At 42.8% G+C, this 144,179-nt stretch overlaps 1 protein-coding gene and 1 pseudogene across 1 annotated transcript; both read right to left on the bottom strand.

Moving 5' to 3' along the window:
- Positions 1-8,483: 8,483 nt before the first annotated feature.
- Positions 8,484-9,493, bottom strand: LOC127916476 (uncharacterized). The gene is made up of 2 exons (XM_052498261.1): positions 9,078-9,493; positions 8,484-9,017 (listed from the first exon to the last, which is right to left on the bottom strand). The coding sequence occupies exons 1-2, from the start codon at positions 9,342-9,344 to the stop codon at positions 8,739-8,741; spliced, it is 546 nt and encodes a 181-aa protein (XP_052354221.1). The 5' UTR covers positions 9,345-9,493; the 3' UTR covers positions 8,484-8,738.
- A 20,007-nt stretch (positions 9,494-29,500) lies between these two features.
- Positions 29,501-123,389, bottom strand: LOC118369408 (DDB1- and CUL4-associated factor 7-like; annotated as a pseudogene).
- Positions 123,390-144,179: the final 20,790 nt, after the last annotated feature.

Raw genomic sequence — 144,179 nt, 5'->3', positions numbered from 1 at the left:
ATGTCTTCCAAATCAAGGTTTCAAAATTAAATATTTTTGTAAATAACATCTACCAAAATTAAACCAGGAATTAAATTCCACTTATTTAAGTTTATCTAAGTGTTAAGGTACTATATTGAGCCAATTAAATCACTTCCTTTTTTGCTAGGGTATAAAAATGAGATAACACGCATGCAATATCCCTTTGTCATCCAACACCATGAAGAATAGAAAAGAAGTGGCAGTTCAAAAGAGACAGATGGTCATAGACCTTCATAAATCTGGTAATGGCTACAAGAAGATCCACAAACGATTGAATATACCACTGAGCACTGTCAGGGCAATTATTAAAACATTCAAAAGATATGGAACAGTTGAAAACCTCACGGGTAGAGGACGCAAATGCATTTTGCCCCCCAGGATAGGGAGGAGGATTGTGAGAGAAGCAACAAAATCCCCAAGAATCCCTGTGAAAGAATTGCAGGCCTTGGTGGTGTCTTGGGGTCACCAGATTTTAAAAAGCACCATCAGATGCCACCTCCACAACCACAGGCTCTTTGGAAGTGTTGCCAGAAGAAAGCCCTTAATGACCCCAAGACACAGACGCAAGCGCTTGGAGTTTGCCAAAGGTCATTTAAATTATGATTGGAAGAAGGTGCTCTGGTCAGATGAGACCAAAATGGAATGTTTTGGTCAGATACAGCATCGGCATGTTTGGCGTCAAAACAGAGATGCATACAAGGAGAGGCACCTCATGCTCACGGTGAAATATGGTGGTGGGTCAGTGATGTTTTGGGGCTGTTTTAATTCCAGAAGTCCAGGGGGAACTGGTTAAGACTGATTGCATAATGAATTCCACCAAACACCAGGCAATTTTGGCAGACAATCTGGTTGAAGGCTGGAACTTGGCTGTATGTGGACAATGACCCAAAACATACCTCAAATTCCACACAGAAATGGTTCTGTGACAACAAAATCAATGTTCTGCCATGGCCACCCCAGTCGCAGGACCTCAATCCAATCGAAAACCTGTGGGCTGAGTGGAAGAGGGCAGTTGATAAGCGCAAACCCAAGAATGTGAAGGATCTTGAAAGGATCTGCATAGAGGAATGGTCCAAAATCCCTCCAAATGTGTTCCTTTACCTTGTCAAATATTACAGGAAAAGACCATGCTGTTATCCTTGCCAGAGGTGGTGGCACTAAGTACTTGATTTTGGTGAAATGTATTGTGTATTGAATAATTGTAACATTTTGTTGGGTTCCATTGAAACATTAAAAAAATACAGTATTTCTCACATGTTGGTATTTTGAGTTCATCTCTATAATTATATTGTTTGTATTTTTTTTAAAGTATTGTTTGTGCATTGCCAGTCAGGGGTGTCAGTACTTTTGGAGCCCACTGTATATATATATATATATATATAGTACCAGTACCAGTCAAAGGTTTGGACACACCTACTCATTCAAGGGTTTTTATTTATTTTTGCTACTTTCTACATTGTAGAATAATACTGAAGTAATAACCAAAACAAGTGTTAAACAAATACAATTATATTTTAGATTCTTCAATCCACCCTTTGCCTTGATGACAGATTTGCACATTTCTGGCATTCTCTCAACCAGCTTCACCTGGAATGCTTGTCCAACACTTATCCCAAACCCTCTTAATTGGGTTAAGGTTGGGTGATTTTGGAGGCCAGGTCATCTGATGCAGCACTCCATCACTCTCCTTCTTGGTCAAATAGCCCTTACACAGCTTGGAGGTGTGTTGGGTCATTGTCCTGTTGAAAAACAAATGATAGTCACATTAAGCACAACCCAGGTGGAATGGCGCAGCGCTGCAGAATTCTGTGGTAGCCATGCTGGTTAAGTGTGCCTTGAATTCTAAATAAATCACAGACAGTATCACCAGCAGTTGAACAGTTGATGTTGATATGTGTCTGTTACTTGCACTCTGTGAAGCATTTATTTGGGCTGCAATTTCTGAGGCTTGTAACTCTAGTGAATTTATTCTCTGCAGCAGAGGTGACTCTGGGTCTTCCTTTCCTGTGGCAGTCCTCATGAGAGCCTGTTTCATCATAGCCCTTGATGGTTTTTGCGACTGCACTTGAAGAAACTTTCAATGTTCTTGAAATATTCCGTATTGACTGACCATGTCTTAAAGGAATGATGGACTGTCTCTTCTCTTTGCTTATTTGAGCTGTTCTTGCCATAATATGGATTTGGTATTTTACCAAACAGTGCAATCTTCTGTATACCACCCCTACCTTTTCACAACACAAATGATTGGCTCAAATGCAGGAAATGCAGGAAATTAACTTTTATCATGGCACACATGTTCATTTAATGTTAATTTAAATGCATTCCATGTGACTAGCTCATGAATCTGGTTGAGAGAATGCCAAGAGTGTGAAAGGCTGTTATCAAGGCAAAGGGAGGCTACTTTGATCAATCTCAAATATAACATATATTTTGATTTGATCAACACTTTTTTGAATACTACATGATTCCATATGTTATATCATAGTTTTGATGTCTTCACTATTATTCTACAGTGTAGAAAATAGTAAATATAAAGAAAAACTCTTGAATGAGTAGGTGTGTCAAAACTTTTGACTGGTACTGTATATTTACATATATTTACAAACCCAAAAATATGGGGGATTGGGAATGATGCAGACAATTTATATTGATGGAAGATACAATCTATCTGCAGTATCCCCAGTCGTGCACTGATGTTGGGCGATTAGGTCTGCCTCACAGTCGCCATTCCAATTCATCCCAATGGTGTTCGATGGGGTTGAGGTCAGGGTTCTGTGTAGGCCAGTCAAGTTCATCCACACCAATCTCAACAAACCATTTCCATATGGACCTCGCTTTGTGCAAGGAGCCATTGTCATGCTGAAAGAGGAACGTGCCTTCCCCAAAGTGTTTCCACAAAGTTGGAAGCACAGAATCATAAAGAATATCATTTTATGCTGTAGCATTAAGATTTCCCTTCACTGGAACTAAGGGGCCAAGGCCGAAAAATGAAAAACAGCTCTAGACCATTATTCCTCCTCCACTAAACTTTACAGTTGGCACTACGCATTCGGGTAGGTAACATTGTCCTGCATTCTCCAAACACAGATTTGTCAGTCGGACTGCCAGATGGTGAAGCGTGATTCATCACTCCAGAGAAAGTGTTTGCACTGCTCCAGAGTCGAATTGTACTGAGCTTTACACCACTCCAGCAGACGCTTGGTATTGCGCATGGTGAGCTTAGGCTTGACTGCGGCTGCTCGGCCATGGAAACCCATTTCATGAAGCTTCCAACGTTCTTCTTCATGAAGCTCAGTTATTGTGCTGATGTTGATTCCAGAGCCAGTTTGGAACTCGGCAGTGAGAGTTGCAACCGAAGATAGATGATTTTGACGCGCTACGTGATTCAGCACATGGCTGTCCCATTCTGTGAGCTTGTGTGGCCTAGCACTTTACGGATGAGCTGTGGTTACTCCTAGACATTTCTACTTCACAATAACAGCACGTACAGTTGACCAGGGCAGTTGACCAGGACAGCTCTAACAGAAATATGACGAATTGACTTGTTGGCTATGACGGTGCTGCGTTGAAAGTCAATGAGCTCTTCAGTAAGGCCATTCTACTGCCAATGTTTGTTTATGGAGGTTGCACGGCTGTGTGTTAAATTTTATACACCTGTCAGCAATGGATGTGGCTGAAATAGCAGAATGCACTAATTGTCAACGTACTTTGTATATATATACAGTGGGAGAACAAGTATTTGATACACTGCCGATTTTGCATGTTTTCATACTTACAAAGCATGTAGAGGTCTGTCATTTTTATCATAGGTACACTTCGACTGTGAGAGACGGAATCTAAAACAAAAAATCCAGAAAATCCCATTGTATGATTTTTAAGTAAATAACTTGCATTTTATTGCATGACATAAGTATTTGATCACCTACCAACCAGTAAGAATTCCGGCGCTGACAGACCTGTTAGTTTTTCTTTAAGAACCCCTCCTGTTCTCCACTCATTACCTGTATTAACTGCACCTGTTTGAACTCGTTACCTGTATAAAAGACACCTGTCCACACACTAAATCAAAAAGACTCTAACCTCTCCACAATGGCGAAGACCAGAGAGGTGTGTAAGGACATCAGGGATAAAATTATAGACCTGCACAAGGCTGGGATGGGCGACAGGACAATAGGCAAGCAGCTTGGTGAGAAGGCAACAACTGTTGGCGCAATTATTAGAAGATGGAAGAAGTTCAAGATGACGGTCAATCACCCTCGGTCTGGGGTTCCATGCAAGATCTCACTTCGTGGGGCATCAATGGTCATGAGGAAGGTGAGGGATCAGCCCAGAACTACACGGCAGGACCTGGTCAATGACCTGAAGAGAGCTGTGACCACAGTCTCAAAGAAAACAATTAGTAACACACTATGCCCTCATGGATTAAAATCCTGCAGCACACGCAAGGTCCCCCTGATCAAGCCAGCGCATGTCCAGGCCCATCTGAAGTTTGCCAATGACCATCTGGATGATCCAGAGGAGGAATGGGAGAAGGTCATGTGGTCTGATGAGACAAAAGTAGAGCTTTTTGGTCTAAACTCCACTCGCCGTGTTTGGAGGAAGAAGAAGGATGAGTACAACCCCAAGAACACCATCCAAACCGTGAAGCATGGAGGTGGGAACATCATTCTTTGGGGATGCTTTTCTGCAAAGGGGACATGACGACTTCACCGTATTGAGGGGAAAATGGATGGGGCCATGTATCGTGAGATCTTGGCCAACAACCTCATTAAGAGCATTGAAGATGGGTCGTGGCTGGGTCTTCCAGCATGACAACAACCCGAAACAAACAGCCAGGGCAACTAAGGAGTTGCTCTGTAAGAAGCATCTCAAGGTTCTGGAGTGGCCTAGCCAGTCTCCAGACCTGAACCCAATAGAACATCTTTGTAGGGAGCTGAAAGTCCATATTGCCCAGCAACAGCCCCGAAACCAGATCTGGAGAAGGTCTGTATGGAGGAGTGGCCAAAACCCCTGCTGCAGTGTGTCAAACCTGGTCAAGAACTACAGGAAATGTATGATCTCTGTAATTGCAAACAGGTTTCTGTACCAAATATTAAGTTCTGCTTTTCTAATGTATCAAATACTTATGTCATGCAATAAAATGCAAATGAATTACGTAAAAATCATACAATGTGATTTTCTGGATTTTTTTTTAGATTCTGTCTCTCACAGTTGTTGTGTACCTATGATAAAGATTACAGCCCTCTACATGCTTTGTAAGTAGGAAAACCTGCAAAATCGTCAGTGTATCAAATACTTGTTCTCCCCACTGTATACCATGCCAACAGTAAAGCATCCTGAGACAATTCATGTCTGGGGTTGCTTCTCAGCCTAGGGAGTGGGCTCACTCACAATTCTACCTAAGAACACAGTGACGAACAATGCCTTTTCCAGAATGATGGAGCACCTTGCCATACGGCAAAAGTGATAACTAAGTGGCTTGGGGAACAAAACATTGATATTTTGGGTCCATGGCCAGGAAACTCCCCAGACCTTAATCCCATTGAGAACTTGCGGTCAATCCTCAAGAGGCGTGTGGACAAACAAAAACCCACACATTCTGACAAACTCCAAGCATTGATTATGCAAGAATTGGCTGCCATCAGTCAGGATGTGGCCCAGAAGTTAATTGACAGCATGCCAGGGCGGGTTGCAGAGGTCTTGGAAAAGAAGGGTCAACACTGCTAATATTGACTCTTTGCATCAATTTCAAGTAATTGTCAAAAGCCTTTGACACTTATGAAATGCTTGTAATTATACTTCAGTATTCCATAGTAACATCTGACAAAAATATCTAAAGACACTGAAGCAGCAAACTTTGTGAAAATTAATATTTGCGTCATTCTCAAAACTTTAGGCCACGACTGTATGTCATGGATAGAGCAGGTGTTCTTAATATTTGGTATGATCAGTGTATATCAATGCAATGCATTATCTAAATTGTGACAGTAAATCCGCCATAGAACTAGAAAGAATATAAGCTCTGGTATTATGGATAGCCTAACTGGTGAATGGTTTGGAGCATTTATTGAAGCAATGTGCAAGTTCATTTTGCATGGATTTCTCTTAGAGATCAATGGAATGGTCGAAAACAAGCAAACCCTGCAGATCCAGGGCACCGGGCCATGCAAGAGGAATTTGCCTAAAACATTAGTGGTCAAAACCATTCATCTTGGGGCGATGAGGGGAGTGGGGTTCTAAAATCATATCATGAATTTTGGGATTTATAAAATTGTCTTTTTTTTAATGCAGACTAGCTCAAAAATAAGTGAAACTTGGCTAATGATCCAATAAATTATGATCATTTGCTGTTGATAAAGGCAGATACAAAAACATTAGTTTGCACCCCCTACTTTAAATTGCTAATATGTCACTAGTTAACATAGCCACAAAGTCATAAACCCTTATCACTACATTTTCTATTCTTAAAATCCTCTTTAAAAATGTTAAACTTAACTCTTACCTTAACCCTTAGACGCAATGCATCCCTGGAAGGGGTGCGTCACCTGAGTGGGTTGATTCACTGATGTGGTCATCCTGTCTGGGTTGGCGCCCCCCTTGGGTTGTGCCGTGGCGGAGATCTTTGTGGGCTATACTCAGCCTTGTCTCAGGATGGTAAGTTGGTGGTTGAAGATATCCCTCTAGTGGTGTGGGGGCTGTGCTTTGGCAAAGTGGGTGGGGTTATATCCTTCCTGTTTGGCCCTGTCCGGGGGTGTCCTCGGATGGGGCCACAGTGTCTCCTGACCCCTCCTGTCCCAGCCTCCAGTATTTATGCTGCAGTAGTTTATGTGTCGGGGGGCTAGGGTCAGTTTGTTATATCTGGAGTACTTCGCCTGTCCTATTCGGTGTCCTGTGTGAATCTAAGTGTGCGTTCTCTAATTCTCTCCTTCTCTCTTTCTTTCTCTCTCTCGTAGGACCTGAGCCCTAGGACCATGCCCCAGGACTACCTGACATGATGACTCCTTGCTGTCCCCAGTCCACCTGGCCGTGCTGCTGTTCCAGTTTCAACTGTTCTGCCTTATTATTATTCGACCATGCTGGTCATTTATGAACATTTGAACATCTTGGCCATGTTCTGTTATAATCTCCACCCGGCACAGCCAGAAGAGGACTGGCCACCCCATATATGCTCTCTCTAATTCTCTCTTTCTTTCTCTCTCTTGGAGGACCTGAGCCCTAGGACCGTGCCCCAGGACTACCTGACATGATGACTCCTTGCTGTCCCCAGTCCACCTGACTGTGCTGCTGCTCCAGTTTCAACTGTTTTGCCTTATTATTATTCGACCATGCTGGTCATTTATGAACATTTGAACATCTTGGCCATGTTCTGTTATAATCTCCACCCGGCACAGCCAGAAGAGGACTGGCCACCCCACATAGCCTGGTTCCTCTCTAGGTTTCTTCCTAGGTTTTGGCCTTTCTATGGAGTTTTTCCTAGCCACCGTGCTTCTACACCTGCATTGCTTGCTGTTTGGGGTTTTAGGCTGTGTCACGTTCTGACCTTTATTTTCTGTGTTTTGTGTTTAGTTAGTATGGTCAGGGCGTGAGTTGGGTGGGCAGTCTATGTTTGTTTGTCTAGGTTTTGGGAATTTCTATGTTTCGGCCTAGTATGGTTCTCAATCAGAGGCAGGTGTCATTAGTTGTCTCTGATTGAGAATCATACTTAGGTGGCCTGGGTTTCACTGTGTGTTTGTGGGTGATTGTTCCTGTCTCTGCGTGTGCACCAGATAGGACTGTTTTGAGTTTCACATTTCTTGTTTTGTTAGTTTGTTCATGTGTACCTTATAGCATTAAAAAGTACCATGGAAAATTACCACGCCGCGTATTGGTCCTCTGATCCGTTTCGCCTCTCCTCTTCGGAAGAAGAGGAGGAAACTCATTACAGAATCACCCACCAAAATCGGACCAAGCGGCGTGGTAAAGGACAGCGACGACAGCAGCAGCAGCAGCAACAACAGCGGCCAGCATCAGAGCTGAATCTGGACTACACAACTTGGGAGGAGATAGATAGGTGGGCGGTCGACCCAGGGAGAGTGCCGGAGCCCGCCTGGGATTCGATGGAGCAATGCAAGGAAGGTTACAGGAGAATGAGGTTGGCGAAGCCAGCACGGCAGTGCGACAGGTACGAGAGGCAGCCCCAAATTTTTTTGGGGGGGGGGGGCACACGAGGTGTGGTACTAAGCCAGGTAGCAGACCTGAGCTCACTCCTCGTGCTTATGATAAGCAGCGCATTACTGGTCAGGCACCGTGTTATGCGGTTGAGCGCACAGTGTCGCCAGTGCGTGTCCATAGCCCGGTGCGCTATAGGGCAGCCCCCCGAGAGTGCCATGCGAGTGTGGGCATTGAGCCAGGGCGTATGGTGCCTGCTCAGCGGGTCTGGTCGCCGGTACGCAGTCTTGGTCCAGGTTATCCTGCGCCGGCTCTGCGTGCTGTGTCTCCGGGCGCTGGGAGGGTGCAGTGCGTCCTCTGCCTGCGCTCCGCTCGTACCGGGCAACTGTGGGAGTGGAGCCTAGGGGAGAGGTGCGTGTAGTAAGCACTAGATCTCCCGTGCTTACCCACAGCCCGGTTCAACCTGTGCCTGCACTCTGGAGGGTCCGGGCTCGAGTAGTTGTCCAGCCTGGGGAAGTGGTGCCAAGGTTGCGCACCAGAGCTCCAGTGCTCCCCCACAGCCCGATCTTTCAGGCTCCTCCTAACATCAAGCCTCCTGAAAGTCTCCCCAGCCTGGTAGTTCCTGTGGCAGCTCCACGCACCAGGCTGTCTCTCAGTCTCCTCCCTGCAGGTGCTCCCGCCTGTCCGGCGCCGTTGCCGGAGCCTCCCGCCTGTCCGGCGCCGCTGCCGGAGCCTCCCGCCTGTCCGGCGCCGCTGCTGGAGCCTCCCGCCTGTCCGGAGCCTCCCGCCTGTCCGGCGCCGCTGCCGGAGCCTCCCGCCTGTCCGGCGCCGCTGCCGGAGCCTCCCGCCTGTCCGGCGCCGCTGCCGGAGCGTCCCGCCTGTCCGGCGCCGCTGCCGGAGCGTCCCACCTGTCCGGCGCCACTGCCGGAGCCTCCCGCCTGTCCGGCGCCGCTGCCGGAGCCTCCCGCCTGTCCGGCGCCGCTGCCGGAGCCTCCCGCCTGTCCGGCGCCGCTGCCGGAGCCCCTCAGCCCAGAGGCGCCAGAGCCCCTCAGCCCAGAGGCGCCAGAGCCCCTCAGCCCAGAGGCGCCAGAGCCCCTGCCCCTCTGTCCAGAGCTTCTGCCCCTCTGTCCCGAGCTGCCCCTCTGTCCAGTGGGGTCATTGAGAGGGGTTGCCATGGTGAGAAAGCCACGGAGGCGGAAAATGAGGCGGACTAAAACAATGGTGAAGTGGGGTCCGCGTCCCGCGCCAGAACCGCCACCGCGGACAGACGCCCACCCAGACCCTCCCCTATAGGTCAAGGTTTTGCGGCCGGAGTCCGCACCTTTGGGGGTACTGTCACGTTCTGACCTTTATTTTCTGTGTTTTTGTATTTAGTTAGTATGGTCAGGGCGTGAGTTGGGTGGGCAGTCTATGTTTGTTTGTCTAGGTTTTGGGAATTTCTATGTTTCGGCCTAGTATGGTTCTCAATCAGAGGCAGGTGTCATTAGTTGTCTCTGATTGAGAATCATACTTAGGTGGCCTGGGTTTCACTGTGTGTTTGTGGGTGATTGTTCCTGTCTCTGTGTGTGCACCAGATAGGACTGTTTTGAGTTTCACATTTCTTGTTTTGTTAGTTTGTTCATGTGTACCTTATAGCATTAAAAAGTACCATGGAAAATTACCACGCCGCGTATTGGTCCTCTGATCCGTTTCGCCTCTCCTCTTCGGAAGAAGAGGAGGAAACTCATTACAGGCTGGGTTTCTGTACAGCACTTTGAGATATCAGCTGATGTACGAAGGGCTATATAAATACATTTTATTTGATTTGATTTTGATTTTGATTTGAATGCTAACCTTAGCCTAACCTTAAATGAAAATCAAAAAGATAATTTCAGTTTTCATGAATTTGTATGATATAGCTCATTTTGACTTTGTGGCTGTTTCATCTAATAGAAACCCATCTGTAGGCTACAGATAAAAGCTGTTTGGCTCTCTGACAACTCGTGAATCGGAAGAATTTGGCAGCAGGTGTTTCTGATTAATAAACACTGCCATGCTGGTGGGTGGTAACATTTAAATAAAACCCAGCCCTGAAACGAAACCTAGACTGAAAATGAAATGCATTTCACCTCAGAGGAAAAGACCCGTAATACTCACGGAAACATCCGAAGTCACACATTCAGATTTGGCACTTCAAGCACAAATACTTCATACTTTGACTTATTGGCCATCGTCTTTCAGCTCGAAAATGTGGATTTCTACTGGTGTGGGCTTTAAGGACACTTTGTTGGATGATCTTTTTGTTATGTTCACAATGAAGAATGTGGAGGTGTTTTGGAACTTTTGTATGAATAGTTTAATTTTTGGTTTAGCTTGTTTTGATTTGTTTGACATTGAATGTGATCCCGTGTCTGTAAAATAATACTCATTTTATCTTGGCAAGAGAGGATGTTGGAGTTGCAGCTGAGTTCATTTTTGTTTAGCAGTGAAAACATGAATTTGTTAAATCCAATTCTCACAGCACAGGAAGAAGAATGTTTAGGAGTTATGCCTGAAACTCAGTAACTGTCTGATTGAATAAGCCAGTGGGTCGTTTTGCCTGAATGAGCATCACAACCTTTCCTGAATTAAATTAAGTGATTTCATCATTTTCTAAAGTGAAACTTCGCTTAAGTGCCTGCTTCTTCTATAATCTGGTTAGGAGTAACTTACCTTCAGAGTCTATGGGAGATAATTTCATACCAGAGCTGTACAGGGAGAGGAGAATAGCTTTTCATCCTTATTTCTTCAGTAGATTGCTGGTGACTGGAGACTGGTGAGATGGTACTGCCTGAAAGATAAGTGATACTCTATATAAGATACAAGTTCACTCTCCTCATTGCCGACTACATTAGATCAGAAGGCAAAATCCTTACGTGGTTATTTGTGTACAACAACCAGCCATTTTTTTTTATCGCAGCTTGAAGCTGATGCTCCTGCAGTATACTGTATATCCTTTGTTCATGATTACGATCAGACTCAAGACTTTTCTAATTACAGATGAATTTGATCAATCTGATCCCATTTGTTGCTGAGAATGTTCCTGTAAAGCAGGAAATGCTCATTTGTAGTGTATTTGAGTTTTAAAAAGGCTTCTAAAGCTTGTAATTTCCTCTCTGAATTGTCAGACTTGATTTACCCTAATGAAAACTGTATCAAATGCTTGTAAATATGGAGAGTGGTACTCAGTAATTTGTTGTATTGGATTTGACCAAAATATATGTACAGTATGTCTCTATATAAATATAACTAATTAAACTAAGGTTGTCATCAAAGTTTGAGTGCTAGAAAAGTGGTGGTATGGACATGGGATTGTTTTCCTGGTAATCACTTCCTGTGGTACTCTGCATGTGAAAGTTAATTAGTGCTGGATGACAGCTCTTTGTTCTCCTAGCTCAGCAATTAGAAGAAGTTCATCAAACACAAGGGGCAGATTTGCAGGAATAGATCCTGTATCATGTTCAGACATAATCCTTGTATTTTACATGAGTTACACATCAAGCTAGGCATGCACACATTCACTTACTGTACATAAGCACACGCACACACACGCACGCACGCACGCACGCACGCACGCACGCACACACACACACACACACACACACACACACACACACACACACACACACACACAGTTTTCTTAAGTGTAAAGATGTTATCTTTATTCCAAACTAAATCATTGTTACTCATGTGACATTCATCTGGTTCATATACCATCTCTCTGATGTGTTTATCCTTTAGGTTCCTCCTTTAGGCCTTCTGGAGTGATTCACAGTGAGTTGATAAAATGGCAGAGCTCCAACAAACCATTGTCCTCTCGGTTTAGAACAGGGATCATCGACTAGATTCAGCCGTGGGACAATTTTCTTTTCTTGAGTGGATGGTCAAGGGGCAGGAACATAGTTACAAATAATTGTTGGACTTCAAATTGACTGCAAGAAGCCCAAACAGATATAATATTTGACTAAAACATAATAATTTCAAACCTTGCTTACATTTGTACAGTACACAATCACATATATCTCTCTATTATACGTGGGAATACATTGGAACAGATTTGCAAAAATGTAAATTGTTTTTTCAGTCTTATGTCCAACAATATATATATATATATTTTTTAAATGTTTATGGGGAATATAAACTACGTCTAGTTGGGAGTTGGGGAACCCTGGTCTAAAGTCTGTCAATTTATGATACAGGTTACTTTCACTTCGAGTGTTTACTGTTGGTTGGGCCAAATGTGAAGAAATGTTGATGATTGTTGTGAGAAGACCCCCGCAGCTTCGTCATTAGGACATGGGGAGTGTGGGAGTAAGATGCGTGTTAGAAACGCATATTAGACTGTGTTGTTGTGACTGGAGTAGCATAATATAAATGTTAATTATGCAAGATGGTTGATGAACGTATCTGCTTTTCTGCCACGTAAACAGGATGGTTGTATTTGAGCAGCTAGAATGACGTAAAATCTCTCTCTCTCTCATGTAGCAGATGAATGATTGTGGAACATTGATTATCTGCTCAGAGATACAAAGTTGCTGTGAGGGATACTGTATGTGTGTAGAATCGTTTTTAAGACCTGTCACTAAGGATCTGTTTAGTGCAGCTCAGTAGAGAACAACGGATTGCACTAAAGACTGTGGATGACAGTTTCCAATCGTTCTCCAAATATTGGTCTCAATTTGTACCCTGGAGAAGAAGCAACAGGGCAGAATTACTCTATATGAGCGGTCAAAATTGTCATTACCGATAAGGAAAGTTCTTTACTTGTCTTTAGTTTTCGATTAGTACAATATATTGTGGTGCCCAGTTGTGGTATTTATGTGGACTGGACATGTGCTGTGTATTTTTAGGTTTAGATAATGAGTCTTCTTTTTCCCCTTGCCATGGTAGTTTCACATCACGCTTGCACCCATCTCAGGAAAGACTGCATTTACTTTCCCTCCAGCTGCTATGACTCAGCGGAATCCCCCACAGTTGTATTACTTCATGTAAATCAATGCTTTAGATCTCTGGGAGAGAGAGGAGACTGACGACTTTTAACAAAATGCATTTTCCTGAAAAATGCGACTTCTGGAGTAGAACGGGGATTTTCTGGCCATGGACTGAGGGCTGGACTGAATATCTAGCACTAATTGGGAGGAGGAATTGATAGCAGTGTAGCATAGGTCATAGGTAAGATTGGCTACTCAGCCATAAGGAGAAGCAATTTAAAAAAGATTAAAATAAAGGTGTGACGTTTCCTTCCTGTCACAAAGACACTAGGGAGGCAGATAAAGAGGGTAATTCATACAGCAGAGAAGTCCCTAAATAGGATTGATTTGCATGCAATTACACTATATATACAAAAGTATGTGGACACCCCTTCAAATTAGTGGATTCGGCTATTTCAGCCACACCCGTTGCTGACAGGTGTATAAAATCGAGCAAACATCCATTCAATCTCCATAGACAAACATTGTTAGTAGAATGGCCTTACTGAAGAGCTCAGTGACATTCAACGTGGCACCGTCATAGGATGTCACCTTTCTAACAAGTCAGTTTGTCAAATTTCTGCCATGCTAGAGTTGCTCAGGTCAACTGTAAGGGCTGTTATTGTGAAGTGGAAACGTCTAGGAGCAACAACGGCTCAGCCGTGAAGTAGTAGGCCACACAACCTCACAGAATGGGACCACCGAATGCTGAAGTGTGTAGCATGAACAAAACGAGTTCACTACAGAGTTCCAAACTGCCTCTGGAAGCAACGTCAGCACAAAAACTGCTCGTCGGGAGCGTCATGAAATGGGTTTCCATCACCGAGCAGCTGGCGATGGAAGATCATGCCTAAGATCATGCGCAATGCCAAGCGTCAGCTGGAGTGGTGTAAAGCTTGCCACCATTGGACTCAATGATACAGCATACAATCATTCTGATGATTCTGTACGTCCAACTTTGTGGCAACAGTTTGAGGAAGGCCCTTTCCTCTTTCAGCATGGGAATGACCCCGTGCACAAAGTGAGGTCCGTACAGTATTGATTTGTATAGATTGGTGTGAAAGAACTTGACTGGCCCGAACAGAGTCCTGACCTCAACGCCATCGAACACCTTTGGGATTAATTGGAATGCTGACCGCGAGACAGGCCTAATCGCCCAACATCAGCGCCCGACCTTACTAATGCTCCTGTGGCTGAATGGAAGCAAGTCCCCTCAGCAATGTTCCAACAGCCAGTGGAAAGCCTTCCCAGAAAAGTGGAGGCTGTTATAGCAGCAAAGGGGGGACCAACTCCATATTAATGCCCAAAATATTAGAATGAAATGTTCGACGAGCAGGTGTCCACATACTTTTGGTAATGTAGTGTTTCATTAGCACTCTTTCGCGGTGATCACTGGTTACCACAACCACAAAGTAATAAACCCTGCATATTTCTACAATTTCTGTTCCTAAAAATGTGATTTTAAACCTAACCCTAAAATTAACCCTAGCCATAACCACACTGAAAACCTTATGCCTAACCCTAACCTTAAATTAAGACCAAAAAGGGAATTTAGTTTTACCTATTTTTTTTACGAAACAGCCAATTATACTTTGTGTATGTGGTAACTAGTGGTAACCCGCTTTACGCTTCCGGACTCTTCCTGACATCCTTTCTCTGCCTTCTCTATTGTTTTTCTGTTTTTCTCCAGTACCATAAATAAGACATGTCTCTTTATTAGGACAAATAATCAATAAGGCCGTTGTTTTATCTATTCTTGAAGGAGCTTGCTAAATACTTCCGGCGCCGACAGAGATGGCCGCCTCGCTTCGCGTTCCTAGGAAACTATGCAGTTTTTTGTTTTTTTTACGTGTTATTTCTTACATTAGTACCCCAGGTCATCTTAGGGTTCATTACATACAGTCGAGAAGAACTACTGAATATAAGATCAGCGTCAACTCACCATCAGTACGACCAAGAATATGTTTTCCGCGACGCGGATCCTGTGTTCTGCCTTACAAACAGGTCAATGGAATGGATCGCATGCAGCGACCCCCAAAAAAAACGACTTCGTAAAAGAGGGAAACATAGCGGTCTTCTGGTCAGACTCAGGACACGGGCACATCGCGCACCACTACCTAGCATTCTTCTTGCCAATGTCCAGTCTCTTGACAACAAGGTTGATGAAATCCGAGCAAGGGTAGCATTCCAGAGGGACATCAGAGACTGTAACGTCCTCTGCTTCACCGAAACATGGCTCACTGGGAAGACGCTATCCGGGGCGGTGCAGCCAACAGGTTTCTCCACGCATCGCGCCGACAGAAACAAACATCTTTCTGGTAAGAAGAGTGGAGGGGGCGTATGCCTCATGACTAACGATACATGGTGTGATGAAAGAAACATACAGGAACTCAAATCCTTCTGTTCACCTGATTTAGAATTCCTCACAATCAAATGTAGACCGCATTATCTACCAAGAGAATTCTCTTCGATTATAATCACAGCCGTATATATCCCCCCCCAAGCAGACACATCGATGGCTCTGAACGAACTTTATTTAACTCTTTGCAAACTGGAAACCATTTATCCCGGAGGCTGCATTCATTGTAGCTGGGGATTTTAACAAAGCTAATCTGAAAACAAGACTCCCTAAATTTTATCAGCATATCGATTGCACAACCAGGGGTGGTAAAACCTTGGATCATTGTTACTCTAACTTCCGCGACGCATATAAGGCCCTGCCCCGCCCCCCTTTCGGAAAAGCTGACCACGACTCCATTTTGTTGATCCCTGCCTACAGACAGAAACTTAAACAAGAGGCTCCCACGCTGAGGTCTGTCCAACGCTGGTCCGACCAAGCTGACTCCACACTCCAAGACTGCTTCCATCACGTGGACTGGGACATGTTTCGTATCGCGTCAGATAAAAATATTGACGAATACGCTGATTCGGTGTGCGAGTTCATTAGATTGTGCGTTGAAGATGTCGTTCCCATAGCAACGATAAAAACATTCCCTAACCAGAAACCGTGGATTGATGTCAGCATTCGCGTGAAACTGAAAGCGCGAACCACTGCTTTTAATCAGGGCAAGGTGTCTGGTAACATGACCGAATATAAACAATGCAGCTATTCCCTAGGCTATTAAACAAGCTAAGCGTCAGTACAGAGACAAAGTAGAATCTCAATTCAACGGCTCAGACACAAGAAGCATGTGGCAGGGTCTACAGTCAATCACGGACGACAAGAAGAAACCCAGCCCAGTCACGGACCAGGATGTCTTGCTCCCAGGCAGACTAAATAACTTAGAAAGAGGGCATCAGGGCAGTGTGAGCAGGGTTGCCCGCTTTGAGGACAATATGGCCTGCAACGAAAACATGCGGTCTCTCCTTCACTGCAGCCGAGGTGAGTAAGACATTTAAACGTGTTAACCCTCGCAAGGCTGCAGGCCCAGACGGCATCCCCAGCCGCGCCCTCAGAGCATGCGCAGACCAGCTGGCCGGTGTGTTTACGGACATATTCAATCAATCCCTATACCAGTCTGCTGTTCCCACATGCTTCAAGAGGGCCACCATTGTTCCTGTTCCCAAGAAAGCTAAGGTAACTGAGCTAAACGACTACCGCCCGTAGCACTCACTTCCGTCATCATGAAGTGCTTTGAGAGACTAGTCAAGGACCATATCACCTCCACCCTACCTGACACCCTAGACCCACTCCAATTTGCTTACCGCCCAAATAGGTCCACAGACGACGCATATTCAATCTCAACCACACTGCACACTGCCCTAACCCACCTGGACAAGAGGAATACCTATGTGAGAATGCTGTTCATCGACTACAGCTCGGCATTCAACACCATAGTACCCTCCAAGCTCGTCATCAAGCTCGAGACCCTGGGTCTCTACCCCGCCCTGTGCAACTGGGTACTGGACTTCCTGACGGGCCGCCCCCAGGTGGTGAGGGTAGGCAACAACATCTCCTCCCCGCTGATCCTCAACACGGGGGCCCCACAAGGGTGCGTTCTGAGCCCTCTCCTGTACTCCCTGTTCACCCACGACTGCGTGGCCACGCACGCCTCCAACTCAATCATCAAGTTTGCGGACGACACAACAGTGGTAGGCTTGATTACCAACAACGATGAGACGGCCTACAGAGAGGAGGTGAGGGCCCTCGGAGTGTGGTGTCAGGAAAATAACCTCACACTCAACGTCAACAAAACTAAGGAGATGATTGTGGACTTCAGGAAACAGCAGAGGGAACACCCCCCTATCCACATCGATGGAACAGTAGTGGAGAGGGTAGCAAGTTTTAAGTTCCTCGGCATACACATCACAGACAAACTGAATTGGTCCACTCACACTGACAGCGTCGTGAGGAAGGCGCAGCAGCGCCTCTTCAACCTCAGGAGGCTGAAGAAATACGGCTTGTCACCAAAAGCACTCACAAACTTCTACAGATGCACAATCGAGAGCATCCTGGCGGGCTGTATCACCGCCTGGTATGGCAAATGCTCCGCCCTCAACCGTAAGGCTCTCCAGAGGGTAGTGAGGTCTGCACAACGCATCACCGGGGCAAACTACCTGCCCTCCAGGACACCTACACCACCCGATGTTACAGGAAGGCCATAAAGATCATCAAGGACATCAACCACCCGAGCCACTGCCTGTTCACCCCGCTATCATCCAGAAGGCGAGGTCAGTACAGGTGCATCAAAGCTGGGACCGAGAGACTGAAAAACAGCTTCTATCTCAAGGCCATCAGACTGTTAAACAGCCACCACTAACATTGAGTGGCTGCTGCCAACACACTGTCATTGACACTGACCCAACTCCAGCCACTTTAATAATGGGAATTGATGGGAAATGATGTAAATATATCACTAGCCACTTTAAACAATGCTACCTTATATAATGTTACTTACCCTACATTATTCATCTCATATGCATACCTATATACTGTACTCTATATCATCGACTGCATCCTTATGTAATACATGTATCACTAGCCACTTTAACTATGCCACTTTGTTTACTTTGTCTACATACTCATCTCATATGTATATACTGTACTCGATACCATCTACTGTATGCTGCCTTGTACCATCACTCATTCATATATCCTTATGTACATATTCTTTATCCCCTTACACTGTGTATAAGACAGTAGTTTTGGAATTGTTAGTTAGATTACTTGTTGGGGCGGCAGCGTAGCCTAGTGGTTAGAGCGTTGGACTAGTAACCGGAAGGTTGTGAGTTCAAACAAAACTGTCGTTCTGCCCCTGAACAGGCAGTTAACCCACTGTTCCCAGGCCGTCATTGAAAATAAGAATATGTTCTTAACTGACTTGACTGGTTAAATAAAGTTTAAAGAAAAAGAAAAAAAAAGAAAAAATCACTGCATTGTCGGAACTAGAAGCACAAGCATTTCGCTACACTTGCATTAGCATCTGCTAACTATGTGTATGTGACAAATAAAACTTGATTTGATTTGCTTTTTAGTTTGCCTAAGAAAATCAGCACCATAGACAGCTTCACACAAACTATGCAAACAGCATGCACTCAAAGAAGCAACATGGACAGCACTAACTCTCCAAGCAGCATACACACAACAGTTGACCACTCTAGCACCATGGACAGCATCAACTCTGCAAGCAGCATACACACAACAGTTGACCACTCTAGCACCATGGACAGCAACAACTCTACAAGCAGCATACACACAAGAGTTGACCACACTAGCACCATGGACAGCATCAACTCTGCAGGCAGCATACACACAACAGTTGACCACTCTAGCACCATGGACAGCAACAACTCTACAAGCAGCATACACACAAGAGTTGACCACACTAGCACCATGGACAGCATCAACTCTGCAGGCAGCATACACACAACAGTTGACCATGCTAGAACCATGGACAACAACAATACTGTAGCTTCCACAGTAATTTCAATCAGTAGCCAGAGTTTTTCACTGGCAGGGAGCACTTTCTTAATGTTACAAATAAGATAGTGGTATATGTTTTCACTGCTTCAGACATCATTGTCTTAAATGACTTAAATGTAATTGTCTTCGTTCAGTGTGCAACGCAATGGTATCCGAAGTGATGGCTGCTGCACGTTTCTGTGTTTTTGGAACTGTTCTGTCCAGCAGTGGTGTTTTATATGGAAAACTATGAAATGATGTATTCAGTGGCCAGCTTGTGATTTGTGCAGTCACAGTGATGTAAATCCGATTGTTAAAGTTTCATTCAGTGGACCAGAAGATGAGACATCATAGAAAACTGTGTACTACATAAGTATTTTTCACTGTTTTAGTTTGGAACAACTTGCCATCAAAGACACATATTATTAAGTATGACGATGTCAGATAATTGCATTGTACTAATTCACAATGCTTGTCGCTTTTTTAATGATAAGAATAAAGAATGAAGAATTATCAAGTGAAAAATACTTAATAACTACAGAAGGACCTTGGGTGAATTCTTTTTTAAAAAATGCTTGTGATAATTTTGAGAAATATGCTTCTAATAAATTGTAATGAACATGATGCACACAAAGCCAAGTAATGATTTTTAGCCAACTACTCTCAATCTATGTCATAAAAATGCTCCTTTGGTCTTGAGGAGCCCCTGGTTGCCTAGGAACAGGCGTCACCATTGCACTCGGATGTTTCTAATATTGTCTTTCAAATCAAATACCAGAATAACTTTTCCTATTGCAAAATTAGATGAGCTACAAACCACTTTAATGTAAATGTAGCACTTTGGGGAATCCTCTAGAACAGGTATTCCCAAACTGGGGTACGCTTACCCAATGGCGTCAGGGGTAAGCCAAATAAAATATACATATTTAAATATACATTACATATTTTTAAATAAATATATATATTTTTTTCACATTTTCAAACAGTACATTTATATTTTCCAACTGGGCTAAACATTTGGGTGAGTTTTTTAATCGCCTGAGTAGCCTCGTTTCACTGTCAAAAATAAAATGAAACCATCTAGTGTTCAGCGAAATAACAACACAATGTTAAATACAGGTATCCTAGTCCAATAATAAACAGCCAATCACATTAACACATTACACTCTCGCGGGAAACTTTCACTCTTGCGCAGATATTTAGAAACAAAGCATGTCAATTTGAAAAATAAGCCACAGAAGTTTTTTGAGAGGGAATAAAGACGACTTTCGAGAAGTAAGACATGTATAAAAGCAACAGATACCATTAATAAGAATGGGCTAGAAGCGTCTTATATGGTGAGCTACCAAGTGGATAGGACAGGCAAGCCCCATACTATCGTGGAGGACTTAATTATTTCTGCTGCCGCGGATATGGCTGGGGAATGCTGGGGGAAAAGGCAAAAAAAACTATACAAACAATGCCTTGATCACGACGCATCAGTGACATGGCAGGAGATGTTTTGAAACATTTACTGTTTAGCATACAAGCCAGTGAATTCTATGCATGAAAGCTGGTTGAGTCAACACACGTTGAGGCCCTGGCACAGCTCCTGGTATATGCCTGTTACGTTTATGGGGGGGTCAATTAAGGAAGACATCCTCTTCTGCAAACCACTGGCAACCAGGACAACATGAGAGGATATTTTTAAAGTACTGGACACCTTTGTGACATCAAATGGACTTTGGTGGTCAAGATGTGATGATATCTCGCCTCATCGATATTGCAACAAGCGGTTCTGTGGAAATGTAATTTAATCAGAAGTCACTGCCAGATTTCTGGATAAGGCTGCGCTCAGAGTTTCTTGCCTTGGCAAATCATGCTGTTAAGACACTGATGCCCTTTGCAACCACGTACATAGGTGTGAGTGGATTCTCGGCCCTCACTAGCATGAAAACTAAATACAGGCACAGACTGTGTGTGGAAAATTATTTAAGACTGAGACTCTCCAATACAACCCAACATTGCAGAGTTATGTACATCCTTTCAAGCACACCCTTCTCATTAACCTGTGGTGAGTAATTCACCAATTTTGACAAATAAGTTTTACATGTCAGATGGCTAAATAAAGAGCAAAATTATTGATTATTATTATTTTATTATTTATGCCCTGGTCCTATAAGAGCTCTTTGTCACTTCCCACAAGACGTGTTATGTCAAACTCACACTCATTCTTTGGTTTAATAAATATAACAGATAGTGTGTGTGTGTGTGTGTGGCAGGCTTACAATGATGCCAAAAAACTAAATTTGAGAGTGTGCTGACCCTGGTGCTAGAGTTGGAATGCAGCTGGAGGTTGAATGTTTGAAGGGGTACGGGATTATACAAGTTTGGGAACCACTGCTCCAGAAAGAACATGTATTTACAGTACCAGACAAAAGTTTGGACACTTACTCATTTAAGGGTTTTTCTTTATTTTTACTATTTTCTACATTGTAGAATAATAGTGAAGAAATCAAAACGATGAAGTAACACATATGGAATCATGTAGTAAACAAAAAAGTCATAATATATTTTATAGCCACCCTTTGCTTTGATGAGAGCTTTGCACACTCTTGGCATTGTCTCAACCAACTTCATGAGGAAAGCTTTCCCACATATGCTAAGCACTTGTTCGCAGCTTTTCCTTCACTCTGCTGTCCAACTCATTCCAAACCATCTCAGGTAGGTATCCCTAGCCTTAGTCTCCAGTCCTGACAGAGAGTACAGACATCTCTGGGGCAGCGTGGTTGTAGGGAGAAGAACAATCCCGCAGTCATAGGGTCGGTGAGGCTGAAGCGACGTGGCCCGGGTCTTGCTGAACACCTCTTGGAGGTCCTGGTACTACGTGGGTATGGCGGAGATGTCCGAGGCACCTTCAGAACCCCCAGGAAGACATCCTGGGGCAGGTTATGCAGACTTCAGGCAATGGGCGTGGCAGAATGGGCTCAAAAAAACTCTCGTCGGCCTCAGAGTCAAAGAGATTTGGACTGGTCTCCCCACAGCAGAATGGCATGAAAATTGGGTGCTAGCAGGGGAAGCAGGAACGTTCTCCATATGGCCCACCAGAGTACTCACTCGTACTGGTGAGCCTGTTTTTTTAAAGGACAAGAGGACACAAAATGACCAAGAGTCCCGCAATACAGACAACTCTTCGTGTCGATCTGCCTGGTGACATAGGCTCAGGAAGCGGTGGCTCGGCCATCTTCGGCAGCCCTCGGGGCAGGTCGGGAAGTCTCGGGTCCTCTCAGCAACGAGACCGTCGGGAGCTTCCGGGTTGACTTGGAGGCAAGGTGGGATACCTGGGCATGTGAGCGAAATCCAATTTCCTCTCCCTCCGTTGTTCCAGTAATTGCCCATTGATACGGATGGTAAAAGTGATGAGAAAATCAAGCTCCGTAGGTAGCATCCTTGACCTCCTCTGAGGCACCGTGCAGGAACATTTCGAACAGTGCCTCTTGATTCCAAGCACTCTCCGCTGCCAACGTGCAGAAATTCACTTCAGCTACACTGCGGGAGTCCTGCCTTAGCTGGATTAGCTTCTGGGTGGCCTCTTGCTCAGAGAATGGGGCATCAAAGACCTTCCTCACTTCTCCCGCAAACCCCTCCAGACTAGCGCATATGGCCGGCTGTTGTTCCCACACGGCGGTAGCCCAGGTGAGAGCCCTCCCGGAAATCAGCGTGATGAGGTAGGCTATCTTGGAGTGATCCGAGGGGAAGTAGGAGGGCTGAAGCTCGAAGATGAGGGCACACTGAGCTAGGAACACTAGACAGGTGCTCGGCTCTCCATTGAAGCGTTCCAAAGGAGGTAAGCGGGGCTCCCGAGAAGGTGGAGTGACCGATGAGCCGGCGCTGCTAGCAGCTGAGTCACTGAGGAGCTGTGGGGTTACCACCATGGTAGGTGGCCTCCCTGACAACTCCTGGAATTGCTCCAACCAACTGTCCAACGCCGGTCATGGCATTCAGCCAACATTTGGACCCTCTCTGCAAGGCCACGAAGCAATTCCTCCGAAGCAATTTCTCATGCATACCGAGTGTGACAAACCAGATTGGAAGGCGTATTGCTGCAGAATGTTGTGATGGCCGTGCTGGTTAAGTGTTCCTTGAATTGTGAATAAATCACCATCAGTGTCACAGCAAAGCACCCCCACACCATCACACCACCTCCTTCATGCTTCACGGTGGGAACCACACATGCAGAAATCATCTGTTCACCTACTCTGCGTCTCACAAAGACACCGCAGTTGGACTCATCGAACCAAAGGACAGATTTCCACCGGTCTAATGTCCATTGCTCATGATTCTTGGCCCAAGCAACTCTCTTCTTATTGGTGTCCTTTAGTAGTCCTTTAGTAGTGGTTTCTTTAAAGCAATTCAACCATGAAGGCCTGGTTCACGCAGTCTCCTCTGAACAGTTGATGTTGATGTGTCTGTTACTTGAACTCTGAGGCATTTATTTGGGCTGCAATTTCTGAGGCTGGTAACCCTATTGAACTTATCCTCTGCAGCAGAGGTAACTCTGGGTTTTCCTTTCCTGTGGCGGTCCTCATGAGAGCCAGTTTCATCAAAGTGCTTGATGGTTTTTGCGACTGCACTTGAAGAAACGTTTAAAATTATTTCAATTTTCTGTATTGACTGACCTTCAAGTCTGGACTGTCATTTGGACTGTCATTTCTCTTTACATATTTTAACTGTTCTTGCCGTAGTATGGACTTGGTCAATTAGGGCTATCTTCTGTATACCACCCCTACCTTCTCAGAACACAACTGATTGGCTCAAACACATTTCGAAGCCAGGCCTTTTAATTGAAATGCATTCCAGGTGACTAGCTCATGAAGCCGTTTGAGAAAATGTCAAGAGTGTGCAAAGCTGTCATCAAGGAATAGGGTGGATTTGTTTTAACACTGTTTTGGTTACTACGTGATTCCATATGTGTTATTTCATAGTGTTGATGTCTTCACTATTATTATACAATGTAGAAAATCGTACATTCTGCAAACTTGAGTGGATGCTACTGTCAGAGGTTAGTGGTTTCGGGGAGGGCGAGCAGGTTGAATGAGTCAGTAGTGAAGTCAACCGGAAGGACATGGAGGGAGACATCCAGTCGTGGCTGCGTAAGTCAACCTTTAGTGGTTTCTCAGAAAGACACAGCTCTCAGGTCTCACATACAGCCCATCAGCCTGAACTCAACCCCCCTTCTCTCTCTCCTGCTTTCATACTCTTTGTGACATGAGTGCCTCTCTCCCTCCAAGAAGGCACTGTGTCTGGTCTAGTCTTGGACGTAGACAATGTGTCACCCACACAAGGAGGAAGAATGTACCCTCATTGCGGTGACTTTCCAGAACACTTTTAGTGCCTTCATTTTGTCAAGTTCAAACTAATGAGCAGTGCCAGGTCCAAGTCACTGTCACTATGGTTCATTAATTAAATATAACTACAATCTTAAGGAGAGTTTGTTTGGAAGAGATAGTGGTGATAAGAGTAGCATGGTGTGCCAATGAAAATATTTCTTGAGATTAATAGTCTGCCAGTTGTTTGGACACAGCCCGTATTGATTGGTGGTTACCATTTTGCTGCTTTTTAGAAGGACTTTTCATCTTTTCCTGTACAGTTGTAGATGTTACTCTGCATACCTCTACATAGATCTCTATACTGCAAATCTAGCTCTTTGTAGAGTAGGCTATTTTGTCTCAGACAGTAGTAACTGTGACCACTTGCTGTTTACAGTGTAGTCTTTGGTGAGTGAAATCCACCCTGACGTAACGCGGCATGTTTACGACCACCGGGGACCATGGGTAGAGAAAGCATGCCTTGTTGATTGTGCGGTTATATTGTTATAGTCATGGCTTCCATCTTGCTATAGAAGGCTGGGATTTCCCTGTCACCATTATGCGATTGAAAAAGCACTCCCTCAATAAGCGCTGCAATTGCATCCCCGCAGTTTCCCCCTCATACTGTAACAACATTGAGAACTCAAAACATCTGAAAGTAATTGAAGACATATGTCTCCCTCTAATCACTTTATTAATCTGATCAAAGACAACATGCCTCCCTGGGGGAAATCTATTAATCATGCAGAGTAAATCCAGTGATATGTACACAGAGGTTACCTGCTGTTACTCAGTATGCAGCTCTCCCCCGGCCCAGCCTCACCTCCCCTTAACTCTTCTCTTCTTCCCTTTCCCTGTCTCCTCCACCTACTCTAGGCTAATAATTTGTGTACTCTTTGAGAGATCTCTTCATTTATTAATTGGGAGCTGTGAGGGCTTGTGCTTGATGTAGAAATGTGTCGCATGCACTCCCTCATCTCACGGTGGTCACGTGATCCATTAGGCCACAGTGGAAACACTGAAACACTGAAACACTGCAGCTGGGGGTCTAATTGGCTCTTTAACATGTGGTCTTTCCGAGAAAAATTTACCTTAAGGTTTCCCAAATAGGGATATGCTACATTGAGGAAATGTGTTTTGTGAACCCATTTTCTTTTAATCTTGAAAATGTGTTATAAAAAACTGTTGTATGTACATAGTACTGATCAAGTTCATAATGTTGTCCTGACTATTTATACATTATGTTTGTCCAGTTACTGTCATTTTTCTGTGTTTTTAAGTTTTATAACATCTACTGATGTGGAAAGACATCAGCAACTTTGCCTCGTGTATTTCTGAAGCCTCCATCCGTCGGATGATCCTTGCTTGAGCTGACAGTCTGCACTTCAATGAGTGGATGTTTTCCGTGAGCAGATCATGCAGTCAAATTAGCCAGAAAAGTCGGTCAGGTCCACTTGGAGTGATGATGTTTCATGGTGATTTTCTTGAGGGTCTATGTCCCTAGAGTTGGAAAATGTGTGGTACAGCGCCAGAGCAGCAATGACAGCTTGCTCTGTGTTCACACTTTCTTTCATCCCTCCATTACATTAATTTTTCCCCCATTGGGGTTTAACTCTGCGACAAACACTGTCAGTATACAACAAGTTATTGCTCACCTAGGGTAGAGTTGGGTATGTTGAGCACATTTCTACATTCAGCATTACTACGTCAAGGGAAATATAATATTATTTTTAACAAAGGAAGGGATCATCGACGTGGGGGTCCAATGGAAAATAATGCAACTACATGGAAGGTGTGTTCCACAACGTGCTAGCGGAGTTGAACTGACCTTCCACAGAGTTGTAGTGCGTAAGGCCCAGTATATCACTGGGGCCAAGCTTCCTGCCATCCAGGACCTGTTTACCAGGCGGTGTCAGAGGGAGGAAGGCCCTAAAAATGGTCAAAGACTCCAGACTCCCTAGTCATAGACTGTTCTCTTTGCTACCGCACGACAAGCGGTACCAGAATGCCAAGTCTTGGTCCAAGAGGCTTCTAAACAGCTTCTACCCCCAAGCCATAAGTCTACTGAACATCTGAGCAAATGGCTGCCCAGACTACTTGCACCCCCCCTTTTACACTAGAGCTCCTCTCTGTTATTATCTATGCATAAGTCACTTTAATAACTCTACCCACAGGTAAATATTACCTTAATTATCTTGACTAACCGGTGCCTCCGCACATTGACTCTGTAGCGGTACCCCCTGTATATAGCCTCGCTATTGTTATTTTACTGCTGCTCTTTAGTTATTTGTTACCTTTAGTTATTTGTTAGTTATTTTCTTAACTGAATTGTTGGTTAAGAGCTTGTAAGTAAGCATTTCACTGTAAGGGAATACCTGTTGTATTCGGCGGCATGTGACAAATACAATTTTATTTTATTTGACAATATGGTCTATTTAAAAAAAAACATTTTAAAATGATTATTATAATTTTTTGTTATTATTTTTTACAATAGTTGAAGCTGGTGATTTCAAAGTTGGTTAATAAATTACATATAATTTGAAAGGTAATTTCATGACCTTTCAGAACAACTTGTCAAACAAAATTAATCAGGGTTTTCTTTATAAAGCAATTTATACCAGTAATACTGATATGTACCCTAGATGTCAAAGGTCACCTGAACATTCCGAAAATGTGTCTGATGGATAGCTGTTAATCTAAGCTTACGAATGATACAGATAACTGCGATAATAAAGGAAACACTTTAGTAAGTTAGGTATACAAAGTGTGTTGAAAGCAGGTGTTTCCACACAGGTGTGGTTCCTGAGTGAATTAATCAATTTAACATCATATCATAAATGTCACGTATAAAAAAAAGCCCAGTTGCCCATTATTTTGGCTTCCATGGCTAGAAGAAGTGACTTTGAAAGAGGGGTCTCAAAGGAGCATAGGGGATTTAAGTGTGTGTGTGTGTCAGTCGCCAGATCTCAACCCAACTTAACACTTAAGGGAGATTCTGGTACAGCAGCTGAGACAGTGTTTTCCACCACCATCAACAAAACACCAAATTATGGAATTTCTCGTGGAAGAATGGCGTTCATTCCTACAATAGAGTTCCAGACATGTGTAGAACAATGCCAAGATGCATTGAAGCTGTTCTGGCTCGTGGTGCCCAACGCCCTACTAAGACACTTTATGTTGGTGTTTCCTTTATTTTGGAAGTTACCTGTATATGATTAAAGGGTATACATGAGCAATAAGTTGTTGTATACTGACATTGTCATAGGCTTAAATCCATTTGGGGAAAATGAATGGGACGGAGAGAGGATAGAGAGGGATAACACAGAGAAAGCTGCCATTGCTGCACTGCTATCACACATTTTTTAATTTGAGGAAAATAGACCCTCAAGAAAATCACTGAGACATCATCCCCCCAAGTGAGCTCGGCGGCCCAAATGTGGGGGTCTGGCTCATGGATTAGTAGGGTTTCATTGGTAAAAACGTTTGTGTTTCGGCCGTTATTCAACTGGGATCCGGAAAATGAGGCTGAAAATAATATTTTGAACTGGATTAGCACAACTAAAATCAGCAACATTTGAGATCCCATCAAATCTTCACTTTTGTCCTCTTTCTACCCACACACACAAAACATGTCAAAGTCTTGACATACTGCACCTTTAGTATTCTAATGTAATCAAACCAATACATTTTGATACATCTGTTTAGAAGCCTAAACTATATAAGCGTGATTAGCCTGAGTTGTAGCTTATTGATGCTTGAGGGACTTTGTGTGCTGCTGGCCTTTTACAATGTGTGCAGTGTTGTGTGATACTGTAAGCTTTACTTTAAACTAAGACAAATTACATTCAAGCTGTAATCACAAATCACAATCACCAACTCATGTAGCACCTGAAGCCAGGCAAGCAGTTAAGAAATGTCTCAGTCAGGAGACATTATGCAGTGTTAGCCTGTGGTATTTAACAGACAATACTGCTGTCAGTCATTCATTCATGTTATGACTGTATGTGTCAGGTCTGAATAGCAAATCAGTGCCTGGCACCAGCTGTATTATGGCCCTATGGCGTATGTCAGCAGCATGTAACCGATGATAATGGTGGTTCGCACAGCTGTATGATACCTCGCACTTCTCAATATAGAGTGCTGCTGATGCAGCACATATGTTCTGTACATGTCCATTCTATCTAAATGGCCTACAAGTGGTCTATGCCTATAGCTGTTGCATGAGCCCTTAGATTCCATGTCCAACTGCACCACTATATAACAATGACCAAAAGGCTATCAGCAGCCATTTTGTAGACTGTCTTTAGTAGCTATATTTACTGTCCACCAGGCAGGAATACCTACAACTGGAAGAGTGTGGTCTCGATTACAGCTTTCTACAAAAACTCATTTTGGAAGGACCTGACCTTGAACCGACCCTAAACAGAGTGCTGTAGCACCACTGTGCCAGACACACTGAGATCACCCTCTTTCACATACAGCACAGACCTGGCTTGCTCATCTTCTCTGTTGGTTAGATGGCTGTAAATTAAACTATGCTGCTTCACATTGGCTGTGTTGAGTAATTGCCTGCTGAGCACAACGTCCTGATTGATCCTGCCAGGCTTGTAAATCATAGCTAGTCTCTCTGCTCATCCCTGTTCTCTATCTCACTCTCTCCTCTTACATAATCATATCAGAGACAACTGCACCTTCTAGAGAGAAGCATTAAAACACAGCTTTATTGGTGAAATACCCCTCACCGTCAGATGTGTCAACAAATTCACACCAATTATCCCAATTAAAAAGTTCTCACGGAGGTCTTTCAAATCTCCAGGGTGGTTGTAAAACCACACTAGGTTAACAAGTAGCTTTTCCTTTTACCATTTAATTACCTGTGCCGTATCCTATTCTGTGATTCGGTTTTTCAGTAGATAATGCTAATGATCTATTATCCACAAATAGAGTTGTGAAGTATGTTATACATTGCTGTGATTAATTTGCTTTGTTGCAAAAATAACACGGCCATGGTGCTGGGAGCAGTGCTCTGACTATGTCGTATCGATCTACATTCAACACAGAGGTAGCTTTGTCATAATGTCCTTGCTGTGCCTTTACTGTGGGACATCTCTCAGTTTTGAGTCAAATGGCCACTGGCTGCCATGACAGGACGAGACGACATTTGCTGTGTCATCATGGATGCTGAGGGTAACCTCTGACACAAAGGAATGCTGACGCCCGATAACCCCTGCGACACAGATACACTCACACACAGATGCAGACTTTAAGTGTACATACACATGCACACGCACGCACGCACGCACACACAAACATACACACAACATTCCCTCAAAGAAGACACACAGCATTTTAGAGAGTGAGAGGAAAAAAACGCAAAAGAGTATTGTTGGCCGTTGGCAACGGCACCAAACTAATCATCTTTATTTAACTAAATCTATTTTCCAAAGTTCTACTACTACTGTGCAGTACATAAGCATATTAAAAGATTGAGAACAGTAGAGGACAGTAGGGCAATCATCTTGGTGCACAGAGCCCCTAAATCAGCACTTTCACTGTCTGTCTGTTCCCACCAGTGTGTTGTTCACATGGATACCCTTCTGGAAAGATCATCCATGATGGTGCAGATGGAGAATCAGAGGACAAATGTCACAGACATATTCTGCTTTTTTATGAAGATTATATACTGAACAAAAATATAAAACACAACATGCAACATTTTTAAAGATTTCACTGCGCTACAGTTCATAAAAGGTAATCAGTCAATTGAAAAAAATGAATTAGGCCCTAATCTATGGATTTCACATTACTGGGCAGGGTTGCAGCCAGGGGTGGGCCTGGGAGGGAATTAGCCCACCCACTTGCAAGGTCCAGCCTATCAGAATGAGTTTTCCCCCACAAAAGGGCTTTAATACAGACCGAAATACACCCCCACCCCTCCGATCCCTCAGGTAAAGAAACCGGATGTGGAGGTCCTGGGCTGGACCAGGACCTCCAGTTGCACTTACTGCCAAATTCTCGAAAACAATGTTGGAGGCATCTTATGGTTGAGAAATTAACATTCAATTATCTGGCAACAGCTCTGGTGGACATTTCTTCCAGTCAGCATGCCAATTGGACACTCCCGCAAAACTTGAGACATCTGTGGCGTTTTGTTGTGTAACAAAACTTTACATGTTGCGTTTTTATTTTATTCAGTGTAATTGGATGACATGAGCGGAAGTATGAAGACGAGTGATATTGTCACGCCCTGGTCTTAGTATTCTGTGTTTTCTTTATTATGTTGGTTAGGCCAGGGTGTGACATGGGTGATTTATGTGTCTTGTATTGTCTAGGGGTTTTGTAGTCTATGGGATTGTGTTTTGTTAAGTATTCTAGGTAGGTCTATGGTTGCCTGGAGTGGTTCTCAATCAGAGGCAGGTGTTTTTCGTTGTCTCTGATTGGGAACCATATTTAGGCAGCCATATTCTTTAGGTATTTTGTGGGTGATTGTTTCCTGTCTCTGTGTTTTGCACCAGTTAGGACTGTTTTGTTTTTTCCACATTTTCTTATTTTGTGTAGTGTTCACGTTTTCATCTTTCATTAAAGATGTTTATAAATAACCACACTGCAATTTGGTCCTCCTCTCCTTCCCAGGAAGAAAACCGTTACAGATATGACATGCTGGCGTCTATATATGGGTGTAATCACACAGTTGCTGTTCTCATGGCCCACTTCACTGGGAGGTGAACCAATCCTGTACTGATCCGCAGATGATAAATTAAGTTAGCCACTAGGCTGCTCCAGATAATAAGTGGCAGGTCGCTTTTTCTTCTGTTTAGAGCTCCGAACATTTAATCTATTAACCTTTTCCTCTGGAAGAGCAGGATGGATTACCCGAGCTGTCAGTCTTCTCATTAAACTTCCCTTTTTACATTGTCTTTGTCAAAGTCAGGACTAGCACTTACTTTTTTTACTATAATGTCCACGCCAAGTGAATGACTTTAAGCTCCATCCCAATCATCTTTAGGAGCAGGCAAGAGCTTAGATCGCCGCAGAGAAACAAATGAGAGCATTTTAACTGCATTGCAATCCATTTTGAAACACTGAGAATGCAGAAATGTTGGCAGTGCCTGAAATTGATCAACTGTTCACAGACGGACAGGGAAATTAGAGACACATTATGTCTAAAACGTATGGAAATTGCAGGGAATCAGATTTATTTAACTTTCTCTCACTTAGCCTCTTTCCTGGACTCTCGCTGTTCATAGAGTGAAAACTGTATTATAATTCAAACCTTGCACAGTTCAGACATTATTTATTTTGTCCTCTAACAGCTAAAAAGATCAAGCTGCTCAGACTTTGAGGATTTCACATTTTCAATGAAGCTCTGGAGTCTCTTAGAATCAATTCACTGTTTTTGTTTTTGAGTAATGAATGTCTCCCTTAAGAGGCACTTTTTTAAAACAAATACTTCTTACAAAAATATTTGTATTTCTCAGAAACACCAAGGACATGTGGCAAAATACACTATCAAGCATCTTTTAATGAGAGTCAATGCTGTTGGCTATGACACAAAGCATTTGGCATTATCTTGAAGAATCCTTCAATGCACAATTTGCCACATGCAAAATGGTTCAATCAAACACATGACAACATTGTTTACTCCAGTAGTTGTATCCATAGTGCTATAAAGTAAACATGCCATTGAACTTCTAATGTTTGCATTGACAGTACAGTATTGATTGGTTGATTGATTCAAGGATAGTTATTTGGACTGGGAATGCAACTTTGGAGTCAAAAAAATCCTTATCGCCTCCATGTAGCCATATCTTCATCTTTTCAACCACATCCCATCCAAAGACTTGACACTCCAAAAAACAAAATGTTTGCCACAGTCCTTCAAACAAGTGATTGGCTTTGCCTTTTCACACAAGGACAGAGAAGTTTGTGCCCTAGAGCACTTCTGGCTGACTACACTAAACTGTCTTATCTGCATTCGGCGTCTGCTTTCATCAAACAGCCATTACGCATGCATCTGGGACTTCCGTCACCTTATTACAGAGTCCCTATACCGAACAGCCCAAGCCATTATCATATACATTAAGACTGGGCTAAATCAATGTTTTATGTGCTCAGAATTCTATTACAATGCTATCCCATCATGCCCACCTCTTCAGAATATATTTTCACATGAGTGATGAGAGGGAGAGTATGGAATGGAGACCCCCGTCCTGGAATGGATTAGTCCTGCACATTTGATAATGGTATGATTAGGGCTCAATTATAGCTTATTTCTGCTTTATTCTCTTTAAAATCACTTGCTATAGTATATATACTGGTATATACTGGCTGGATGCTACGGGACATATATTGTAGCCTTTGAGTCTATTGCCTGATACCCAATAGGTTAGGATGCATGGGCCCTTGTTGTTCCATTTCAATATCAAGTCTAACTATTCAAGTCTGTCAGTTGTAATGAGAGATACTTCATTTCCATATTATTTATGTCTTTATTTAAGTGTCATTGCAAGGACAATGAGTCTTTAGAGACTACAGACAAAAATGACTACACATGAAGGACAATGACTGAATTGTGTTCAAAACCTGACTCCCTGAATAATAATTAAGTGATTATAACTGCTGTATTGTAAAGGCATTCTGATACACTTGAATTCACATATAATATGATAAACCAATGAGGCAATGCTTCCAACCTGCCCTAATGGGTAATGGCAGTTATGAACATAATACAGTGCTTGACATGATGCTTTATAGCAGTTTATGACAACAATGAAAACATTAACTTACATCAACAATGAAATAGTTCACACCAAACTCATTATAAACCTTTAGTGTTTCTAGCTACATGTACATCATCAATCTGTAATGATCATAATGTGTGTGACAAAACGTGTAGACAGAACGGAACATATTCTATGACACTAAAGGTTCATCTTATTGATTAGACTCTAAAAGTCATAAACACAATTAACTCTGTCATCCACACCCCAAAACACAGTTTTCATTCAACTCTATTCATTAGGATGTAATTGACGCTTAAAACGAAAGAAAGGTCCATGGAAAAGCTATTTTGTTCTCCGCATCAATTACGGCCTAATTAAGAGAGCTGAAGGAAAACAGTGTTTATGTGGGGTGTGGATGGCATAAGGTTAATTGTGTTTACATCTATCAAAGTTTTAAGCACATTGCCGGATCTACTAAAGACATCTAGTAATCTTCCCAGAGTGCTCCATATTTTACCGCAATTGTAATATTGATGCCTAAATAGTAGGCTGTTTGAGCATGTGGGAAAAAATAAAATGTTTTATAGTATGTAACATTTTGAAAAAATCATGTATACTTTAAATGCCAGGGTGTCAAGTTTCAAGTTGTAATGTCACATGCACAAGTACTGTACAGTGAAATGCCTTTTTTGCTAACTTAAAACCCAACAATGCTATAATCAATAACAATGTAATACTAGAAAAAAACACACGAGAAATAAGAATAAGAAATATGAAATACACAATAAAGTAAGTAAGTAAGCATACTATATACAGGACATATTTAAAAAGTCAGTTTGAATACAAATCAAATCAAATCAAATTGTGTTTGTCACATACACATGGTTAGCAGATGTTAATGCGAGTGTAGCGAAATGCTTGTGCTTCTAGTTCAAGTAATCTAGCTAACAATTCCAAACCTACTACCTTATAGACACAAGTGTAAGGGGATAAGAATATGTACATAGGTAGTTTGCCCCCGGTGATGCGTTGTGCAGACCTCACTACCCTCTGCACGCCCAATTTTTCAGTTTTTGATTTGTTAAAAAAGTTTGAAATATCCAATAAATGTCGTTCCACTTCATGATTGTGTCCCACTTGTTGTTGATTCTTCACAAAAAAATACAGTTTTATATCTTTATGTTTGAAGCCTGAAATGTGCCAAAAGGAAGCAAAGTTCAAGGGGGCCGAATACTTTCGCAAGGCACTGTATTTTGTTAGCTATTTATCGGTCATATTGCATTGTGATAGAAGTTGTTCAAGAGCCTGTTGGTGTCATACGCACCAGTACCTCTTGTCGTGCGTTAGCAGAGAAAATAGTCTATGGCTTGGATGGTTTTGGGGTCTTTGATGATTTTTACACCGCCTGATACAGAGGTCCTGGATGGCATGGAGCTCGACCCCAGTAATGTACTGGGCTGTCCGAACAACCCTTTGTAGTGCCATGCAATCGAGGGTGGTGCTATAGCCATACCAGGCAGTGATGCAGCCAGTCAATATGCTCTCAATGGTATAGCTGTAGAACCTTTTCAGGATTTAAGGGCCCACGCCAAACTATTTCAACCCCTGAGGGGGAAGAGGCACTGTCGAACCTTCTTCATGACTGTGTGTGTGTTTGGACCATTTTAAGTCTTTAGTGATTTGGACACCGAGGAACTCGAACCCGTCTGTCTACCTGTTCCACTGCCGCCCCGTGGATGTGGATGGGGCGTGTTGTACTTTGGTCTGGAGTCCATACACTATTTTTTTTAAATTAACTTACCATAAAACGTTCTATTTTCGCATACTGAGAATGCACCACGCATGACTGCGTTGTTTCCCGTTACTGGTACATTTCGGGAGCACATCCCCATATCTAATTGACAAGCCGGAAGGAGCATGACATAGATGAAGCAATCTCAATTGCTATCCACACTGCCCTCACCCACGTACACTACCGGTCAAAAGATAGGGTTTTTATTAATTTTTACTATTTTCTACATTGTAGAATAGTAGTGAAGGCATCAAAGCTATGAAATAACACATATGGAATCATGTTGTAACCAGAAAAGTGTTAAACAAATCAAAATATATTTTAGACTTCTTAGATAGATAGATATATATTTTAGGCTACTTAGACTCTTCAAAGTAGCCACCCTTTGCCTTGATGACAGCTTTGCAAACTCTTGGCATTTTCTCAACCATCACACCTTCTCCTCAATGCTTCACGGTGGGAACCACACATGCCGAGATCATCCATTAACCTACCTTGCATCTCAGTTGGAACCAAAACTCTCAAATGCTATCCAATGCTATTATCCAATGCTACCAATAATATGCATATCCTAGCTTCTGGGCCTTAGTAACAGGCAGTTTACTTTGGGCATGTCAGTCATCCGAAATCTATCTTGTCTCATCGCTACAACTCCCGTACGGGCTCAGGAGAGACGAAGGTCGAAAGCCATGCGTCCTCCGAAACACAACCCAACCAAGCCTCACTGCTTCTTAACACAGCGTGCATCCAACCCGGAAGCCAGCCGCACCAATGTGTTGGAGGAAACACCGTGCACCTGGCGACCTGGTTAGTGCGTACTGTGCCCGGCCCGCCACAGGAGTCGCTAGTGCGCGATGAGACAAGGATTTCCCTACTGACCAAACCCTCCCTAACCCGGACGATGCTAGGCCAATTGTTTGTCACCCCATGGACCTAACAGTCGCGGCCGGATGCGACAGAGCCTGGGCTCGAACCCAGAGTCTCTGGTGTTCCAAACGTTTTTAAATGCATTTAGGGGGGCTACAGACCTCATGCCCGCTATGGGACCACCCTACCACTGGCCCAAATCAATGTGGGCCGCCAGTGGCCACTTTTGTGGGCCTTGTGATTGAATGGGTAACCAGGCCCGTATTTTAAAAATGATGCTTCACTGTGGGGATGGTGTTTTCAGGGTGATGAGAGGTTTTTTGGTTTGCGCCATACATAGCATTTTCATTGATGGCCAAAAAGCTACATTTTTTTCTCATTTGACCAGAGTACCTTCTTCCATATGTTTGAAAAGTCTTCCACATGCCTTTTGGCGAACACCAAGTGTTTTTTCTTTTTTTTCTTTAAGCAATGGCTTTTTTTCCGGCCACTCTTCCGTAAAGCCCAGCTCTGTGGAGTGTATGGTTTAAAATGGTCCTATGGACAGATACTCCAATCTCTGCTGTGGAGCTTTGCATCTCCTTCAGGGTTATCTTTGGTCTCTTTGTTGCATCTCTGGTTAATGCCCTCCTTGCCTGGTTTTGGTGGGCATCCCTCCCTTGGCAGGTTTGTTGTGGTGCCATATTCTTTCCATTTTTTAATAATGGATTTAATGGTGCTCCATGAGATGTTCAAAGTTTCTGATATGTTTTTAGAACCCAACCCTGATCTGTACTTCTCCACAACTTTGTCCCTGACCTGTTTGCAGAGCTCCTTGGCCTTCATGGTGCCCCTTGCTTAGTGGTGTTTCAGACTCTTGGGGCCATTTAGAACAGGTGTATATATACTGAGATCTTGTGACAGATCATGTGACACTTAGATTGCACACAGGTGGACTTTATTTAACTAATTATGTGACTTTTGAAGGTAATTGATTGCACCAGAACTTATTTAGGGGCTTCATAGCACACACCACTTTTCCGTTTTATTTATTTATTTATTATTATTATTATTCATTTTACTTCACCAATTTGGGCTATTTTGTGTATGTCCATTACATGAAATCCAAATAAAAATCTATTTAAATTACAGGTTGTAATGCTACAAAATAGAAAAAATGCCAGGGGGGATAAATACTTTTGCAAGGTACTGTATGTACTTCAATTGGCATGATACCTTTTTACAGGGCTTTACATGTGGTATGTTTAAAGCTGAAAGCTGTCCTTTTCCATATTTTTAAGAACTTGAAAGCTCCGCCCAATGGAGTCAGCACAGCGGGAGGGGGAGGCCACAACAGTGGCATTCTTGAAGTGGTATGCATGCGGTGATGGATGAGGCGCTGCAGGAGCTGCCACTCCATCACCGCACCGGTCATTATCTCCTCATCCTTCCAAGCTGCAGTTGTGGGCTCCTCTCCCTCCCAAAAGGTGCCCGACTGTGGAAGCAGGAGAAGGAGGTGCCTGCCAGGGAAGCACGCCTTGTGGCTATGTTAGTTTATTAAGAAGAAGTCATGGATTTTGTATGTATTTTATTTATAGCCAATCATTTATTAACCTTTTCACACACGAGTTCCAAATATCTCTGAGTTTTTTTTTATAAATGTGATGTCAGAATGCACTCACTGTTCCAAAATGTGATTGTTTTTTGCAACTTGACATTTAACCCACGCTGCCCTCAAACCAAGGCACGCTTCTGGCTAATTATCTATAGGCTATGTTTCAACTTGTCAATTTCTAATTATTTTCCAACAACAGTTGGAATTGAGTTGTGTTCTGCCTCCTCAGTAATTTGCATAAGAAGTAACTCTTTTCACTGTTGTGGACAATTTCTGTTTGAGGCTTTACTGAGCTGGATAAACCTCTCTCTTCGAGGAGAGCTCAAGCACTTCCTCAGTGTTTCCCCAGATCAAGTAGGAAGACTTTGGGCATGTCTAGTTAGAACCTTCACAAACTTTTCCCCTGGACCATTTTCTGGCTGGTGCCCGCATTGCCTTCATTGTATTTTTCAGGCAATGGGCGCGGCCATCTTTGACTTTGTTTATTTGCATCTTATAGTGAAAGGCATTCTGGGATTAGGGAGTTTTCGCTTGTCAAACATAAAAAACATGGCTGCCATCGTAAAGAATTTAGCTTTTAGCTGACACGCATCTCTTTTCTAAACAATATTACATTTCTCTCTTGTGCTCACCAGAGATGTGGTACATTGTAAACTAGTCTAGCTGTTGTCAGCGCAACCTGTTATTTAAACTGGTTTATGGAATGAGTTTGGCTGTGGACGTGTTTCGTGTGATGTTTGGAGGAAGTTTGCATTTATCTTTTCCAATAAAAGGTGAAATTGAGTTATAAAGTTGTGAAGACCTTTATTTCCAATCAGTACAATACCTTGTTTAGATGCTTTTCAGACGTGTTTGATGCATCATACATTTTGTTGCTACTTTTCAAATCACATATTGGAATGTAATGGTACGCTGCAGGGACCACTCAACAATGATCACAAATATGTAATCGTACGCGTCAAAGGATTAAACCTAAAGTGTATTTCTGTTTTCTCATTTTTAACTGTTTATTGTTTGTAATAAACATTTTTATACTGTTGGTGCGTTTTACATTGAACATTCAAAAATGCACTGGCACATTTGAGCTATCTTGCTGCAGGTGCATAGTAGCAATTAGATGAGTTGAAAGAAAAAATAAACACGCACACTGCTCTTGCTTGCATCACTTTTTTTTATTGAAGCTCACGTGTTGGCCCCTTGACCTTCAAAATAGCTTTTTGCTCTACTGAACGAAATAAACAATATTTTCATAACAATCTCAAAGTGCATCAAAAGCTAAAAACAAACAACCAATACATCATGAAGTAGCCTAGTTATATTTGGCTAGGTCAACCAATGCATCGTCATGAGTAGCCTAGTTCTATTTGGCTAGGTCAACCAATGCATCGTCATGAGTAGCCTAGTTCTATTTGGCTAGGTCAACCAATGCATCGTCATGAGTAGCCTAGTTCTATTTGGCTAGGTCAACCAATGCATCGTCATGAGTAGCCTAGTTCTATTTGGCTAGGTCAACCAATGCATCGTCATGAGTAGCCTAGTTATATTTGGCTAGGTCAACCAATGCATCGTCATGAGTAGCCTAGTTATATTTGACTAGGTCAACCAATGCATCGTCATGAGTAGCCTAGTTATATTTGGCTAGGTCAACCAATGCATCATCATGAGTAGCCTAGTTATATTTGGCTAGGTCAACCAATGCATCATCATGAGTAGCCTAGTTATATTTGGCTAGGTCAACCAATGCATCATCATGAGTAGCCTAGTTATATTTGGCTAGGTCAAACAATGCATCATCATGAGTAGCCTAATTATACTGTATATAACCAGCCTGAGTCATGTAGCCCCTGGAATGCTCCTTCACAATATATGGCACCCACTTGGGTGATGCCTCAGCAACTCTGGGAGCTACAAACCTCACCACACACAATTCATAGTAGCCTGCCCTCCTCATTACAAACCCTCTGCCTCAGCACTGCATTCCTCTACTGCATCTCCCATTCCTCTCAAGCTTCAGGTGACTCTTCAATTGATACTGTTGTGGAAATATTCAGTCAATAATATTTCTCAAATACCGGAGCCTGTGAGATCAAATAGACTTTGTTACAAAGTAATATAAGCCGAGCTGGCTCATGAAGCAACTGACTTCCAGCCTTGGCACACACTTTTTTACACAGGTTTCATCCTTACGTCACACACATAGTAACTCCTCTTTATGTTAACCTATCTAGGGTATGTGGGACCTGGCCAACATCCAGTGAGATTGCAGAGTGACAAATTCAAATACAGTAATCTACAGGCTTAAACGCAGTCACAACAGGCAGACAAAAAAAATCTAAATTGTATCCATAAAGTTCATAGGAACATGTCAAGCGATGTTTATATTCAATCCTCAGGTTGTTTTTAGCCTAAATAATTGATAGTATTTCAACCGGACAATAACGTAGTCAATATAAAAGGTAAACAAGAAAGGCACTCTCTCAGTCGTGTGCATGAAAAAGCTCTGTGACACAGCAGGGTCCATTCATTCAGACTGCTCTTACTCTGTTGACATCTAGTGGAAGGCATAGGAACTGCAATTTGTGTCCTAAGTCAATTGATAATGTAATGGCATTGAATAGAAAACTACAACATAAAACAAATCCTACATCCTGAATGGATTTTTCTCAGGTTTTCGCCTGCCAAATCAGTTCTGTTATAATCACAGACATTATTTTAACAGTTTTGAAAACGTTATAGTATTGTCTATCCAAATCTACTAATTAAATGCATACCCTATCTTCTGGGCCTGAGTAGAAGGCAGTTTAATTTGGGCATGCATTTAATCCAAAATTCCAAATGCTGCCCCCTACCCTAGAGAAGTTAATGATTCATCCCCTCTGGCATTTAGCCACCATGATCGTTTTGCCTTACACAAATTTCAAGTTTCAAATTAGGGCATAAATTCCATTGGTGGCGTAACCATAGCAACAGTAAACATTAGGCCATAGCAATGGTACAAAAATAAACCGACATACTCACTCTCAAGACAATTGCATGGCTAATGGTGCCTAATGACCTAGACACACATATAGAGTGCATTTATCCTGCTGACTACTCCAAGATGTATAATGGGCACACATTTACTGGAAATTTCCCAATAATACATGAGTCGGCCTACGATACAGTGAGGTTTACTACAAATAAGTTGTTCCAAATGCTAGCTACTTAGTTAACATTAGCCCCAAACAACAACACAAAAGTTCACTGGGTGGGGCTACAGGCAATCCTTTCAGGTTCATATGTGAAACCATCACTAATGGTGCGTTTAAGACAATAGCGTGCTCAGATTGGGAAAAATAGTTTTGAACGGTCATCCAACTTGGAAACTCAGGCATCATCCTCGAGCGCCGACTTCTCTGACCTGAAGATTACACAAATTACACGTCACTGTTTTTCCCAGCCTGAGCTGTTTCCCAGTTGTCTTGAATGCACAAAAATGTATACGATATGGCTGTGGCATACTGCATACTTTTTACTAAACAATATGTTAGAAATACTACATAGTACAATTAGTGCACAGTATGCAGTTTAAGTAAGTAGTAGGCAAGCCATATTTTGGACACGCCTCTGAGTTGTGTTTGAACTTGAATCAGTGTTGAGTGATCTGTGGAGAGCCCAAAAGACTTGAGACTGTTGCTTCATTTTCAGGTGACTCGTTTTTCCTCTTCCTCCTCTATTTTTCCTTACACTGCGTTCCTTTTTCTGCATGGGCAACGTCTGCCTGATCAGAATAATAAACAGACCCATCGTTACTGTTCTGACGAGATCACCAAAGTTACAACCTGAGGCTCTTTTGAAAGGGTAGTGAGAAGACAAGCTTTTACTGATCAAGTGCATTGCATTGCGAGATCAAGTGTATTGCAATGCAAGATCAAGTGTATTGCATTGCAAGATCAAGTGCATTGCATTTGATCTTTGAATAGCAACCACTACAGCCAGCCATTGTGTCACATTTGAACTTCTAAATGCTAACAGACTGATTGAAATTCTATAAAAGTGTTGCCTAATTAAACTTGCACCACACTAGCTTTCAAACCACAATATCCACCAACATGAGTTTGCAAATCCAAAGGTTATCATGACAGAAACCTGGGGATTTGTGCACACCAGTGGGGTTTGGTGGGAGGAGCTATAGAAGGAAGGGGTAATTGTCATGGCTGGAATGGAGTAAATGGAATGATACCAAACACATCAAACACATGGTAACAACATGTTTGACTCCGTTCCATTGGTTCCATTCCAGCCATTACAATTAACCCATCCTCTTATAGTTCATCCCACCAGCCTCCTCTGGTGCACACAATATGTTTTACTGGTGGAAAAAGGTTCAGCTTTGACAGCTGCTTGAGGCAGACCTGTGAAGTCTGAGCTGTTGTAAATAATGACAATACCGGCTGTTAGAGTCATTGTATATAAGAAAATAAAATGGAAATAATATCATTTAGTTGATTTATTATTGAATAGAAATGCTTAGAATTGTATGGAAACTTTTATTATCTTAAATATGTATATTAGGAACCCTTAATTTGCTATTGTGACACCTGGTGGTCACCTTTTGGGTTTACCTGTAGGACAGCATGAAAGGGGGTTATGGGTAAATATGGCATCAGGAAGTGGAGTTCAAGGTGTTGGTGAAATTTAAGGACAAAAGTGGAGTCACGGCAGTGAGGATGATCACTTTGACTAAGAATTTGAACAAGTTCTTTATGATGGAAGTTTGGTGGTGGTTTGTTTCAATGCTAAACAGTAGAAGGTGCTCAAACTTAAGCAGGTACTCTATGTCGACATGTGGTTGATAGTAGCATGACGGATCAAACTGTACGGCAGTGGGTGAAGGGAGTAATAACAGAAGTTCCAGAAATTGTTAACATGTAATAAATAAAGGACCACCTGAAGGGAGGCTCTTGTATTAAAAGGCAAAACACCTCCAGATGACATGAGATGGGAAGAAGGAGGATAGTTTGCCAGTGCTACTAAACCATGAGCATCTGGTACTACCAGAAAAAGTTAGGATTGGGTATATGAGTTACTATGTGTGAGCATATGTTCCGTTGATATAACTGTCAAAGGTTTGGGCATGTAGCGGTGATGTGTAAAGACAAAGAAGTGTGGGTGAGAACATGCATATGGGGAATGTGGAGACAGTGTCCAGTTAAAGTGCTGTAACTGTGTGTATGGGGGTTTTTCAGAGATGACAAGACAGGTGGAAGTGCAGCAGGTCTCGTATGCAGGAGCAGTGAATGTAGTACATGCAGAAACAATCGGGGCACCGAGAAGAGCAGGTATTCTAGGGTGGATTGGGATGCAGGTTGGGTGTGATGAAGGGAAGAGAATGGGGAAGAACACAATAATGTTAGTGGACATGAGGAAGATAGTTACATTTGTGATAGCAGCAATCAATTGCACGGAAAAATTACATTTGAAAGAAGATACAGATTATAGTGGAGCAGGCAGTGAGGTATCTTGGGATCACAGGACTGAAATGGGGAAATGTACAGGATGACCTCAATAAGATTGAGAATCAGTTCCAGACAGGAGTCATGTATTGGTTCATTTTCATAATGGTGTTAATCCTTCAATGGAATGTCATAAATTTGATGGCTAATGGACAAGAGTTCAAACAGTTTCTTGAAGACTTACCAGCCAAACCTGATGTTATATGTCTCCAGGAGACATGGCTTAAACCTATTCTAGATTTTGTATAGCAGGGTTATTTTGCAGTCCGTAGAGATAGGGTGGCAGGGGTGGAGGGGGCTGTACTACCTTTAGAATGCGGGTGATCCCATATAGGTGTGTGGGAGAGGGAGTGGAACAGGAGTATGTAGTGGTTTGGAGGGAGGGAAGGAGGGAGGGAGGGAGGGAGGAATATGGTAATAGTATGGAATATGGTAATCATAAAAAACTTTTACAACCCATGTTAAAGACTAGAGTTGATGGCCCTTGGGAATGTGGAAGGTCAAAATAGGAGACGGGTAATGTGGTGTGGGGATTTGAATGCTCATAGTACTCACTTGCGAGTGTTACAGACTGATGTAAATTAACAAGTGTTGGAGGAACTACTGGATGAGCAAGGGCTTGTGAGTCTTAATGACGGCCAGGGAACCAAGATTGGCCCAGTAAGGGAAAATTAATCTTCTTTGATCTCAAGTTCAATGGCAAGAAGATTTAGTTGGGAGGTTTGGAAGAATCTACAGGGGGTAGTGATCACTATCCTATCAGGTGTACTGTAGGAATGAGGGTGGAAGATTCAGCAGGACATGGATTGAGGAGATGGATATTTGGGAAAGCAGAGTGGGGTCAGTTTCAGGAGTTGAGTGAACAGGAGCTGTGAGATTGATCTCAATTCAGATATAGAAACCGTGAATGGTGAGAGAGGAGCAATAGTAGGTAGGTGATTGCTATGGGTACAGGGGGGAGAAAGAGTAATGCATTCCCCTGGTGGAGTGAAGAGTGTAGAGAAGCAGTGAAGTGTAGGAACAGGGCTTTCAGAATGTTCAAAATGTCCCATAATTACCAGAACCTGATTCAGTATAAACAAGCACAAGCAGTAGTAAGGATGATCATTAAGGACAACTAAGAGGGAGTATTGGCACCGGTTCTGTGGAAACATAGGCAGGACCACTCCTGTGGGAGAGGTATGGAGATGATTAAGAGGATGAGGGGGTAGACGAGATTGGGATCTCCCTGTGCTGAAAAGTGGGGAGATTGTTGCAGTGAGAGATATGGAGAAAGCAGAAATGTTAGCCAAGGCATTTGTGAAGGTGCACAGCTCTAATAATCTGACGGAAGAGGGAGAGGGAGGGTCAGAGGAGAACATCTGGGGTCCTGGATCAGAGAGATTGTGGGGTAAGCATTGAATGCCCCTTTTACGTTGGCTGAGAGGAAGAGAGCATTAGCTAAAGCTGGGATAATATCTCCTGGGAAGGATGAGATGTGTTACATCATGATGGCTCATCTCATTGACACTGCATTGATGAAAGTAGCCCTTTACAATAAGTTGTGACAGGAAGGTAAACTGCCTGGAAGTTGGAAACAGGCTGTAGTGGTGCCGATATGGAAACCAGGGAAAGACCGTACTAGTCCTTCAAGCTATAGACCGATAGAGTTGACATTTCATGTATGTAAACTATGGAAAGGATGATAATGGAAAGCCTGACTTACTTTCTGGAGAGTAGAGGAATGTCACCAGATCAAAGTCAGTTCAGGAAAGGCAGTGGAACGATGGATCCTGTACTGTGCCTTGAGTCAGTCATACGGAAAGTACAGGCAAATAAGGAGGTGGTGGTAGCAGTTTTTCTTTGACATAAAGAAGTCTTATGATGTGGAAGCAAGGCCTGCTTATCAAGGTGGATAAAATGGGGGGTTGGATGATGGGTTTTATAAACTGGATAAAATATTTTATTTTTAGGGCTATTAATACAAGTGAGGGTGGGGAGCTCTATGTCAAAAAGCTGTGAGGCAGATAATGGTACCCCACAGGGAAGTGTCATTAGTCCTTTGTTGTTCTCCATTATAATTGACAGGTGATAACTGATATTGGGAGGTCATTGTTTGCGGATGATGGGGCACTGTGGAAGAGAGTTCAAAAAGTTATTAGTGAAGTTGAGCAGTGGTCCCTCAGGTGGGGCTTTAAGTTTTCAGACTGTATTTATTTCTAGAAGGAAGGTTGGGGAGGAAATATACCTGCTTTTGTGGAAGGAAATATACCTACTTGTGTAGAAGGAATCTGGAGAGGATGTAGATGTCAAAGGAAAGAATATATTGAATGTGATGCATTGCTTGTCAGGAATGGAGTGGGGGACAGATGGAATGGTTTTGAAAATGCTATATACAGTATAACGCTGTTAAGGTCATCACTGGATTGTGGAAGTGTAGAATATAGATAAATAGCTCAGACTTCCTAAAAAAAGGTAGTTGTAATCCAGGCAAAAGCCCAAAGAATATGGTGTGGAGCACTCAGGACCGCCCTGGTGGCAGTGATGCAGTTAGAGTTGGGAGAGATGCCGTTAAAGTTAAGAAGATAGCTAGCCATGACATATTGGGTAAATATACAAGGGCATACAGTAGGGTTACACATCCAACAACAAAAATATACTCATAGGGTGCTGGGATCATGAACAAAATCTGAATACAAGCTTTGGCTGGACAGGCAATGGCATGGTGAGAGCGATAGGGTAGTTTGGGATGGAGTTTAGCCCCTATGTGGTTCTTTCTGAAATACCACCTTGGTTTCTCCCTCAGCCAGTGATATATTTAGGGTTGCTCATGTGGGTGTAGAGGGGAATGAGGAGGTGGAAGTTATCCTCAAGCAGGCTCTTAAACATCCTAATGTTGAGATGGAATTATCAATCAGTAAAGCAGAAGCCAAGGGGTTAATAAGAACAGTGATTTAAAAACAAATGGCAAGAGTTGTGGAACAGGGAGAGAAAGGGAAGACACCTGTATAAGATCCGGGAAAAGGTGGGGGCAGGGAGGACCTCAGATCAAGAGAGAAGGGAGGAAAGTATAATCCAAAGGCTGAGACTGGGACACACAAGGCTCAATAGTACATTGCATTTGGTGGGGAAACATCCAACTGGGAGGTTTGATCATTTTCAGGAGGAGTTGGAAGCAGTGGAACATGTTCTATTTCAGTGGCAGAAATATGAGAGGGAAAGGGAGTGATTTTTATTAGATTTCAGAAGTAATGGGGTTGAAGAGCCAGGATTCAATGAACTGCTGGGGAAATCTTCAGGGGATGATGTATTTTGTTTCCTTAGGGAGACTGGAATATTGGGTAGGATTTAGACCTTCACTGTCTCTGGTCCACAGTCCAATCCAGTTGGTGGTGGTAATGCACCTAAAACATTTACATTTAAGTTGGTTGCCAACCACCATATAAAATCCACAGAAGAAGAAAATGACTTGGAACATTGGAACAGGTGTTAGAAGCCTGTATAGAAGATGCTAAGGACAAACCATTTTCAAACATTTAAACAATTTAATTTATCATTCATATTTGTTTTCATTTAACCTTTTACCTTGCTGAATTATTAAACTTTTTTTTTTACATCATTCTCACTTGTAACCTGTTTAAAATACCTGGAATATACTTGCTTGTTTTACCATTCATAAAAATGGAATCTGTGTGACAAACCTGGACCTTTTGTGAGTAATAAATTACATTTGAGTTATAACTGACAATAACCCTCAAATCTCTCAATGGAGAAATCATGTTGGAACCGTGCCTGTAAAGTGTCCTATTTTAGAATGCTGGGATATTGTTTAAAGCGATTTCCGGTCACAACTTGCAGGCTTGTTTTCGAGTTGCTGTGCGTTTTGTTGCCAACCTATTTTGCTACCTGACAACTTTACAGTTTTCACTTTTTAATTACCGTTCATATATTTATTTATTTTTTCCTCAACTTTTTCACTCCGGACGCTTTATCTGGACACGATTCGTCAGGACCTCCAACAGCCGAAGCTAAGTAGTAACATTAACATGATGCCTGCTACTTGTAGTCGCTGTACTCGCCTTACGGCGAGGATAGCTGTGCTACAAGCCCAGCTTCAGACGCAATCGTTAGGCAAGGGTAATTTCAGTGTAGGAAAGGATGAAACCGCGTCTGTGCCACCAGTAAGTACAGATAGTAGTATAAATCCCCTGGCACAGTCCCCGCAGCCGGACAACTTTCTCACGGTTTCTGGAAGGAAATGCTGTAGGAAAGCTCATTCAGCCGACAGAAACTTTCAACCGGTTTTCCCCATTAAGTAGCGGGTCGGAGTCAGAGGCCGAGTCTTCTCTGGTCTCTACTCCTCCCGTTACGGGGTCTGAGACGCCGAAGCTTCCCACCATTAGCTCTGACAAATTGAAAACTCTAGTCATTGGCGACTCCATTACCCGCAGTATTAGACTTAAAACGAATCATCCAGCGATCATACACTGTTTACCAGGGGGCAGGGCTACCGACGTTAAGGCTAATCTGAAGATGGTGCTGGCTAAAGCTAAAACTGGCGAGTGTAGAGAGTATAGAGATATTGTTATCCACGTCGGCACCAACGATGTTAGGATGAAACAGCCAGAGATCACCAAGCGCAACATAGCTTCTGCGTGCATATCAGCTAGAAAGATGTGTCGGCATCGAGTAATTGCCTCTGGCCCCCTCCCAGTTAGGGGGAGTGATGAGCTCTACAGCAGAGTCTCACAACTCAATCGCTGGTTGAAAACTGTTTTCTGCCCCTCCCAAAAGATAGAATTTGTAGATAATTGGCCCTCTTTCTGGGACTCACCCACAAACAGGACCAAGCCTGGCCTGCTGAGGAGTGACGGACTCCATCCTAGCTGGAGGGGTGCTCTCATCTTATCTACCAACATAGACAGGGCTCTAACTCCTCTAGCTCCACAATGAAATAGGGTGCAGGCCAGGCAGCAGGCTGTTAGCCAGCCTGCCAGCATAGTGGAGTCTGCCACTAGCACAGTCAGTGTAGTCAGCTCAGCTATCACCATTGAGAACGTGTCTGTGCCTCGACCTAGGTTGGGCAAAACTAAACATGGCGGTGTTCGCCTTAGCAATCTCACTAGGATAAAGACCACCTCCATTCCAGTCATTACTGAAAGAGATCTTGATACCTCACATCTCAAAATAGGGCTACTTAATGTTAGATCACTTACTTCAAAGGCAATTATAGTCAATGAACTAATCACTGATCATAATCTTGATGTGATTGGCCTGACTGAAACATGGCTTAAGCCTGATGAATTTACTGTTTTAAATGAGGCCTCACCTCCTGGCTACACTAGTGACCATATCCCTCGTGCATCCCGCAAAGGCGGAGGTGTTGCTAACATTTACGATAGCAAATTTCAATTTACAAAAAAAAAAATGACGTTTTCGTCTTTTGAGCTTCTAGTCATGAAATCTATGCAGCCTACTCAATCACTTTTTATAGCTACTGTTTACAGGCCTCCTGGGCCATATACAGCGTTTTTCACTGAGTTCCCTGAATTCCTATCGGACCTTGTAGTCATAGCAGATAATATTCTAATCTTTGGTGAGTTTAATATTCGCATGGAAAAGTCCACAGACCCACTCCAAAAGGCTTTCGGAGCCATCATCGACTCAGTGGGTTTTGTCCAACATGTCTCTGGACCCACTCACTGTCACAGTCATACGCTGGAACTAGTTTTGTCCCATGGAATAAATGTTGTGGATCTTAATGTTTTTCCTCATAATCCTGGACTATCGGACCACCATTTTATTACGTTTGCAATTGCAACAAATAATCTGCTCAGACCCCAACCAAGGACCATCAAAAGTCGTGCTATAAATTCACAGACAACACAAAGATTCCTTGATGCCCTTCCAGACTCCCTCTGCCTACCCAAGGACGCCAGAGGACAAAAATCAGTTAACCACCTAACTGAGGATCTCAATTTAATCTTGCGCAATACCCTAGATGCAGTTGCACCCCTAAAAACTAAAAACATTTCTCATAAGAAACTAGCTCCCTGGTACACAGAAAATACCCGAACTCTGAAGCAAGCTTCCAGAAAATTGGAACGGAAATGGCGCCACACCAAACTGGAAGTCTTCCGACTAGCTTGGAAAGATGGTACCGTGCAGTACCGAAGAGCCCTTACTGCTGCTCGATCATCCTATTTTTCTAACTTAATTGAGGAAAATAAGAACAATCCGAAATTCCTTTTTGATACTGTCGCAAAGCTAACTAAAAAGCAGCATTCCCCAAGAGAGGATAACTTTCACTTTAGCAGTGATAAAATCATGAACAACTTTGAGGAATAGATTATGATTATTAGAAAGCAAATTACGGACTCCTCTTTAAACCTGCGTATTCCTCCAAACCTCAGTTGTCCTGAGTCTGCACAACTCTGCCAGGACCTAGGATCAAGAGAGACGCTCAAGTGTTTTAGTACTATATCTCTTGACACAATGATGAAAATAATCATGGCCTCTAAACCTTCAAGCTGCATACTGGACCCTATTCCAACTAAACTACTGAAAGAGCTGCTTCCTGTGCTTGGCCCTCCTATGTTGAACATAATAAATGGCTCTCTATCCACTGGATGTGTACCAAACTCACTAAAAGTGGCAGTAATAAAGCCTCTCTTGAAAAAGCCAAACCTTGACCCAGAAAATATTTAAAAAACTATCGGCCTATATCGAATCTTCCATTCCTCTCAAAAATTTTAGAGGCTGTTGCGCAGCAACTCACTGCTTTCCTGAAGACAAACAATGTATACGAAATGCTTCAGTCTGGTTTTAGACCCCATCATAGCACTGAGACGGCACTTGTGAAGGTGGTAAATTACATTTTAATGGCATCGGACCGAGGCTCTGCATCTGTCCTCGTGCTCCTAGACCTTAGTGCTGCTTTTGATACCATCGATCACCACATTCTTTTGGAGAGAATGGAAACCCAAATTGGTCTACACGGACATGTTCTGGCCTGGTTCAGATCTTATCTGTCGGAAAGATATCAGTTTGTCTCTGTGAATGGTTTGTCCTCTGACAAATCAACTGTAAATTTCGGTGTTCCTCAAGGTTCCGTTTTAGGACCACTATTGTTTTCACTATACATTTGACCTCTTGGGGATGTTATTCAAAAACATAATGTTAACTTTCACTGCTATGCTGATGACACACAGCTGTACATTTCAATGAAACATGGTGAAGCCCCAAAATTGCCCTCGCTAGAAGCATGTGTTTCAGACATAAGGAAGTGGATGGCTGCAAACTTTCTACTATTAAACTCGGACAAAACAGAGATGCTTGTTCTAGGTCCCAAGAAACAAAGAGATCTTCTGTTGAATCTGACAATTAATCTTAATGGTTGTACAGTCGTCTCAAATAAAACTGTGAAGGACCTCGGCATGACTCTGGACCCTGATCTCTCTTCTGAATAACATATCAAGACCATTTCGAGGACAGCTTTTTTCCATCTACGTAATATTGCAAAAATCAGAAACTTTCTGTCCAAAAATGATGCAGAAAAATTAATCCATGCTTTTGTCACTTCTAGGTTAGACTACTGCAATGCTCTATTTTCCGGCTACCCGGATAAAGCACTAAATACACTTCAGTTAGTGCTAAATACGGCTGCTAGAATCCTGACTAGAAACAAAAATTTGATCATATTACTCCAGTGCTAGCCTCTCTACACTGGCTTCCTGTCAAAGCAAGGGCTGATTTTAAGGTTTTACTGCTAACCTACAAAGCATTACATGGGTTTGCTCCTACCTATCTCTCTGATTTGGTCCTGCCGTACATACTTACACGTACGCTACGGTCACAAGACGCAGGCCTCCTAATTGTCCCTAGAATTTCTAAGCAAACAGCTGGAGGCAGGGCTTTCTCCTATAGAGCTCCATTTTTATGGAACGGTCTGCCTACCCATGTCAGAGAAGCAAACTCGGTCTAAACCTTTAAGTCTTTACTGAAGACTCATCTCTTCAGTGGGTCAATATATATTGAGGGTCTTATTCTGGTGAAATAATGATCAATACTTAATACTTAGTAAAAATAACCTCACTCTTGTCCATAATAATCTAATGTCGGCTATACCTGCACTGTATCTGTGAACTGTTAGCTAGAGCGCATGTGCCAATACCAGTAGGCACATTCGCTATGTAACGCAACATTTTTTGTGAAAAAACAATCAGTAGAGTTGAAAATGTGATGAAAACCCATTTAACTTGTATTTTTTATTCGGTACATGAGAATTTGTTCTTTTTATGTCATTACGCAAAGCCTTTTATTCGCAACAAGTAAATTTGATGGAAAGAAATCTTTGCTGATTTCGCATGAAAATCTGTCGCCAACTGGATGGAAACCTAGCTAGTGATGTCACCTTCCTGAAACCTGAAGTACATATTTGTTCTTGACCGAGAAATGCAAAAGTTATTGTGGGTTAGCACTGCATTATGTCAAAATGTTGATTTTCGCGTACACATACAGAAAAGGAGTTGTTTATAGTGCAACGTAGTCACTTTTGAGGACACAAGCTGAAGTACACTGTAAAAATATGATGACAATATAAAAAAAACAATTTTTCCCCCGTTCAACAAAAGTAGGGGAATAGGGCTTGAAATTATTGAAATGCTTTCTAAATATAGTAACAATCAAATTACGTAATATAAGATTTAACCTTATAACTGTCAAATAAATATGATAATAGATCAAATTGGTAACATTTCATATAACTGACGACAGAGAATATTCTGTCGAGCCTCTTCTGAGCAACGAAGAGACGCCATTCAAATGCCTGCTGACTCTTTACAACTTCAGCATTAAGCACAAATAAAGTGCTCTTGATTCAATTCTGTGAAATTATTTAGTATTTTTTCCTGTTGAGAGCTCTAAATCCAACTGAGAGCATCAGTGAGATCACACACATCAATAGACACAAGTCTGCCCTTTGAAGAAATATAAACCAGGTGGAGCTGGGACTCGCAGCTGGAGAAAATTGATCCTTTGTAGGGATGTCAAAAAATATGATGTAAATAAGGTGTCAGATTTTACAGACTGCAAATCAGTTAAGCCCATGCTGTCTGGGTTCCTTGGGATGTCCCTATCCCATTAACGATTAGAGTTTAGTGTAGCGACGTTCCCCAGGATCCAGATAGTACTGACCATATCATTTGGGAGCAGGTGGTGGCATCTGAAGCAGAAAAAACAGCACTTTCACGGAGTGTACAGCAATTGATGTTGCGCTGTTCACAGAGCACTACTGCGCACACAAAAGTGGCGGTATGAACCGGTCCTGAACCACTCAAAGTCCCCTAAATAGAGGACTTTACATCTTCAATGCCAGTGCTCCGATGATGTAGAGTGCCGTTGAGAACATGTCATCCAATCCCAAAAGCAGGTTGGTACATATTGTAGTAGCAGTGTTGCAGGCCTCAACAGAAAAAGGATGTGAAACACTGGCAGACGCCTGCAGCTTGGCTATGATGTAGACATTCTATCATTAGACAGTCACACAGACAGAGGTGTGACTGTGAAGCAGTTACCTGCTGTTTGACTGTGCAGCTCTAACACTCTATGACTCCGGTGTAAAACCCTGACAGTAGATCTTAGCTCACCTGTGGAGAATAGAAAATCTTTAGGCCTCTTATGGGACTGACAGGTTACCAGGGATTGCCTTTAAAGTGGTAATAGTTGAGGGTGGATTATTTCTGAAGTAGTGATGGGCATTCAGAGTCTTTTACAATAAGATGGATTACTTCTGATGTAGTGATGGGCATTCAGAGTCTTTTACAATGAGCTGGATTATTTCTGAAGTAGTGATGGGCATTCAGAGTCTTTTACAATGAGCTGGATTATGTGGCTCCTTTCAGCTGAAAGAGAGGCTGTTTTGGCTCCCAAGCAGCTCTTTGTTCATTAGTGCTTAAAATGTACCTAAAACCAAATATCTTTAATGTAAAGCCAAAAAAGTTGCCTGCCATTTAATCTCTCATGGACAGACTACGTAAACATAAATGTGCTGTAGAATTAATCAAGCGACTATGAGATGCATTGCATAACGATGCTTGCGTTTTTATTTCCGGTGCTTGCGTTTTTTGTAACTGGTTATTGGACTCATGAGGGTGGTACATAAACTGGGGGAAGGTATACACTGCAAAGCTATTCCTCTGAAAGCAGATTGAACAAACCTGCCCACGTTTGATATATCAGACTTTTGCCTTTGCCAGTTGGCAAGCATGCTAAAACATCTCTTTTGCCAGTCAACATTTTTAAGCACAACTGTTGCAGTGGCTAATCAAAGGGATTCGAAATAGGAGTGTCGGACATCCTCACACGCTTCCATGTTGAGTCTCACTCACTGCTTTGTGTGATGAATGGATGATGAACACAGAAGGGGTTGGTGGGTGGGGGCTATGGCTGAGAGTTTCCATTTGTGAGAGAGGAGACTTCTCCATTTCTAACACATCTCCTCTAGGAGTGAATCAAGCATCTGACCAAATTACGCAATATTTTAGTTCTGGGTTAACCGAGATTACCTGCCATTGTGTCAGATTGTAATATGGCAAGTTAAACTATTTTTTACCTGAACAAATTATTAGACAGCCAGCAGACAAAATAAAGGTCCAAATTGAACAAACTACAAAAATGTATGTGGACCAGAATGAGACTCTCTCCTCACTTTTAATTGTTTCTGCAGTGAGGAATTACCATCTTCAGAGAACGTTTTATAATTTAACTGAAGGTAATCATTGTCGGCAGCTCAAAAAGAAGTAGTAAGATTATGCAAATAAGGTAACCAAATTAACGTATTTTCACAGATACGATTCGGTTAACCAAAAATATCTGTTTAAACAAAAAACTATTCGCCAACGACCCATCACTGTGCTGAAGCACCAGTGTTTCACACAAGCCAGAGGAGTAGCCATAGGAGGTATGGTCTAATCTCGTCCTTTATCTTCAATGCACAACGTTCAATGCCAAGTTTTTTGTTGTTGTAAATGCAGGCAGGCAGTAAATTGAAACTTCCAACAAACTAGAGAGGGATGAGGCACATCACAGAAAGATATAGCTTTAAGATTTTGGAGACTCTCTCTAAAAGTACGGTAAGAGTTTATAGTTTTTGAAGCTTTTCTGGAAATAGGTGGGAAATGTTTTGAAGCACCAATTGGATGAAAATGAGAAGCAAAAAAGTCTGACTAAGGAGCTCAGAAACTTTGCAACAGACCCTCTGACAAGACTATCTACTCTTATGTCTACTCTTTCAGGGTACCAATGACATGTCAGCATCTTTGATCTGGTCATAATTTACATTTACATTTAAGTCATTTAGCAGACGCTCTTATCCAGAGCGACTTACAAATTGGAATCACCCAGGCCAATCTACAGTGTAATTCTCAATGATAATACCTTATGCGAGGTTGCACTGTGAATAGCTATGGGTGCCAGCTTTCAAGATAGGGTTGTTGTCTTTGCCAATGGTACGATTGTGGGATTTTGTCAGCTTTTTTTTCTCTTTTTCAGAAAACGTGGATAGTGCCCTTTCTTCCCAGGTCATAGTTGACATGCCAGTGATACACTGAAATAAGCTTGCTCTTCCATTCTTTCTTCAATGGAGTCCTTGGCACATGAATTGCTCCTCAATCCTGTCTTCCACAACATGTGTGGGTGGTTTAGTTTTTGTACCCTTGTAACTGAGAACACACAATTTTTTATTTTACAGTGTTTGAGTGTCTGCATTTCTATGACGTCAGAAATAATTTTGTGATTCCCCACAGTGAATGTCATATATTTCACTAGGGTCTGACCCCTTTTCATGAGCCAGGTATATTCTATATCCATGCTCTCTATGAGCCAAATAAATCCAGGGCTTACCGAAACCAACCCTGCATCCCCTTTTTCTGGACGCTTCAATATTCAGTGACACACGTATTTTTAACTCCTTCCAACTAATGCAAATTCATGGAGAGCATTTTATTCTTTGCCACAGTTGATGAACAAATATAGACTGGTGTTACATGAGAATTTATTTGCAATAATTTTACTTGATAATGTGCAGTGTTGAATGGAGAATGTGACTGCAGTAAAAGGCTCTTTTCAGAATGCCAAAGTAATGTAAGCAAATGCTACATTGATTAAGATTTTTATATAGCTATGGACTCTTTATGTAGTGAAAAAAATATAAATGCAACATGTAAAGTGTTGGTCCCATGTTTCATGAGCTGAAATAAAAGATCCCAGAAATTTTCCATATGCACAAAAATGTAAACGATTTTACATCCCTATTAGGGAGCATTTCTCCTTTGCCAAGATAATCCATCCACCTGACAGGTGTGGCATATCAATAAGCTAATTAAACAGCATGATCAATACACAGCTGCACCTTGTGCTGTGGACAATAAAAGTCCACTCTAAAATGTGCAGTTTTGTCACACAACACAATGCCACATATGTCTCAAATGTTGAGGGAGTATGCAATTGGCATTCTGACTGCAGGAATGTCCACCAGAGCTGTTGCCAGAGTATTGAATGTTAATTTCTCTACCATAAGCCGCCTCCAATGTCATTTTAGAGAATTTAGCAGTACGTCCAACTGGCCTCACAACCGCAGACCACGTGTAACCACACAAGCCCAGGACCTCCACATCCGGCTAATTCATCTGCAGGATCGGCTGAGATCAGCCACCCGGACTGCTTATAAAACTGGGTTTGCACACCTAAAGAATTTCTGCACGAACTGTAAGAAACCGATTCGGGGAAGCTTATGTGCATGCTCGTCGTCCTCACCAGGGTCTTGACCTGACTGTATTTCGGAGTCATAACCAACTTTAGCGGGCAAATGGTCACCTTTGATGGCAATTGGCATGCTGGAGACCTGTGCTCTTCATGGACGAATCCCGGTTTCAACTGTACTGGGCAGATGATGTCGTGTGGGTGAGTGGTTTGCTGATGTCAACATTGTGAATAGAGTGCCCCCTGGTGGTGGTGGGGTTATGGTATGGGCATGCATAAGCTACGGACAAAAAAAACACAATTTAATTTTATCGAATGCAATTTGAATGCACAGGGATATTGTGATGAGATCTGGAGGCCCGTTGTCATGCCATTCATCTGCCGCCATCACCTCATGTTTAAGCAGGACAATGCACAGCCCCATGTCACAAGGATCTGTGCCCAATTCCTGTAAGCAGTGGTAGTCAGTGCAACTTAAGATGAGGGAGAACGATCATTTTCTTTCATGAGCATGACCTTATTTCTATTACAGCATATTGAACGACTGTCATTCATATTCCATTCACCCAGTTCAATGTAAGATCAATAGGTTTAGGCTACCACATGATACTCAAATTTTCCCTGTACCCATCACGAGGTTGCTATAACCTAGCCTATGAATGAAAGTTTACAATGTAGGCGCACACAGGCCGAGAGAAACATTTGAGATGACACATGGACAGACAGTGACACATTATATACCACCTTGCACACTCTAGCTGATCTAGGGTGTAATCATTAGTCCTACAGTTGCAAACGAGAGTTTCTATTAAATAAATTCAGGTATGTTTATATCCCCGTTTCGTTACGTTGGCTTCCGTTTAAATAATGTTCTCCAACAGAATCGGCCGAATTAATACACCTCTGATCACACGTAAACACAGTTAACATTCATAACAGCCACGTACTGTATTCCTTCTCGCATCTACGAGCTTTCTTCCTCTTACCTTTTTTCCTTCACTTGTGGACTTCAATGCACAACACATCAGCTGTATGTGACCAGGCAAAGAATTTAGACAAACCATATCTTAATGCTACACAAAGCCTATATCGTTGTATTTGTAATTATTATGGATCCCTTTTTGCTGCTGCCAAGGGGTCCAGCAAAATGAAGGCAGTTATACATTATAAAACATTACAATACATTCACAACAGATTTTACAACACATTAAGTGTTTTCCCTTAGGCCCCTACTCTACTACCACATATCTACAACACAAATGTGTACGTGTGTGTATAGTGCGTATGTTATCGTGTGTTTGTGTGTTTCCCCCTTCTGATGACCAGGTGGCGAATCGCATCTCTGCATGTCTGGCAGACATATCAGTGTGGATGACGGATCAACACCTCAAGCTGAACCTCGGCAAGACGGAGCTGCTCTTCCTTCCGGGGAAGGACTGCCCGTTCCATGATCTCGCCATCACGGTTGACAACTCCATTGTGTCCTCCTCCCAGAGCGCTAAGAACCTTGGCGTGATCCTGGACAACACCCTGTCGTTCTCAACTAACATCAAGGCGGTGGCCCGTTCCTGTAGGTTCATGCTCTACAACATCCGCAGAGTACGACCCTGCCTCACACAGGAAGCGGCGCAGGTCCTAATCCAGGCACTTGTCATCTCCCGCCTGGATTACTGCAACTCGCTGTTGGCTGGGCTCCCTGCCTGTGCCATTAAACCCCTACAACTCATCCAGAACGCCGCAGCCCGTCTGGTGTTCAACCTTCCCAAGTTCTCTCACGTCACCCCGCTCCTCCGCTCTCTCCACTGGCTTCCAGTTGAAGCTCGCATCCGCTACAAGACCATGGTGCTTGCCTACGGAGCTGAGGGGAACGGCACCTCAGTACCTCCAGGCTCTGATCAGGCCCTACACCCAAACAAGGGCACTGCGTTCATCCACCTCTGGCCTGCTCGCCTCCCTACCACTGAGGAAGTACAGTTCCCGCTCAGCCCAGTCAAAACTGTTCGCTGCTCTGGCTCCCCAATGGTGGAACAAACTCCCTCACGACGCCAGGACAGCGGAGTCAATCACCACCTTCCGGAGACACCTGAAACCCCACCTCTTTAAGGAATACCTAGGATAGGATAAAGTAATCCTTCTCACCCCCCTTAAAAGATTTGGATGCACTATTGTAAAGTGGCTGTTCCACTGGATGTCATAAGGTGAATGCACCAATTTGTAAGTCGCTCTGGATAAGAGCGTCTGCTAAATGACTTAAATGTAATGTAAATGTAATGTAAATGTTTGTATTGTCATGACTGTCCTGATCAGGTCAGGTTACAGGAGACCACAACCCTACAGATTATCTCTCAACCCCAACAGAGGGGGAGAGATCTAGGGGTCTGAAGATGTGTTTTTTTATGACCCCTCATGCCCCTGGTAAATCTCAGGCCACAGACAAATTCCTTTGTCCTGTTACTATAGAGAACCAGCCTCAGAACATTAAACATGAAATAAAGGGACTTTGGAACAATGGCTTCCATCAGCCACAATGGTGGTCATGACGATAGATGGAATATGAAAATGTATGTCATTTTTGTTTTGTTATTAAAGGTTAATAGATGACGTTATTACGAAAACATTGTAATGTGAAGAGTTTTCCAAGTATATGTTTGATGTTTATACATTGTACGTTGTATGGAAAATATCCAAATCAAAGAGAATGTTTTGGGGAAGATGAAATGTTAAGTTAGTTGTCTAAAATTGGATTTGAATAAAATCTAGACCTTGCCCAAAAGGATACTGACCTCAGGTGGATGATCAGGGAGGTGCGCCGGAGTAGTGCGTCATCAAACAGATGAATGGTCCATGCAGAGAATCCTCTGAGATCATCCCCACGTAATTACGTCATTATATTCTTACCCATAAGAGTGGCAGTTTGGGGCAAAGCTAGGGTTAGAATAGCATAGCTGACAAATTCAACCAAATGTATATTTCGCTTGTGTACTTTTTCTTTTTTCTCTCTCTTTTGAAATCCTCATTGTGGGTAACACGCGCCATAGTGTGTTGTCCCGTTATACTAAGTTCTAATCAATATCCTATAATGTGTTTTGTCTATGTGTATCTTTTATCATCATTTTAGCTTTTTAGTAAATAAATATTCAACTAAGATTGGTGTGGTACGAATTCATTGGTTAGACCCGGGTCCGTGCAGATTCACGGGCTGTACGACGTTCAGAACGAGATTGGTAGAGGAAACTGGTTAATGGCTGTTGTAAAATCGATATTCTGATATTCTTTGAGTTAATTTGGGAAATAGAAACTCAATTAAAACTAGTTTTCCCATGGTGCCACAGGTTAATGAGTTAATAATCGCTTGATTCAGGTAATTAGAAACTTTAATCATTCGATGAACAACAGTCGTCACATTAACTAATACAACGTCACGACAGTATGCATGTGTCTGTGCCTATGTTTGTGTTGCTTCACAGTCCCCGCTGTTCCATAAGGTGAATTCTTATCACTTTTTTTATGTAATTCTACTGCTTGCTTAAGTAACTTGATGTGGAATAGAGTTCCATATAGTCATGGCTCTATGTAGTACTGTGCACCTCCCATAGTCTGTTCTGGACTTGGGGACTGTGAAGAGACCTCTGGTGGCATGTTTTATGAGGTATGCATAGGTGTCCGAGCTGTGTGTTAGTAGTTTAAACAGAACACAGGTGGCACAGTAGTTCAACCAGACGGCTCGTTGCATTCAACATGTCCATCCAAGTAGTGATGAAGTCATTCTCTCATCCACTTTGAGCCAGGAGAGATTGACATGCATATTATTGTTAGCTCTCTGTGTACCACCAAGGGCCAGCCGTGCTGCCCTGTTCTGAGCCAATTGCAATTTTCCTAAGTCCCTCTTTGTGGCACCTGACCACACGACTGGACAGTCGTCCAGGTGCGACAAAACTACGGCCTGTAGGGCCTGCCTTGTGGATAGTGCTGTTAAGAATGCAGAACAACACTTTATTACGGACAGAGTTCTCCAAGCAGTTTAGTCTCATCAACTTGCTCAATTACCGCATTACAAGATTTAGTTGAGGTTCAGGGTTTCGTGAATGATTGTCCTATAAATACAATGATTTTAGTTTTTGAAATATTTAGAAATATTTCACTTATTCCTTGACACCCATTCTGAAACGAATTGCAGTTCTTTGTTAATTGTTGCAGTCAATTCATTCGCTGTGGTAGCTGACATGTATAGTGTTGAGTCATCCGCGTGCATAGACACACTTTAGTGACTGTCATTTAGTCAAAGCCAGTGGCAGGTCATTAGTAAAGATGAATAAAAGTAAGGGGCCTAGACAGCTGCCCTCAGGAATTCCTAATTCTACCTGGATTTTGTTGGAGAGGCTTCCATTAAAGAACACCCTATGTGTTCTGTAAAGACACGTAACTCTTTATCCACAATATAGCAGGGGGTGTAAAGCCATAACGCAAGTTTTTCCAGCAACGGACTATGATCGATACTGTCAAAAGCTGCACTGAACAAAACAGCCCCCACAATCTTTTTATCATCAATTTCTCTCAGCCAATCATCAGTCATTTTTGTTAGTGCTATGCTTGTTGAATGTCCTCCCCTACAAGCGTGCTGAAAGTCGGTTGTCAATTTGTTTGCTGTAAAATAGCATTGTATCTGGTCAAACACCATTTTTTTCCCCAAAAGTTTACAAAGAGTTGGTAACAGGCTGATTGGTCGGCTATTTGAGCCAGTAAAGTGGGCTTTACTATCCTTAGGTAGGGGAATAACTTTTACTTCCCTCCGGGCTTGAGGGCACACACTTTCTAATTAAATTGAAATTGAAAACATGGCAAATAAGAGTGGCAATATCGTCCGCTATTATCCTCAGTAAGTTGTCAGACCCCGGTGGCTTGTCATTGTTGAAAGACAACAATACTTTTTTGGTTATATATAAGGAAATCTGTCAATTGAATGAAATTCACAAGGCCCTAATCTATGGTTTTCGCATGACTGGGAATACAGATATGCATCTGTTTGTCACAGATACCTTAAAAAAGGTAGGGGCATGGATTGGAAAATCAGTCAGTATCTGCTGTGACCACCATTTCCCTCATGCAGCGTGACATCTCCTTTGCATAGGGTTGATAAGGCTGTTGATTGTGGCCTGTGGAATGTTGTCCCACTCCTTTTCAGTGACTGTGCGAAGTTGCTGGATATTGACGGGAACTGGAACACACTGTCGTACACATCAATCCAGAGTATCCCAAACATGCTCAATAGGTGACATGTCTGGTGGCAGTCGAGGCTCCTCAGAGAAGGAAGGGGAGGACCATCCTCCTCAGTGGATTTCATAAAAATAAAATGGTGACACATTCAAGTTATCCTTTTTAGATAAAACTATACTAAATATATACATGTCACCAAATAATTTATTAAAACACTATTTTGAAAAGAAGGTCTACAGTAGTCTCAACAGCACTCTGTAAGGTAGCGCCATTGTGTAGCCGGAGGACAGCAAGCTTCCATCCTCCTCTGAGTACATTGACTTCAATACAAAACCTATGGGGCTCATGGTTCTCACCCCCTTCCATAGACTTGTACAGTAATAATGACAACTTCCGGAGAATGTCCTCCAACCTGTCAGAGCTCTTGCAGCATGAACTGACATGTTGTCCACCAAATCAAAGGATCAGAATGAATCTAGTACTGAAAGCATAAGTTACAGCTAACTAAGACTGCAGTGCATAAAATGTGGTGAGTAGTGGACTTAGAGAGAAAGACATTAGTTGAACAGTTTTAACACCCACCGCCATTGACTATGACAAAACTTAAAGACAGTGTTGTAAAATAATAAATCCTGTGTTTTGTATCATATTGTACAACAATGGATGAAATTAACAAATTAAAAGTGTGAAAAATGTTGATCAGTGTTATTTCTGGATAGTTTCTGTTTGAAAATGCAATATCCACAGGACCTTCTATTCAGCAGGTTTTGCATGGGTGGAGTCTTGGCTTTCCTGGTGACATCACCAGGCGATATAAGTTAATAGAACACTAACATTAAGAGCTATATTTTCAGATTGCAACTCCTTTGTCGGCCAAGCCCTTCGGATGTTACAAACGATTTTGTGAGAAGACAGATTTTCTGTCACCTTTTAACGCAGATGCGGAAGTGGGACATCAGCGGATGCCGTGGATTGTGACACATCCAATGCAAAAATGTATCTCAAGCTTAAACTGACAGAGTTTTCTGGTGATGCTTTAATTGTAATAATTTGATTTCCGTGGGGACATGAACATCGATTATAGGGGGTTAAAATCCATATTAACCTGAACAAATAATTAGATGGCCTGCATGTGTACCAGAATGAGACTTTCTCCTCACTATTAATTGTTCCTGCAGTGAGGAATTACCCTCTTCAGAGAATATTTTTTAAATTTATATGCAGATAATTGTCATCTGCAGCCCAAAAAGCAGTAGTATGATTATGCAAATCAGGGAGCCTAATTAGTATTTTTCACAGATATGATTCAGTTCCTGATGTTAACCAAAAAACTCTTAGTTCGCCAACAGGCCATCACTATTCTGAAGCACCAGTGTTTACACAACCCAGAGGAGTAGCCATAGGAGGTCTGATCTAATCTTGTCCTTTATCTTAAATGCTCAACGTTCAATGCTCAAAGTTTTTTTGTAAATGCAGGCAGGCACTAAACTGACATTTTAAACACACTAGAAAGGGATGAGACACATCACAGAAAGATACAGCTTTAAGATTTTGGAGACTTTCTCTAAAAGTAGGGGTTTATCATTTTTTATAACTTTGCTGGAAATAGGTGGGAAATGTTTTGAAGCACCAATTGGATGAGAATTTGAAAAAAGCAGCTCAGAAACTTGGCAAAAGACCCCCTGACAAGACTATCTACACTTATGTCTACTGTTTAAGGAAAGTCAGCAACCCTGTCCTGGTCATAGTAGAAGAATATCCCAGGCTAATCTACAGTGTAATAGCTATTTGCACTGCGAATAGCTATTAGTGCCAGATTTCAAGATAGGGTTGTTGTCTTTGCCAATGATACGATACGTCTGTGGGATTTTGTGTTGGCTTTGTTTCTCTTTTTCAGAATATGGATAGTGCCTTTTCTTCCCAGGCTATTGTTGACATGGCAATGATGTACTGAAATTAGCTCGCTCTTCCATTCTTGGCACATTAATTTCTCCTCAATCCTGTCTTCCACAACATGTGTGTGGGTGGTGTGGTTTTTGTGCCCTTGTAACTGAGAACACACATTTTTATTTTACTTTACAGTCTTTAGGTGTCTGCGTTTCTTTGAAGTCAGAGGGGATTTTGTGGTTCCCACAGTGAATGTCATCAATTTCACTAGGGTCTGACCCCTTTTCATGAGCCAGGTATATTCTATATCCATGCTCTCTACGAGCCAAATAAATCCAGGGCTTACCGGAACCAACCCTGCACCCCCTTTTTCTGGACGCTTCAATATTCATTGACACACTTATTTTTCACTCCTTTCAAGCGATGCAAATCCATGGAGAAACATTGTCTTGGCCAAAGTTGATAAACAAATATAGAGTGGTTTGACATGAGAATTTATTTGCAATGGTTTTACTTGATAATGTGTCATGCTGGATGGAAAGGTGAATGGTGAATGTGACCGCAGTAAAATGCTTTTTTTCAGAATGCCTCACTTTATAAGGTCTGTGTTCATGTGTACATAAAGCCAATGTAATATAACCAAATGCTACTATTATTGAAATAGTTTTATATCACTTGAACACACCAGCAGAATGTCGTCTGGCTTGCTAAAACAATAGGTACCACGGTACACCTGTTGGGTGCCGTCGAATGGCTGCTTTTCTCGCCATTTCAACATGTAACATTGGATTAGTGAGACATTGAGAGAAGCTTGCTAGCTGAACTAGTCACACTTCATATGAAACAAATGGGATGCCATTGCTAATAATATGGGATGCCATAGCATACAACACTGAACACTACTGTTTTCTCTATAAGCTAACTAGCCACTGTAGTAACACTGTGTCATGACTCTCCTGGCTGAGGATCCAAGGCCTCAGATCAGCTTGGCAAATGGCTGATAGCTGGGCCAGTTTTGACACCTTAATACTCTGTCATAAATTAGGGAGGAGGGTCATTTTTCTCCTGCTCTCCAGTATTACTAAAGGAATGTCCTGTGACCTCAAAGATGTTTGGCGCCCAAACCGTTTTCATCCAAAAAGTGAACATTGGAATGTTATTTCTATCATCCAAATGTGAGGAAGGATGACAGCTGACGTAAAGAATAATCACGTCATATTGTTTATTATTTTGTGACGTCATTAAGGATGCTATCAATAAATAACTCTAATTTGGGAAGTATACGCATATCTGTCAAGTCTTCATCCAATACATCGTGTATAAGAAATGCAAAATGATGAACATATTGTTGTTAAGATAGGAATGGGATTTTAGTTTTCTAATGAAAATTGTTTGTGTATAAACCATACACAATCAGTAGCCACGCCCCAAGTGAGTTCAGAGATCATGGAAATATGATGGAACCACCCTTTCCGACCAGAGTTCTTAAAAGGATTCTCTAAGATTAAACATACCAGACCAAAAGACATGAGACTGTGATCCACACGTTGAAAAGGTTAGAAACTCTGAAACTCTCAACACGAGGTGAAGAAAATTAACTTACCAGAACAGGACCCCATCAGTCTGCAGATGCACGGGTAAAGTGAGTATGGAACTTTGACTATCTATCCGAGGAAGAGAGGAGAAGCTCATTCACTGGTGAGTCATTGAACCACAGACAACTAAGAAGAAGGACATTGTGACCTCTGGTGGACAATCAGAGCCTTACACCGAAGCAGGACAATTACAACTTCTCCATAGAAGGATTAATTGGTTTCAACAGAGAGACGACGAACAAAGACATCTACACGTAAATACATTCATGATTTCTTATCCTGAACGGGCAGTGGTTCGTGTGCAAAGTATATGATTAATGTAAGAACAGTTTTAGAATGTGTCCATGATAAATATAATATTCCTCTCTCTCTCTTTCCCCCTCTCCATCTAACATTATATTGTAAAAAGCCATCATATATTGTCAGTCCACTAGGGACCTTTGTCTAATGTAAGTGTGTATGTTATTCTGTGTTATTTAGTTAGCTAGTAAATATATATATAATATAATATTAATCAATTTGTGTAGTACTGAATAATGAGCTAGGCTGGGGTTCTTGCGGATCCAAGAAGGTTGCGACCAATCAGAATGAGACTGATAGAAGGTAATGAATGATAAGTAACTGTTATAAATGTATCTATCTTCTAGAGTTTAATTCGGGAGATAGTAACTCGATAAACAACTTCTTCCGTGGTGCCCCACATTTCTAATGAGTTAATTCTTACATGACTCATTTAATCGGGTAACATTTTAACATAGTTAGTGGATTGAATAAATAAGTCATCACATTAATGAACAACTGTTAATAAATCACAAATAATTAGTTGTCTAAATCACAATGAATTCGCTAGATGCACACATTGGCTATAGCAACGTGGCCCTGGGAATGCTAACGGAAACAATGCTTAACGGTCCAGTGCAGTCAAAATAGCTTTTCCTGTGTTTTGAATCATATTGTTCAACAATAAATGAAACAAACACTATAAAAGTGTGAAAAATGTTGATCAGTGTTATTATAAGTTTCTGGTTGAAAATGTGATGTCCACAGGACCTTCTAATCAGCAGGTTTTGCATGGGTGTAGTTTTGGCTTGCCTGGTGACATCACAGGCGATATAAGTTAATAGACCACAAGCAACAAGAGCTAGTTTTCAGATTACATAGCCCTCCTATTAGGCGCCTCCACCACTTTGGTGTCTTTTCCCTTCACCCTCAAGCTACTCCCAGACAGTCCGTAATGGAAAACTATTACAGTAAGGTAATTAATTGTTACCCAGAAATGTTTTGATATTGAGCTAAAAACTGCTGCATTGGACGTTTAAGAATGCAACACTACTTCTACCCCCTGGTCTAGAGTATTTTAACTTGGCTGATGGCCAATGTATTACGCTATGTGAACACAAAAAAGATGGACCGACAACATTCTGGTCAGAGGTGCTCAGTACACTGCAGCCGTCATTATTTCTGGTGTACTGTGTCTGTACTAGGACAGCATCCGTCTCAGCAGGAGTTGCCTCAGTCTAACCAGGAGTGTGTCTCTGCTATTACTCAGTTGGTTCAGTACATTGAGATACAGGCAAAACATGGATGATCACACATCTGAGATCATATAATTAATCTCATCATCTCTAAGTTTTTCACTGTGGGAAATCAAAATGCATCAACCCTGAATCTTTCTGTGGGAAATTATTTATTTACTGAACGGCTGGCAACAACAAATTGGCAAAATTGTAAAAACCTACATGAAAACTAGCTGGCAAGATGTTAAATACCCTGTAGTACAGCTCCAATGATGCACAAATACATGAAATAAAATATCAGTGATTAGAAGATTTTTAAATATCATCACCAATGGTATTACAGTACAGTATTTTTTTTTAACCTTTATTTTACTAGGCAAGTCAGTTAAGAACAAATTCTTATTTTCAATGACAGCCTAGGAACAGTGGGTTAACTGCCTGTTCAGTGGCAGAACAACAGATTTGTACCTTGTCAGTTGGGGATTTGAATTTGCAACCTTTCAGTTACTAGTCCAACACTCTAACCACTAGGCTACCCTGCTGCCCCAGCCAACCATTGAAGGTCCTATTACCTTCCAGCCAAACCATTGTCATTCCAATTTGTCTGTTGGTATCTTATTTTCATACAACCTTAATTTCCCCTGAATAATTGTCTAATTTGTAATGACAAAATTAGCGTCCAAAAGGCTATTGTTGTATGTTGACATGGAATACTGTTCAGGCTGAGTCTCTCTTCATTATCTAGTGTGTTTTATGTCATGTAGATTTAAACATGTATCCTGCATTTTCATTTATCAATTGCTTCTACATTCCGTTTGCATGCTCATGAATATCTGTGCAACTCAGAGGTGAAAGGGTCATTGCTTCATTAAACGCAACAAATAACAAGACAAAATCCCCCTCTAGATTTCTGCTCATCTTCTTCAAGGGGATTTGCACAATCAAGCTTCACAACAAAATGTGTCTCTGCTTGCAGACAACGAAGAAGTCAGACATCAGGAAATCCTTAATTCTATACCCCATCTAGTGAAAATGTAATATTATGTGTCTTGTTTAATTTGCCAGATCCACCGGAAATATCGACAACATCTAAAAGGACAGAACATTAGAGAGCGAACCCTTACTGGCAGTTATTCTGGTGACCTCTTCCACGTTCTCCCCCTGTGACATTTATAAATGAACTGTCATTTAGTCTGTACCTGTATATAAGTGTCAGGGTTGATATCAGCAGCACGATCTCCCTAAAAGGGCGATAACGACACGCCGACAGCCTCCTCGTCACTTCTTCTCCTACCATCTGGACGCATTCCTATTTAACATCAATATTGACACAAGACCTCCGTGGCATTTATGCAAGAGAGAGTATCACAAGGGAATGGGTGAAGATGAGGACTGAAAAGAGATCCCTTCCTGATACCCAGAAACTCAATTCACTCCACATTGCTATATTTACGTAATAATATATACCCTTTTCCTGTATTCAAATAAAACCATAGAATGGTTTTGGATACTGTAAGAATAGCAGACAAACCCCTCAGACCAGTACATACAGTACCTTACAAAAGTATTTAGACCCCTTGTTTAACGAGTACTCTGAGAGTTGGGAAGCAAGTTCAGGGAGTAAGTGTTTCATAAATAAACACAACTAAATACAAAACAAGAAACGCAAACAATGCACAGACATGACAGTGGAACAGAAACAATGATGCCTGGGGAAGGAACCAAAGAGAGTAACATGTATAGGGATGAATAATAATCAAGGAGGTGATGGCGTTCAGGTGAGTCTGAAGACGCGTGCCATCATTTATTGTCTTACAAAGTTGGATTAAAAAGGATTTAACTGTCATTTTATATCTACAATATACACAAAATACTATAATCTCAAAGTGGATGAAAAATTTGAATAAAAAAAAACTGAATATTAATAAAAAAATTAAATCTAGTCGTTGTCTAAGTATTCAGCTCCCCGAGTCAATACATATTATAAACACCTTCTTGGGTAAGTCTCATACACTAAGACCTTTGCACACCTGTATTGTGCAATATTTACCCATTATTCTTTTCAAAATTATTCCTCAAGCTCTGTCAATATGTTTGGGATTATGGCTAGACAACAATTCTCAAGTCTTGCTATAGTATTTCAAGCTGATTAGCCACTTACTGTAGGAACAGCGTATATTTGGCCTTGTGTTGTAGGTTATTGTACTGCTGAAAGCAGACTATACCAGGTTTTGCTCTACACTCTTAGAAAAAAAGGTCATATCTAGAACCCAAAAGTTTTATTTGGCTGTCCCTATAGGATAACCCTTTGTAGAACCCTTTTTGATAATAGGTAGAATGCTTTTGGTTCCAGGTAGAACCCTTTCCACAGAGGGTTCAACATGGAACACGAAAAGGGTTATACCTGGAACCAAAAAGTGTTCTTCTATGGGGACAGCAGAAGAACCCTTTTTTTCTAAGAGTGTAGGTAGGATTTTGCCTGCGCTTAGCCCTAGTTTTTATTTTTATCCTGAAACCCAAGTATATGCCGATGTCAAGCATACCCACACCATGATGCAGCCACCACCATGCCTGAAAGTAAGGAGGCAGTTACTCAGTGTTGTGTTGTGTTGAATTTTCCCCAAACATTAGGCCTTGCATTTACTTTAGTGCCTTGTTGCATACAGATTCATGTTTTCAAATATCTTTATTTTGTATATTTGTGTTCTTTTCACTCTGTCATTCAGGTCATTATTGTGGAGTCACTACAATGTTGGTCCATCGTCAATTCTCTCCCATCAAAGCCATTGAACTCTGTAACTGTTTTAAAATCACCCATGGTAACATCCCTGAGCAGTTTCATTCCTGTCCTGCAGCTCAGTTCAGAAGGATGAGCATATCTTTGATGTGTCTGGGTGGTTTAATACCTAAGGCACAGCTTATTTATTAACTAGACCATGCTTAAAGATATTGTCAATGTCTGATTTGTTATTGGTACCTATCTACCAATCACTGCACTTCTTTTCTTTATGAGGCTTTCAAGAATCTCCCTGGTCTTTGTAGTTGCTTGACTGAGGGACTTTACAGATGTTGTATGGATGGGGGACAGAAGAAGGGTTAATCATTTTAAAAAGTGTTTTTACTCCTAAACTAATTTAGGCTTGCCTAAACAAATGGAGTGAATACTTAACGATGCCTAATACCATACATAATACCTATTTTAGTTATTACATTATTTATGAATCTTCAAACAAAAAATAAAATGTGTCTTCCACTTTGACAAAGTATTTTTTGTATATTGTTGACATAAAAATAAAATTATATTCATTTTAATCCCACTTTGTAACATTATATTCAGAGGTTTTCTGACATGCACCATTTTCCTGTGCAGTGTCAATCAAATTGACATGACTAGGGTCAGTCATAAACAGAGGACAATCTGTGTAATTACACAGCTACTGTATAGCACACTTACCAATACCTTCCATACTCAGTCAATGCGGCTATACACTGTGTAGAAAACACTTTCCTAATATTGAGTTGCACCCCCCAAGTGACGTCCACAAGGGATCATAGCTTTCACCTGGATTCAACAGGTGAAATGTGAAAAAAGTGGCGGAATAAAATATAATTAATAGTTTCATAGGATTGTTTCTCTCTTTGAAATTAAGCATTATATTTCTCTTCGACTACCATAGGTGGGTCGTTCCACCAATTCGGTGCCTTTTGAGAAGTGTAACTTGGTCAAATAAATGTCACATTCTGTCATAAAGAGCACACGTTCAGCTTCTTAAAAAATACATGTTTTTCTATCTCAAAGTAATACTTTAGTAAGTGCCAAATAAACAGGGTTGGGGAGTAACGGAGTACAAAAACAGTAACTGTAATTCATTACATTACCAGGAAAAAGATGGTAATCAGATTACAGATACTTTTGAAAAATTAGATGATTACTTCAAGGATTACTTTTAAATTCAGCGGGAAAAAAAATCCTTGACACTTCTGTTTTCTCAATGACATTCAAATCAGCATTTAAAAAAGGCGCGAATTTGTTCCACCTGAGCGTGTCTGACCACAAGTCAGAGACCACTATGATGACACACCAAATGTGTTGGATGGATTGCGGAAAAAGAGCAAGAATATGCTTTTGTAGGCTACAGTCCAAGCTACGTATGTCTTCCAATGGTGCGACTGCTGTCGGCATCCAAGATTTTAATAAACACTTGGAAGTAAGGATGACAGCAGTGGTGTAGTCTACTTCGATACGGATATCACTTATTGATATCTACATTGCTCATTGATGTGAATCACACTGCTGCTCTCTCATTTAGCTATTTGCGCCTTACGGATTGTGCTTGTTGTGGATGGCCGTTTACAAATCTAAATGTGTATTTGAACCAAATAGAATTTGAATTTAAGAAGTTTAAGCTGCCTGTTACGGGATTCTTCCTGGGAAGGAGAGGCGGACCAAAACGCAGCGTGGTTAGAGTTCATGTTATTTTAATAAGGTAACTCAACATGAACAGAATGCAAAACAATAAATGTGCAAACCGAACACAGTCTTATCTGGTGCATAGACACAAAGGCAAGAAACAATCACCCACAAAACCCAACACAAAACAGGCTACCTAAATATGGTTCCCAATCAGAGACAATGACTAACATCTGCCTCTGATTGAGAACCATATCAGGCCAAACATAGAAATAGACAAACCAGACACACAACATAGAATGCCCACCCAGCTCATGTCCTGACCAACACTAAAACAAGGAAAACACAAAAGAACTATGGTCAGAACGTGACAGTACCCCCCCTCCCACAAGGTGCGGACTCCGGTCCGCGGTGGCGGCCCTGGCGCTGGACGTGGACCCCACTCCATCATTGTCTTAGTCCACCTCCTTAGTGTCCTTTGAGTGGCAACCCTCGCCGCCGACCTTGGCCTAGTAACCCTAACAAAGGGCCCCACTGGACTGAGGGGCAGCTCTGGACTGAGGGGCAGCTCGGGACTGAGGGGTAGCTCAGGACTGAGAGGTAGCTCAGGACTGAGAGGTAGCTCAGGCTGGTTGACGGCTCTGGCAGCTCCTGGCTCTGGCTGACCCTGGCTGACTGGCGGCTCTGGCAGACCCTGGCTGACTGGCGGCTCTGGCAGATCCTGGCTGACTGGCGGCTCTGGCGGCTGCATGCTGACAGGCGGCTCTAGCGGCTCTGGACAGACGGGAGTATCTGACGGCGTTGGAGAGACGGGAGACTATAGCAGCTCTGGACAGACGGGCAGCTCAGGCGGCGCTGGGCAGACGGGCAGCTCAGGCGGCGCTGGGCAGACTGGAGACTCCGGCAACGCTGGAGAGGAGGAAGGCTCTGGCAGCGCTGGACAGAGGAGTTCTGGTGCCTCTGGACTGAGGGGCTCTGGCGCCTCTGGACTGAGGGGCGCTGGCGCCTCTGGACTGAGGGGCGCTGGTGCCTCTGGACTGAGGGGCGGAAACTCTGGTAGCGCCGGACAGGCGGGAGCACCTGTGTTTATGGGATGGAGAGACAGCCTGGTGCGGGGTGCCGGCACTCTTGGTACCGGGCTGGGGACACGCACCTCAGGGCGAATGCCTTGCATACTATGCCAAATCAACTGCTCTCTCTCTTCACACTCCCCCAATTCTATTAACACCTCCTCGAGTGTCTCCTCATCTCCCATCTGTTCACTCTCCTCCATTCTGTCCAATAACTCCTCGACCCTCTCAGACTCAGCCCTCAGCTTCGCCGATAGCTCCAATAACATCCATGGCTCCTTACGGTAAACAGGGGGAGTTAGCTCAGGTCTGGCTCCTGACTCTGCCACACTCTCCCTGTGTCCCTCCCCAATACATTTTTGGGGCTGCCTCTCGGGCTTCCAGCCGCTCTGCCGTGCTAGCTCCTCATAATGCCGCCTCTCTGCTTTCGCTGCCTCCAGCTCGGCTTGGGGGCGGCAATATTCCCCTGGCTCTGCCCAGGGTCCTATCCCATCTAGGATCTCCTCCCAAGTCCATTTTTCCAAATAGTACAGCCTCTCTCACTGCTGCTGTTGCTCCTGCTGCTGCTGCTGCTTCTCCTGCTGCACCTGTTGCTTCTCCTCCTGCTGCTTTTTCTGCTGCCTCTGTTTACCACGCTGCTTGGTCCTTGGTTGCTGGGTGATTCTGTTATGGGATTCTTCCTGGGAAGGAGACGGGGACCAAAACGCAGCGTGGTTGAGTTCATGTTATTTTAATAAGGTAACTCAACATGAACAGAATGCAAAACAATAAATGTGCAAACCGAACACAGTCTTATCTGGTGCATAGACACAAAGACAAGAAACAATCACCCACAAAACCCAACACAAAACAGGCTACCTAAATATGGTTCCCAATCAGAGACAATGACTAACACCTGCCCAAACATAGAAATAGACAAAGCAGACACACAACATAGAATGCCCACCCAGCTCACGTCCTGACCAACACTAAAACAAGGAAAACACAAAAGAACTATGGTCAGAATGTGACACTGCCTATCAAAAAAAAAAATCAAACCAGTGGACAGCCAGTGAAAAATGCACTCTTGCAACAGCTGCATCGTGTGGATATCAGCCTATGGAATAAAAGTGAGGTTTTTATTGCTCAATCTAATTCATGCTGATAAACAAAATCCATAGGCCTAATGGACACATGCTCAAACTAATACACTTTTGATAGACGTAAAGGGGCAGTCTGTAGTTGCTACATCCATTTGTGGACTTATAATGATGATGATTCTTGATTAATATAACTTATACAAGCTTCATGAGCTTAGTTCAACTGTCAGACTCCATGAGAACCAAAAATATAAGCTTTGTAAACATTGTAAATGTAAACGAACACTGATTAGCATCATAACATGGTTTAAAGCAATAATGTTGATGTCATGGCTCGTCAGTCCTCGCATCCATAACTCTGTCTATTAATCTGAGAGTGGTTATATTTCTCCAGGCCCATCCCTCAGCTTTTTACCAAAACAGAGGCGTGGCACCCGTTTGTTATTGTTTCATTTGTTATTGTGGATTTGCCCTTTAAACAGCTGCCCGTTTTCAAGATATCAATGTGTCAGAAAGGTAAACAATAGGCCTATAGAAAATGCAGCACATTCATTTTTCACATGCCCTGTAAATAGCACTTTTCAGTAGTGCTCAAAGCATGCACAAAATCATAAACAACAGAGTAGGGCTGGCCAATAAATCCTTAGTTTTGGGGTTATGCTCAGGTAAAACAATTTGCCTATTCCATACTCCATATTTCCAAGTCCTATTCTTGAAGATCAAGGGGTTTAACATTTATTGTTTTTTTTATGTCAAGATATAACTTAATTATATTATTATGTGCAGTAGAAAGAGATGGGTTAGAAGAAGCCTACATAACAAACGTATGAAGTTAAATTGAACATCCATATATGGGGAGCTATGTAAACTTTAACAATGATTTATCCTGCAAAAGATGTCGTTCAATTGGTAAAACACATTTTTGTCTTCTTCTAATGTCTCTTAATGGGAAAGGAATCTAAAAGTGACTGAATGTAATGAGATTACATTATTGAGTTTGGCTAATCCAAAAGTTACCTTTACAATTTTGGACAGGTAACTAGTAACTAAATGATTACATTTAGAAAGTAACCTACCCAACCCTGCAAATAACTACTGCTGTACACACCTTTTCTATTTATATACTGTCAATACTGTCGTTCTGATATTTCTTAATTTCTTTCTTTTTCTGGGAGGAGATTTGTGTTGCTAGGTATTACTGCACTTTCGGAGCTAGAAACATAAGCATTTCTCTACACCTGCAATTTCATTTGATTGATTTGAATAAAGTAGCAGGGTTGACGACTTCATCTTAAATCAGCCATTTATGCCCTTGTGACAGGGAATGGAAGCTTGTTGTGTGCAACAGGGATTGGCAATTGAAAGCAAGCTTCACAAATAAAAATGAATTGTTAAAACAGTTCTAGCCTGTCTATCTATGCATAACAGGGTTGATGTGTTTTTCTATCACAAAAAAAAGCCATAATAGGGTTGAACTCAAAACGAGGGACAGACGTACATGAATCACTAATCACATTAAATAAATAATAAGAAACAAAATAACTAGGGCTTTACAAAACTTGGATAAATGTTGGGGTTAAGTGGGTTAAAATCTTCCAAGAAGTCAAAGGATGCACACAGGGGCATGTCAAAATGCTGATTCTTGGCACTTCAGCAAGTCTTTATTCATATAAAATAATCTGACTGACTGAATTCTCCATGTGGTCTATATGTGGTCTATATTAAAGGGCACTTTAATATAGCAGGCTTTTACATTTCAATTTTGGTGCACAATTTCTATTTAAAACATGAAAGGGACACAAAAGGCACTCATTTCGTGGAACGACCTTGGTGCAAAGTGAGAAAAACCTCTTGGTTGCTGACAGCGCCTGAAGAATTTCCTCATTTCTGTCTTTGATGTTTCTGATGAGACAGATTTCATATCCTCCGATTGATTTAAGGCTGGGCCTGTGGGCCTGTGCTTTATTTCGGATAGTACAGAGGGGATCGCTGACAATTATGACAGCCCCTCACAACATCATATCCTATTTGATTGGGGAAATATTATATTATAAAATATAATGTCAGAGGTGGGAGCCATGGCAATGATCTATTGAAGGTAACAGAACACCAACATGAGGCCCAAGATCATATGATTCAAATTAGTTGTCATGAGTGTATGTGAAGTATATTTCCAAAACACTATATCCACAAATGTTTCACATTTGTTTGTTTTTATCAGAAATTATTACTTATGAGTACCTTTGTGTGTGTGTGTAAAATATTACTGTTCTGTTTTAATTCATATATTTATATATTTTTACTTTTTATATATACTGTATATTGACGTCACCAAATGTAGAATTTGTACAACTTTTTAAATATGTAGTTATGTTACATTTGACTTTTTTAAACCTAGCCGTATTACTTATTTGTCTGAGAGTGAGGCGGCTATATAGCAATTTGCACAAAACAAACGTGACTATTACTCTTTGAAATTAAACTATCAAGTGATTTAGATTTTAAACAAATACAGGTCTGTCATTGAACAACCCCATGCCATGATTAAGTTGTGAAAAAACACAGCAATCTCTTTCATAATTTCTTTAAACAATAAAAGCTAATTTACCAACATTTCTGAAAATGGATATACAGCATTTTGGAAGGAAACTCTTCGTGTTTTCACTCCCAAGTGGTTGATAGTACGTATTAACCAAAGCAAGGGGCATGAGAGCGTCTAGTTAAATCTCCCTAAATACAGGGAGATTTAGCAAGAAAGATAAGATTATTCTACATGAATGTGAGAACATGATCAAGTAATCTTCAAATTAAATATTTATACATTTCTAATCCATACTGCCTTTCTGTTTTACAATTCCTGTGTAACAATCATCTGCCTCTTCTCCTTTGTAATGTTAACCATGCTGCATCTGCCAGTATGATTCTTTACAAGCATTTAACTCCACCAGGCTGTTTTTGTGGAGAAAATTGAAAGGACTGGAAAATAATATGGCATAAAAGGACACTGGAAGATTCTCATTATCATACCTGAAAAGAGAGGAGACGGAGGGAGAGAGAGAGAGGTGCTAAAAGAGAGAGAGAAACAAGAAGATAAATGGGGAGCGAGGTGAGAGAGCAGGAGAGAAAGCAATGGACTGGGATGTGAGTGAGAACAAGACTGGAGAGGAGTGCGCTTCAAACATCCCTATAGCCTTTGCATTTAAGTCCCTCTGTGTTCTTTCCAATCCCACGACCAATACTGCACATTTAGAGGTGCCCCTTCAGCCCTAACCCCTCTCAGCAGTCTACTACTTCCAAGTTGGGGACTCTCATTATAGACCTTAGATCGTACTAGGCTAATGGTCAGTCACCGCTAACTGAGGCTGAAGGGTCAGGGGTCATAGAGATATGGATATCTTCCTTACTACTTTTGCCTTATAGGAAGGAGGCTGTCGCTAAGAGGGATTCAGACGTAGGTATCTTTTAGAGAGCTCTATGACAAATTATGAGAGAAAGACAGTGCTATGGAATCGAATTTGAATAGAATTGTTGGAGTCTTTGGGCCATATTCAGTGGAAACCGATAACAATGCTTCCATGTCATGGATAAATATTTGTCCTGCACTAAAGGCATGTTTGAGTTGTATCGATAACCATTTGCATGTTACAAAACGGTAAATATTGTTTTATTGCAAATTTTGCAGTGCATAGTGCAAGTACGATGTTGTATTTTTGAACCCAGGGGAACTTTATGTAACTGGTCATTGACACCGAGACAATACAGCAGAAAAAATACAATTGTACTACAGTTATTATCTTACTCCCTCCTACTTCAATAATAAGCTAGCAGGCTTGCATGTTTGTGGCATTCTCTATTATTGACTGATATTGTCTATAATATTGATCCAAGGGCATGATCCAATTTTCTAAAATGTGTGTTACCAAACATGGAACGGTTCGGCCATTAAATAACTACTTGGTAACAATCCTTTGCTGTGTGTATTAGTCTGAGTCAGGTAGAATACACAGGCGAGTCCCCAGGGCACACTACTGCTGATCTGAGCTGCTCATATACGCCAGTCCTTATTAAACTTGACTGTATGTTATACCCCTTTAATCTTTACATTTTCTAGCTGTTCATTCTGTTAAAAACACATTCAGCCAATCAGAATAAAACTGGAACGTAATCAAGGTTGGTTTGTGGCATGGTGAGGACCTGGTGTCCAATTTCTAAATGTGCATTAACATTTTGTCACCTTATCTCTCAAACACAGACCTGCTGAGCTCATATATTTCTTCACATAAGGTTTTTAATTAGTGAATTGGAATTAAATTCATGATAGGAATTAATAAAACATAAGACATTATTATATTATTGTGTTGACCTATTCAGGGTATTAGAGGATTTGTTATTTCCATTACTGGTATCTCTACTGAGTGAGACATCGTTTTAGACATACATGTGATTGTATAACCATCTTATGCAAAGTTTCTGGCTATTATACAGTATACAGTGCATTCGGAAGTACAATATTCAGTCCCCTTGACTTTTTTTCAAATTTTGTTACATTACAGCCTTATTCTAAGATAGATTCAATAGTTGTTTTCCTCATCAAACTACACACAATACCCCATATTGACAAAGCAAAAATAGGTTTATAGAAATTGTTGGAAATGTATAAAAAATTTAAAAATGAATTATCCCATTTACATAAGTATTCAGTCCCTTTACTCCATACTTTGTTGAAGCACCTTTGGCAGCGATTACAGCCTTGAGTCTTCTTGGTTATGGTCCTTGGTTATGGTTAAGCTTGGCACACCTGTATTTGGGGACTTTCTCCCATTCTTCTCTGCAGATCCGCGCAAGCTCTGTCAGGTTGGATGGGGAGCGTCGCTGCACAGCAATTTTCTGGTCTCTCCAGAGATGTTTGATCGGGTTCAAGTCCGGGCTCTAGCTGGGCCACTCAAGGACATTGAGAGACTTGTCCCGAAGCCACTCCTGCATTGTCATGTGTGCTTAGGGTCATTGACCTGTTGGAAGGTGAACCTTCTCCTCAGTCTGAGGTCCTTAGCACTCTGGAGCGGGTTTTCACCAAGGATCTCCCTGTACTTTGCTCTGTTCACCTTTCCCTCGATCCTGACTAGTCTCCCAGTCCCTGCTGCTGAAAAACATCTCCACAGGTTGATGCTGCCACCACTGCATCACTGTAGGGATGGATGGCTGCCGTTTTACGGGCTCCTAACCAACTGTACTATTTTGTTCGTTTTTTCGCATTGTTTGTAAATCATTTTGTACACAATGATGCTGCTACTGTCTCTTATGACCGAAAAGAGCTTCTGGACATCAGAACAGCGATTTACTCACCTCGAACTGGACATAGATGTATTTAATGAGTCTGATGCGAAGAACATACAGCTTTGTCCAGACAAGGGCCAAATCCCCATCATCAGCGTGAAGAAAAGACGGAGGAAAAGGGGAAGGAGGGTGGGGTGCCGTGTAACAATTTGCAGATGAGTAGGTAAACCACCACTTCCCTCCATATTATTGGCCAACGTGCAATCATTGGAAAACAAATCAAATCACATCAAATCAAATTTTGTTTGTCACATACACATGGTTAGCAGATGTTAGTGTGAGTGTAGTGAAATGCTTGTGTTTCTAGTTCCGACAATGCAGCAATAACCAACAAGTAATCTAGCGAACAATTCCAAAACTACTACCTTATAGACACAAGTGTAAGGGGATAAAGAATATGTACATAAAGATATATGAATGAGTGATGGTACAGAGCGGCATAGGCAAGATACAGTAGATGGTATTGAGTGCAGTATATACATATGAGATGAGTATGTAAACAAAGTGGCATAGTTAAAGTGGCTAGTGATACATGTATTACATAAGGATGCAGTAGATGATATAGAGTACAGTATATACGTATACATATGAGATGAATAATGTAGGGAACATTATATTAGGTAGCATTGTTTAAAGTGTCTAGTGATATATTTTACATCATTTCCCATCAATTCCCATTATTAAAGTGGCTGGAGTTGAGTCAGTGTGTTGGCAGCAGCCACTCAATGTTAGTGGTGGCTGTTTAACAGTCTGATGGCCTTGAGATAGAAGCTGTTTTTCAGTCTCTCGGTCCCAGCTTTGATGCACCTGTACTGACCTCGCCTTCTGGATGATAGCGGGGTGAACAGGCAGTGGCTCGGGTGGTTGTTGTCCTTGATGATCTTTATGGCCTTCCTGTGACATCGGGTGGTGTAGGTGTCCTGGAGGGCAGGTAGTTTTCCCCCGGTGATGCGTTGTGCAGACCTCACTACCCTCTGGAGAGCCTTACGGTTGTGGGCGGAGCAGTTGCCGTACCAGGCGGTGATACAGCCCGACAGGATGCTCTCGATTGTGCATCTGTAGAAGTTTGTGAGTGCTTTTTGTGATAAGCCGAATTTCTTCAGCCTCCTGAGGTTGAAGAGGCGCTGCTGCGCCTTCTTCACGATGCTATCTGTGTGGGTGGACCAATTCAGTTTGTCTGTGATGTGTACGCCGAGGAACTTAAAACTTACTACCCTCTCCACTAATGTTCCATTGATGTGGATAGGGGGGTGTTCCCTCTGCTGTTTCCTGAAGTCCACAATCATCTCCTTAGTTTTGTTGACGTTGAGTGTGAGGTTATTTTCCTGACACCACACTCCGAGGGCCCTCAACAAACTGGACGATCTACGATTAAGACTATCCTACCAACAGGACATTAAAAACGGTAATATCTTATGTTTCACCTACATGTGGCTGAACAATGAACAGATAACATAAAGCTGGCTGTTTTCTCTGTGCATCGGCAGGACAGAGCAGCTACATCTGGTAAGACGAGGGGAGGGGGTGTGTGTCTATTTGTCAATAACTGCTGGTGCGCAATGTCTAATATTAAAGAAGTCTTGAGGTATTGCTCCCCTGAGGTAGAATACCTCATGATAAGCTGTAGACCACATTATCTACAAAGAGTTCTCATCTATATTATTTGTAGCCATCTATTTACCACCACAAACCGATGCTGGCACTAAGACCACAATCAACGAGGTGTATAAGGCAATAAGCAAACAAGTAAATGCTCATCCAGAAGCGGCCCTCCTAGTGACCGGGGACTTTAATGCCGACAAACTTATATCTGTTTTAACATTTCAGCCAGCATGTCACATGTGCAACCAGAGAGAAAAAAAAGTCTAGACCACCTTTACTCCACACACAGAGATGCATACAAAGCTCTCCCTCGCCCCCCATTTGGCAAATCTGACCATAATTATATCCTCCTGATTCCTGCTTACAAGCAAAAAACTAAAGCAGTAAGTGCCAGTGACTCGCTCAAAACAGAAGTGGTCGGATGACGCGGATGCTACTCTACAGGACTGATTTGCTTGCACAGAGTGGAATATGCTCATTCAATGGCAATGAGGAGTATACCACCTCAGTCACCGGCTTCATCAATAAGTGCATCGACGATGTCGTCCCCACAGTGACTGTACGTACATATCTCAACCAGGAGCCATGGATTACAGGCAACATCTGCACCGAGCTAAAGGCTAGAGCTGCCGATTTGAAGGAGGGGGACACTAATCCCTATGCATATTAGAAATCCTGCTATGCCCTCAGACGTACCATTAAAACGGGTGACGCATCAGTACAGGACTAAGATTGAATCCTACTACACAGACTGTGATGCTCGTCGGGTGTGGCAGGGCTCGTTTGGGCTTCCCGTCCCTCAGGGGTACGTGCTTAGTCCCCTGCTGTACTCCCTGTTTACCCAAGCCTGCGTGGTCAAGCACGACTGAAACACCATCATTCAATTTGCTGACGACACAACAGTGGTAGGCCTGATCACCAACAACGATGAGACAGCCTATAGGGAAAAGGTCATAAACCTGGCAGTGGGTGCCAGGACATCAACCTCTCCCTTAATATGAGCAAGACTAAGGAGCTGATCGTGGACTATAGGAAAAGGAGGGCCAAACATGCCCCCATTAACATTGATGGGGCTAAAGTGGTGCAGGTCAAGAGTTTCAAGTTCCTTGGTGTCCACATCACCAACAAACTATCATGGTTCAAACACACCAAGACAGTTGTGAAGAGGACACGACAACATCTTTTTCCCCTCAGAAAGATTTGGCATGTGTCCCCAGATCCTCTGGGGTTATACAGCTGCACCATCGAGAGCATGACCTGTTGCATCACCATCTGGTATGGCAACTGCTCGACATCTGAAGCTATGGCGCTACAGAGGGTAGTGCGTACAGCCCATGATATTACTGGGGCCAAGCTTCCTGACATCCAGGATCTCTATACTAGGCGGTGTCAGAGAAAGGCCCCAAAAATTGTCAAAGACTCCAGCCACGGTAGTCAAAGACTATTCTCTCTGTTATCGCATGGCAAGTGGTACCATGGCGCCAAGTCTAGGATCAAAAGACTCCCTAACAGCTTCTATCCCCAAGCCATAAGACTGCTGAACAATTAATCAAAATGTCCCTCCAGACTATTTACATTAATCCCCCCTTCGTTTATACACTACTGCCACTCGCTGCTTTTATCTATGCATAGTCACTTTACAAATTACCTCGACTAACCTGTACCCTGCACATTGACTCGGTACCGGTACCCCCTGTATATAGCCTCGTTATTGTTACATTCTTTCTTATGTTTTTTTTTTCACTTTAGTTTATTTTGTAAATATTTTCTTAACTCTATTTCTTGAACTGCATTGTTGATTAAGAGCTTGTAAGTAAGCATTTCACGATAAGGTCTACACCTGTTGTACTCGGCGTATGTGCCATGAAATTTGACTTGATTTGGCATTCAGGCCAAAGAGTTCAATCTTGATTTCATCAGACCAGAGAATCTTATTTCTCATGGTCTGAGAGTTTGGGCAAACTCCAAGCGGGCCTTCATGTGCCTTTTCCTAAGGAGTGGCTTCCGTCTCTCCACTCTACCATAAAGGTCTGATTGGTGGAGTGCTGCAGAGATGGTCGTCCTTCTGGAAGGTTTTCCCATCCCCACAGAGGAATTCTGGAGTTCTGTCAGAGTGAATATTGGGTTCTTGGTCACCTTATTGACCAAGGCACTTCTCCCCTGACTACTCAGTTTGGCCAGGTGGCCAGCTCTAGGAAGAGTCTTGGTGGTTCCAAACTTCTTCCATTTATGAATGATGGAGGCAATTGTGTTCTTGGGAACCTTCAATGCTGCAGAATTGTTTTGGTACCTTTCCTCGGATCTGTGCCTTGACACAATTCTGTCTCGGCCAATTCCTTTGACCTCGGTTGACCTTGTTTTTTTCTCTGACATACACTGTCCACTGTGCGACCTTATATAGACAGGGTTGTTCCTTTCCAAGTCATGTCCAATCAATTGAATTTACCACAGGTGGACTCCAATCAAGTTGTAGAAACAGGATGATCACTGGAAACCGGATGCTCCTGAGCTCCATTTCGAGACTCATAGCAAAGGGTCATTATTGGTTTATCATTTTGGGGTATTGTGTGTAGATTGATGAGGAAAAATGTTAATAATTTTTTTTTTTAATAAGGCTGTAACGTAACAAAATGTGGGAAAACCTCAAGGGGTCTGGAGACTTTCCGAATGCACTGTATATATGCAGTGCCAAGAAATTATGTGAACCCTTTAGAAATACCTGGATTTCTGCATAAATTGGTTATAAAATTGGATCTGATCTTCATCTAGGTCACAACAATATACAAACACAGTCTGCTTAAACTAATAACACACAAACAATTATACGTTTTCATGTCTTTATTGAACACCGTGTAAACATTCACAGTGCAGGGTGGGGAAAGTATGTGAACCCTTGGATTTAGTAACTGATTGACCCTCCTTTGGCAGCAATAACCTCAACCAAACATTTTCTGTAGTTGCAGATCAACGGTCAACGGTCAATGGTCAGGAGGAATTCTGGACCATTCTGCTTTACAAAACTGTTTCAGTTCGGCAATATTCTTTGGATGTCTGGTGTGAACCTCTCTATTGAAGTCATGCCACAGCATCTCAATCGGGTTGAGGTCAGGACTCTGACTGGGCCACTCCAGAAGGCATATTTTCTTCTGTTGAAGCAATTCTGTTGTTGATTTACTTTTGTGTTTTGGGTCGTTGTCCTCTTGCATCACACAACTTCTGTTGAGCTTCAATTTAGCGTACAGATAGCCCTACATTCTCCTGAAAAATGTCTTGAGAAACTTGGGAATTCATTTTTCTGTCGATGATAGCACGCTGTCCAAGACCTGAGGCAGCAAAGCAACTCCAAACAATGATGCTCCCTCCACCATACTTTACAGATGGGATGAGGTTTTGATGTTGGTGTGCTGAGTCTTTTTTTCTCCATACATAGTGTAGTGTGTTCCTTCCAAACAACTCAACTGTAGTTTCATTTGTCCACGGAATATTTTGCCAGTAGCGCTGTGGAACATCCAAGTGCACTTTTGCAAGCTTCAGACGTGCAGCAATGTTGTTTTTTTTGTACAGAAGTGGCTTCTTCCGTGATGTCCTCCAATGAACACCATTATTGTTTAGTGTTTTACGTATTGTAGACTCGTCAACAGAGATGTTAGCATCTTCCAGAGATTTCTGTAAGTTTTTAGCTGACACTCTAGGATTCTTCTTAACCTCATTGAGCATTCTGCGCTGTGCTCTTGCAGTCATCTTTGCAGGACGGCTACTCCTTGGGAGAGTAGCAACAGTGCTGAACTTTCTCCATTTATAGACAATTTGTCTTACCGTGGACTGATGAACATCAAGGCTTTTAGAGGTACTTTTGTTACCCTTTCCAGCTTTATGCAAGTCAACCATTCTTAACCTTAGGTCTTCTGAGATGTCTTTTGTTCGAGGCATGGTTCACGTCAGGCAATGCTTCTTGTGAATAACAAACTCAAATTTTGTGAGGGTTTTTTGTAGGGCAAGGCAGCTCTAACCAACATCTCCAATCTCGTCTCATTGATTGGACTCCAGGTTAGCTGACTCCTGACTCCAATTAGCTTTTGGAGAAGTCATTAGCCTAGGGGTTCACATGCTTTTTCCAACCTACACTGTGAATGTTTAAATGATGTATTCAACATAGACAAGAAAAATACAATAATGTCTGTGTTATTAGTTTAAGCACACTATGTTTGTCTATTGTTGTGACTTAGATGAAGATCAGATCAAATTTGATGGCCAATATATGCAGCAATCCTGGTAATTCCAAAGCGTTCACATACTTTTTCTTGTCATGTATATGTTCAGGACAACTTCAAGGCTTTACTGGTAACTACTGTAATGATGAGGATCCTGCAAGAAATCCAAATACACATTTGTGCAGTCAAGGTTATTTTGCAGTCTTAGCCCATAAATCATTATCAGATTGAATAGGGCCCTGAGTGATGTCAAACACATCACCATCTATGGCATCTGAAAATGACCTCTGCCACAACTCCAACATGAACTTCATGCTTGTGTTCAATATTACTCTGTTAAGCCTCTGTCTCAGCATAAAAGGTCTCTGTATAGATAGTTATTATCTCTATAATGATGATTGCATTTCCAAATGAACAAGAGCTCCTCAGAATCGGCAATTATGTAATTACTAATCAACCCATGACTGGCCTCCTGATAACAAGCAGCCAGCACCGAGTGGAAAATGTTAGCCCCTATGGTTCAAATGATATTAAAGAGCTTTAAGTGCATGATGTCTTGCTACCAATACCGATAAAGTACTTTTAGCATTATCTGGTTATACTAATGGTACCACTCAAGCTCTGGCTGAAGAGCAGTTGATAATAATAGCTACATATGTAGGATCGTACTTTGATCACCCTGTTCCATGAGAACTTGTAGGGTATTTGAGGTTTAAAAAAGGCTTCTAATGTTTTGTAATTTTCCTCTTTGAAATTTCAGACTTGATTTTCCCTTACGAAAAATGTACCATCAACCCATACAAAAATGAACATGGATTATAATCTACATAATAATTCACATTTCCAGTTGCTGCAGGATTATTTTCCTGCTGTAGCAAACTGGCTCAAATTACGATCCTATATTTGTAGTATTACATACATCCTCATTGATGTTTGAAGTGTGTTCAATCTGCCATTCTACCATCAACATCCTACAATGCTTTGATGACCTCTGCAAACTGATGGAGGGATTCCAAAGCAGAGGCTGTTATTTGAAATTCATGTCATTGATATGGAGATTTTGTTCATCCGTATTAAATATGCATTCCAGATATTTGGTCCAAACTAACTTTTTATTTGAAGTTGACCATGCTGTTATTTTGTCTTGTGTTATTCATAAGTTAGATAACTCCATGATGTTATTGCGTGTGGTGTTGAAGAGAGGGTAAAAGGCCTCTTGTAATGAGTTGTCATGACGGTGACCCTTAATAACCTCGTAAGTGTTCCACGTTTGTCATGCTAAATGACCTTAGTTATGTGTTCCTTCTCCAAAATGGCTTGTCCTTAGTTCATATCCAATTATTGTCAGTCCAATAAATCCAATTTCTGGAAAAGTATCAGAAAGGGTCTGAGAGTTGGGGTCAAGGATTATTGGTGTAAAAGCAATTTGTTTGGAAGGTTTGGAGGTCGGATTGCATATTTTTTTCAGGACCGATTCAGACATGCATTTTGTACTTTTGTGTGCGTGTGCTTGCATATATACCTGTCAAATGTATATCTTCCAGTTGTACTGCATTTTCAGACATAATCAAATACATATACCATCATTCTTGAGTTTGCTCTTGTTTACTGACATCAGTGACTGAATGTGTTGCCTCACATTCTCAGAATTTCTTATTAGGTGAAGATCCATAGTGGATGAAGGCAGAGCCCACATCTGTTTATGCAGAAGCCCTGAGTGCATCCCCGCAGCCATCTCCCTCCTCCCTACACGGGTTATTCAGTTAATCAAGCCCTGGATTCGGAGATGCTGTCTGATACGAGCCACGGCATGAATAACATGTACTGTTTTGCATAAGGATTAAACAAACTGGACAAATAGTGCTGCAGCACATTTCGAGAAAAATCACACCTGGCATTTCCAATGCTAGGCTATATTCTCGCTGTTGCCTTTAGGGAGGGTGTCAGTGAGTTGTTAGTCTATAATGCTGATTTGTAGGCTATAGATGTGGGCCTTTTAGGATGGATCTTTGTGTTTTGAATGAAGATTGAAGGATTTTATAAAGTCTGTTGTGTAGTTTGCAATGGGTGTGTGATGAAAGGAGAGATGCTTACAGATGGATTAACTCTGGGCTGTCTCCTCTACGGAATACATTTGTTATTAATGATCGTTTGTTTGCATCACAAGATGCTTTACCAATACTCCAATCTTCCAGTGTTTTATAGACTTTTCAAAATATCTGTTTATTGGACATATTCCAGCTAGTCCCACAAACTACTGTAGTATACTTAAGCAATAAGACCCGAGGGGGTGTGATATATAGCCGTGGTACACTACGTGGCCATTCAGCCGCAAAAGCATTAGTAAGGTCGTACACTGATGCTGGTCAATTAGGTCTGGCTTGCAGTCTGCGTTCCAATTAATCCCAAACGTGTTTGATGGGGTTGAGGTCAGGGCACTGTGCAGACCAGTCAAGTTCTTCCACACTGATCTCATTTCTGTATGGGCCTTGCTTTGTGCAGAGGGGCATTGTTATGCTGAAACAGGAAAGGGCCTTCCCCAAACTGTTGCCACAAAGTTGGAAGCACCGAATCATCTAGAATGTCATTGTATGCTGTAGCATTAAGATTTTCCTTCACTGGAACTAAGGGGAATAGCCCAAAACATGACAAACAGTCCCAGACCCCAGGTAGCGTTCTCCTGGCATCAACTTATCCAAGATGGCGTAGCAGTCAGACGTCTTGTCGTGTCGTGTCCCTTGTATATATCGTTTTTTTAACATATTTTTCTTCGCATATCTTTTAAAACATTTTGCTAAACCTCAACTTCTAAATACTCTCCTGCAACCCGCCTCACCCAATGTAGCGCGGATCTGCTTTTTTTCCTAAAGTGTTTACATTTACTTCGGATCCGGAATCCCTCCACTGAAGCTAGCCAGCTAACTACCAGCTATCAGTCAGCAAACCATTGCTAGCGGTCTTCAGCTAACCGGTCATCAGCTAACCTTTAGCTCGGAAAGCTCTCGCCAGTTCGAACAACGCGACTCTAACCAGAGCATAACGGACCTATTCTTTTTTTATCCCCGGATTCCCACCGCAAACTGAGAATTTTCAGCTGGATCTTCACAGCTAGCTAACTAACTAACCGCAACCCCGGATGATTACTCCTGACTAGCGTTTCCACCCACTTAGCTTGAAGCTAGCCCGGCCAGAGCTCCTGTGCTACCACCGAAGCATACTCCTGGGCTACAGTATCTGGACCCACGACCGGTCTATCGATGTCACCGCATGAAGAGGCATAAACAGACTCACCCCATCGCGATGTCCCCCAAAGGCTAACTTTCTAGCCCTTGCTATCTCATTGCTTGCTAATTCGGCCTGCTAACTGCTAGCTTGTTTAGCCCCGGTCCGCTAACTGCTACCTTGTTTAGCCCCGGCCTACTAACTGTTAGCTTGTTAGCACAGGCCTGCTCACCGTCTGAATCGCCGCGTCCCAACCACCCACTGGACCCATATTTACTTTCAATCTCTTTTCGATTTTTATTTCGTTTATACCTTCCGGTAACCTGCCTCCCCCAATGTGATACGGAATCGCTACTATTTTTAATTTTTAGAACACACTCAAGAACCTCCAGAAGCTAACCAGCTAACTAGCTACAAGCTATTTAGTCATTGTTAGGCACTGCTAGTGGCTTTTACCTTTTACCTTCTGCACAGCCAGCCAGTTTTTTTAACCTGGATAATACTCACCAGTCTAGCTTCCCTGCCCTGGACACTGATCACTTGGCTACATAGCTGATGCATGCTGGACTGTCCATTAATCATGGTACTCCATTCTGCTTGTTTATGTTTTATCTGTTGGCCCCAGCCGCACTCAGGCTCTGTGTGTAGTTAATCCGACCCTCCCTGCCTAGTCAACGCCATTTTACCTGCTGTTGTTGTGCTAGCTGATTAGCTGTTGTTGTCTCAACGACTGTTTTAGCTACTGTTTTAGCTAGCTCTCCCAATTCAACAACTGTGATTACTGTATGCCTTGCTGTATGTCTCTCTCAAATGTCAATATGCCTTGTATATTGTTGTTCAGGTTAGTTATCATTGTTTTAGTTTACCGCACCCTCATTCTACTCCTCCTCTGTTCCGCGGGTGATTTGGAGGTAAACCCAGGCCCTGCATGTCCCCAGACACCCTCATTTGTTGACTTCTGTGATCGAAAAAGCCTTGGTTTCATGCATGTCAACATCAGAAGCCTCCTCCCTAAGTTTGTTTTACTCACTGCTTTAGCACACTCTGCTAACCCTGATGTCCTTGCCGTGTCTGAATCCTGGCTCAGGAAGGCCACCAAAAATTCTGAGATTTCCATACCCAACTATAACATTTTTCGTCATGATAGAACTGCCAAAGGGGGAGGAGTTGCAGTCTACTGCAGAGATAGCCTGCAAAGTAATGTCATACTTTCCAGGTCCATACCCAAACAGTTCGAACTACTAATTTTGAAAATGACTCTCTCCAGAAATAAATCTCTCACTGTTGCCGCCTGCTACCGACCCCCCTCAGCTCCCAGCTGTGCCCTGGACACCATTTATGAATTGATTGCCCCCCCATCTAGCTTCAGAGTTTGTTCTGTTAGGTGACCTAAACTTGGATATGCTTAACACCCCGGCAGTCCTACAATCTAAGCTAGATGCCCTCAATCTCACACAAATCATCAAGGAACCCACCAGGTACAACCCTAAATCTGTAAACAAGGGCACCCTCATAGACGTCATCCTGACCAACTGGCCCTCCAAATACACCTCCGCTGTCTTCAACCAGGATCTCAGCGATCACTGCCTCATTGCCTGTATCTGCTACGGAGCCGCAGTCAAACGACCACCCCTCATCACTTTAAAATGCTCCCTAAAACACTTCTGTGAGCAGGCCTTTCTAATCGACCTGGCCCGGGTATCCTGGAAGGACATTGAGCTCATCCCATCAGTTGAGGATGCCTGGTCATTCTTTAAAAGTAACTTCCTCACCATTTTAGATAAGCATGCTCCGTTCAAAAAAATGCAGAACTAAGAACAGATATAGCCCTTGGTTCACTCCAGACCTGACTGCCCTCGACCAGCACAAAAACATCCTGTGGCGGACTACAATAGCATCGAATAGTCCCAGCGATATGCAACTGTTCAGGGAAGTCAGGAACCAATACACGCAGTCAGTCAGGAATGCTAAGGTCAGCTTCTTCAGGCAGAAATTTGCATCCTGTAGCTCCAACTCCAAAAAGTTCTGGGACACTGTGAAGTCCATGGAGAACAAGAGCACCTCCTCCCAGCTGCCCACTGCACTGAGGCTAGGCAACACGGTCACCACCAATAAATCCATGATTATCGAAAACTTCAACAAGCATTTCTCAACGGTTGGCCATGCCTTCCGCCTGGCTACTCCAACCTCGGCCAACAGCTCCGCCCCCCCGCAGCTACTTGCCCAAGCCTCTCCAGGTTCTCCTTTACCCAAATCCAGATCGCAGATGTTCTGAAAGAGCTGCAAAACCTGGACCCGTACAAATCAACTGGGCTTGACAATCTGGACCCTCTATTTCTGAAACTATCCGCCGCCATTGTCGCAACCCCTATTACTAGTCTGTTCAACCTCTCTTTCATATCGTCTGAGATCCCCAAGGATTGGAAAGCTGCCGCAGTCATCCCCCTCTTCAAAGGGGGAGACACCCTGGACCCAAACTGTTACAGACCTATATCCATCCTGCCCTGCCTATCCAAGGTCATTGAAAGCCAAGTCAACAAACAGGTCACTGACCATTTCGAATCCCACCGTACCTTCTCCGCTGTGCAATCTGGTTTCCGAGCCGGTCACGGGTGCACCTCAGCCACGCTCAAGGTACTAAACGATATCATAACCGCCATCGATAAAAGACAGTACTGTGCAGCTGTCTTCATCGACCTTGCCAAGGCTTTCGACTCTGTCAATCACCATATTCTTATCGGCAGACTCAGTAGCCTCGGTTTTTCGGGTGACTGCCTTGCCTGGTTCACCAACTAATTTGCAGACAGAGTTCAGTGTGTCAAATCGGAGAGCATGCTGTCTGGTCCTCTGGCAGTCTCTATAGGGGTGCCACAGGGTTCAATTCTCGGGCCGACTCTTTTCTCTGTATATATCAATGATGTTGCTCTTGCTGCGAGCGATTCCCTGATCCACCTCTACGCAGACGACACCATTCTATATACATCCGGCCCGTCCTTGGACACTGTGCTATCTAACCTCTAAACAAGCTTCAAAGCCATACAACACTCCTTCCGTGGCCTCCAACTGCTCTTAAACGCTAGTAAAACCAAATGCATGCTTTTCAACCGTTCGCTGCTTGCACCCGCACGCCTGACCAGCATCACCACCCTGGATGGTTCCGACCTTGAATATGTGGCCATCTATAAGTACCTAGGTGTCTGGCTAGACTGTAAACTCTCCTTCCAGACTCATATCAAACATCTCCAATCGAAAATCAAATCTAGAGTCGGCTTTCTATTCCACAACAAAGCGTCCTTCACTCATGCCGCCAAACTTACCATAGTAAAACTGACTATCCTACCGATCCTCGACTTCGGCGATGTCATCTACAAAATTGCCTCCAACACTCTACTCAGCAAACTGGATGCAGTTTATCACAGTGCCATCCATTTTGTCACTAAAGCACCTTATACCACCCACCACTGTGACCTGTATGCTCTAGTCGGCTGGCCCTCGCTACAAATTCGTCGCCAGACCCACTGGCTCCAGGTCATCTACAAGTCCATGCTAGGTAAAACTCCGCCTTATCTCAGTTCACTGGTCACGATGGCAACACCCATCCGTAGCACGCGCTCCAGCAGGTGTATCTCACTGATCATCCCTAAAGCCAACACCTCATTTGGCCGCCTTTCGTTCCAGTTCTTTGCTGCCTGTGACTGGAACGAATTGCAAAAATCGCTGAAGTTGGAGACTTTTATCTCCCTCACCAACTTCAAACATCTGCTATCTGAGCAGCTAACCGATCGCTGCAGCTGTACATAGTCTATCGGTAAATAGCCCACCCATTTTTACCTACCTCATCCCCATACTGTTTTTATTTATTTACTTTTCTGCTCTTTTGCACACCAATATATCTACCTGTACATGACCATCTGATCATTTATCACCCCAGTGTTAATCTGAAAAATTGTAATTATTCGCCTACCTCCTCATGCCTTTTGCACACAATGTATATAGACTCCCCTTTTTTCTACTGTGTTATTGACTTGTTAATTGTTTACTCCATGTGTAACTCTGTGTTGTCTGTTCACACTGCTATGCTTTATCTTGGCCAGGTCGCAGTTGTAAATGAGAACTTGTTCTCAACTAGCCTACCTGGTTAAATAAAGGTGAAAAAAATATATATATATAAAAAATATACACAAATCTGCCAAATCCAGATTTGTCCGTCGGACTGCCAGATGGTGAAGCGTGATTCCTCACTCCAGAGAACACGTTTCCACTGAGTTCAATGGCAGTGATCTTTACACCACTCCAGCCAACGCTTGGTCTTGTGCATGGTGATCTTAGGCTTGTGTTCGGCTGCTCGCCATGGAAACCCATTTCATGAAGCACCCGACGAACAGTTCTTGTGTTGACGTTGCTTCCAGAGACAGAGTGTTGCAACCGAGGACAGACGATGTGTGTAGTATAGTATTCTACAGTATACTAAGAAATTCTTTACTACACATGATCGAGGGATACTACAGTGTGGAGTATAGTATTCCACAATATACTATAGTTTACTTCAGACTTCTGTCGAATTCTATAGTAAGTACTGCATTATTCTATAGTAAGCTATAGTAATTTTTAATGTGGGGTTGTCACGTTGGTCATATGAAGGAGACCAAGGTGCAGCGTTGTATGCGTACATTCTTTTTTTAATAAAGAAAGAACACTGAACAAACTAACAAAACAACAAACCGTGAAGCTAATACGAATAGTGCCGACAGGCAACTAAACATAGAATAAGAACCCACAAACACAAGAGGGAAAATGGCTACCTAAAGATGATCCCCAATCAGAGAAAACGATAAACAGCTGCCTCTGATTGGGAACCATATCAGGCCACCATAGACATACATACTACCTAGACCTACAAAACCCCTAGACATACAAAAACCCTAGACAGTACAAAAACTAGCATACCCACCTTAGACACACCATGACCTAACCAAAATATAAAGAAAACAAAGATAACTAAGGTCAGGGCGTGACAGGGGTGTTTTGATAATGAATTCTGACTCATTTTTTGCAAACCATATGGTGCAGTAGTGGAATATCCTTACACGTGGCAACAGAAATGTCAGATTCTCCTTACCTTATATTAATTAAGCACATTAAGACCTACAATTACATTTCTATAAGAGTAGCTCACAGAGACATATTTATGTAGGTAAAATAAAAGTCAAACATCAAGCGCTCTCCCATCGGCAAATACTCTGTACTTCTATTCAACAAACTGTGAGTTGGAAAAGGAGGACACTTTAGTAATAGAATACTGGATCGCCATTTTCTGAGTTTGAAAGCCTATTTACCCGAAGTTGCAGGTTCATTTTAGACAATGACATTGTTCCATCTTTTCTCCGCCTGTGTCCGATCGGTTGGGAGCCTACTTACAGTCATAATCACCAAATTAATTCATCTCATTTTATAATTTGTATTTGATATGTTCACTCACCCTAATTTTATTGAAGTCATATTTTCTGCAGGCCTGATACAAACCCGTCTGAGATTGGTGTTTTTGTGCTGTGTTATTGATAGCGGCTCAACATTATAGAAATTGGGTCATTTTGAAATCGCTTTGCCTGTGTATAAATATGTTATTTTGCCTTTAAGGAACTGAGGGGAAATCCAACACAAGCTTGAAAGTGTGTCACTGTAAAGATGGCAAGACTCTTCTCTAAAAAAAATATTCCTCCTTTAGGACTCAAGTAATTGCTGTGTAAATTACCCTGTCTTAGGGCAGTTAGGATCACCACTTTATTTTAAGAATGTGAAATGTCAGAATAATAGAGACAATGATTTATTTCAGCTTTTATTTATTTCATCATATTCCCAGTGGGTCAGAAGCTTACATACACTCAATTAGTATTTGGTAGCATTACCTTGAAATTGTTTAACTTGGGTCAAACGTTTCGGGTAGCCTTCCAGAAGCTTCCCACAATAAATTGGAGGAATTTTGACCCATTCCTCCTGACAGCTGGTGTAACTGAGTCAGGTTTGTAGGCCTCCATACTCGCACACACTTTTTCAGTTCTGCCCACAAATGTTCTATAGGATTGAGGTCACTCCAATACCTAGACTTTGTTGTCCTTAAGCCATTTTTCCACAACTTTGGAAGTATGCTTTGGGTCATTGTCCATTTGGAAGACTCATTTGCAACCAAGCTTTCACTTCCTGACTGATGTCTTGAGAGGTTGCTTCAATATATCCACATAGTTTTCCGTCCTCGAGATGCCATCTATTTTGTGAAGTGCACCAGTCCCTCCTGCAGAAAAGCACCCCCACAACATGATGCTGCCACCCTCGTGCTTCGTGGTTGGGATGGTGTCCTTCGGCTTGCAAGCCTCCCCCTTTTTCCTCCAAACATAACGATGGTCATTATGGCCAAACGGTTCTATTTTTGTTTCAACAGACCAGAGGACATTTCTCCAAAAAGTACGATCTTTGCCCCCATGTGCAGTTGCAAACCGTAGTCTGGCTTTTTTATGGTGGTTTTTGAGCAGTGGCTTCTTCCTTGCTGAGCGGCCTTTCAGGTTATGTCGATATAGGACTCGTTTTACTGTGGATATAGATACTTTTGTACCTATTTCCTCCAGCATCTTCACAAGGTCCTTTGCTGTTGTTCTGGGATTGATTTGCACTTTTCGCACCAAAGTACATTCATCTCTAGAAGACAGAACGTGTCTCCTTCCTGAGCGGCATGACAACGGCGTGGACCCATGGTGTTTATACTTGTGTACTATTCTTTGTACAGATGAATGTGGTACCTTCAGACGTTTGGAAATTGCTCCCAAGGAAGAACCAGACTTGTGGAGGTCTACAATTTTTTTCTGAGGTCTTGACTGATTTCTTTTGATTTTCCCATGATTTCAAGCAAAGAGGCACTGAGTTTGAAGGTAGGCCTTGAAATGCATCCACAAATACACGTCCAATTAGCCTGTCAATTAGCCTATCAGAAGCTTCTAAACCCATGACATAATTTGCTGGAATTTTACAAACTGTTGAAAGGCACAGTCAACTTAGTGTATGTAAATTTCTGACCCACTGGAATTGTGATACAGTGAATTTTAGTGAAATAATCTGTCTGTCAACAATTTCTCGAAGAATTACTTATCATGCACAAAGTAGATGTTCTAACCGACTTGCCAAAACTATAGTTTGTTAACAAGAAATTTGTGGAGTGGTTGAAAAACAAGTTTTAATGACTCCAACCTAAGTGTAGGTAAACTTCTGACAACCCACTCACATTTTTACACTCGATGCAGTGTCCGAACCAGAGGTTGATGCAGTGGTGTCTGTACCTTCAAACTTTACATTACATTTACATTTAAGTCATTTAGCAGACGCTCTTATCCAGAGCGACTTACAAATTGGTGCATTCACCTTATGACATCCAGTGGAACAGCCACTTTACAATAGTGCATCTAAATCTTTTAATAAGGGGGGGGGGTGAGAAGGATTACTTTATCCTATCCTAGGTATTCCTTAAAGAGGTGGGGTTTCAGGTGTCTCCGGAAGGTGGTGATTGACTCCGCTGTCCTGGCGTCGTGAGGGAGTTTGTTCCACCATTGGGGGGCCAGAGCAGCGAACAGTTTTGACTGGGCTGAGCGGGAACTGTACTTCCTCAGTGGTAGGGAGGCGAGCAGGCCAGAGGTGGATGAACGCAGTGCCCTTGTTTGGGTGTAGGGCCTGATCAGAGCCTGGAGGTACTGAGGTGCCGTTCCCCTCACAGCTCCGTAGGCAAGCACCATGGTCTTGTAGCGGATGCGAGCTTCAACTGGAAGCCAGTGGAGAGAGCGGAGGAGCGGGGTGACGTGAGAGAACTTGGGGAGGTTGAACACCAGACGGGCTGCGGCGTTCTGGATGAGTTGTAGGGGTTTAATGGCACAGGCAGGGAGCCCAGCCAACAGCCAGTTGCAGTAATCCAGACGGGAGATGACAAGTGCCTGGATTAGGACCTGCACCGCTTCCTGTGTGAGGCAGGGTCGTACTCTGCGGATGTTGTAGAGCATGAACCTACAGGAACGGGCCACCGCCTTGATGTTAGTTGAGAACGACAGGGTGTTGTCCAGGATCACGCCAAGGTTCTTAGCGCTCTGGGAGGAGGACACAATGGAGTTGTCAACCGTGATGGCGAGATCATGGAACGGGCAGTCCTTCCCCGGGAGGAAGAGCAGCTCCGTCTTGCCGAGGTTCAGCTTGAGGTGGTGATCCGTCATCCACACTGATATGTCTGCCAGACATGCAGAGATGCGATTCGCCACCTGGTCATCAGAAGGGGAAAGGAGAAGATGAATTGTGTGTCGTCTGCATAGCAATGATAGGAGAGACCATGTGAGGTTATGACAGAGCCAAGTGACTTGGTGTATAGCGAGAATAGGAGAGGGCCTAGAACAGAGCCCTGGGGGACACCAGTGGTGAGAGCGCGTGGTGAGGAGACAGATTCTCGCCACGCCATCTGGTAGGAGCGACCTGTCAGGTAGGACGCAATCCAAGCGTGGGCCGCGCCGGAGATGCCCAACTCGGAGAGGGTGGAGAGGAGGATCTGATGGTTCACAGTATCGAAGGCAGCCGATAGGTCTAGAAGGATGAGAGCAGAGGAGAGAGAGTTAGCTTTAGCAGTGCGGAGCGCCTCCGTGATACAGAGAAGAGCAGTCTCAGTTGAATGACTAGTCTTGAAACCTGACTGATTTGGATCAAGAAGGTCATTCTGAGAGAGATAGCGGGAGAGCTGGCCAAGGACGGCACGTTCAATAGTTTTGGAGAGAAAAGAAAGAAGGGATACTGGTCTGTAGTTGTTGACATCGGAGGGATCGAGTGTAGGTTTTTTCAGAAGGGGTGCAACTCTCGCTCTCTTGAAGACGGAAGGGACGTAGCCAGCGGTCAGGGATGAGTTGATGAGCGAGGTGAGGTAAGGGAGAAGGTCTCCGGAAATGGTCTGGAGAAGAGAGGAGGGGATAGGGTCAAGCGGGCAGGTTGTTGGGCGGCCGGCCGTCACAAGACATGAGATTTCATCTGGAGAGAGAGGGGAGAAAGAGGTCAGAGCACAGGGTAGGGCAGAGTGAGCAGAACCAGCGGTGTCGTTTGACTTAGCAAACGAGGATCGGATGTCGTCGACCTTCTTTTCAAAATGGTTGACGAAGTCATCTGCAGAGAGGGAGGAGGGGGGGAGGGGGAGGAGGATTCAGGAGGGAGGAGAAGGTGGCAAAGAGCTTCCTAGGGTTAGAGGCAGATGCTTGGAATTTAGAGTGGTAGAAAGTGGCTTTAGCAGCAGAGACAGAGGAGGAAAATGTAGAGAGGAGGGAGTGAAAGGATGCCAGGTCCGCAGGGAGGCGAGTTTTCCTCCATTTCCGCTCGGCTGCCCGGAGCCCTGTTCTGTGAGCTCGCAATGAGTCGTCGAGCCACGGAGCGGGAGGGGAGGACCGAACCGGCCTGGAGGATAGGGGACATAGAGAGTCAAAGGATGCAGAAAGGGAGGAGAGGAGGGTTGAGGAGGCAGAATCAGGAGATTGGAGAAGGTTTGAGCAGAGGGAAGAGATGATAGGATGGAAGAGGAGAGAGTAGCGGGGAAGAGAGAGCGAAGGTTGGGACGGCGCGATACCATCCGAGTAGGGGCTTCCCAGTGTGGGAAGTGTTGGATGAGAGCGAGAGGGAAAAGGATACAAGGTAGTGGTCGGAGACTTGGAGGGGAGTTGCAATGAGGTTAGTGGAAGAACAGCATCTAGTAAAGATGAGGTCGAGCGTATTGCCTGCCTTGTGAGTAGGGGAGGAAGGTGAGAGGGTGAGGTCAAAAGAGGAGAGGAGTGGAAAGAAGGAGGCAGAGAGGAATGAGTCAAAGGTAGACGTGGGGAGGTTAAAGTCGCCCAGAACTGTGAGAGGTGAGCCGTCCTCAGGACGGCTTATCAAGGCATCAAGCTCATTGATGAACTCTCCGAGGGGACCTGGAGGGTGATAAATGATAAGGATGTTAAGCTTGAAAGGGCTGGTAACTGTGACAGCATGGAATTCAAAGGAGGCGATAGACAGATGGGTAAGGGGAGAAAGAGAGAATGACCACTTGGGAGAGATGAGGATCCCGGTGCCACCACCCCGCTGACTAGAAGCTCTCAGGGTGTGCGAGAACACGTGGGCGGACGAAGAGAGAGCAGTAGGAGTAGCAGTGTTATCTGTGGTGATCCATGTTTCCGTCAGTGCCAAGAAGTCGAGGGACTGGAGGGAGGCATAGGCTGAGATGAACTCTGCCTTGTTGGCCGCAGATCGGCAGTTCCAGAGGCTACCGGAGACCTGGAACTCCACATGGGTCGTGCGCGCTGGGACCACCAGATTAGGGTGGCCACGCGGTGTGGAGCGTTTGTATGGTCTGTGCAGAGAGGAGAGAACAGGGATAGACAGACACATAGTTGACAGGCTACAGAAGAGGCTACGCTAATGCAAGGAGATTGGAATGACAAGTGGACTACACGTCTCGAATGTTCAGAAAGTTAAGCTTACATAGCAAGAATCTTATTGACTAAAATGATTCAAATGATACAGTACTGCTGAAGTAGGCTAGCTGGCAGTGGCTGCGTTGTTGACGTTGTAGGCTAGCTGGCAGTGGCTGCGTTGTTGACACTACACTAATCAAGTCGTTCCGTTGAGTGTAATAGTTTCTACAGTGCTGCTATTCGGGGGCTAGCTGGCTAGCTAGCAGTGTTGATTACGTTACGTTGCGTTAAAATAACGACAATAGCTGGCTAGCTAACCTAGAAAATCGCTCTAGACTACACAATTATCTTTGATACAAAGACGGCTATGTAGCTAGCTATGTAGCTAGCTACGATAATATATGCCATTTAGCAGACGCTTTTATCCAAAGCGACTTACAGTCATGTGTGCATACATTCTACGTATGGGTGGTCGCGGGAATCGAACCCACTACCCTGGCGTTACAAGCGCCATGCTCTACCAACTGAGCTACAGAAGCCACGATCAAACAAATCAAACCGTTGTGCTGTAATGAAATGAAATGAAAATGTGATACTACCTGTGGAGCGAAGTGGAATGCGACCGGGTTGTTGAGTGCGGAAGTTCTATTCGGTAGACGTTGGCTAGCTGTTGGCTAGCTAGCAGTGTCTCCTACGTTAAGGACGACAAATAGCTGGCTAGCTAACCTCGGTAAATTAAGATAATCACTCTAAGACTACACACTCTAAACTACACAATTATCTTGGATACGAAGACAGCAAAGACAACTATCTAGCTAGCTAACACTACACTAATCAAGTCGTTCAGTTGAGTGTAATAGTTTCTACAGTGCTGCTATTCGGTAGACGGTGGACGTTTGCTAGCTGGCTAGCTGCTGGGCAGATAGCAGTGTAGACTACGTTAGGACGATGAAATACCCCTCGAGGTTCGTCATATTAAGGGGGCGGACAATGTTTTGGCGGATGCATTGTCTCGTGCGCCCTCTCCTTAGCTTTCCTGTTTAGTACTGTGTTTGTTCCATGACAACTTGGTCTCTCTTCTGCTCCTTTTCTTCATTTGCATCCAGGCACCATGGTTGCTGGAGGTGTGGGTTAAGTGGTTTACCTGGGTGGTTAGATGTCCAGGGAGTGAAAGTATGTTTGTTTTGTTTTTATTAAAACATTTTGGTTTTGTTTCAGGGGCATGGGATGTCCCTGTTTTATGGGTGGGGTGTGACTGCCCCTCCCTGCTCTGTCTATTTGGTTTTGCTGTGCTTATTTGCTGCAGGAGGTTGGTAGGCAGAGCTGGGAGGGTCATCAGTGCTGATGGGGTATAAAGCCACTGTTTCACCATTCAGCAAGTGATTCCTCTCTCCATGCATACCCTTGTGGCAGTTGACCCCTAATTTACTGACCTTCATGACTCATCTGATTATTGTGAGATTTTTTACTAGGCAAATCCATTAAGAACAAATTATTATTCACATTGACTGCCTACCACAGCCAAACACGGATTACGCTGGGCCAATTGTGCCTATGGGACTCCCAATCACAGACAGATGTGATGAAGCCTGGATTTGAACCAGGTACTGTAGTGACACCTCTTGCATTGAGATGCGATTACTTAGACCACTGCTCCACTCAGGAGCCCACTTTAGTTATAGAATACATTCATTTTGTTATTCCTTCACTCAGTGTGTGATATCCCATTGTTACAATCTTGAGCCAGGTTGTAACACTAGATCAAGCAATACATCATGAGTAGCCTAGCTATATTTGGCTAGATGAACCAATGCATTGAGTAGCCTAGTTATATTTTGCTAGGTCAACCAATACAAGAGTAGCTTAGTTATATTTGGCTAGGTCAACCAATACGTCACGAGTAGCCTAGCTATAGTTAGCTAGATCAACCAATAGAGTCCAAGTATTTGAGTGCATGCATCCTCCAAATATGGAGATGGGCAATTCATGGCTTGATCAGAGGAAGGGGGTCAGGGAGACGGTTGAAGAGTCTTAAGTGATGCAATGAACCTTTTCAATAAACTGGCAGAAAGAGCCTTCATCAATGATGGTTCATAGCTCCACACATGCGTGACAGAAACAGACCCACGTGATAATGTTTGGCCTTTGAAATGTATGAATTTACCAACATTTCCCCCATTTGCTTTTCACTCAGTCAAACCCTGAATTCCAGCTTCATAGATTTGCTACACCACTTACAAACTAAGATTGTTGCCGTAAACTGCAATGATTAGCTACGTAAGTCAGATGTGACCTCGCCACAAGTTGTACATCATTGGGTTTCCTCAATGTTTATTTTTTTCTATCCAACAAAGCCCCTCTCCCCTCACGGAATATGAGCAGGACTAATGGCTTTATTTATCTAACATTTAGGAATTCAGTGAGGGCCTGTGGTCAATTCTCTCTGATTGGTGCAGTAAGTGTGATGCATGAGCAATGGGACTGTCTTAGTAATGAAATCCCTACCTGCGGGTGGCTAAGAAGGGGAGAGGGATCGATAGGGTTAGCCCACTTGAGTGATGTGGACGGGCCGTATAATGAACACATACAGTGCTGTGGGAATTTCCGACCGCTACGGAGATGGAGCGTTGATTGCCTGTGTCACTCATCATTCCTGTACTAAACCCCTGTAACCTGTACTGTCTTAGCTTCAGACCAGTTCAATATGACTGAGCTGAAGCAGTAGGTCTCAGCTGTTCAGGGTTGTCATATTTGAGTAACAGTACATGTAAGGCTATGTTGGCCATTGTATAATTCTTTAAGTGGTATATAACGTCAATGTTGAATCTGTGTTGAGCAGACGAGCTGACTGCAGTCACTGCTCTGGTCGCTTATTTTGTCATGTGCTGAACACTCAAATCAATTATACTCACTGAACTTAGGAAATGCTGCAACACAGACACACTGTAAATATGTGTGCATATTTGTATGCGTACACATCTGCCTGTGCTCTATTGGTTGATAAAAACCCTCACTGCTGAACACAGGTATTTGCATACAATTGATTGAGCCCCACACGTTGCGCTGTGGCCCTGTGATGGTAGTAAAGCCTGTTTGTATTCAGAATAAACGTTATGCATAATGTGATTAGTCTCCATGGAACTGGGAAAGAAATGTGCCTCATGCCATTATTAGGTTCTCTACTCAAATATTAATCTGGAATGGTTTATTTAGCACACAGCAACCCTCATTGTATTCTGGGGTTGTATTGTGTTGTTCTTGAATTGCTCTTGAGGTATAAGTTAGCTGTTCTTTGCTCTCTGTAATGTCTCAACCAGCCTTATTATTGACCTACCTCCCAGCACAGCAGGGTAGCCTAGTGGTTAGAGAGTTGGACTAGTAACCGAAAGGTTGCAAGTTCAAATCCCTGAGCTGTGAAGGTACAAATCTGTTATTCTACCCCTGAATGGGCAGTTAACCCACTGTTCCTAGGCAATCATTGAAAATAAGAATTTATTCTTAAATGACTGGCCTAAAGGTAAAATATTTTTGGTTTGTTCTCTTTCCACCTGGTGGTCGGTTTCCCTATCAAATACATCAAGCCTGAATCCTAGCTACTGCATGTACACCATTTCCTTTACCTCCACTAGGTCGAACATCAACTCTAAAATCACAGAACAATTCTCTTGGTTTCGGTTTCCTGTTAATTTCCTGTTTATTGGTGCATTGAAACAAGCCCCCTACTGTTTCCAGGCCACAGTAGGGGGCTTAATAATCAAAGCTTGATGAGTTGGTTATTTGAATCAGCTGTGTACTGCTAGGACAAAAAAACTTAACGTGCACCCGGGGGAGGCGGCAAATTGGGGAAACTCTTAGCTAGTGTGACATTTGGGTCTGGCTCTCACTCAAAGCCATATGTGGTGCTGTATTGCTATTATAAACTGGTTACCAATGTAATTAGAGCAGTAAGAATACATGTTTTGTCATACCCATGGTATACGGTCTGATAGACCACGGCTGTCAGCCAATCAGCATTCATGGTTCGAACCACCCAGTTTATAATGCAATTTACACAGCATCATTAATCTGCCTTGGGCCTGTGCTGGGTGTATGAGCAGGATACCTGTGAATCCTTAGTTACTAAGGATGAGCTGGATCGATAGCCAGTCGAGGGTCAGGTGCCATTGTGCTTTAAATTCCATAGGAAAGATAATACAGGAATCCAGGCCTGATGATTTGGCTAAGGGACCTTGGTCTCAGGTCAACCACACAGTGGAGATAGATGAGATTGCAGGTACTATATATTCTGTGTTTTGCAGTGTACAGTATATCCAAACCATTTACTCTGTACCATGTCAGAATATTTACAACAATCATGACAAATGGATTATATTTTGCTCAGTTTGTGAAAGGTTCAGGAAATTGATACAATTCTAAGTGATGGGTAGAACAGTACAAGTATACAGTATGATGGTTTTCACTCCATATGAGAATGTAGAGACCCTCACTATCATCGAGGAAGAGCAGCAAGAAATCCCTCTGTACTTCTACTTTACAATATCATGGGATTACAATGGGACTTTGACAACGTCCATGTCATTGGTATTCACTTTACTCTCTCCCTCCCCATGTCTCCACCTAAGGCACGTTCATGACACACAATTCCCTATATTATATTTGTCAAGTACACAGCATTGAAGTGGGTCAGTTATAAAGCCATCCTAAGAGACATATCCACTGTATTAAACCCTTGAATATGAATCACTCTACATGTTATTTATAAAGAATGCAGCACAATTGATCAATCGTATCCACTGCAACTCCGTTGTTACTTAATCATTGGAAGAATGTGAGGTTTTCTGTTCCCCTGACTGCAGATGACTGCATCCGGTAAAGTTTCCTCTCGAACAAGTCTTATCAATTTTTAATTGCCTCTCTCCTTTGTCGAACACATCCGAAGTTCACCTCAAGTGCAGACGACTTGTAGAGGATGTTATTAGCCTCCTTGACTACAAGTGTTCAATTACAGCAGTATATCATTACGTTAGTAACCTTTCTTCTCACTTTTTCAAAAAACATGATTAAGATTACTTCCATTCATATAATCATAAAGCTTTTTCTCGTCGAGCAGAGGGATTGATTATTCAATACTTTGACCAAAAATCACAGAAAGACGTACCCTTACATTATAAGGCTTACAGAGAAAATGGATTGCTAGTGTGCCAGCCAGCCAGAGTAAAAAGCTGACCCTGCACCTTTTGTACATACAGTAGCCAACGGCGGAGCAGGAAACGTAAACATGGGTCGCTGGCATGAAAGGCAAACACCCTACGCATCACACCAATAGGGTTAACCCACTTGGTGGGAATTGTAATGTGGCGCCCATAGCGAGAGTCACAACAATACATAACCGGAGTGAGACTCAGACATGCAACGGAGGACTGTGACTTTTACATTTGACTTTCAACCACATCCTGTCGGTCAGAGAAATGTAGTTGACAATTGGCTCATTCACCTCCCCTCCTGAGTGGCGCAGCAGTCTAAGGCACTGCATCTCAGTGCTAAAGGGGTCACCACAGACCCCCTGGTTCAAATCCAGGTTGTATCACATCTGGCTGTGATTGGAAGTCTAATAGGGTGGTGCACAATTGGCCCTGTTTGGCCTGTGTTGTCATTGTAAGTAAGATTGTTATTTTCTTAACTGACTTGCCTAGTTAAATTTAAAAAATATTCTCCAGGTCATTGATGTAAATGAGAATGTGTTCTCAGTCAACTTACCTGGTAAAATATAAAAATTGTCTTCAGTGTTCCAGCACTGTAAAAATGCTACATTTTATACTTGTAAAGGTGCTGCATTAGAGCACATGTGTCAAGTGTATTTTTCTGACATTTTCAGCGAGTCCTGAAAAAAAGCATTTGAATGACTTGTTTATACTTTTTCAAAGTAATTCATTTGGTAAATGAAAAAAGTATGGGCACATGAATGGCAGAATGAGCATTTGAAGTGCACAATATTTGGAGCTACAGGATTTGAATCGGGATTAGGCTATTATGTGAAGTTATCTGAGCCAGTCTCCAATCCAAATAAAACAAAACGGATGCTATCAATGCTGGGTTACACATGAAATGGTGAATAAATACCTCTCATGTAGTAAAATTCTGGCTAATAACACTGAGTTACCATGACAAGGCAGCTGCTGTTCTGCCGAGATTCGTAGCTGACTGCTGTAGCTACAACGTTAATGCGTAGGAAAAATGTCAGAAAGTAGCGAGCCACACTAGTGCCAGATGTCAGAGTTAGAGACATGCAGATTTCTGAGGACAGTCTCGTAACTTTGGTGCAGGAAAACTTCATCAGCAAATGGGCAAACTAGCTACCGTAATGGTCATTAGAATAAGCTAGTAGTAAGCTGCTAATTAGAACAAGTTTGCTCAGCTGATTGAGCATGGTTTGCCATAGTAGTCAGTGTGTCTGTCGGTGTTCCATAGTGAATCATGGGGGAGAACACTAATTTTCAAAAGTTAAGAATTATTTTCATTTGAGTCCTACGTTTGGCAAGACAGATGGTTCCTGGCAACGAGGTCGCATTAGAATGATGTCACCTTTTGGGAGACAATACCTAAACTGTGGGTGGCACTTTCAATAATTGAAGTCATGTAATTTAAGTCACTGTGAGATTTTCAATGTGTATTAGGCTCTAGAGAACAGATGCATAAAGCTGACTGTTTTTCCTGGAATCTGTTCAAATATCCAACCATTTTATTTGCTTTTCCTCCGTAAGAGGGACATATTGAGCAGTTTTTAGACCCAAAATGAATAGTTCTACATTAACCTATTAAACTTATGACCTCGAGGTTAAACGTATGACACTGTTTCACTAGTCCCCTGACACCTGCACCACCAACTCAGTTCCAACATTTCGTAGTATGGCTATAAAAAAAGCACATTTTCATGGCTTCAGGATAAGACCTAATGAATTAATTTGTACACAATTTATAGACAAATGATTCAGTATTGACAAATCTATACACTTACTCTGGATTGACTAACTAAGGATCCCCTTTTCCAACCATTTAGAGATTACACTGTTACATAAAGAGTTACCATCAGACTATGTTAAACCTCCTAAATGGCCTTTGTTGCCATGCAACAATAAATGACAGTGCCAAGGAGGAGGGCTATAAAAAGATATTGGTATCCTGGGAGATGGACGAGGCGGTGGTCCTGACAGAGCTAGAGGGCCGCAGTGGAAATCCCCTGCAATGCTGATGAGGGTTTAGAAAGCAATAGCTCATATAATAGGGGGGGGGGTCCTGGGAGACGTATCCAAATCTCTCACTCATCTTCCCTTATTGCTGTTCACTGTGTCCTTCACACAGTCCCCACTCCTCACAGTGGGACGTCTCCCAGCAGACATTTCAAATTCAATACCCATTCATTTGATAACTTGAGGTTCCTGCTTAGTGAAAGTGACAGTTTGAGTGGGAACTTTTTAATTATCTATATATGACATGTGGACAATGTTCAACTTCAGTGAAAAGTTGACTGAAGTCTAGCTGTCTCCCAAATGTGTTGAATATTACAAACGTTCAACTTTTTGCTTTGATCAGAGAATTATACATTTTCAGCCTTTCTTAAAGACGCACGTCTACAGTGGTAGATTTAAAATATATATATATATTTTGAAATATATATAGTTAGATTAATCTTTGCTAGTCATATCCCCTGGAATAAAACATTAATGTATTTGACAATAAGCAATGAGTTTACGATGATGAATGCTGTGAACTGTTTTTAGCCTAACAGTCCTGGCTATGTAATTATATCATTTTGGGCCTAATCAACATTATTTTGCATTTTTCTATAGCTCACTAGATGTTATAATGCCATTAATTACTCTTATTGCCACTGTAGATCTGCCCGATCCAATTACATTGTCCCTTGCATGAACAGTTTTAGATTTTTAATTTTGTCATCCCTCTAATTTTCTCCACTAAAAAACATTGTCTTTTAATGATGACTCAACAGTGATTCAGCATAACTGGCATATGCTTTGGGCACCACGTAAAAGTGCATTTTTTTCATAATCTGAATAATACAGAAATATTCTGTCGTCTTCAGTTTCAATACCTTGGAGGGGAAGGGGAGCACTTAGATTGCAGTATGAGAAGTTTAAAAAATATTCACGGTCCTTCTCGATCTCTGGGACATTTGATGTGAGCAGACGCATTCTGTTTACTGATGTTCCATGAATCCTAAACAAGAGGGACAAGGAGATGAGGTGGGTGATCTGAAATGTTCCTCTGACTGACGCCCACTCCTTGTCGGTCTGCCTAGCCTACTTCCTCCCCTGCCTGTCAGCAATCTTGATCTCTACGTACCTGCCATGGTGCTGTCTCCCTCCCTTGGCACTGGTCTAATGATTTTGACAGAGCTGACAAAGGGGGGAGATGTTGAGAGAGAGTGAGAGGGCTAGAGAGGAGTTGAGAGGGCTAGAGAGGAGTTGAGAGGGCTAGAGAGGAGTTGAGAGGGCTAGAGAGGAGTTGAGAGGGCTAGATTAGAGAGGAGTTGAGAGGGCTAGATTAGAGAGGAGTTGAGAGGGCTAGATTAGAGGGGAGTTGTGAGGGCTAGGTTAGAGAGGGGTTGCGAGGGCTATATTAGAGAGGAGTTGTGAGGGCTAGGCTAGAGAGGAGTTGAGACGGCTTGGCTAGAGAGGACTTGCGAAGGCTAGAGAGGAGTTGTGAGGGCTAGATTAGAGAGGAGTTGCAAGGCTAGATTAGAGAGGAGTTGCGACGGCTAGATTAGAGAGGAGTTGAGAGGGCTAGATTAGAGAAGAGTTGCGAGGGCTAGATTAGAGAAGGGTTGCGAGGGCTATATTAGAGAGGAGTTGTGAGGGCTAGGCTAGAGAGGAGTTGAGACGGCTAGGCTAATGAGAAGTTGAGAGGGCTAGGCTAGAGAGGAGTTGAGAGGGCTTGGCTAGAGAGGACTTGCGAGGGCTAGGCTAGAGAGGAGTTGTGAGGGCTAGATTAGAGAGGAGTTGAGAGGGCTAGATTAGAGAGGAGTAGAGAGGGCTAGATTAGAGAGGAGTTGCGAGGGCTATATTAGAGAGGAGTTGTCAGAGCTAGATTAGAGAGGATTTGCGAGGGCTATATTAGAGAGGAGTTGTGAGGGCTAGGCTAAAGAGGAGTTGAGAGGGCTAGATTAGAGAGGAGTTGAGAGGGCTAGATTAGAGAAGAGTTGCGAGGGCTAGATTAGAGAGGAGTTGCGAGGGCTAGATTAGAGAGGAGTTGTGAGGGCTAGGCTAGAGAGGAGTTGCGAGGGCTAGATTAGAGAGGAGTTGCGAGGGCTAGATTAGAGAGGAGTTGTGAGGGCCAGGCTAGAGAGGAGTTAAGAGGCCTAGTCTAGTTAGGAGTTGAGAGGGCTAGTGAGGGAGGGAGGGGGCTAGAGAGGAGTGAGTGAGTTGAAGTGAAATAGTGGAAGGCCCACACAATTTATTTGTACCTTGAGGCCCTTGTCTCATTTCACCATCTTTATCTCTCCTCGCTTGTTCTTTCTATCATTTCTGATATAAGCACCATACATGCTTTGATTGATCAAATATGTTTTAATGATACTTAGAAGGGATTATGCTGGATATATGAAAGCACTAGCTAAGCATTAATTGGCTGTTGATTAACCATAATGTTTGTGCTAAATAGCAAGGAGCACTGTTAACTTCATACCCTTTTTCTCATCAATCCCCTAACATGGTCAAATCAATAGTTACAAGTAATTAAACTATTTGCATGCACCACATGAATTCAAATGACACAATCAATTGTCACAGAGTGATTTGTGTCTTAAAGTGATGACTTCAGCAAGAGTCTGGAAAGGACACACAAATGTGATTCCAACCGGTCTTATGACATTTGAAAAGATTTTCCTATGATTGGTTCCTATTGTAATGTAGTTTGAGTGGCCATGGTCATACTCTTTGTTACAATTGTATAGTAAGTGATAACATCCTGTACTGGGATTGGGAATAATCACATGCCGTGGTGTTCTATAGCGAGAATGTGTGCCTGGTATTGTAAATTGCTGAAAAATGGGGATAGTAGTAATGTGATACTAAGCTATTGGTAAAATCATTTGAAACATAGAACATTATGTTATCATTAGTTATCATTCTACAGCCATGTTATCACTGTCTTAATATACAGCCTTGAAACTGAGGGATTCTTCAAATGTGTTTTTCACACATGGTAAATATTATATGAGCTCATCCTGATTCAGAGAGAGAATAAAAGTCCTCATCAGAAAGCGGTAAAAATGTGGTGAAATCACATCCCGAGGACAAAGGGAATAAGCGCTACTAGACCTAGAGTTATGAGGTAAAAAGTGTCAAACAGAGAGACTTAGTAAAGGGATTGCATTAGACTTTGAACACATTGGATGTTCCCATCCCACACAATGTACTGAAATCACTGACCGAACCACAACCACTGATTTCTAAAGCTATACATCTATGGGTATCTATCCTTCACTTGAAATGGAAAATCCTCTGAGCATTACGGTATAGTGTTCTACAGACAAGGCTCTATATTTAGAGACTGACATTTCAAATGTAACCCTCAAACTTTTAGATATCTATTTATCCTCCCTCTGTACAAATGCCAAATGACTCTAATTTCCTGCTCTTCCACTGTGTGTGTGTGTGTGTGTGTGTGTGTGTGTGTGTGTGTGTGTGTGTGTGTGTGTGTGTGTGTGTGTGTGTGTGTGTGTGTGTGTGTGTGTGTGTGTGTGTGTGTGTGTGTGTGTGTGTGTGTGTGTGTCCTATTAAAGAGAAGTGGGCAGCCTACTGTTTAATGACGGGGACTTTTTGACCTTTGAACAGAAGAGGTTTCCTGTCTCCCTGAGGCTGCTGGGATTTCTCCCAGGGAAGACAGCCAGCCATAGCTGCAGCGATATAGATGTTTGTCAGTAAATAAATCAGTAAAGGTCAGATCCCATCCCAGCTCAGCACTGCAATTAGAGCTGAGCCCTGAACTCCAGGGTCTCCCCAGCAGCAGGGCAGGGGCAGGCGGCACGGCTCTGACCCCTCATTCTCCCAGTCCAACCCCACGGGACCTGCTGTATAGTAGGGAGGCTGTGTGGGAGGCAGATTGAATGGGATGCTTGAGCTTTGTTTTCGTGTTGTATTGTGACTGAGTATGAGAGATGTTGACAGACATATATTCCTTTGTGTCTATTGTTTGACTTATGGATTGTTCTGATTCTCAGTCTCCAAGTCCCAACTGATATGACTCATTCATTGACAGCCCTGTTAGGTAGTTTGCTGTCTGACCATGTTTTTGGGTTCTCTGTGTTAAGCCTGCAACATAGTTTCCCTGCATTGCCTTAATCAAAGCCTTGATTGTATGCCTGGGTACCTACAGTAGACAGCTTAGCTAGCTGCAGACTGTACTGTATCAATAATTCAAAGAACAGGATTTACATCAACTGAATCAGAGGTCACTCTTCATCACTCTAGTGTTCCCTGATTGTGTGTGTGTGTGTGTGTGTGTGTGTGTGTGTGTGTGTGTGTGTGTGTGTGTGTGTGTGTGTGTGTGTGTGTGTGTGTGTGTGTGTGTGTGTGTGTGTGTGTGTGTGTGTGTGTGTGAGCGCGCACTGATTAATGTGTTGCTCTCTATCGTGGGATCTCAAGGACATGGGAGCATTTGTGGTAGCTGCCCCTGCAATGAACCGTATTACACAACAGTGATGCTCAGATTCCACTTCTTCTGAGTACATACAGTAACAGTACTTCATCAGAATGATTTACTCAATTAAAAAATATTGAACCCCTCTGACTCTTCTCTTTGAATATTCATTTTGTTTCACATTGAGAGAATAATTACTCATTGATTACCCATGATTTTACGCCCAAACCGATCATTGCTGTGTAGTGAGAAGAAAGGGGGATTTTAAACCACTGGGATGTCTGCAACTGAAGTTGCAGCAGCCTTCAATTCGGTTAGGGAATGGAATGCAAAGGCGACCTGTGTTAAATTCTGTTTTCCTATACTTTTTTCAGGTTTTCACGCTGAAAATCACTTTTTTATTGTTGAAAAACAACAATAATTTGATGTTGTAAGTCCACAACAATGCTTAACCCACATCAGAAGACCATATTTGAGGTCTGGGCAAAATAAGAATAAAATACATTCGGAGGGTGTAGTATCCCTTCAATTCAATTGTGCACATAGCAAGAGACTAGCTACCCCCCCGACTGATAGAAATCATCATGATATCATTCTGCCAGGTAGGCCTACTTTTTAGTCAACATTTAATTGGGCAGGATTTTTGGGGAAGCCTTTAGAAATGTTCATTCAAGCAGCACATGATGACTGATTTTCAGACAAGCCTTCGGACCAAACCTTTTCAATACCTGGTTTGCATACCCATTGCTGCCTTAGCTGGCATTTACTGGTAGATAACTTATTTCCTACCTACTCTACCGCAGGGCCACTGTCCAAATAAAATATTAATAATTTATTTGACAGAGAAGCGTGCCGACAGAAAGACACATCAATCTCAGATTAAAGCATCCAAGCGAGTGAAACAGTGCCCCTCTTTCTCAGTATGTGTATCTGATGCTGTCTGGACAAAAACAGTATTGTATACTACGCTGATACTCCAACACACACAAACACAAAATAAAAGCACACACATGCATATTGAAGCTACACACACACACACACACACACACACACACACACACCCACACCCACACCCACACACACACCTTCACGCTCTTCACATTTGCTGCTGCTACTCTCTGTTTATTATCTATGCATAGTCACTTTACAGCTACCTACATATACATATTACCTCTACTAACCCATACCTTTGTACTTTGACTAGGTACCTGTACCCCTTGTAAATAACCTCGTTATTGTTATTTTATTGTGATACTATTTTCGCTGTAGTTTAGTGTATTTGGGACATTTTTCTTACTTTAAAACTCTGCATTGTTGGTTAAGGGCTCGTAAGTACACATTTCACAGTAAAGGTCTCTACACCTGTTGTATTTGGCACGTGACAAATGACATTTGATTTGATGTCATACTATTTCTGTCCAGACAGCATCAGCTACATGGGCTACATACACTGTAGTAAGACAGAGGGTTGCTGTTTTGCTCGCTTGGATGCTTTCTCCAGTGAGATAGTTTCAGATGAGAGGAAGAGGCCAAGCGAGAGGGCTCACTCTCGCCAAACTCTTTCCAGAATAAGCCAATGATTTTTTTTAATGGGCATAATATGCAGACGTAAACTTGTCATCTGCCTTATCGCCTTTGGGACGACTCCCATTGTTATGGTGGAGACATGATCATCTCGTTATTATATACAGATCTCTGGTTTCAGACACTTGCGAATTGGTGTGTGCACAGTGTACTGTTCGAATGCTGGCTTCCCCTAAAGTAAATTGATGTTTGCCAAAATTATATGAATGGCTCTTCTAAATAAAATAATTAAAAATACTTCACCAGAGAGCATGAGTTAGCCACAGAGTGTAACGAGTTTCCTCCTCTTCTTCCGAAGAGGAGAGGCGAAACGGATCAGAGGACCAATACGCGGCGTGGTAATTTTCCATGGTACTTTTTAATGCTATAAGGTACACATGAACAAAACTAACAAAACAAGAAATGTGAAACTCAAAACAGTCCTATCTGGTGCACACACAGAGACAGGAAACAATCACCCACAAACACACAGTGAAACCCAGGCCACCTAAGTATGATTCTCAATCAGAGACAACTAATGACACCTGCCTCTGATTGAGAACCATACTAGGCCGAAACATAGAAATTCCCAAAACCTAGACAAACAAACATAGACTGCCCACCCAACTCACGCCCTGACCATACTAACTAAACACAAAAAATAAAGGTCAGAACGTGACAGTACCCCCCCCAAAGGTGCGGACTCCGGCCGCAAAACCTTGACCTATAGGGGAGGGTCTGGGTGGGCGTCTGTCCGCGGTGGCGGTTCTGGCGCGGGACGCGGACCCCACTTCACCCTTGTCTTTGTCCGCCTTATTTTCCGCCTCCGTGGCTTTCTCACCATGGCAACCCCTCTCAATGACCCCACTGGACAGAGGGGCAGCTCGGGACAGAGGGGCAGGGGCTCTGGACAGAGGGACAGGGGCTCTGGACAGAGGGACAGGGGCTCTGGACAGAGGGACAGGGGCTCTGGCGCCTCTGGGCTGAGGGGCTCTGGCGCCTCTGGGCTGAGGGGCTCTGGCGCCTCTGGGCTGAGGGGCTCTGGCGCCTCTGGGCTGAGGGGCTCTGGCGCCTCTGGGCTGAGGGGCTCTGGCGCATCTGGGCTGAGGGGCTCTGGCGCCTCTGGGCTGAGGGGCTCCGGCAGCGGCGCCGGACAGGCGGGACGCTCCGGCAGCGGCGCCGGACAGGCGGGAGGCTCCGGCAGCGGCGCCGGACAGGCGGGAGGCTCCGGCAGTGGCGCCGGACAGGCGGGAGGCTCCGGCAGCGGCGCCGGACAGGCGGGACGCTCCGGCAGTGGCGCCGGACAGGCGGGAGGCTCCGGCATCGGCGCCGGACAGGCGGGACGCTCCGGCAACGGCGCAGGACAGGCGGGACGCTCCGGCAGCGGCGCCGGACAGGCGGGAGCACCTGCAGAGAGGAGACAGAGAGACAGCCTGGTGCGTGGAGCTGCTACAGGAGGCAGCGGCGCCGGACAGGCGGGACGCTCCGGCAGCGGCGCCGGACAGGCGGGAGGCTCCGGCAGCGGCGCCGGACAGGCGGGAGGCTCCGGACAGGCGGGAGGCTCCGGCAGCGGCGCCGGACAGGCGGGAGGCTCCGGCAGCGGCGCCGGACAGGCGGGACGCTCCGGCAACGGCGCCGGACAGGCGGGAGGCTCCGGCAGCGGCGCCGGACAGGCGGGACGCTCCGGCAGCGGCGCCGGACAGGCGGGAGCACCTGCAGGGAGGAGACTGAGAGACAGCCTGGTGCGTGGGGCTGCCACAGGAACTACCAGGCTGGGGAGATTTTCAGGAGGCTTGATGTTAGGAGGAGCCTGAAAGATCGGGCTGTGGGGGAGCACTGGAGCTCTGGTGCGCAACCTGGCACCACTTCCCCAGGCTGGACAACTACTCGAGCCCGGACCCTCCAGAGTGCAGGCACAGGTTGAACCGGGCTGTGGGTAAGCACGGGAGATCTAGTGCTTACTACACGCACCTCTCCCCTAGGCTCCACTCCCACAGTTGCCCGGTACGAGCGGAGCGCAGGCAGAGGACGCACTGCACCCTCCCAGCGCCCGGAGACACAGCACGCAGAGCCGGCGCAGGATAACCTGGACCAAGACTGCGTACCGGCGACCAGACCCGCTGAGCAGGCACCATACGCCCTGGCTCAATGCCCACACTCGCATGGCACTCTCGGGGCTGCCCTATAGCGCACCGGGCTATGGACACGCACTGGCGACACCGTGCGCTCAACCGCATAACACGGTGCCTGACCAGTAATGCGCTGCTTATCATAAGCACGAGGAGTGAGCTCAGGTCTGCTACCTGGCTTAGTACCACACCTCGTGTGCCCCCAAAAAAAAAAAATTTGGGGCTGCCTCTCGTACCTGTCGCACTGCCGTGCTGGCTTCGCCAACCTCATTCTCCTGTAACCTTCCTTGCATTGCTCCATCGAATCCCAGGCGGGCTCCGGCACTCTCCCTGGGTCGACCGCCCACCTATCTATCTCCTCCCAAGTTGTGTAGTCCAGATTCAGCTCTGATGCTGGCCGCTGTTGTTGCTGCTGCTGCTGCTGTCGTCGCTGTCCTTTACCACGCCGCTTGGTCCGATTGTGGTGGGTGATTCTGTAACGAGTTTCCTCCTCTTCTTCCGAAGAGGAGAGGCGAAACGGATCAGAGGACCAATACGCGGCGTGGTAATTTTCCATGGTACTTTTTAATGCTATAAGGTACACATGAACAAAACTAACAAAACAAGAAATGTGAAACTCAAAACAGTCCTATCTGGTGCACACACAGAGACAGGAAACAATCACCCACAAACACACAGTGAAACCCAGGCCACCTAAGTATGATTCTCAATCAGAGACAACTAATGACACCTGCCTCTGATTGAGAACCATACTAGGCCGAAACATAGAAATTCCCAAAACCTAGACAAACAAACATAGACTGCCCACCCAACTCACGCCCTGACCATACTAACTAAACACAAAACACAGAAAATAAAGGTCAGAACGTGACACAGAGGATCATTCGCTTCTTTAAAAAAAAAGTTGTGGTTTGTTTCAACTCACAAGTGCATAGACCTATGCCTATTTTGGAAGCCTGCAATTTGGGCAGCACACATTGGTAACAGGCCTAGCTGGTTATTGAGTTGTGGTTGTCAGTGAAAAGCATCTAAAATATTTGTGAAGATAATGTGTCTTGAGTATAATTTAAAATGTTGAGACCATGTTTCGCAAACGTAAAATTTCTAAGTTGTTCCAAACATCAAATTTCTCAGTGGTTAAGGTTAGGCATTAATGGTTAAGGTTTGGAATGGGCTCAAAACAAGAATATGAAAAACAACTTTCTATCACTGAATTTGAACTTGCAACCAGAGGCATATGCTTACACCCATCTACCATTACAAAACCGAAACCTACTTGAAGGTAACACCGCTCACTGCTGCCCCTAGTGACCAGTTTCCACGTAATCTCCCAACATCCTCAGACATGGATGGAAGTCGAATACTGATTTGTATCACTAACGTGTATCATGGGTGACCTGGTTGGTCTCCTGCCAATTCTTGCACATTCATTGTTCATTGTTTGCCCTTTTGATTATTCATTTTGATCAATTTCCCATTTACATACTGTATGTCAGCAGTAAACCTAGTAAATGTGCTGTTAATCCCTGTCATTTGGTTACATTAATTTATTTTAATGCATGTAGGCCTATTAATTAATTACAGTCATTTAGCCTACGGCTCTCATTCTCGGAGTGGAAATGTTGTTTGCAGAGTTTACAACCTGCTACATTTGAGAGAAACAAGTTTTGGTTTATTTCATAACCATCATTTACAAGTTTTGTTAATGTTTTCATTGTTTTGTTTGGAGAGCAATGAGGAATGTGAGCAATGAGCATGTGTCTGGTTTCTCTGTCCTGATACCATTGAAGGAGCATGCATAGAAGTAGTAGGCAAAGCGTGCCCGCTGCGAGCAAATTGAGGAAAGTGCCCATTTTGGGGATCTCTGATTTCTGATTGTCTAAACTCGCCACTCCATCACAAATAAGATGAGCTTCTCAGTCAGTTTATCTTCACCTCAAACAGTATGTCAACAAAGTCTGTTTTTTTTAACATACATTAATAGTTCATCACAGTATTTGAAAAATCTTTCCAACACTCTCCAGCCTCGATAATCAGCAAGACTCGGAGTGAAAGAGGAAAATATCTTGATCTGATGATCCCATATATCCAGGGGAAACGTCGTAAACAGCTGTCTGTCTGGAGCTGGGCCCAGAATAAGCTAGTTGATACAATGTTGCAAGTTCTCTGGCTACACCTTCTGGCAGGACCCAGTTGATTGATTTGATACAAATTTGCACTTCACTAGCGATATCTCAGGTCAAGACAGAAAGAAAGGGAGGCAGACACACGGAGTAGAGAGATGAATGCAGTTGAAAGAACATTCATTTTCAACAAGGTATTTTCTACTGTTTTTATTTGTCAGCTTTAGGCCCATGTACACTGAACAGAAATATACACATAACATGTAAAGTGTTGGTCCCATGTTTCATGAGCTGAAATAAAAGATTGTCCATATGCACAAAAAGCTTAATTTTGTGGACAAATTTGTTTAAGAAGCGTATTAAACGTCATGATCATTACACAGGTGCAACATCAATTGAATGTTAATTTCTCTACCATAAGCCTATGTTGTTTTAGAGATCTTGGCAGTGCATCCAAACGGCCTCACAACAGCAGACCACATGTAACCACGCCATCCTAGGACGTCCACATCCAGCTTCTTCACTTACAGGATCGTCTGAGACCAGCCACCCAGACAGCTGATTAAACTGTGGGTTTGCACAAACTGTTCTCCATGCTCATCTTCCTCACCTGACTGCACTTCGGAGTTTGGGATGCTCTGGATTGATGTGTAAGATAGCGTGTTCCGGTTCCCACCAATATCCAGCAACTTCGCACAGTCATTAAAGAGGAGTGGGACAACATTCCACAAGCCACAATCAACAGCTTGATCAACTCTATGCAAAGGAGATCTGTCGCGCTGCATGAGGCAAATGGTGATCACACCAGATACTGACTGATTTTCTGATCCACGGCCCTACCTTTTTAAAGGTATCTGTAGATTAGGGCCTAATGAATGGGTCATGACTTCCTCCGAAGTCGGTCCCTCTCCTTGTTCGTACGTCACCGGCCTTCTAGCCATGGCCGATCCACTTCCTTTTCCATTTGTTTTGTCCTTGTCTTACACACCTGGTTTCAATCCCCCAATTACTTGTTCATTATTTAACCCTCTGTTCCCCCATGTTTATTTGTGAGTGATTGTTTATTGTATTTCGGTCTGTATTTATGGCCTTGGATTTATTGCCGTGTATTGTGATTATTGTTGAGTAAAATTGCGTACATTACTCATATCTGACTCATCTACACCAGCTACACACAGACGCATTACAGAATGTATTTCAATTGACTGATTTACTCAGTCAAATCTTTGAAATTCTTGCATATTGCGTTTTACTTTGGTTCAGTATATTTGACGATGGAAGTTATAGTTCTACTGCTGAATTGGCCTATAGGCCAATAGTTCTATGCTCTAATTTCTTCAGCTGCTAAAGGATCACAGTGTATTAATGTGTCCATATAGCATAGGCTGGTACTCCCGCAATAGTTTCCTTTTAACTTTTTCAGTTTTATCATTTTAATTCTGATTTTTATGATTTAACCACGTGACAATTATTTTATGAAAAGAAAGCGGTATTATTAAAAAGAAACTGTTAGACAAAAATGCGCACTTAAAAATAATCTCAATGTCACGCCTTGGTCTTAGTATTTTGTGTTTTCTTTAATTATTTGTTCAGGCCAGGGTGTGACATGGGGTTATTGTATTGTCGTATTGGGGTTTTTGTAGGCATTGGGATTGTGGTTGATTAGGGGTGTGTCTAGTTAGGCTTGGCTGCCTGAGGCGGTTCTCAATCAGAGTCAGGTGATTCTTGTTGTCTCTGATGGGGAACCGTATTTAGGTAGCCTGGGTTTCACTTTGTATTTCGTGGGTGATTGTTCCTGTCTCTGTGTAGTGTTCACCAGATAGGCTGTAATAGGTTTCACGTTCCGTTTGTTGTTTTTGTATTTAGTAGTTATTTCATGTATCGTTCCGTTTTTCTTCATTAAAGACATGAGTAACCACCATGCTGCATTTCGGTCCGACTCTCTTTCTACAAACGAAGAACGCCGTTACACTCAACTTGCACGCAGATCGGTAGAAATGGTAAGATAAATTGAAAGCTTCCCCAAACTTAAAAATCTAAAGACGCTTATGGAAATCAATGTCCGTCTACCGATCTTTTGTGAGCTGCTCAGATATACAGTATTTGAAGTGCTTTGCGTTTGTGTAAGCTAATTTTTGTATGATTTCTCTATTGTACTACATAATTGATATGGCGTATACCTCCACTACTCTACTTTGTTACTAATCAGTGGGGATTAAGAAGTGAGTATACACAATTCCCACTGCAAAAGAGGTGGGTATACAGTGTATTCCTGCATATAGCCCCAACTACACCACTGAATATGAGATATATAGATACACACAGTGGCTTGCGAACGCATTCACCCCCCTTGGTATTATTCCTATTTTGTTGTCTTACAACCTGGAATTGAAATGTATTTTTGGGGGGGGTTGTATCATTTGGTTTACACAACATGCACAACATGCTAAATATTTTTTTTTGTGAAACAAACAAGGAGTAATACAAAACAAAACTTGAGAGTTCATAACTATTCAGCCTCCCCCCAAAGTCAATACATTGTAGAGCCATTTTTTGCTGCAATTACAGCTGCAAGTATCTTGGGGTATGGCTCTATAAGCTTGGCACATCTAGCCACTGGGGTTTTTGCCAAACTGCTCCAACTCCTTCAAGTTGGAAGGGTTCCACTGGTGTACAGCAATCTTTAAGTCATACCACAGATTCTCAATTGGATGGAGGTCTGGGCTTTGACCAGGCAATTCCAAGACATTTAAATGTTTCCCCTTAAACCACTTGAGTGTTGCTTTAGCAGTATGCCTAGGATCATTGTTCTGCTGGAAGGTGAACTTCCGTCCCAGTCTTAAATCTCTGGAAGACTGAAATAGGTTTCTGTCAAGAATTTCCCTGTATTTAACGGCATCCATCATTCCTTCAATTCTGATCAGTTTCCCAGTCCCTGTCGATGAAAAACATCCCCACTGCATGATGCTGCCACCACCATGCTTCACTGTGGGAGTGGTGTTCTCAGGGTGATGAGAGGTGCTGAGTTTGCGCCAGACGTAGTGTTTTCCTTGATGGCCCAAAAGCTACATTTTAGTCTCATTTGACCAGAGTACCTTGTTCCATATGTTTGGGGAGTCTCGCAAATGCCTTTTGGTGAACACCAAACATGTTTACTTATTTCTTCTTTAATAAGCAATGGCGTTTTTATGGCACTCTTCCGTAAAGCCCAGCTCTGTGGAGTGCACGGCTGAAAGTGGTCCTATGGACAGATACTCCAATCTCCGCTGTGGAGCTTTGCAGCTCCTTCAGGGTTATCTTTGGTCTCTTTGTTGCCTCTCTGTTTAATTCCCTCCTTACCTGGTCCATGAGTTTTGGTGGGCGGCCCTCCCTTTGCCAGGTTTGTTATGGTGCCATATTCTTTCAATTTTTTAATAATGGATTTAATGGTGCTCTGTGGGATGTTCAAAGTTTCTGATATTTTTTTAGAACCCAACCCTGATCCGTACTTCTCCACAACTTTGTCCCTGACCTGTTTGGAGAGCTCCTTGGTCTTTGTGGTTTTGCTTGCTTCGTGGTGCCCTTGCTTAGTGGTGTTGCAGACTCTTGGGACCTTTCAGAACAGACGTATATATATATACTGACATCATGTGACAGATCATGTGACACTTAGATTGCGCACAGCCAGACTTTATTTAACTAATTATCTGACTTCTAAAGGTAATTGGTTGCACCAGATCTTATTTAGGGTCTTCGTAGCAAAGGGGGTGAATACATATGCACACGACATTTTTCAGTTTTTTATTATTTTATATATTTTTTAAAGTTATTTTCTTCATTTCACTTCACCAATTTGGACTATTTTGTGTATGTCCATTACATGAAATCCAAATAAAAATCCATTTAAATTACAAGTAGTAATGCAACAAAATAGGAGACACGCAGTGGGATGAATACTTTTGCAAGGCACTGTATATACAATGTGTTATTAGTGGTTTTTTGTGCCTTGTTCTAATGCAGGGTTTCCCATACTTGGTCCTTCTCTTATGTTCCTGCTCTAAACCCTAATGTATTGATAGAATACTTGACATGACTTTACTGTATGTGCACTTTCAATGTAACAGAATAACGATTAAATGGTGGATAATGTAGCAGTTTGTGGGTGCAGTAAAAATACAAAATTAAGCTTTGGTGAGCAGTGATGTGAATTGCCATCTGTTGGATGAAGCGAGCCATGACAATGTAAGCAAAAATATGATGTCAATAAAAAACTGCTGACATAGGTCACACTTGAGGCATCTGTAATTACAGATTTGTTCATCACGCCTGCTAATAATTGTCTTGTAAATAATATAACCAATGTGGGCCTCCTGAGTGGCACAGCTGTCTAAGGCACTGCATCTCAGTGCTTGAGGCATCAGTAGAGACCCGGGTACGATCGCAGGCTGTGTTGCAGCCGCCAGCGACTAGGAGACCAATGAGGCGGTGGACAATTGGCCCAGTATCGTACAGGTTAATGATGTCCTTGTCCCATCACGCTCTAGCAACTCCTTTTGGCGGGCCAGGCGCATGCATGCTGACTTCGATTGCCAGCTATATAGTGTTTCCTCCGACACATTAGTGCGGGTGGCATTCGGCTTAATCAAACAGTGGGTCAAGAAGCAGTGCGGCTTGGTATGGTCATGTTTCTGAGTCGGTGCAGGAGTTGGAGTGATGGTACAAGACTGCAAATACCAATTAGGGAGAAAAAGGGGTAAAACGTACAACAACATTTTTAAAGAATATAACCAATGCAAAGTTTAATAATACTTGTTGGTGTATCATGAAAGGTGTACAAGATAGCTTTACTAAATGGCCTTCAATAAGAAATTCTGGTTGCCACTTTACTTGTGACTACTGTCACACACCACGATCCTCACCCTCCCTACATTTCTCACTCTCACCCTCCCTCTTATCCCCCATTCATTTCTAGGCAAGTCAGTTAAGAACAAATTATTATTTACAATGACAGCCTTCACCGGCCAAACCCGGCGACGCTGGGCCAATTGTGCTCCGTCCTATGGGACTCCCAATGTCACGTTCTGACCTTAGTTCCTTTTTTATGTCTTTGTGTTAGGTTGGTCAGGGCGTGAGTTGGGGTGGGTAGTCTATGTTCTTTTTTCTGTTGTTATATTTCTATGTGTTTGGCCTAGTATGGTTCTCAATCAGAGGTAGGTGTCGTTCGTTGTATCTGATTGAGAATCATACTTAGGTAGCCTGTTTTCCCCATTTTGCTTGTGGGTGTTTAATTTCTGTTTAGTGTCTGTTCACCTAGCAGAACTGTTTAGTTTTCTCCTCGTTGTTATTTTGCGTAGTGTTCAGTTTTTCAATTAAAATATGACAAACACTTACCACGCTGAATTTTGGTCCTCTCCTTCCACCAACGAGAGTCGTTACAGAAACACCCCCCAACCAAGGACCAAGCAGCGTGGTATCGAGCAGCAGAGTTCTCTGGACTCATGGACATGGGAGGAGATTTTAGACAGTAAGGGACCCTGGGCACAGACTGGAGAATATCGCCGTCCCAAGGAAGAACTGGAGGCAGCGAGAGCTGAGCGGCTGCGATATGAGGAGGCAGCACGGCAGCGAGACAGGCACGAGACCTGAGCCCATTCCTCGTGCTTCCTGGAGGAAGCTCGGTACTGGTCAGGCACCCATGTTATGCGGTCAAGCTCACGGTGTCGCCAGTATGCGCTCATAGCCCGGTGCGCTATATGCCAGCCCCCCGCAAGTGCCATGCGAGTGTGGGCATCCAGCCAGGGCGTCTCCGGTATGCCGTTTCGGCCCAGGGTATCCTGAGCCGGCTCTGCGTGCTGTGTCTCCGGGGCGCTGGGAGGGTGCAGTGCGTCCTCTGCCTGCACTCCGCCCGTGCCCGGGCGAATGTGGGCATTGAGCCTAAGGGAGAGGTGCGAGTGGTATGCACCAGATCTCCAGTGCTCACCCACAGCCCGGTTCAACCTGTGCCTACACTCTGGACGGTCCGGGCTAAAGTGGTCATCCAGCCTGGAGGAGTGGTGCCAAGGCTGCGCACCAGAGCTCCAGTGCTCCCCCACAGCCCGGTCCATCCGGTGCCTCCTCCACGCACCAGGCCTACTGTAGGTCTCCCCAGCCTGGTGGGTCCTGTGGCAGCCCCACGCACCAGGCTGTCTCTCCGTCTCCTCCCTCCAGAGCCGCCCGTCTGTCCTGAGCTGCCAGAGCCGCGCGTCTGTCCTGAGCTGCCAGAGCCGACCCTCTGTCCTGAGCTGCCAGAGCCGCCCGTCTGTCAGGAGCTGCCGGAGCCGCCCATCTGTCTGGAGCTGCCGGAGCCGCCAGTCAGTCAGGAGCTGCTGGAGCCGCCCGTCAGTCAGGAGCTGCCGGAGCCGCCCGTCAGTCAGGAGCTGCTAGAGCCGTCCGTCAGTCAGGAGCTGCCGGAGCCGTCCGTCAGTCAGGAGCTGCCGGAGCCGTCCGTCAGTCAGGAGCTGCCAGAGCCGTCCGTCAGTCAGGAGCTGCCGGAGCCGCCTTTCACTCCGGCGCTGCCAGAGTCGCCTTTCACTACGGCTCTGCTGGAGTCGCCCTTCACTACGGCACTACAGAGTCGCCCACCCAATCACGGCTGGTTGTGATACAGCCTGGAATCAAACCAATGTCTGTAGTGATGCCTCAAGCACGGAAATGCAGTGTCTTAGACCACTGCGCCACTCTGGAGCATAACACTCAGTCACTTCCCTACATGTCAGATTATCACAGTATAATCATGGAAGGGATCTGGTACCAGCAAACCATTTAAAAAATAATTGTCCCATTAAAATAATTATGGTTTCAAAGTCTACAACTGGATTTAAACAAGTTCAAAAAGACACCCAGATGACACTAAATGTCACGGGTCACTCCGGAACTTTCATCACGCACACCTATCACCTATTCCCACTGATTAATATTTGAATATACTGTATGTGCCCTTTGGTTTCCATTGGGGGGTTGATTATTGTTACAATGTCCATTGGTGCATGTGAGTACCTCTGCTGTGTGTTTTGGGCTTTGGTGCACTTGTGATTGCGCAGATGATTACGGGTCTCGTCCTATGTGTTAATTGTGCGATTTATTTAATTTATTCGATGTACTTCTCGCTCTTTTGTTTCAGTTTCAACACTGTGTTTTGTGTATGTGTTTGTTTGTCGCACGTCGTAATTTGGGCTGAATTTTAAAAAACTATTACGCATTCCTGCGCCTGTCTTCCGAAACATCCGCTGCAACATTTTCTGACACTAAATGTCATTTAAAATCCCATTTCCTGACCCTAAATAAGTTGTTATATGTCATATCAAACACTACTAAATACAAAACATCTTCATAAGTTAAGTTGAGTGTAGGGGGCAGTATTTTGATGTTTGGATGAAAAACGTACCCAAATTAAACTGCCTATTTCTCAGGCCCAGAAGCTAGAATATGCATATAATTGTCAGATTAGGATAGAAAACACTAAAGTTTCCAAAACTGTCAAAATATTTTCTGTGAGTATAACAGAACTGATATTGCAGGTGAAAACCTAAGGAAAATCCAAGCCGGAAGTGCTGTTTTTCCTGTTTTTCCTGAAAGCTCTCTGTTGAATTGCCTGCCTTCGGATATCAACCAGATTCATTTTCCTATGGCTTCCCCATGGTGTGAACAGTCTTTAGACATAGTTTCAATGAGCGAGAAAGATCATATCGAGTCAGTGGATGGCTGTGTGCCAGCCGCGTTTTGCATGCGCAACAGCTTGGAGCAGACATTTCTCTCTCTCTCCTATTGAGGAAGCTACAGTCCCGGTTGAAATGTTATCAATGATACACTGCTCAAAAAAATAAAGGGAACACTAAAATAACACATCCTAGATCTGAATGTATGAAATATTCTTATTAAATGCTTTTTTCTTTACATAGTTGAATGTGCTGACAACAAAATCACACAAGAATTATCAATGGAAATCAAATTTATCAACCCATGGAGGTCTGGATTTGGAGTCACACTCAAAATTAAAGTGGAAAACCACACTACAGGCTGATCCATCTTTGATGTAATGTCCTTAAAACAAGTCAAAATGAGGCTCAGTATTGTGTGTGGCCTCCACGTGCCTGTATGACCTCCCAACAACGCTCCAGGTGCCGCTGACATGTTTGACCACCGCCTGCGTGGCTGAACGTGATGTCATACACCTCTTTGTCATGAGCAATGAGCTGGATCTTGACTTGGCCAGGTACAAGTTGACTTCGCACAGTACCTTGTCAGTCTCCAACCCCCAGATAGTCTCCAACCCCCAGATGCTGTAGGTGCCCAGTAGATTAGGATCCACTTCATTCCAGTCAAACGAGGTAAGTGGTGCACAGAAGACAGAGTTCTTGATGTTATTCAGCAAGCATTCCAAACGCGTCTCTGTGTCACTGATCCTCTAAATGTGCAGGTAGTCCCCGATAGTGGCAAGCAGGTCTAGGTAAACACCCTTGCTGTCCGGGATCCACATGATGGTGGGGTAGAGGTGGTCAAAGGTGTTCCTGCAGATTAACTCTGAACTCTCCTCCTCCAGACCCACAATCTGCATCTTATTGTTATATTCTTCAACGTAACCTCCAAGGGCCAGGTGAAAGCGCTTGTCAGGACGAACGCGCCAGTTCATTGCATACACCGTCCATGGCGGTTCGTGTTTGTAGATCTCTTTTCGCTTACAGTGGAGCAACATAGCTCAATAAACAAGCTGTTATATCAAATCCTTAGCTATAAAAAAAAATACAACTGTCACCTTGGAACACAACATACCCCACGGCCCCTTAAAGACTTCTGAATTGAAGATTTGAACAGTTCAAATGACAGCTAGCTGTCAAAAAGCTAGCTGGCTAACAGACATTTGTGGATGCTAGACAAGCCCAATTAACACCATTAGCTAGCTAGTAGCATGTTGTACCGCGTGATAGCTACTTCTGTCACACAACGACAGCGAAGTTTATGCTTAAATTAAGCTTCAAGACACCTGTTAGCTGACGGGCAATAGTCTGAAATGGCTTTTTATTTGATTTTGACAGTCTGGGTGAGTGAGCCTGCTTTTGAATTGGGTCCCCTGTTAGCTTTGACCAGACCCCAACTTCAAGCCTCAAAGTGGCCTGTAGGTCATTCCATGCGCTAGGGTCACAATAACTAAAGCTTTGACCAGACCCCAACTTCAAGCCTCAAAGTGGCCTGTAGGTCATTCCATGCGCTAGGGTCACAATAACTAAAAGTAATCTTTCTGGATTCTGTGGAGACCCATGGAACCTCTACAACCAGCCAGTGTTGAGAGTGAGATTGACGGTGGCTGGATTTCCAATTAAGAAGTGAGGTGAGGTGAGGTGAGGTAGTGTGGGAGTGTCTCGAACTGCTTTATATACAAATAGCAGCCAATGTTGGGCCCTTCTGGCAGTGATGTGTACGAAAATTGTCTCCAGTGATAAAATGCAAGGCTTTTAATAGGACTATTGAGGCCTTTCAATTTCAAGAGAATAGCTAGCATTGCCATTGAACAAAATATCTATTATTAATGATGTAAGGTTTAAATGACCTTAAACATGTTTAGGTCATTTTGTATAAAGCATTAATGTGTTCTATACTATGTAAAAAAAAAAAAGAATTTAAAAAAAGAATGCATGTACAAGAAATACAGTCTGTTAAAGATCTTCACAATAATGAATCATGGCCAGTAGGCCAAGTCCTCCATGGGAAATACATTTAGTAGCATAAACGGAGGTGGACAGCCATCAACAAAACACTAAAAGGAATCTATTGTACACAGTAGTACAGTAAAAATAGTAGGGGAATAACCTTCCATTTATATTGCAATATTTAGCCCATATTATAGGGATGCAATGCTCTGTAGTCCCACAAGGAAGCAGCCCCAGTCTGTTTGACACTTCAATACAGTGCCTTCTGAAAGTGTTCATACCCCTTAGCTTATTCCACATTTTGTTGTGTTACAGCCTGAATTCAAAATGGATTACATTAATGACAAAGGAAAAACATGTTTTTAGAATTTTTTGCAAATTTATTGAGAATGAAATACAGAAATATATCTTATTTACATAAGTATTCACAGCCCTGAGTCAATACTTTGTAGAAGCACCTTTGGCAGCGATTACAGCTGTGAGTCTTTCTGGGTAAGTCTCTAGGAGATCTGGGTAAGTCTCTAGGAGATCTGGGTAAGTCTGTAGGAGATCTGGGTAAGTCTCTAGGAGATCTGGGTAAGTCTCTGGATTGTGCAACATTTGCCCATTATTCTTTTCAAAATTCTTCAAGCTCTGTCAAATTGGTTGTTTATTGCTAGATAACCATTTTCATGTCTTGCCCTAGATTTTCAAGTAGATTTTTCTCCTGTACAGGCTTCCTTCTTTTCACTCTGTCAATTAGGTTATTATTGTGCTGTAATACAACAATGTAGAAAAAGTTAAGGTGTGTGAATACTTTCTGAAGGCTCTGTATATTGTCCATTGCAATAATAATAATAATTGTCCATAGGCTAGGCTGTGTGATTGTGCATGGATAGTATACCTGAATAATGAGCCAGTCGAATTGGGGTTAGCTTAGATCTGTCGGCTTGTCCCCTTGCGTGATGTGCTTCTCAAAGAAGTCTTGAGCCTCCTTGGCAGTGGAAATCGTGTGTGTTGTATTCTGGAAGATCAAGATGAGTATTGCTGAGTGGATGAAGCTGCATCTCAGATTTAGCTGGTTTCAGCAGTTCGGCACTCAGATCTGGGTAGATGCTGATCCTCTTCTCTGCATAGATCAGAGCAGCCTGATTCTGCTGCGAGTTGAACAATTTTCTGTTTGACTTCAAAACTGTGGATTCGTACAATCCTACACAGATCTGTTGCGGAGAGGACCCATGTGGTGCGCAATGTTTATCAGTGGCATTGGACCCAGCTTCTCTTGCCCAAACAATTTATAGAAAAGATTGCTTATGAAAGAAATTGGGTTGACGCTTACACACCAGGTTCAAGTCCTGTGACCCGCATATTGAAATGATTTTTGAGTGATTGTTTTTTTGGGGACACTGATTTCACTTTCTAGCTTAGTTCACGTTGTTTTCGCCCCTCTGACACATTGGCCGCTGGCTCCAAACGTTCTACTTTAGTAGGAATCCACTTTAGAAGTGAGCAGTGCAATATATTCATTTACCGGGTTTAATTGTAAGTCAAGGGCAGAGGTAATTTCCTCACAAATAACCTTTAGAATAGAAGTGGCCAACTCTTTCTGTTGTCGGGAGTCGCCATGTTGTCGAGAGTTGCCATGTTCCCACAGGTGAATTGCGACAGAATATTGGACAGAATATGCCAGCTGCTGGAGCGAAATATACCTGCTATTGTTCCTTGTAATACAGTGAACATCCCACACCTTAATATGGTGTTATAGGTTGACAATTATTTGAAAATCAGTTTGTTAATTCATAGTTAGGGAGCGGTCGAAATGTACACAATTGTTACCTGGAGGTATTATGCTTTCTCAATTTCAGTCAGCAGGAAGGTTTAGTATTTTTACAATTTTGTCCAGGGGAGGGTCATGTAATTTGTAATCGAATAAATGTCATATTGCTCAGTGTTTGCTAATTAGTTTCTTATTATATCTCGATGTGTGCAGAGTGCTGCCCATCATACCTGATTCTCTGCTGGTTGCTCAATATAATAGTGCGCGTAGTGTGGTCTCAGTCAAATGATCCATAGTCATTCCATTGAGGACCGAGTGTCTGCGGATTTTTGTTTTTTCCTTTCAACTAAGACCTAGACAACCATGTGAGGGGAGTTCCTTACAAATTAGTGACCTTAATTCATCAATCAAGTACAATGGTGGAGCAAAAAGCTGCAGATACTTGGTGGAATTCATTTGACAACTCTGGACATGGAAGCCAGTTCCACTGCATTTTTCATTGTTCCCCTCTAATCATGGACTGATTTTACACACCAGGTGTGTACAGTTCATTATCAGGTAGAACAGAAAACCAGTCTTCTCCGGACCTCGTAGGGTATGCATTGGATATCCCTGGTATACTACAGGCCTGGGCTAGCGTTTCCCAATCTCGGTTCTGGAGACCCCAAAGGGTGCACATTTAGATTTTTTGCCCTAGCACTACACAGCTCATTCATATAATCAACTAATCATCAAGCTTTAATTCTTTGAATTAGCTGTGTAGTACTATGGCAAAAAACAAAACCCGTACCCCTTGAGGTCCCCAGGACCAAGTTTGGTAAAAACTGGCCTAGGCTATATGAAGAGCATGCTCTCAGAAGCACAAAGCAAAGTTATATTTCTAGGAAAATGTACTTTCTTCCCTATTTTTTGAGCTGCTGGGATGGTGTTTTATAAAACTAGGCTACACTGCATTACACATTACATTGGATAGGCGTTCCCAGTCAAGAGCCTCGGCCTGCCCTGCTCTTGCTGATCTAAACCCTTTTGTGCTGCTTAAAACTAATGACTGTGCTGTGTACTTCAGGAGGCGTGTCAAAGGCTTCTTCTGAAAATAATTGTTTTATTTGTCCAAAACTGCAATATCTGTGCTCGCGGTCTAGGCCTACAGGTGTCCTGTTCAGTTTGACAGGGAGAGAGAGAAGATGAGAAGGAGAACAGAAGGTAAGCTATAATAGATTTTTATAAAAACTAGATGTTCTGTTGCCCATAATGAAGCTATTTATCAGAGTTATTGACCTTAGAATAAGCCATATTTGAGTCATTTACGCAACTTACATTACTATGAAGCGGCAGCCAAGGAGATGGACAGAGCATGGGTGCTAAAAGTAATTTAAGAAGGACTAATGAATTTAAACAGTCTTCACGAGGGCTTTGTGTTGGAGCCTATTTCTTCCTATGCAAGAAACAAGAGGTATGCCTACCTGTTTGACAGACAAAATTGCAGTCTACTATCCATAGATTTTGTCAGCTAATTCCTTCAGTCACTAAGCATATCTCTGAGTCAGTGAACGGCTTGGTGTGTTACGTTTAAATTGAGGGTGTATGTGAGGGTAGTTTGGCTTCTGTTTAACAAAATGTCTGAAAGCATAGCTTAAGGCCTAAGATTTAGAAGAAAAAAAATTGGACCTGATTCTATAAATCGATCTATATTGATAATTTAGTCCGTAATGCTAGAAACAAGCTGTAAAATGCCTGGGAAAGAGGTGACTGATGCACATGGAATATCTTTGCTTTGTGTCTATGACATTCAGAAGAGCGCTCAGCCTTTCAACAACACCTTAACAACATCACTTCAACAACATGCCTATACATTTTGCATTTAGGCTATATAAAATGTCATTTTAAAAAGTATTACTTAGAATTCAATAATAATGAAACAAAAAATGACTTATTAGGCTATAAAGACGTTTCACTGTGCCTTTAAATGTACTTTTAGAAACAGGAATTTGGCCAGTCTTTGGTTTGCAGGAGTTTGCGCTTATATTCCCATGCCCTAATCAGTCAACATATCTATTTTGTGAGAACAATATAATGGAATAAATTAGAACATGAAAGTTTCCCAGATTTAAAAAGGGCTGTAGCATGCACTTATTTGTTGTCATGCTCTGTTTGTTATTACAAAATATTCTGCTCATCTTCAGTCATGTAAAGTGACGTAGAATTGTATGAAATGCATTTATAAAAGGACTCACAAATAAAATGATAGATTCGTGAAGTCCATTTATTATAATGGAAATCTTTTCACCTACCCTTGTCTGCGAATCCACAACCTTTTGGCTGTTTTGCCATGTAATACTTACAAAATGAAGAACAGTTTGTAAAACTGCATATCTAAGGTTCTGGTCTGTCTTAAGAGTGAGGGTAAACTGTAGGCATGTTCTCTGCTGTCCACTTATTTTGGTTATAGGGGAGGTTTGCTTTAGCTTTTTTCCAAGTATATTTTACTGAAGGAGTGCCATCCATTTTCATTTCAGAGAGGTCCAATTTTCTCCAGGTATCCCCGTAATAAATAATGTACAGTCCCTTGTTTTTCAAAATAAAACCACGAGAATGCCACGAGTTTCAATGCATGCCACCGGAACCGGAAACTTAAGCCACTTTTAAAACATGTTTTTGTTATATAATTTTAATATTGAATAGTACATTGTTGGGAAGGGCTTGCAAATGAAACATTTCACTGTACTTGTGACAAAGTTGAAACCAGGTGTAGAACAGTACAACTGTTCCCCTCAATGGTTTAGACTTACCCAGCGACAGTAGTTGATGGATGTGATGATCCCTCTATCATTTCACTTGGGGACAGTCCCTGTTCTTAATCATAGAGAGAAGAGAAAACCATAGTAGAGACTCTCTCGCTCTTAACTAATCATGTTTTATCTCTCTTTGGACAAGCACAGGACTAAGCCAGTAAAATGGAGAGCAGCACAGATACACTACATCACCAAATGTACTGTAAGTTGACACCCCTTCAAATGAGTGGATTTGGCTATTTCAGCTACACCCATTTCTGACAGTGTATAAAAATCGAGCACACTGCCATGCAATCTCCACAGACAAACATTGGCAGTATAATGGCCTTACTGAAGAGCTCAGTGTCTTTCAATGTGGCATCCTCATAGGATCATTCTCATTCTGCCCTGCTAGAGCTGCCCGGTTATCTGTATATGCTGTTATTGTGAAGTGGAAACGTCTCTGAGCAACAACAGCTCAGCCACAAAGTGGTAGGTCAGACAAGCTCACAGAACGGGAATGGAGTTCCAAACTGCCTCTGGAAGCAACATCAGCACAAAAACTGTTCGTCAGGAGCTTCATGAAATGGGTTTCCATGGCTGAGCAGCCTCACACAAGCCTAAGATCACCATGTGCAATGCCAAGTGTCAGCAAGAGTGGTGTAATGCTTTCCGCCATTGAACTCTGGAGCAGTGGAAATGATGAGTGATGAATCACGCTTCACCATCTGGCAGTCCAATGGACGAATCTGAGTTTAGCGGATGCCAGGAGAACGCTACCTGCCGAATGCATAGTGCCAACTGTAAAGTTTGATGGATGAGGAATAATGGTCTGGGAGATGTTTTTCATGGTTCGTGCTAGGCCCCTTAGTCCCAGTGAAGGGAAATCTTAAAGCATAGGAAATCTTACAGCATACAATGACGTTCTAGATTATTCTGTTCTTCCAACTTTGTAGAAGCAGTTTGGGGAAGGCTCTTCCTGTTTAAGGATCTTAATGACCCTATGCACAAAGCGAGGTCCATACAGAAATTGTTTGATGAGATTGTTGTGGAAGAATTTTGACTGGCCTGCACAGAGCCCTGACCTCAAACCCATCGAACACCTTTGGGATGAATTGGAACACCGACTGCGAGCCAAGCCTAATCACCCAACATCAGTGCCCAACCTCACTAATACTCTTGTGCCTAAATAGAAGCAAGTCCTCACAGCAATGTTCCAACATGTAATTGAATGCTTTCCCAGAAGAGTGAAGGCTGTAATAGCAGCAAAGGGGGAGCAACTCCATATTAATGTCCATCATTTTGGAATGAGATGTTCGACGAGCAGGTGTCCACATACTTTTGGTCATGTAGTGTAAATAACTTGCATGACAGGCCAGAGTTGTTTAATGGGAACATATGTTTCCCCTGTTAGACTGACATCACATCATTCTCCAGTTCTCAGACGGGAGGAACAGACTCGCTGCAGATGGTCAACGTGCCTCCGGTCATCATTACCAAGGCCCAAGTTTAGAATGTTCTAGATTGAAGGTGCTATTGCTTTTGGAACATGGGAATTGTGACGTGCCAGGTAGAGTGAGTTAAAAGGCTTACGTAGGTATGTGCCAGTGCTTGTTAACCGAGATGATAAAGCAGGATGTGTTTGCGTGAGTGTAAGTGTAACCTTTAGATTCTCATTGCCAAAGATTGCCTCTACAGACAGTGAGGCAGTGGACATTGATCAACCTGCACATTGTGCAACAAACAGAGACAACTGCAAAAAAACAAAAACATTATCACTCCCATAGATGAGCTGGCTGGAAATACTTATCTTTTTCCTCTCTTCCTCTGCGCAGTTGAAAAGATGAATCTCTCTATTCAGCCCACTCAAATTCCATTCTTCCTCCCAGTGTAATGCAAAAACCAAAGGCCATTCATCAAGTCTTTGCATTGCACTGTACGTGTGATACTACTCATCAGCTATACACACTCACGGGTTAATACAACCTCCCATTTCCTAGCTGTAACACTCACATCACAGCTTGTTTCTTTTTCCACTCCCTTCTGCTCTGCTGTCAAGATTCCCAGTTTCAAATACTGGAGTTATGTATTTACTGTATATCTAGAGTCTAGACATTGGCAGGAATCTGCAGTTTTGCTCTCTGTAAATAATATTGATTCAATATTGGATACTGCTGATACCGCTTCAGAAATCTTAAAATGTTTGCATTCTATCATTGTTCATTCCAGATAAGGTTTGATAAACAACAATTTGGTGATCTAGCCCTCAAAACCGTCAGGTTGTCATTGATGCCAAGTCAAACAGAAACATTCACATCCCCTCAATGTTTAAGTTACTTGTCCCAATACCCATGCAAGTTCATTTGACATAAAACATCTCCTCTTATCTCTGCCCTTACCCCCCTAACAGATACACTGAAAGTTAATCCATCTGGGTAAACAATGGTTTTGGCCTTCACACATCAATGTTGTCCCCAATCTCAAAGCAATACATTTTATGTGATGCAATCTAGCCCACTTCACCTCAGTACACATTTGGTGTGGGTAGGCCTAATGGTACTCGCTTGTAAGCCAAATTATATGTCCTGTATTATTGCCTACTATTTGGCTGTTTAGCGATGTATCTACAGTTTATCTGTGTGTTTAGTGTTGTTGCAGTACCCGTGTAAATAAGGTGAAGCTGAAAACTTGCTGGCAAAAGATTTAACTGCGATCCAAAATAACGAGTTTGCGATTTCCATGTATTTTTCTGATTGAAAGTATCACTCTCCCTCTACAGTATGTGACAGTTGTGACGGAGGCTCCGATGTTGTATTTGCTCTTTTATCTGAAAAAGTGGAACAGCTCACGGGTGGTATTAAAGGGCTGTATGAAACCAGAGTGTAGGGAGTCATCTGCAGCATGACCCCCCTTCGGGTTGTCCTTATCCATTCACATCATGTCTTACCAGCCACACCTGAACAGAGAGAGAGTGAGGTGTTTTGACCTGTTCAGGAATAATGGCTTGATCTTCCAGATGGGTGTGTGGCTATACCCGGATTTAATACATTTTCCTGAATAGTTAACCAATTGCTACCTGGACTACCTCTTTAGCAGTCTTATGGTTTGTGGGTAGAAGCTGTTCAGGGTCCTGTTGGTTCCAGACTTTTTGCATCAGTACTGTTTGCCGTGCGGTAGCAGAGGGAACAGTCTATGACTTCGGTGGCTGTAGTCTTTGACCATTTTTGACACCGCCTCTTATAGAGTACCTGAATGGCAAGGAGCTCGGCCTCAGTAATGTACTGGGCAGTACACTCTTTAGCGCTTTGCGGTCGGATGCTTAGCATTTGCCATACCAAGCGGTGATGCAGCCAGTTAAGATACTTTTAATGGTGAAGCTGTAGAACTTTTTGAGTATCTGAGGGCCCATGACAAATCTTTTCAACCTCCTGAGGGGGAAGAGGCGTTGTCTTGCGGACTAAATCACTAAACTGTTGTTCACTGCAACACATTAAAACAACACAAAATAAACTTCCATTCTCTATCTTCATAAATATATTCTTGCATACACCTCTCAAATCAAGGAGTACGAATACAATTGTGACTATAGAGCAATGTTTTCTTTTATACAAAAAAAAGTAATACTGTACATTTACTTATGTGCTACATTGTTGAAAACAAACAATGACTGACATTATTTCAAGTAATAAAACATTAGTTTGGAACAGACTAGACATATTATAAGAATCTGAAGTAATCCGAATCCATTCTACTCCAAATGAATATTTTGAACAGGACCTGCCTTTGGTACAATTCCTTGACAGTTTTGAGTGGTGTTATTGAGGCTTGCTGTGTACACACAGAGGAGAAGGCACCCAATGTTTCTCTTCAGTCAGCGTGGCATGGCTGCTAAGAAGCCTTTTAATGGCTCTGGCAATTTTCAGTCATTATGTGTCCTTCTTTTGTGAGTGTATTGAATATTTATCAATTTTGGTGTTTCTTAAATGAACATGTAGGAAACACAGAACACTCAAGAAGGATGCCCCAGAGATACACCTCCAATAAACCTATGGGCATTTCCATGGAAAAGGACCCATGAGCACCAACATGTGAAGTTCATAGGAGTATATCAAGTTGGGTGTCAAATGAAAGCTAAGTATATGTAACAGTATAACTTTAGACCGTCCCCTCGCCCATACCCGGGCGCGAACATGGGACCCTCTGCACACATCAACAACAGTCACCCACGAAGCATCATTACCCATCGCTCCACAAAAGCCGCAGCCCTTGCAGAGCAAGGGGAACTACTACTTCAAGGTCTCAGAGCAAGTGACGTCACTGATTGAAACACTATTTAGCGCGCACCGCTAACTAAGCTAGAGTTTCACATCCGTTACATATACATATCTGTGAAATGAAGTTATTTTTCTAACATTTTCCATCTTCAAAAAATGTTGCATAAGTAAAGGCTTTGATTTCGGGATAAACAGATGGAAAAGAAAACATCTACCAGAAAAAAGTCTTAATAGGTATCATAAATAGATCAAAACACAATAATACTGATGGAAAGACCCCTGCCAACTAATATCAACACGTATATTCCATTTGACCTTGTGTAAGTTTAAGAAATATTGCCTTCCACTTGTAATTCTGTTACCAAAAAGCCACATATCTTTAAAATATTTTATAATTTCTCACCCACATGAGGAGGGAGGATATTGAAAGTTAACAGAAGTAACAATTAATGGTAGACCTACTAATCAGTTAGTGATGTTACTTATATCTGTTTTGTTTATAAATTACTGAGTGATTTAAAACTCATAATTGTGTTACAAAATCAGTAATGGAATTACTGCAACTGAATTGGTCACTTGCTACTCTCCTCCCTTCCACTGGCATACTGTTATGTTCAGCTGATAACGGTTCTTTCTCTTTCTGTCTTCTGGTGGCCAAAGCAAGAGAGTTTAAACCGTCTGAGTCTCCAAATATATTTTAGATCCTTCAAAGCAGTCACCCTTTGCCTTGATGACAGCTTTGCACACGCTTGGCATTCTGGGGGTATGGCCTTTCTCTTGCACTTCAAAGATGATTGGGGAAAAAGCCGTTTTTTGTTGTTGTCTGTATTATCTCTTTCACGAGATCTAATGTGTTATATTCTCCTACATTCATTTCACATTTACACAAACTTCAAACTGTTTCCTTTCAAATGGTATCAAGAATTTACAAATCTTTGCTTCAGGTCCTGAGCTACAGGCAGTTAGATTTGAGTATGTCATTTTAGGCAGATCCTTAAGATTTGTACCCCATACATACAATTATCTGTAAGGTCCCTCAGTGAATTTCAAACACCGATTCAACCACAAAGACCAGGGAGATTTTCCAATGCCTCGCAAAGAAGAGCACATATTGGTAGATGGGTAAAACAATGTAAAACGTACATTGAATATCCCTTTGAGCATGGTGAAGTATAAATACACCCTGTCACTACAAAGATACAAGCGTCCTTTCTAACTCAGTTGCCGGAGAGGAAGAAAACCACTCAGGGATCAACCACATTGTAGTTACTCCACAATACTAACCTAAATGACTGAGTGAAAATAAGGAAGCCTGTACAGATGAAAAAATATGCCAAAACATGCATACTGTTTACAATACGCCGTTAAAGTAAAACTGCAAAAAAAACGTGGCAAAGAATGGAACTTTCTATCCTCTATACAACGTGTTATGTTTGGGGCAAATCTAACAAAACCCATCACCGAGTACCAGTCTTCATATTTTCAGGCATGTTGGTGGCTGCATCATGTTATGGGTATGCTTTTCATTGGCAAGGACTAGGGAGTTTAAAATAAATTTAAAATAAATGTAATACAGCTAAGCGCAGGCAAAATCCTAGAAGAACCTTGTTCATTTTTCTATCCAACATATTCTGAGTCACAAATTCACCTTTCAGCAGGACTATGACCTTAAACACAAGACCAAATATACACTGGAGTTGCTTACAAAGACAACATTGAATTGAATGTTCCTGAGTGGCCTAGTTAGTTTTGATGTAATTGGCTTGAAAGTCTATGGCAAGACTTGAAAATGGCTGTCTAGCAATGCTCAACAACCAACTTGACAGAGCTTGAAGAATTTAAAAAATAAATAAAAAGTAAACATTATACAGTCCAGGTGTGCAAAACTCTTAAGAGATTTACCCAGAAAGACTCACAGCTGTAATAGCTGCCAAAGGTGATTCTACCATGTATTAACTCAGAGGTGTGAATACTTATGTAAATGAATATGTATTTCATTTTCAATACATATGCTAAAATTTATAACATGTTTTCACTTTGTCATTATGGGGTATTGTTTGTAGATTGGTGATTCAGTCTGTAACATAACAAAAATGTGGAATAAGTCAAAGTGTATGGAATAAGTCAAAGGTTTCTGAAGGCACTGTATTCAAGGCCCAATATTTGCCCTGATTTCCCCCAACATGTACTAACCCGAAAATATAGTCAAATAAGCAGTGGACTTAAAATATAGGCAGCAAACATGAGCTGGTAGATTTGCATACATAACTTTATGCCCTGATACATGATTTATGATGATAGTGGAGAAACAATGATGTGAATCCATGGTTGTAATGTTGTATGGTTTTGGAGTCAGAAACTGTGCTTCAAATTCTATGTATGAATACCTTCTCTTATTTAACTGTGATTTTTAAAAATGTAAAAATGAACTGGTCTAATATACCTTATCTTTGTGCCTAATGTACCCTATCTTTATATTGATGAAGACAGATACTGAAAGATGTTGTTTTCCCCTTACCATTGGTGATTCATGAATGATTATGATGCCAAAGCCTCATCACCTTTTGGCTACCTCAGTCAGTTTCCTGTTGCCATGAGATGCAGCCTACATGAAGAGTTAAGTATACGCATAACGAAAAGGTGAAGCCGTTGCCAGAGTCTGACATAACGCAACCTGGAGAGAGACATCAATGGACGGTTACAATAGAATCGCATGAGCACGCTATCATGGTGTCAAGGCTGCCAATCTAGCTACATAGAATCAACCACGTGATCACATTCAATACACACAGTCCAGTATAGCAGTCCTTTGAAATTAAGTTATTTTAGGTCAAATAAGGAAATGATACTTTCGCAGTTATGTAGTGAACACATTCAGCTACTGAATAAACTATGTCGAAGCTAGCTAATGTACGTATCTAGCTTCCGAGAGAACCTAACAAGGCACGAGTGTCACTTTTCCCGTTAACAACAAAATCATACCTTGGTCTGCTTATTCTGATTTAACATCATGTTAATGACACAAAGAACACTCATTTTTCCATCCTGCCTGCAATTAATGTCCAGTGAAAAATATTTTCAAAAACCCCAAATATAATATTTTCAGCCATTGTTACTGGTAAAAAAAAATGTTAACACAAACATTTAATTTAGGTACATGGAGCATAGAAATAGTGCACATAGAACGGATCTATCGGTTCTCAGACTCGCTTTCAATGAGAATGACAGATTATAACTCACATTCTATTGGAATTTGGTTGGATCGTCCAAAAAGCTACATACTACGCCTTTAATTTAAATTAAAATGTGTTTATGAATATCACACAGTTGAAAGGCACTTGCACAGAAGTTGAAAAGTTAATCATCATCTTGGCATGGGGTTCAAGGACTGCCGAATGGAACCACTGTGAATTTGCACTAAGCTAAAGATAACCAAATGTGAAATGGGTCACGCTTCTTAGTTTTTTCACCTCCAGGTTCCAAGTGGGAAAATTGAATTTGTGTGTACCAAAAGGGGCAGTGCAGTCAAAAATGTAATTTCCATGTGTTAGATTTTTACACACTGAGGTTGGAATAGTATTGTGAAAATTATGATAATGCACTTTTAACAGAAAGAGTTGTTTGAAAAGACCACCTGAAATTTCATCTTTTTTTGGCTGGGTGGGGTATTGGACCATGCTGTAAATTAGTTAATAGACCAATAACAAAGAGTTTGCCCTCTGCTCTGCCAGTAACAGTTAATTTTCAGGTTACACATCCCTCCTATTAGGATCCTAGAGTTAGGGTCCTTTCTCAGACCACTCCCAGACAGTCCTAGCAAAATTCTTGATTGAGAAAATGCATTTTGCTAAAAAGCTATGTTTCTTTTTGATAATTTTAATTGAAAACAATCACAGTAAGGTACTTCATTGAACTGCTACTGTCACGTCCTTAGTTCCTTTGTTTTATCTTTGTTTTAGTATGGTCAAGGCGTGAGTTGGGGTGGGCAGTCTATGTTTGTTTTTCTATGTTGTATTTTGCGTTTGGCCTGGTATGGTCCTCAATCAGAGGCAGGTGTCGTTACCCAGTGTTTCGTGGGTGATTATTTTCTGTTCTGTGTTTGTATTTCACCGTTCAGGACTGTTTTCGTTGCGTTCTCGTGATCTGTTGTTTTTGTTCGAGTATAAAAAGGAATATGAATACTTACCAAGCTGCACCTTGGTCCTCCTCTCTATCTCCCAACGACGAGTGTTACAGCTACATTGGACCTTTAATGCAAGATCACTCCTGGTTTCAGGAACGAAAAGCAGTCATTTTCATAAGAGGATGTGCCAATTGGAAAGGTCAGAAGTGTCTATAGAAAACAAATTAAGCCAGTAATGGTCATTCCTCAAGCCTTTCACAGACAGATAGAAACTAGCTGCCTGTCGGAATCCTGATGATCAGCTCGGAGACAAGTAAAATAAAGGCACCTGGTTTTTAACAGCTCACCTTATACTACATTGAGCAAATCACACTGTTATACAGATCTTTCGAGATTAAGAGTTCTTCATTTGTCGATAGATTATACAGCATGAGTTACGCTTCCGCATGCAGGAAACCTACACTTCAGAACCAGAGATATACAGAATACCATTATCTAAGTGTCACAACAACAATGTTCCCACACCCCCAAATAATCTTTGCCCGCAGACAGTCACCAAGTGCCTCTCACATTTATATCTTATTTTTTTTTAATTAGTTAACTATGTGACAAGACTGTTTACTATCAGAGAAAGTGTTCCCTGGCCCCTGTCCTGCCTGGCGATCTCAAGGTCGTCAATGGCTGTGTGTGAAGCTGTTTGTTAGGGGGATTATGGACAGCACTCAGCTCTAATGAAGGCCTCTGATGAGGAGGCTGCATTGTCCCCCAACCACAGATCACACGCTGCCATTTGCATTTTCATGGGTGCCCAGACGCATCGCCAACGGAATTTCCTTTCTGATTTGTTGATCTATGTGCACTAGCGTGTGTGTGTGAGAGAGAGAGAAATACAAGATCGATTAGTGTGTGATTCGGCCTAAAAAGAGATATTTGTCTTAGTAAAATGCATGTATAATCAAATGTGTAGGGATCTGTGCACAAAAATATGACAATATGCAGACTCCTTCGCTTTACGTTACAGCCTATTCTACAATGAATTACATTTTTTTAAATCCTCAATTTACACACAATACCGCATCATGACAAAGAGAAAACAAGTTTTTAGAAATGTGTGCAAATTCATGTAAAACATTTTTTTTACCTTATGTAAGTCAGTATTCAGTTTCCAGTGATCATCCTTGATGTTTCTACAACTTAATTGGAGTCCACCTGTGGTAAATTCAACTCATTGGACATGGTTTGGAAAGGCACACACATGTCTATTTAAGGTCCCACCGTTGACAGTGAGAGCAAAAACTAAGCTATGTGTCACGTTCTTAGAAATGATGAGACCAAGGCGCAGCGTGAGTAGAGTTCCACATAATTTTAATAAACCGAAACTCACTGAACAAAAACAACCAAACGAAACATGAAGCTACTGTTGTGCACTCAGGCAACTAAATGTAGACAAGATCCCACACCAGAAAGTGGGAAAAGGGCTGCCTAAATATGATCCACAATTAGAGACAATGATAAACAGCTGTCTCTGATTGGGAACCATATCAGGCCAACATAGAAATACACAACATAGAATGCCCCCCACCCTCCCAAAGTTGCGGACTCCCGGCCGCAAACCTGAACCTATAGGGGGGGTCCGGGTGGGCATCTACCCTCGGTGGCGGCTCCGGTTCTGGGCATAGTCCCCGCTCCCTTCTGTGGAACCGGACTGTGGATTGTTGCTGGAGGAACCGGACCGTGGATCATCGCCGGAGGCTCAGAACTGGGAACCACCGTTGGAGGCCCCGGACTGGGGTCCGACGCTGGAGGCTCCGAACCGGGGACCGTTGCTGGAGGCCCCAGACCGGGTACCGTCGCTGGTGGCCCCAGACCGGGGACCGTCGCTGGAGGTTCCGGACCGGGGACCGTCGCTGGAAGTTCTGGACTGGGAACTGTCGCCAGAAGCTCTGGACTATGGAGGTGCACTGGAGGCCTGATGCGTGGGACCGGTACAGGTGGCACCTGGCTGATGACACGCACCTCAGGGCGAGTGTGGGGAGGAGGCACACTGGAGGTCTGGAGCGTAGAGCTGGCACAATGCGTCCTGGCTGGATGCTCACTTTAGCACGATAAGTGCGAGGTGCTGGCACAGGACGCACTGGGCAGTGAAGAAGCACTGGGGATACAGCGCATAAAGTCGGCGCAGGATATCCTGGTCCGAAGAGGTGTACTGGAGACCAGGAGCGCTGAGCCGGCACAACCCATCCAGGCTGGATGCCCACTCTAGCTCGGCAAATACGGGGAGCTGGAACAGAGCGCACCGGGCTATGAATGTGCACTGGATACACCATGCGCATCACTGTATAACACGGTGCCTGACCAGTCACACGCTCCCCACGCTAAGCACGGGGAGTTGGCTCAGGTCTAATCCCTGACTCTGCCAATATCCCCGTGTGCCTCTTCCCAAATTATTATTTTTTGGGCTGCCTCTCGTGCTTGCCTCGTTGGTATAACTCCTCGTAATGTTGCCGTTCTGCTTTCGCTGCCTCCATCTCCTCCTTAGGACGGCGATACTTCCCGGCCTGCGTCCAGGGTCCTTTTCCATCTAGGATCTCCTCCCAAGTCCACTCCTCCTATACACGCTGCTTGGTCCATTTTTGGTGAGATTTTCTGTCACGTTCGTCGTAATGATGAGACCAAGGCGCAGCGTGAGTAGAGTTCCATGTAATTTTAAGAAACCGAAACTCACTGAACAAAAACAACAAACAATCAAACGAAACGTGAAGATACTGTTGTGCACTCAGGCAACTAAATGTAGACAAGATCCCACACCAGAAAGTGGGAAAAAGGGCTGCCTAAATATGATCCCCAATCAGAGACAACGATAAACAGCTGTCTCTGATTGGGAACCATATCAGGCCAACATAGAAATACACAAATCAAAATCAAATCAATTTTATTTATATAGCCCTTCGTACATCAGCTGATATCTCAAAGTGCTGTACAGAAAACCAGCCTAAAACCCCAAATAGCAAACAATGCAGGTGTTGAAGCACCTTCAATGCTGTAGAAAAATGTTGGTACCCTTCCCCAGGTGTGTGCATCCACACAATCCTATCTCATCGCTATTTGGACAATTCCTTAGACCTCAACAGAATGCCCACCCCAAATCACACCCTGACCTAACCAAATAGAGAAATAAAACGGCTCTCAGGTCAGGGTGTGACACTATGAGGTCTAAGGAATTGTCCAAATAGAGATGAGATAGGATTGTTTCGATGCACACATCTGGGAAGGGTACCAAACATTTTCTGCAGCATTGAAGGTCTCCAAGTAAACAGTGGCCTCCATCATTCTTAAATGGAAGAAGTTTGGAACCACCAAGACTCTTCCTACAGCTGGCACCCGGCCAAACTGAGCAATCGGGGGAGAAGTGCCTTGGTCAGGGAGGTGACTCGATGGTCACTCTGACAGAGCTCCAGAGTTCCTCTGTGGAGATAAGAGAATGTTCTAAAAGGACAACCATCTCTGCAGCACTCAATCAGGCACATGACAGGCTGCTTGGAGTTCGCCAAAAGGCACCTAAAGGACTCACAGACCATGAGAAACCAGATTCTCTGGTCTGATGAAACCAAGATTGGCCTAAATGCCAAGTGTCACATCTGGAGGAAACCTGGCATCATCCCTACAGTGAAGCATGGTGGTGGCAGCATCATGCTGTGGGGATGTCTTACAGCGGCAGGGATTGGTAGACTAGTCGGGATCGAGAGAAAGATGAACGGAGCAAAGTACAGAGATCCTTTATGAAAACCTGCTCCAGAGCGCTCAGGACCTCAGACTGGGGCGAAGGTTCACCTTCCAACAGGACAACGACCCTAACCACACAGCCCAGGCTTCGGGACAAGTCTCTGAATGTCCTTGAGTGGCTTATCCAGAGCCCAGACTTAAACCTGGTCAGACATCTCTGGAGAGATCTGAAAATAACTGTGCAGCGACGCTCCCCATCTAATCTGACGGAGCTTGAAAGGATCTTCAGAGAAGAATGTGAAAAACTCCCCAAATACAGGTGTGCCAAGCTTGCAGTGTCATACCCAAGATGACTCAACGCTGTAATTTCTGCCAAAGGTGCTTCAACAAAGTATTGAGTAAAGGGTCTGAGTACCTATATAAATGCAACATCTCTGTTTTAAATGTTTTTATACATTTGCAAAAATGACCAAAAACCTGTTTTTGCTTTCTCATTATGATGTATTGTGTGTAGATTGATGAGGGGGAAAAAATGATTTAATACATTTTAGAATAAGGCTGTAATGTCACAAATATAGAAAAGTCAAGGGGCCTGAATACTTTCCGAATACACTGTATCACTTTATCATTCACATGGTTAACTAGCAAATAAATTTGTTTTACCCTCGCATCTAGTAAAGCTGCCTGATGAAGCTAGCCAGTTGATAGTGGCGAGGATGAATGTCAGAGGCCAGCTAGCTAATGCAATAGTGGCTGTCAATGCAATGACTGGTCTGGAGTTTGCCTGTAATGTATTATTCTATTTCACATGATAAACAAACTACTGTCAAGGCTTTTCACAAAAAAAAGAGACAATTACCTTCAAGATCATTTTGGTTTTATTTACCTCATCCTCTTGCTCATGTGGGCAGCTACTTCCTGAGATTTGATTGATGGAACTATCCAGCCAATGGTTTTGGCAGTGGGTATGAATTGGTCAGGAGTTAAAGGTCCTGCCCCCCGAGCAGCATAAAGCAAATTTTAACTGGCAAATCTATTTCTACAAACTTACAAAACGTTCTACAAATGATTTCTACGAATCTGTTGGTAACGTGGCAACAGTGACAGAACTCGATGGTGCTCAGATTCAACATTTGTAAGTGCATTTTTGATTCACAGCAGAATATTCATAGATGTAAATGGCCTAAATTCTGAAAATAAATGGCTCTTACAAATCTTATTGAATCTATTCAAATGTGAAGTTACAAGTTTGCAACGCTTGGTAAATGTTTTCACACATCATGATACAAGCTTGCAAAATGAAATGATACATTTGCAAATAGTACTTGCAACCACGAATCTCAATGTGTGACCACTAAATTCAAAATACACACTCACATAGTTCTGTCATCATTATAATCCTATAGAAATGTAACAAACCTAACCTGAAGTATGTAATATGTTGAATCATTATAATTATGTTGAAATGTCCACCTTGCATCGATTAAGGTTCAAAATGTTATGGCCCCCCTAAACTGGGTCTGTGTCCCACCTTGGTCACCATATTCAAATATACCCACACTGTGAAAGTTAAGAAAACACTTCGTCATCAAGCACAGTAACTCATGTCTGGTCTGGCAGCTAAAGAAGAGGGATTCGGTGACAATAGTCACTTCAGAACAACTTGTCTTAGTACCCTACTTCTGAATACTTTCATTGAGCATTACAAGTGAGCGTGGGCATTATATATACTGTAGCTCAGCTAAATATATGAGGTCTTTAAACAACAGTTTATTCTACCAAAAAGCAATCAGTTTTGGACCACTGGTTTGTTTCTTTGCTGAGGCCAAAACATGCAGCAGGTGTCATTGTGCCTTTTATATCACACATAAAAATGTAAAGCAATTGGCAATCTCCTACACTGAAAACACCCCTCTTTTTAGAAATAAAAAATATATGTAACTCAGGGGATATTTGGGAGTGGAGTCTATTTGACATGCAAGTGGAACATACAGTACCAGTCAAACGTTTGGACACACCTACTCATTCAAGGGTTTTTCTTTATTTGTACTATTTTCTACATTCTAGAATAATATTGAAGACCTCAAAACTATTAGATAACACATATGGAATCATGTAATAACCAAACAAGTGTTAAACAAATCCAAATATATTTTATATTTGAGATTCTTCAAAGTAGCCACTCTTTGCCTTGATGACAGCTTTGCACACTCTTGGCATTCTCTCAACTAGCTTCATGAGGAATTATTTTTCCAACAGTCTTGAAGGAGTTCCCATCTATGCTGAGCACTTGGCTGATTTTCCTTCACTCTGCGGTCCAACTCATCCCAAACCATCCCAAATGGGTTGAGGTCGGGTGATTTTGGAGGCGAGGTCATCTGATGCAGCACTCCATCACTCTCCTTGGTCAAATAGCCCTTACACAGCCTTGGGGTGTGTTTGGGTCATTGTCGTGTTGAAAAACAAATGATAGTCCCACAAAGCGCAAACCAGATGGGATGGTGTATCGGTGCAGAATGCTGTGGTAGCTATGCTGGTTAAGTGTGCCTTGAATTCTAAATAAATCTCAGCCAGTGTCACCCAGCAAAGCACCATCACACCTCCTCTTCCATGCGTCACAGTGGGAACCACACATGCAGAGATAATCCGATCACCTACTCTGCATCTCACAAAGACACGGCTGTTGGAACCAAACATCTAAAATTTGGATGTATCAGACCAAAGGCCAGATTTGTACCGGTCTAATTTTTATTTATTTGATTTATTTTACCTTTATTTAACTAGGCAAGTCAGTTAAGAACAAATTCTTATTTTCAATGACGGCCTAGGAACAGTGGGTAAACTGCCTGTTCAGGGACAGAACAACAGATTTGTCCATTGCTCTTGTTTCTTGGCCCAGGCAAGTCTCTTCTTATTATTGGTGTCCTTTAGTAGTGATTTCTTTGCAGCAATTCACGCAATCTCCTCTGAACAGTTGCTGTTGAGATGTGTCTGTTACTTGAACTCTGGAGCATTTATTTGGTCTGCAATTTCTAAGGCTGGTAACTCTAATGAAATTATCCTCTGCAGCAGAGGTAACTCTGGGTCTTCTTTTCCTGTGGCGGTTTCATCATTGTGCTTGATGGTTTTTGCAAAAGCACTTGAAGAAACTTTCAATGTTCTTGACATTTTCCGGATTGACTGTCCATGTA

Source organism: Oncorhynchus keta, chromosome 36 (assembly GCF_023373465.1).
Source record: "Oncorhynchus keta strain PuntledgeMale-10-30-2019 chromosome 36, Oket_V2, whole genome shotgun sequence".
In the NCBI taxonomy this organism is placed as follows: domain Eukaryota; kingdom Metazoa; phylum Chordata; class Actinopteri; order Salmoniformes; family Salmonidae; genus Oncorhynchus; species Oncorhynchus keta.
The sequence above is the reverse complement of the archived record's forward strand: the minus strand, read 5'-3'. Positions and strand labels throughout refer to the sequence as shown.

Coding starts and splice junctions, on each gene's coding strand:
- LOC127916476 (XM_052498261.1), bottom strand. CDS start 9,344: ATGGCAACCCCTCTCAATGACCCCACTGGACAGAGGGGCAGCTCGGGA. Junction 9,018..9,077: donor CCGGCAGTGGCGCCGGACAG/GTGGGACGCTCC, acceptor GGCGCCGGACAG/GCGGGAGGCTCCGGCAGCGG.